The 143466-nt window shown below is 44.3% G+C and overlaps 2 protein-coding genes across 5 annotated transcripts; both read left to right on the forward strand.

Moving 5' to 3' along the window:
- Positions 1 to 2752: 2752 nt before the first annotated feature.
- Positions 2753 to 42641, forward strand: TMF1 (TATA element modulatory factor 1). The gene is made up of 17 exons (XM_002713303.5): positions 2753 to 3182; positions 6514 to 7721; positions 10392 to 10495; positions 11113 to 11239; positions 13738 to 13843; positions 21454 to 21596; positions 21826 to 21992; positions 22280 to 22436; positions 27845 to 27937; positions 30022 to 30178; positions 32191 to 32383; positions 33562 to 33631; positions 33864 to 33956; positions 35172 to 35273; positions 35561 to 35713; positions 36821 to 36946; positions 39112 to 42641. Exons 1-17 carry the CDS (start codon positions 3041 to 3043, stop codon positions 39253 to 39255), a joined length of 3285 nt encoding a protein of 1094 aa, XP_002713349.1. The 5' UTR covers positions 2753 to 3040; the 3' UTR covers positions 39256 to 42641.
- Positions 42642 to 52171: 9530 nt separating this feature from the next.
- Positions 52172 to 95847, forward strand: EOGT (EGF domain specific O-linked N-acetylglucosamine transferase). 4 transcript variants are annotated; one of them, XM_002713300.5, is made up of 18 exons: positions 52172 to 52309; positions 53029 to 53372; positions 54041 to 54096; positions 56922 to 57136; positions 58216 to 58316; positions 59325 to 59433; positions 63709 to 63803; positions 64343 to 64447; positions 69102 to 69208; positions 73634 to 73737; positions 80288 to 80380; positions 81032 to 81103; positions 81232 to 81318; positions 83421 to 83489; positions 89220 to 89281; positions 90176 to 90295; positions 92734 to 92836; positions 93606 to 95847. In XM_002713300.5, exons 4-18 carry the CDS (start codon positions 56936 to 56938, stop codon positions 93750 to 93752), a joined length of 1575 nt encoding a protein of 524 aa, XP_002713346.2. In that variant the 5' UTR covers positions 52172 to 52309; positions 53029 to 53372; positions 54041 to 54096; positions 56922 to 56935; the 3' UTR covers positions 93753 to 95847. The 4 variants fall into 4 exon arrangements, with proteins under 4 accessions (XP_002713346.2, XP_051707441.2, XP_051707442.2 ...); XM_051851481.2 differs by having other exon boundaries at positions 53029 to 53219; XM_051851482.2 differs by lacking the exon at positions 52172 to 52309 and adding an exon at positions 52496 to 52714.
- Positions 95848 to 143466: the final 47619 nt, after the last annotated feature.

Genomic DNA, 143466 nt, shown 5'->3' on the forward strand with positions numbered 1-143466 from the left:
GAAAGATCTGTGGATGTCCTATCCATTGGTTCACTCCCCAGATGTCTATGACAGCTCAGCCTGGTTCTGGCAAAAGCCAGGAATCAAGAACTCAGGCTGGGCCTCCCATATTGTTGGCAGGGAGACATCTATTTGAGTTATCACCCACTGCCTCCCAGGGTGCGCATCAGTAAAGCTGGAATTGGGAGAGGAACTGGTACTTAAACCTAGGTATTCTGATGAGTGATGCTGTTGTCCCAGGCAGCTTTGTAACCACTATGCCAAACTCCTGCCCTGGATTCTAGTATATTTTTTAAATATTTATTTATTAATTTGAAAGGCAGAGAGAGAGGTCTTCCATCCACTGGTTCACTTCCCAGGTGGCCGTGGGGTCCCCAGTCCGAAGCCAAAAGCCAGGAGTGTCCTCTGGGTCTCCCAAGCATGTGCAGGGCCCAAGGACTTGGGCCATCTTCTACTGCTTTCCCAAGCCATAGCAGAGAGCTGGGTCGGAAATGGAGCAGTCGAGAATGAACCAGCACCCATATGGGATACTGGCACTGCAGGTGGTGGCTTTAGCCACTGTGCCCACAGCAGCCCTGAATTGATTATCTTAATGTGGAAATATACAGTATGTGTTCTTATTCTTAGGGGCTGGTGCTGTGGCATAGCAGGTAATGCTATTGCTTCCAGCCCTGGTTCTCCATTTCTCATCCAGCTCCCTGCTAATGTGCCTGGGAGACCAGTGGGAGGTGGTGCAAGTGCTTGGGCCCCCTGCACCCATGTGGAAGACCTTGAAGAAGCTCCTGGCTCCTGGCCTTGGATAGGCTCAGTTCCAGCCATTGTGGCCATTTGATGAGTGAAAGCTTCCTCTCTTTCTCTCTGTTTCTCTAACTCTGCCTTTCAAATAAATAAGTAGATCTTTTTAAAAAGCATGAAAATTTTTGATATATTTAGATAATGATTGGAAGATTGGCATACTTTTTTTTTTTTTTTTTTTTTTTTGACAGGCAGAGTGGACAGTGAGAGAGAGAGACAGAGAGAAAGGTCTTCCTTTTGCCGTTGATTCACCCTACAGTGGCCGCCGCGGCCAGCATGCTGCGGCCGGCACACCGCACTGATCTGATGGCAGGAGCCAGGTACTTCTCCTGGTCTCCCATGGGGTGCAGGGCCCAAGCACTTGGGCCATCCTCCACTGCACTCCCTGGCCACAGCAGAGAGCTGGCCTGGAAGAGGGGCAACCGGGACAGAATCCGGTGCCCCGAGCGGGACTAGAACCCGGTGTGCCGGCGCCACAAGGTGGAGGATTAGACTAGTGAGCCGCGGCGCCAGCCCGGCATACATTCTTAAACAGGCATTCACTCTGATTTTTTTTGGGGGGTGGGGGGAAATAATTCCTTTATGGCACAGTGTTTTGCAGTGAGGTGAGGAAATATGAGGAAGGGTTCAGTAAGATGAGTGGAGAGAGTGTGGCAAACTAGAATAAGTGAAAATCATCAAAAGTGATCATTTCTTCAGCTGACTATTCCCACGTTGGTACTTGTGTTTGAACGGTAGCTAGATATCTGGATTTTTTTGGGTGAAATTTGGCTTTTAAATGTTGATAGAAATTTTTCTTAACATAGTAGGGTATGGTTTTAGGTAATTTAGTTTTGAATATTTCAGGCCCTTTAACTTTATAACCAATGACCATAAATGGAGTGGCTTATTAAATTTATTTATTAAAAGTTCTGGAGGCTGCGAAGTCCAAGATTAAGGCACCAGCAGATTGGGTGTCTGCTGACAACTCTGGTTCATAGGTAAGACCTGTGTCCATAGGAGGTGGGAGGAGCAGCCACCTTTGGGCCCTCTTGAGAATGGCATTAATACCACTCACAATGGCACCATCATCATGATCCTTGCTAACCCCAAAAGGCCCCACTTTTTTTTTTTTTTTTTAAATATAATTATCGGAAAAGCAGAGTTACACAGAGAGAGGAGAGACAGAGAGAGGTCTTCCATCCGCTGGTTCACCCCTCCCCCCCCCCCCCCCCCAGTTGGCTGCAACCACCGGAGCTGTGCCGGTCCAAGCCAGGAGCCAGGAGTTGCTTCCGGGTCTCCCACGCGAGTGCAGGGCCCCAAGCACTTGCAAGGCCATCTTCAGTACTAACCCAGGCCATAGCAGAGAGCTGGACGGAAGTGGAGTAGCTGGGACTCGACTCTGCTCCGACTTCACCCCTTACGCCAGCGCTGGCCCCGTCACTTCTTGATACTGGGGATTAGTGACAGCATGTGAATTTGGGCGAAATACAAACCTTCAGGCCCTAGTGGTGTGTGTTTTGGCGGCGGCAGTGAGTCTCACACACAGTATTGTGAGGGCGAGTTTGTGCCTTCTGTACCGTGTTCCAGGTTGGGGGGTTGCGATGTCCTGTCTTACCGCCAGACCCAAAGCAGGGTTTCTCCTTAAGGCCAAGTTAACACAGAACTGATTAAACACTGGTATTTCAGACGAAGTATTAAGAGAAATGAACTCAGACTTCTCATTGTTTACAATGACTGCTATCGAGGTGCAGGCTCTTGACACGTGAACCTTATTCCCTCGGAAAGAGCATACTTGAAAATTTACTTCTTGTTTCCAGAATAATAGGAGTTTATAGTAGCTTTAGATTCTCTGTCGTTAAAAACTCCTGCCTTCGACCCGTAAATCCATCAGCCGAAACCGTCCCGCGTTGCTCGGTAACTACGGGCAACCCGGAGCTCCCGGATGTGACGTCAACGTTCTTCCTCCTGTTCTTCCGTTTGTCGACGGAACTCTGGGCTCCCGGATTTGGTGGTTGTGTACGTGGAAGCAGCTTGCGCATGCGCACGCTGGGCCCTTCCCTCAGCTGTGCGGGAAGGGCTAAGGCTAACATCCCGGGCTCGGGGGAGCCTGTTGAGGTGATGGGCACCCACTGACAGGGCCCTCCGAGGGGCGAAGCGGGGCGAGGCTGCTCCGCTGCATCCTCCCCAGGGCCTGAGGCAGTGGGCCTGGCCCTCGGCTTTCCCGCTTGGTGCTGCCGCCGCCGCTGCCGGCCGAGGAGGGGCGATGAGCTGGTTCAACGCCTCCCAGCTCTCCAGCTTCGCCAAGCAGGCCCTGTCCCAGGCCCAGAAATCCATCGACAGGGTCCTGGACATTCAAGAAGAGGAACCGGGCGTCTGGGCCGAGACCATTCCCTACGGAGAGCCGGGTAAGGGAGAGGGGGCGGGCTCCCTGGGCTCCGGCCGGCTTCTGTTCCCCAGGGAGCACAGGTCAAGCGGTGTAGACAGGGACCCTTCCTCGACGAGAGTTCCCAGGAAGTGGTCTCTCCCCGACCCCTTCCCAGATGCCGCTGGAGTCTCCGAGGTGGTCTTTGTTGCTTTCCTGACGGGAGATCCAGCTCCGAGTCCCTTCGCTTTTGGTCCTGGGTGCGGGTCCCGCCTGCTTGCGATGACAGGGACTCGATTTGCTGCTCTTGTCCCCACGCCCTCCTTCGACAGCTTCGGGCGCACTTTGTTGCGTCGCGGGCACTGTTCGGACCGGAGACCTGAAGCATGAAACTCAACAGGGACTGCAAGAACCCCCTAACATGTAATGAGCACTCGGTGCTCAGTGGCGCGTCCTGTGCCTGTTAATGGCTGTTTCGTCTTCAGCAGGAATGGAAAATGAGTCTCGGAATAGCTAAACAACTTGCTCTGGATCCCACAGTGGGTGAAGGGCGGAATGCTGTAGTTGTTGGAGCAGTGTCTGTGGAATCCGAAGCCCAAGATTTTTGGGTTGTATCACATTTTATTTCTGAATGGCTGAGTCTCTTTTTGTTAGTCATTGAACTTTGTTTTTCAAGGATCTTCCCTTGCTTCTGTCTGTAAGGTTAACATTTTGATGTGTGGGGTAAAGATTTGTAGGTTTGATGGGTCTGAAGCTTTGTGTGGAAGAGTACGTTATTCTTGACTACTTCTGCATTTAATTTTACGTCGTTGAAAAGTCAGGACCTAAATTTGAGCTATGTCATTTTTCAGGTGTTTTTGCACATGTGTGTATGTTATTATCTTTTTACAAAGGTGTTGTAATGACTTTGGTAGAGTAACTTGCTTTTTTCATGTGAATCCCATATTTTGAATTACTATAAAAGTGATAGAATGTAATTTTTAAATATAAAGATAGTATTTTTTAAAATCTGGGACATGAATTATGCGTGTTAATTGGAATAGAATCAGATTTCAGTGAATTGCCATAAATGTTTACTGACCACCTGCTGTGTTTTATATGACAAAAATGACCATAATCTTGAGAACAAAGTAATTTAAATGCATGTCAAAAGATCCTGGGATTATGCAAAACATTCTTTTTTTAAAAAAAGATTTATTTATTTATTTGAAAGTCAGAGTTACACAGAGAGGAGAGGCAGAGAGAGAGAGAGAGAGAGGGAGAGGGAGAGGGAGAGCCTTCTTCCATCCGCTGGTTCACTCCACTAATTGGCCGAAACGGCCGGAGCTGCGCTGATCTGAAGCCAGGAGCCAGGAGCTTCTTCCTTGGTCTCCCACCCGGATGTAGGGACCCAAGGACTTGGGCCATCTTCTACTGCTTTCCCAGGCCATAACAGAGAGCTGGATTGAAGTGGAGCAGCTGGGTCTTGAACCGGCGCCCATGTGGGATGCTGGCGCTTCAGGCTAGGGTGTTAACCCACTGTGTCACAGTGTCGGCCCCACAAAACATTCTTTAGGGGGCAAATTTGATTCCTGCCAGCTAATAAGATGACAATAATCAACAAACCAGTCTTCTGTGATTTTTTGCATGTTTAATTTTTCATTGTTTTCTTATATTATGCAAATAAATCTAAAACTTTGTCCAAACTGAAGTTTCTTAAATACTTTTAATCAGGATCAGCTTTAAAGTGGTGTTAAAGGACATGGCACTGCTATAGGGCTTAATAGTTTTCAGGAGCTTTTAATTAGTTGTGCAGGATTTGTGATAATTCTGCTTAGCCACTGTTGAATTTAGAAAAGGAAAAAAGAAATTGAAGTGCTGTAAATATTTTAATAAATATGCCTTTTTTATCATGTTTTTAGTAGTAATTTTTTCTGTGACTGATAGGATAATTACCCTTTTTTCCCATAGTTTTTTAAAAAAGATCCTCGCGGCTCACTAGGCTAATCCTCCGCCTGTGGCGCCAGCACACCAGGTTCTAGTCCCGGTCAGGGCGCCGGATTCTGTCCCGGTTGCTCCTCTTCCAGTCCAGCTCTTTGCTGTGGCCCAAGTGCTTAGGCCCTGCACCCGCATGGGAGACCAGGAGAAGCACCTGGCTCCTGGCTTCGGAGCGGTGCGCCGGCTGCAGCGGCCATTGGGGGGTGAACCAACGGAAAAAGGAAGACCTTTCTCTCTGTCTCTCTCTCTCACTGTCCACTCTGCCTGTCAAAAAAAAAAAAAAAAAAAATCCTAGTGTCAACCACTTTGTATATGAATAAGCAGTAGTTCTAAAAAGGTACACATTTCTGAAATTGATAATGATCTTTTAATTGTTGATGAAATTTGGAATTTGAGAATGGAAAAAGCTTTGTTTTAGAGTTAATGTGGAGAGTGAGACTCTCAGAATACATTTGGCATTAAGTGGATGAAAATGGGAACTAACTGTTCCCATCAGTTTAACTTGTTCTTTGGAAAAGAACATTTTTCACTAGTATCTTGTGTTCAGCTGTGGAATTTTGCCCTCTGTGGCGAATAGCTGTTTTATTGTTGATATTATGAGAATAAAATTAACATGAACATGAATAGGTAAGGTTGTTTCGGTGTAGATGCACATGACCCGTAAGTATACTGCCTGTTGTTGTGATATGAATCATATATATTGTGGATGTATTGTGGGTTATGAATTATATGCCATTACACTCTTAATTTGTTATGGGACAGAATAATATACTTGTTTCTGGTGCTCTGGCTTCGTTTACCTGTACTCCTACTTCCTCTCAGGCAGATCCTCACCAGTTTTCTTTCTTTTTTTTTTTTTTTTAAAGATTTATTTATTTGAAAGGCAGAGTTACAGAGAGGCAGAGTCAGAGAAAGAGAGAGGGAGGGAGAGAGGGAGATTGAGAGAGAGGTCTTCTATTTGCTGGTTCACTCCCCAGATGGCCATAATGGCCGGAGCTGAGTTGATCTGAAGCCAGGAGCTAGGAGCTTCTGCCAGGTCTCCCACACAGGTGCAGGGGCCCAAGGACTTGGGTCATCCTCCACTGCTTTCCTAGGCCATAGCAGAGAGCTGAGTTGGAAGTGGAGCAGCCAGGACTCTAACCAGCTCCCATATGGGATGCCAGCACTGCTGATGGTGACTTTACCCGCTATGCCAGAGTGCCGGCCCCACCAGTTTTCTTTTTTAAGGCCCAAGTTAACCCAAGGAGCTAATTAATAATACACTAAGAAGTTCAGCAGGTACAAATCACAGGTTGTATTCCCTAAGTTTCTTTGTTCTGGTTTTGTATTTATGTTTATTTATAGTGATGATTGAAGTGTGAATGTAATATGTATATTTTTAATCTTTTTTGTTGAAGGAATCAGCCCTTCTGTCAGTGGAGGATGGGACACTTCAAACTGGGGCTTGAAATCAAACACCGAACCTCAGAGTCCACCAACAGCCTCTCCCAAAGCAATTACAAAGCCGGTTCGGAGGACTGTGGTTGATGAATCTGAAAATTTCTTCAGTGCCTTTCTTTCTCCTACGGATGTGCAGACCATTCAGAAGAGTCCAGTGGTATCCAAACCTCCAGCTAAATCACAGCGACCAGAAGAAGAAGTGAAAAGCACCTTGCATGAATCCTTGCACGCTGGACAGTCAAGAACTACTGACACAGCAGAAGCAGATGTGAAAGACTCTTCTTCGAGTGTGTTAGGGGAGACTGAGGCAGTAGATATCCCATCACCTAAACCTGCAGGCCAGCATCAAGAAACTGTTAATAAGGAATCTGAGGGGAAGGCCCCAACTGTTCATCTGAAAGTATCTGAAAGTGTAATTAACGTGAAAACAACTACGGAAAGTGTGCCTAATCTGTCTACCCAGTCTGTCACAGCAGAAACAAAGGATGTGGCCTTGGAACCTAAGGAGCAAAAACACGAAGACCGACAGAGCAATACCCCTTCTCCTCCTATTAGTACCTTCTCATCAGGTACTTCTACCACCAGCGATATTGAAGTTTTAGATCATGAAAGTGTAATAAGTGAGAGCTCAGCAAGTTCGAGACAGGAGACGACAGATTCAAAATCAAGTCTTCACTTGATGCAGACGTCTTTCCAGCTTCTCTCTGCATCTGCTTGCCCTGAGTATAATCGTTTAGATGATTTCCAAAAACTCACCGAGAGTTGCTGCTCATCTGATGCTTTTGAAAGAATAGACTCATTTAGTGTACAGTCATTAGACAGCCGGAGTGTAAGCGAGATTAATTCAGATGATGAGTTATCAGGCAAGGGATATGCTTTAGTGCCTATTATAGTTAGTCCGTCAACTCCAAAGACTAAAAAAGTTGAGTTTGTTGAAGGAAAATCTGAAGACGAAGTAAATGAAACGTTAATTATACCCACCGAGGAAGCAGAAATGGAAGAAAGTGGGCGAAGTGCAACTCCTGTTAACTGTGATCAGCCCGATATCTTGGTTTCTTCTACACCTGTAAATGAGGAACATACTGTCTTAGCCAAGGTGCTTGAACAGAGTGCAGCTGCTGAAAGTCAGCCGGAAGCTCTTTCTGAGTCAGAAGACATTAGCAAGGTAATTGCGGAAAGTGATGTACTTCTCAGAGATAAAATCAGTCATTTTAAAAATATTGCCCTTGATGCATAATGATTTGTACTGATTTAAAACAGATTCAGCCTTTGCCATTTCATTGTATTATTAATATTAAATTATTTTAAATTTCTCCAAGGCAACTATGGTAAAGTGAGTTGATATTTTCAGAAAAACATAAAAGTTTCCATCTTACGTCTTTATTGTTAATGTTGTTACTACCTTAAAATTCCTTTATTCTATTCCTTTTAGTTTATCTATTTGTCAAAGACTATTTTCTTAAGTTAAACACTTCAACTTCTCTGTAGATGTGTTAAAATGAACATAAATATTATGGTTTGTATTTTGCAATTTTTTGACTCTTGACATTATTTGTAGCAAGTCTTTTGTCTTTTTTTTTTTTAATAAAGAAAGTGACAAATATTTCTTTTTTTTCATCTACCATCTGCTGGTACATTCCCCAAGTGTCTGCAATGGCCAGGGCTAGGCTAGGTGCCAGGAGGTTCCTCCTGGTCTCCCATGTGGATGGCAGGGGCCCAAGCACTTGGGCCATCTTCTGCTGCTTTATCAGGCACATTAGCAGAGAGCTGGATCCGAAGTGGAGCAGCCAGGACTTGAACTGGCACCCATATGGAATGTTGGCATTGCAGGTGGTGGCTTAACCTGATATGCCACAATGCCAGCCCCAGTTAAGTCTTAAATTTAGTCTTTTATGTAATCTTTAATAGTTGATGCTCGGGCCGGCGCCGTGGCTCAATAGGCTAATCCTCCACCTTGCGGCGCCGGCACACCGGGTTCTAGTCCCGGTCGGGGCGCCGGATTCTGTCCCGGTTGCCCCTCTTCCAGGCCAGCTCTCTGCTATGGCCAGGGAGTGCAGTGGAGGATGGCCCAGGTGCTTGGGCCCTGCACCCCATGGGAGACCAGGAAAAGCACCTGGATCCTGGCTCCTGCCATCGGATCAGCGCGGTGCGCCGGCTGCAGCGGCGGCCATTGGAGGGTGAACCAACGGCAAAGGAAGACCTTTCTCTCTCTGTCTCTCTCTCTCACTGTCCACTCTGCCTGTCAAAAAAAAAAAAAAAAAAAAGAATAGTTGATGCTCTCTGTTACTAATATTTCTATTTCGTTTGATCCTTATGGAGTGTGTCTCCCTGTATCACTTCAGTTTGTTTTCTTTTTCTTTTTGATACCGTCTATTCATTGCTGTCTCACATGAATGAGAAAAGGAAATGTTTGAGCAATGACATTGCTTGGGAATGACAGATTGTCTCTACCTAATACATATAAAAGGAAAGTGACATTAATTCTTTAATATTAAGTTGTAGTTTTGGCTTTTCATATGGCTTTTAGATGAAAAAATTGAGTTGTTGGGGCTGATGTTGTGGTGCAGTGAGTTAAGCTGCCACCTGTGATGCCAGATTCCAAATGAGTGCTGGTTTGAGTTCCAGCTGCTTCTCTTTTGATCCAGCTCCCTGCTAATGTGCCTGGGAAAGAAGTGAAAGATGACCAAAGTGCTTGGGCCCTTGCCACCCACATGGGAGACCTGGATGGATTTCAGGTTCCTGACTTTGGCCTCACCCAGACCAGATCATTGTGGCCATTTGGAGAGTGAACTAGCAGATGGAAGATATGTCTTTCTTTCTCTCTTTCTTACTCCACCTTTTAAATAAATAAATGAATCTTTAAAAAAAATTGAGTTGACATCTTTTATAGACGAAAGGATAGTTTATAGGACTATAAGTCTATAAGGATAGGGATAAAGGATGTATTAAAGAGATTTCCTCTCACTGCCACGTATTGAATGATATACTTTTAAAAAAACACCAGATTTTAGTATCTAGTTTTAATATTCACAAACAAAATGCCATGAAGTATTACTCTAAGAAGGAATAGCTATATGCATAATACATTTAGCAACTAATGATTTTTGATTTATTTGAGAAAGACAGGGAGCCCCCATCTGCTGGTGTACTTCCCAAATGCCTGTAACCACTGGGGCTGTTTCTCCTCTAAGGTATACCTGAAAGTGTAATTTTCTGCATCTAAGCATATGTAATCTTCGACCAGAAATTGCATGATTGTTTTCTGAAGTGGTTAATCTCCCACCAGCTATGTGGTTGTACCAATTTATACTCTCCTGTCAGCTCTATAAAAGTTCTTAGTGTTCTGCATAAACTGTGTTCCAGTATTGTTTTTAAAACTTACTTCTATTTCATTTCAAAGGCAGAGAGACAAAGAGAGATTTTTCATCCGCTGGTTTGCTTCCTAAATACTGACAACCCCACCAGGGCTGGGCTAGGCTGAAACCCGGACCCCAGAACTCAATCTGGAGTTCAGATTGGAGCCCAGAACTCAGATCTCCCACACTGAGTGGCAGTGACCCAAGTACTTCAGCCATCTGCTGCTGCTTCCCAGGGTGTGCATTAACAGGAGACTCAACTGGAAACGGAGCTGGGACTTGAACCCAGGCCCTCCGCTATAGGATGCAGCTGTGCCATTTTAACTGCTGTGCCAAATGCCCATCCTCCCAGCATTATTTTTGTGAGATACTTCTCTTTTATTTGTTATAGTGATTGGTTTACTTTTACAAATCATCACCTGCATGCGTTAAAAATGGCCTTTTTACAAGTGTTTTGACTTTCACATATTTTACTCCAGACAGTTGAATTTCTGAATGAGAAACTGGAAAAAAGGGAGGCCCAGTTATTAACTCTTAGTAAAGAAAAAGCACTTTTGGAAGAAGCTTATGATAACCTGAAAGAGTAAGTATTTTATAAGTGTGAATAATTTCATACATTTTGTGGTGGCCCATAAACTTTTTGGTTATTTGAGTGTTTTTGAAATTAAAATGTTTTGTAATTAACTTGTCCATAATTATTATAATTGCTTAAAAATTACTTTTCTATTGAAATTATCTTTACCATATTGCCTTTGGCATTGAAGAGAGGTTGTTATGCAAAAATGAAAACAAAACTTTATTATTAAAAATATTTTATAATTATCATAATATTTGTTTAAAGAAAGCTGTGATATTATAGTTAAAAATTAGTTAAAAATGTAGTTAAAAATTTTTGAGTATGATTTAAAGAGATATTTAGGAAAAACAAGATTCAGAACTGAAACATTTTATTTACCTTTTTTTTTTGTATATCTAATATTGGTAACATTTTTACCTTCTGTTGTGTTTTCTTAGAGATGTTTTAAAATGAAAATCTAGCAAGTAATTTTTCTCTTAATAGTGTGTAGGCCCCAGACATCTATCAGATAAGATAATAATGAGACACATGTTGGGGAAAATGTCATCCTTTTGAGGACTATTCTTGTCTTGTTACCTTTAGAATATATAGAGTATCCTCATTCTCAAATATTTTAAATTTAGTGAAATGTTCCGAGTGAAAGAAGAAAGTAGTAGTATTGCTTCCTTGAAAGATGAGTTCACTCAAAGAATTGCAGAAGCAGAAAAGAAAGTTCAACTAGCATGCAAAGAAAGAGATGCTGCTAAAAAGGTAATAGAATTTAAAGTAATATTAAACTGTATAAAATCAGATTTTTGAGGATTGCACTGTTGAGTGAATTTTCAGATTAAAAAGAAGATTTGATGAATACATAGAGTGTAAGTATTAGCAATTATAGATTTTTTTGATACATTTAAATTGATGGTTCTTGTGCCACTTAAATCTAAACAATTATTTGTTTAATTTATGTCTATATCCTTGCAAAATATGTAGCAAAGATCATAAGAATAGTTTTTGTAAATGATAATTCCAAGATAAATACACTTAAATCTAAATGGTACTATATAAATTAGTTTATCATTTATCTCATTTGTTACTCCACATCAAATATCTCTTTTTTTTTTTTTTTTAAGATTTATTTATTTGAAAGACAGAGTTACAGAGAGAGGTAGAGACAGAGAGAGAGAGAGGTTTTCCATCCATTGGTTTATTCCCCAAATCGCTGGAGCTGAGCTGATCTGAAGCCAGGAGCCAGGAGCTCCTTCCAGGTCTTTCACATTGGTGCAGGGGCCCAAGGACTTGGGTCATTCTCCGCTGTTTCCCAGGCCATAGGAGAGAGCTGGATCAGAAGTGGAGCAGCTGGGACTTGAACTAGCACCCATATAGACTGTCGGTGCTGTAGGCTGGGATTTTAATCTGCTGCACCACAGTGCCAGATCTGACAACAAACATCTTATGTACTTCTTCAAGTAATTCTAAAATAGATTTTTTTTTTTTTTGACAGGCAGAGTTAGACAGTGAGAGAGAGACAGAGACAGAGAGAAAGGTCTTCCTTTTTCTGTTGGTTCACCCCACAAATGGCCGCCATGGCCGGCTCGTTGTGGCCAGCTTGCTGCAGCCGGCGCATGCCGATCCGAAGCCAGGAGCCAGGTGCTTCTTCCTGGTCTCCCATGGGGTGCAGGGCCCAAGCACTTGGGCCATCCTCCACTGCCTTCCCGGACCACAGCAGAGAGCTGGGCTGCAAGAGGAGCAACCGGGACAGAATCCGGTGCCCCGACTGGGACTAAAACCTGTGGTGCCAGCGCTGCAAGCGGAGGATTAGCCTAGTGAGCCACGGTGCCAGCCTAAAATAGAGATTTCTAATGATTAGTAACTCCATTTTGAGAGTCATAATACTAACTTATTCTAATGAGAGTTTCTCAATTTCAATGTTATGGATATTTTGGACTGTGTTGTGAGGGACAGTCCTGTGCATTGAAGGATGTTTAGCAGCATCCCTAGCCCCTACCGATGACATACCAAGAGGACCACCCACTTTGCCACATTGCCAAATGTCCCCATGGGAGCAAAGTCATCCCTGTTTGGGGACCACTATTCTCCCATCCAAGTACTAACAAGGCCCAACCCTGCTTAGCTTCAGAGATCAGATGAGATCACGCATGTTCAGGGTGGTGTGGCTGAAGATGGGAACCATTATTTTAATGCTTCTAATTTGCAACCATTGCCTATTTTAGAAATTGGTAACAATTAAGTTAGTAGTTATTGATTGTATTATAACTTAATAACATCTCAGCATTTGTCCTTTCTCTGCCTTTGTGCTCGCTGTAATTCTAATTTAAAATTTATAATTTCTGTATATGCATACAGAAAAGAAGTATGTCGTATACTGCCATTTGTTTGGTTGCTTTAATTAGTCGTTCAGACTCCTCAATGATGACCGGAGGGTGCCTAACCAGTGTATCTCTTCCTGTCCTGTGGGGAGCAACTCGGACTAGACTAAGTTACTGGAATTAAGACTTATTCTATGCATCTGCTCTCCCACAATATGGCGCTGGGAGAGAAGAAAACAGCTTCTACACAGCTGCCTCCAGTTCAGTCAATAAACTGTAGGACTTGCTCCTGATTGGAGGAGAGCAGCGTACTCAGCGTGTGGGCAGCCGAGTTGGGATTGGCAGAGGAGGACTATAAAGGAGGAGAGAGACGGCATGCACCAGGAACATCTAAGGGGAACATCTAAGGGAACACCTGTGCAGCCCCCGAGAGAGCCGGCCGGCGGTGTGCCGCTCCCCTGCGGAAGTGGGGAATGTGGCAGGGGGAACCGCCCTTCCACGGAGGTGGAAGGGACAGTAGCCAACCTGGGAAGAACCAGCAGCAAACCCGGGGAGGGCCGAGCAGACGAAAGAACAGCGCAGGGTCCTGTGTCGTTCCTCCATGAAGAGGGGGAGCGACACTGTCCCAGCAGTGTTTTTTCAAATGCAAATACTTAACCTATAAAATATGTGCAGAGACAGTGGAGGTTTTTAAAAATTATCTTATCCTCATTTGTATTTCCATATTAAATCTTACATTAATATCTGAATTTAGGTTCGTATATCATATGCAAAACTGTTTTCTTAGTCTTCCTCAAGCTAATAGGTTAATTGGAGGAAACTTAAATATTCTTTTGGAAATGTGATTATGGGTGCTTCTTTGGACAGGGGAAAGAATTGAAAAGTATGCATAGAACTAAAGTAATTCTTTATGGTATTCACAGATTTTCTTTTTATTAGGAAATCAAAAATATGAAAGAAGAACTTGCCACTAGATTAAACAGTAGTGAAACAGCCGACCTTTTGAAAGAAAAAGATGAGCAGATTCGAGGGTTAATGGAAGAAGGTATGTATTCTATTGCTGTTGAAAAATACGGTAAGAATAGGAGAGGTACTAGCCATATGACTAACTGATGCTTCCTAATGAAAATATTGAAAGGAAGAAATATTTGTACTCAAACCACAGAAATGGTACATGACAGTTTATGGAAGAATGGGGAGTAAGATACTTAGATACTTTTTCTAGAGAGAAAAAAAATAGCTTCAGGAAAAATAGGCAAACATTTGTGCAGACTTACAAAATCTTTTAATAGGTTTTAGGAGCCCATTATATTATTTAAGATAATTAATTTATTTGAAAGAGTGACAGAGAGGTCTTCCATTCTCTGGTTTACTCCCCACGTGGCCACAACAGCCGGACTGTGGCCAGGACAAAGCCAGAAACCAGGAACTTTCAAGTCTCGCACGTGGATCCAGGGTCCCAAGCACTTGGGCCATTTTCCGCTGCTTTCCCAGGCTGTTAGCAGGGAGCAGGATTGGAAGTGGAGGTGCTGGAACTGGAATCTGTCGCTCCCCCTCTTCGTGGAGGAACGACACTAAACCCTGCCTAGGCTTCATATCCGAGTCACGGCACCATTATGTCGCTCCCCCTCTTCGTGGAGGAACGACACAGGACCCTGCGCTGTTCTTTCGTCTGCTCGGCCCTCCCCGGGTTTGCTGCTGGTTCTTCCCGGGTTGGCTACTATCCCTTCCACCTCCGTGGAAGGGCAGTTCCCCCTGGCCACATTCCCCACTTCCGCAGGGGAGTGGCACACCGCCGGCCGGCTCTTCTCGGGGGCTGCACAGGTTCCCTTAGATGTTCCCCATAGATGTTCCTGGTGCATGCCGTCTCTCTCCTCCTTTATAGTCCTCCTCCGCCAATCCCAACTCGGCTGCCCACACGCCGAGTACGCTGCTCTCCTCCAATCAGGAGCAAGTCCTACAGTTTATTAGTTGAACTGGAGGCAGCTGTGCGGAAGCTGTTTACTCCTCTCCCAGCGCCATATTGTGGGAGAGCAGATGCATAGAACAAGTCTTAATTCCAGTAACTCAGTCCAGTCCGGATTGCTCCCCACAGAATCTACACCCATGTGGTGTGTTGGCTACACAGGTGGTGGCTTTATCTACTACACCACAATGCTGGCCTAAGGATCCCATTATTTAAACCAACATGTGATTTCATAAAATTCATGAAAAAAGAAAAATCCATTTATTTTGATGTAAAAATAACCATTGGTAATAGGAACTGGATTAATGTCTTTATATAATACTCTGGGAGAGAGGAGATTTTGGAAAAATTAGTCAAGTGAATATCTTTTTCCTTTTCTTAAAGTTTTTCTAATAATCACATTAGGTGGGATCAGTGTTGTGGTTCAGTGGATTAAGTTGCTACTCGTAATGCCAGCCTCCCTTATTGGAGTGCTGGTTCAAGTCCTGTTTGCACTGCTTCTCATCCAGTTTCCTATTAGTGAGCATGGGAAAGCAGTGGAACGTAGTCCAAGTGCTTGGGCCTCTGCCACTCGCATGGGAGACTTGGACAGAGTTTCAGGCTCCTGGCTTTAGCCTTGTACTGCCCCGGCCATAGCACCCATTTCGACAGTTGACCTGTAGATGGAAGATCTCTTCTTTTCTGTTTCTCCCTCTCTCTGTTGCTTTGTCTTCTAAATAAATATATCTTTAAAGGAAAAAATAATAACACTTACTACTTGTAGAAGTTTTTCAAATTTTAGGAAAACATAAGAATAAAGAGAAAAATAGATTATAATTTGGTATTAAAAATAACTTAATTTCTTTTAGTTTCTTTTTAATCCATTTTCAGCCATTAAGATTATATATTTAATTTACAGTCTTCTTTTACATCTTCCTTTGCTGTTAAATGCTTTGTTGTTGTTAACGGCTATATTAAAGTGCCTTTGTAGGTATGGCATAATTTATTATGTTTTCCTAGTGTACATATGTGTATTTCTAAAAAGTTAATATTACAAATAGTGGTAGGATGGACATTTCTATTTATTTATGTAAGATTTGTTTTATTTATTTGAAAGAGTTACAGAGAGAGATAGAGACAAAGAAAGAGAGAGATCTTCCATCCATTGGTTCACTCCCCAAATGACTGCAGTGACCGGAGTTGAGCTGATTCGACATCAGGAGCCAGGAACTTATTCCAGATCTTCCACGCGGGTGCAGGAGCCTAAGGACTTGGGCCATCCTCTGCTGCTTTCCCAGGCACAATAGCAGAGAGCTGGATCAGAAGTGGAGCAGCCAGGACTCGCACCAGCACCTATATGGGATCCTGGCACTGCAGGCTGGGGCTTTAACCTGCGGTGTCACAGTGCTGGCCCTGATGGACATTTTTGTGCTTCATTGAATTTAAAGCAGTTTTCCAGAGAAAGTGTATAGTTTGAGAATAATTTTGGAGGCAATCAGTCATTTCATTTGAAAATGTTGGTTTTGCATAATTTTTTGTTTTCATTTATTCAGCTAATATTTGTTGAACAGTAAACATATTAGATATTTTGTTTGATATAAAAATGTGATACAGGGCCGGCGCCGTGGCTCACTAGGCTAATCCTCCACCTTGCGGCGCCGGCACACCGGGTTCTAGTCCCGGTTGGGGCGCCGGATTCTGTCCCGGTTACCCCTCTTCCAGGCCAGCTCTCTGCTATGGCCAGGGAGTGCAGTGGAGGATGGCCCAGGTGCTTGGGCCCTGCACCCCATGGGAGACCAGGAAAAGCACCTGGCTCCTGGCTCCTGCCAGGATCAGCGCGGTGCGCCGGCTGCAGCGGCGGCCATTGGAGGGTGAACCAACGGCAAAAGGAAGACCTTTCTCTCTCTGTCTCTCTCTCACTGTCCACTCTGCCTGTCAAAAAAAAAAAAAAAAAAATGTGATACACTCCTATCCCTTTGGAAGCTAGTTTAGGGAGACAGAAATAGAGATACAGAGGTAACTATAAAATGCAGTCCTAAGTACTAAAATAGAGAAATGAGGGAAGAATTGATAAAACACATAATCTTTATTATCTCCAGACATCTGGAAATAATTAGCTTTCTTGTTTACAGTATTAGAGACTGAGAAGGCGGCTAAGTACATGGCTTCATAATTTAAAAAATATTTAAAATGTTAACATTTAGAACTAATAATTTAGTCAGGGGTAAGTGTTTTCTGTTGCTTAATGGGCTTCTTTATAGAGAAAATAGATTAATATACAGGAGTGGTTTTTTTTTTTTTTTTTTTTTTTTAATTATTTGAGAGGCAGAGAGGACAGCAAATGCTCCTATCCATTCGTTCACTCCCTAAATTCCTATAATGGCAGGGACTAGGGATGAAGCTAGGATCTGGGAATTCAATCCAAGTCTCTCCCTGAGGTACAGGGACCAAATCACTTGAGCCATTACAGGGTCTACATTAGCAGGAAGCTGTAATCAAGAGCCAGAGCCTGGAATTGAGCTTAGGTACTCTGATATAGGATGCGTGGGTTCTAACCCGTGTCTTAGCTACTAGGCTGAATACCTGCCCACACATAGGAATATTTATGTAATACTTCCATATCCCCCAGAAATACGTTTATTTATTTGCTTATTTTTTAGATTTATTTTATTAAGCCTTTGAAGGGCAGAGTTACAGAGACAGAGAGATAGATATCTTCTCTCCACTGGTTTATACCCCAAGTGGACACAGTTGCCAGACCGGTCCAGATGAAAGCCAAGAGCCAGGACCTTCATCCAGCTCTCCCACATTGATGGCAGGGGCCCATCTTCTACTCTGCTTTTCCCATGCCATTAGCAGGGAGCTGGATCGGATGTGGAGCAGCTGGGACAACAACCAGTGTCCCTATGGGGGCCAGCATTGCAGTCAGTGGCTTAACCTGCCATGCTGGCCCCCCAAAAATATTTTTAAAACTTAATGGGTGATGTGTTAAAAGACTCAAAGCTGAGGCACATTATAAGGAAAACCTGATTTTACCACCTAAAATAATCATCAAGTGTTGACATCTTGTCCCGCTTCTTCCTTGTCTTTCTGTACACATGTATGCTACCTTTTGCCAAACCATTTGAAAGTAGGTCACAGATACCGTAACATTTCACTCTTAAGTTCTCCAATCTGCATCTCCCAAAGGCAAGTACGTTTTCCTTCACAAGCATCATATTTAAGAAAATCATCATTAATTCAAAAAGTATAATCTGCCACATATTTCATCTCTTATCTGTATTGTTTCTAAAAATATCTTTCGTAGTTGACTGTTTATTACTGCCCTAGGATCTAATCAGTTTGTCAATTACATTTAGCTGTCTGAACTTTTAATCTTTCACCAGTCTGGGATCATTCTCTCTGCACAACATTGGAAACCATGGAGTCTAGGGCAGGTATCCTACAGAATGTTCAATGTTCAGGACTTTGTCATTTTCTTTATAATTAGATTCAAATCAAATTTTTAGTAAGAAATAAAGATGACTTTTTACATTTATGACTATATTATATCAATAGGCACTTAAAGACCAGCTGTATTACAATTGGTGGCGCACACAGGAAATTGTTGGATATGATGGTGACTGCTGGATTTTTCATTTTAAAAGCACATTTCTCCCTTGATAATTAATCAGTAATATGTGGAAATGATTCTGGAAGACTGTGTTAATGTTGTTCCCTGAGATCATTCCTTCTAATAATTCATTGATAGTTACTGTCCTAATCACCTTTATTGTTGGGGTTACAAAATCATGACTTTAAAAAAATTTCTATCATTTGGGGCTGGCGCTATGGTGCAGTGGGTCAACTCACTGGCCTGAAGTGCCGGCATCCTATATGGGCACTGGTTCTACTCCTGGCTTCTCCTCTTCAGATCTAACTCTCTGCTATGGCCTGGGAAAGCAGTAGAAGATGGCCCAAGTCCTTGGGCCTCTGCACCCATGTGAGAGACCTGGAAGAAGCTCCTGGCTCCTAACTTCAGATCGGCTCAGCTGCAGCTGTTGCAGCCATCTAGAGAGTGAACCAGCAGATGAAGACCTCTCTCTCTCTGGCTCTACTTCTCTCTGTAACTCTGTCTTTGAAATAAATAAAATAAATCTTTAAAAAAAATTTTTTTTAAGAATAAAATAAATTTCTATCATTTAAAAATTTATTTACTTATTTGAAAGGCAGAGTGACAGAGTGAGAGAGATCTCCCTCTGAGAGAGAGAGAGAAAAAGATCTCCCATCTCCTGGTTCACTCCCCAAATAGCTGCAACAGCTGGGACTGAACTTCATCTGATCTCCCAGTTGAGAAGCAAGAACTCAGTACTTGAGGCATCATCCTTTGCGTTCCAGGCACATTAATAGGAGGCTGGGTTGGAGGCAGAGTAACTAGAACCTGGTGCTCTGATACGGAATGTGAGTATCCCATGTGGTAGTTTTTTATTTTTTTAAAAAAGATTGATCTATTCATTTGAAAGTCAGAAGTACACAGAGAGAGAGGGAGAGGCAGAGAGAGAGAGTGAGGTCCTCCATCCACTGGTTCACTCCCAGGTTGGCCGCAATGACCGGAGTTGCGCCAATCCGTAGCCAGGAGCCAGGAGCCTGCAGGGGCCCAAGGACCTGGGCCATCCTCCACTTCTTTCCCAGGCTACAGCAGAGAGCTGGATCGGAAGTGGAGCAGCTGGGACTCAAACCAGCGCCCATATGGGATGCTGGCACTGCTGGCAGCGGCCTTGCCTGCTATGCCACAGTGCCATGTGGTAGTTTTTTTTTTTAAATCTCAAGGTTGTTATTTATTTATTTTTTATTTTTGACAGGCAGAGTGGACAGTGAGAGAGAGAGAGAGACAGAGAGAAAGGTCTTCCTTTTTGCCGTTGGTTCACCCTCCAATGGCCGCCTTGGCTGGCGTATCGCGCTGATCCAAAGGCAGGAGCCAGGTGTTTCTCCTGGTCTCCCATGCGGGTGCAGGGCCCAAGGACTTGGGCCATCCTCCACTTCTTTCCCAGGCTACAGCAGAGAGCTGGCCTGGAAGAGGGGCAACCAGGACAGAATCTGGTGCCCCGACCGGGACTAGAACCCGGTGTGCTGGCGCCGCTAGGTGGAGGATTAGCCTATTGAGCCACGGCGCCGGCCCGGTTTTTTTTTTTAAATTTATTTGTTGTGGCCGGCTCTGTGGCTCACTTGGTTAATCCAACGCCTGTGGTGCCGGCATCCCATATGGGCCCCGGGTTCTAGTCCTGGTTCCTCCTCTTTCAGTCCAGCTCTCTGCTGTGGCCCAGCAGGGCAGTGGAGAATGGCCCAAGTGCTTATGCCCCTGCATCCTCATGGGAGACCAGGAAGAAGCGCCTGGCTCCTGGCTTTGGATCAGCGCAGCGCTAGCCGTAGCGGCCATTTGGGGAGTGAACCAACGGAAGGAAGACTTTTCTCTCTGTCTCTCTCACTGTCTATAACTCTACCTGTCAAATAAAAAAAATTATTTGTTTAATTTATATAAAGAGAACAGATTTCATGTATTTCTTAGATACAACTAAGAACATGTTGAGGTGTTGGTGCTGTGGCACAGCTGGTAAAACCACCACCTGCGGCGCTAGCATCCCGTATGGTTGCTGGTTCAAGTCCCAGCTGTCCCACTTCCAGTCCTGCTCCCTGCTAGTGTGCCTGGGAAAGAAGTGGAAAATGGCCCAAGACCTTGGGCCCCTGCAATCACATGGGAGACTCTGAAGAAGCTCCAGGCTCCTGGCTTCGGATCAGCCCAGCTGTGGCCATTGCAGCCGTTTGGGGAGTGAATCAGCTGATAGAAGACCTCTCTGCCTCTGCCTCTGCCTCTCTGTAACTTTGCCTTTCAAGTGAAATAAATCTTAAAAACAAAACAAAACAAAATGTTGATACTTCCCATCCTCCAACCTCCTTTCTTATTTTTCTTTTAATGTTTGCAGGAACATACTTTCAGTTTACTTTATAATTACAAACTTAATCCTGCACTGAATCAACAAGTAGAAAGTAGAAAGACCACTCTTCCTCAGGAATATAGACAAGGGCTATAAACAATAATTTGATCCTGAGCTGTCAGTTTCATTCATATACATTACATTTTTTTGTACTGTATATATTAGCTACCATAAATCAGAGAAAATATCTTTTTGGGCCTGACTTATTTCACTAAGCATGGTAGTCTCCAGTTACATCCATTTTGCTGCAAAAGACAGGATTTTGTTCTCAGTAGTATTTCATTGTGTGTGTGTGTTATCAGTTGATGGACGTCTGGGTTGATTCATATTTTAGCTATTCTGAATTGAGCTGCTATAAACATGGGGATAGAGATAACTCTTTAATATGCTGAGTTCCTATCCTTTGGGTAAATTCCCAAGAGTGGGATGGCAGGGCCATATGGTAGATCAGTTTTCACATTTCTGTGGAATCTCCATAGTGTCTTCTATGATGGTTGTGCCAGTTTACGTTCCCATCAACAGTGTATTAGGGTACCTTTTTCTCCACATTCTATCAGTATTTGTTATTTTTGGATGATGGCCATTCTATCTGGGGTGAGATGAAACCGTCCATGTGGTAGTTTAACCCCCTGCACAGCAATATCTGCCCCAAATTCTGTCACTTTATTAATGGCTAGTTGGATAGCACATTCTATTCAGATTCTTAGGGAATCATTTGAATTTTTTTACCATTGCCAGGAGAAAAACTATCGAAACAGCAGCTGCATAATTCTAACATCATTAAGAAATTAAGAGCTAAAGACAAAGAAAATGAAAATACTATTGCAAAGCTGAACAAAAAGGTTAAAGAGCTAGAAGAGGAGTTGCAACATTTAAAACAGGTAGCAATCGTTGTTCTATATATATGTATTTCAGTCTTGTCAACAGTTCGCTGTGGTTTATGAAGCAGTTAGGATGATTTAATGGGTGTATCATGTTAGAAGTGTTTTCCAAACAATTTAATAGATGGATGTTGGGATTTTTTTGTTACAATACATATGAGCCCTGCAAAGTGGTTATTTACTATGGTGTTATTTGTTGAAAAACACTTTTATAATTTTTATTATACAGGTCCTAGATGGTAAAGAAGATGTTGAGAGACAACATAGAGAAAATATTAAAAAACTAAATACTGTGGTAGAACGCCAGGAGAAGGATGTTGGCCGACTTCAAGTAGACATGGATGAACTTGAAGAAAAGAACCGAAGTATTCAGGCTGCCCTGGACAGTGCATACAAGTAAGAAAATGAACAAATACACATCTCATTTATAATCAGCCATCATGGTAGAATGTTGAAGAAATTCTTTTTGTGTTATTTCTAGCAATATTTATAAGCTTCCCTATATATGTGTTTGTTACTGGTCAAAGCAAGATCAACAGAGTGTCCTTACCATCCATGTCCAGTGTCTGTTATGTCGTGAAAGCCTCCTCATCTGTAAATGTCTGTGGTATATAGAAATTTCATTAACTTGGGTATGTGATTAACTGTATATTATCCTAAATAAAAATTATCTAATTTTTAAGAGAGCTTACTGATCTTCACAAAGCTAATGCTGCAAAGGATAGTGAGGCACAGGAAGCTGCCCTGAGCCGTGAGATGAAAGCCAAAGAAGAACTTTCTTCAGCACTAGAGAAAATCCAAGAAGAAGCCCGTCAGCAGCAAGAAACATTAGCGATTCAAGTAAGCAATGGATGATGGATTAAAGTGGTCTTTACACAGTTGTTCATGCTTCTACAGATTAAACAATGCATTAGCTAATTTGAACCAAACTATATGTAGTGGTATATGTGTTAAACTTCCTTTATAATCTCACCTGATATTTTTCAGCATACTGGATTGTGCCAAACTTAAAGTCAGTTGTACTTTTTTGTATTTTATTTATTTGAAAGACAGTTACAGAGAGGGAGAGGCAGAGGCAAAGAGAGAAAATCTTCCATCTGCTGATTCACTCCCCAGATGGCCACAACAGCCAGGGCTGGGCCAGGCCAAAGCCTGGAGCCAGGAGGTTCATCTGGGTCTCCCATGGGGGTTCAGGGGCCCAAGGACTTGGCCCATCTTGTACAGCTTTCCCAGACACATTAGCAGGGAGCTAGATAGGAAATGAACCGTTTGGGACTGGAACTGGCACCCATGTGGGATGCCAGCACTGCAGATGGTGGCTTAACCCACTGTGTCACACCAATGACCCTGACCTTTCTGTTTTTTAAAATTGTTAAGAGTGATGTTTACGTTACACCAATATTTTTACGTTTTTTTTTTGTGAGTTTCAAACCTCATTAAGAATACTACGCAAGCTAGGAGCTCCCTTTTTTTATTTATAGATTTATTTTTAATTATTTGAAAGGCAGAATTAGAGAGAGAGAGAGAGAGAGAGAGAGATATCTTCCATCTGCTGGTTCACTCTCCAAATGGCTGCAACAGCTTGGGCTGGGCCAGGCCGAAGCCAGGAGCCAGGAGCTTCATCTGGGTTTCCCGCCCAAGGACTTGGGCCATCTTCCACTGCTTTCTCAGTTGCATCAACAGGGAGCTGGATCAAAAGTGGAACAGCCAGAACTCAAACTGATGCTACATGGGATGCCGGCATTGGCATTGTAGGCAGCAGCCTAATCTTCTGTGCCACAATGCTGGCCCCTAGGAGTCCTCTTTGATGAGAAATACACATAGGAGAGAGAAGTCAAAAGCTCATGGAAAAATGGAATTGAAAATTTACTTTGAAAATCCTTGTGTAGTTTCTTCATAAGGTGCATTTTCATGAACTTTTTGAAGATAGCTTGTACACATGGATCTCAAAATTTTTAGCACCAAAATAAACTCATCTTGTAATTTTATTTTCTGTGAGCATTTTGATGTACCCTTGGATGTACATAAATGTTACTTATAATTTCAAAAAAGTTCATTTATCTCTTGAGCTCGTTGAAAACATCTGTGGACCTCAGATGGAGGAAAAATAAAATTTGCCAGATTTTGTCTTACCACGTTGGTGGAAATTTTGGTTGCTTATACTTTTGAATATTAGGAGTAATGTTGCTGTAAATACTCATTAGAAATTTTTATGTGAACATATATTTTTAAATTTATATGTTAACTCTACTTTTTTGAGGACCTGCTGAACTTTTCCGTAGAGCTGCATCATTTTATATTACCACCAGCATTTTAGATGAGGGCATCAGTGTCTCCCATGTCCTTGTTAAAATTTGTCGTTACCTATTTTTCTATTATATCCCATGTAGTTTATGCAAGGTGGTACCTGGTTCTGTTAGTGTCCTTTAATACACAAAAATGCTTAATTTTGAGAAATCCAGCATATCTAGAAGATCTATTTTTTGTTTCGTGTCTTGTGCTTTTGGCATTGTATTTAGGAAACCATTGCTTGATCCAAAGTCATGTAGATTTTCACTAGTTTTCTTTTAAGTTTTATGGTCTGACCCCACAGAATTAGGTCTTTTGTATGTCTGTATGCAGTTCTCCAAGTACCATTTATTGAAAAAACTGCTCTTTTCTCATTGATTCCAATGCACTTTTTATTTAATTTTGTTTTGAGTATGCAAAGTATTTACATGATTCCAAAATGAGAGCTTCATAACAAAATATATTTAGACAACATTTGCTTACAACTTAACACTTTTCCATTCCTTTTGTTTTTCTGTAGGTAATTTTAACAGCTTTTGGTTATCTTTTCAGTGGTTCTATTCATAAATGCAAGAAAATATATTCATCTGTACATTTATGTATATATATTTTACCTATTATGTATTCACTTATACACATACTTTTTTGTATCTTTCCCATCCTTCCTACGTAAAAGATAGTTTACTATTTATATATGCATTTTTTTTAAGGTTTTTATTTGTTTGAAAGGCAGAGTGACAGAGGGAGAAACAGAGCTTTCATCTGCTGGTTCACTTCCCAAATGGCTACAAAAGCTGGGGTTTGAGTCAGGCTGAGGTCAGGAGCCAGAAACTCCAGCTGAGTCTCTCACATGGGTGGCAGGAACTTATGTACTTGAGCCATCATCTGCTGCTTTCCAGGCAAATTAGCAGGGAACTGGATTGGCAGCAGAGTAGCTGGGATTCAAACTGGCACTCTGCTGTGGGATATAGGTGTTCCACTTTGTCACAACACCTGCCCCTATTTATGCTGTTTTATAACTTGATTTGTTTATTTTTAAAGATATCTTGATGACCACATAGAGTTTTTTTTTTTTAAGATTTATTTTATTTATTTGAAAGACAAAGTTACAGAGAGAGGTAGAGACAGAGAGCTCTTCCATCCACTGGTTCACTCCCCAGATGGCTGCAACAGCCGGAGCTGTACCGATCTGGAGCCAGGAGCCAGGAGCTTCTTCTGGGTCTCCCACGTGGGTGCAGGAGCCCAAGGACTTGGGCCATCTTCTACTGCCTTCCCAGGCCATGGTAGAGAGCTGGATCGGAAGAGGAGCAGCTAGGACTTGAACCAGCGCCGATATGGGATGCCAGCGCTTCAGGCCAGGGTGTTAACCTGCTGTATCACAGCGCTGGCCCCCATGTAGAGTTTTTGAAAGATATCTTTTTATACTTTTATAATACTTCACTATGTGAAGTATTTTAACTGTTTCTTATTAAGGGATACTTGAGTTGCTTCCAATAGTTTACTGTAAACCATGCCACAATCCGTATATCCTTTGTGTTTCTTCTACTCTGTCATTGGGAGAAATAAAATATTGATATTCTGAATTAATAATACATTAGAACAATAATAAAGAAGTATCAAGGAAAGGGAGATAGTGTATCCATCAAAACATCACCTTTTACAAGTACTACCAATTTTGTATATTACCTTCTTATGCTTATCACCATGTACACATTTTTTATAATTGATGTCATAGATGTTATTTTTACAGTTTTTCCAGTTAGGTTAAACCATAAATTTTTAAAATGTTCTATACAATAATAATTTTAAAAATTATTTATGTATGTATTTGAGAGAGAGAAAAAGTGTTGGTTCATTTCCTAAATGCCTGTAGTAGCTGGATTAGGCCAGACCTAAATCAGGAGCTAGGAACTCAATCCAGGTCTCCTTTGTGGGTGCAAGGACCCAACTACTTGAGTCCTTGCTGCCTTCCAGTAGCAGGAACCTGTCTAAAGTACTCTGATACTGGTTGTAGGTATCTTAAACAGTGTCTTTTTTTGTTGTTGTTTTGTTTTTGAAAGGCACAGTTAGAGGGAGAGACAGATCTTTTAGCCACTGGTTTACTCCCTAAATAGCCACAATGGCCAGGGCTGGGCCAGACCAAAGCAGAAAACCAGCAGCTGCTTCTAGGTCTCCAACATGGATATCAGGGCCCAAGCACTTAGGCCATTCTCTACTGCTTTCCCAGGCACATTAGCAGGAAGTTAGATTAGAAGTGGAGCAGCTGGATGGCCGGTGCCATGGCTCAATAGGCTAATCCTATGCCTGTGGCACCGGCACCCCGGGTTCTAGTCCCAGTCAGGGCGCCAGTTCTGTCCCAGTCGCTCCTCTTCCAGTCCAGCTCTCTGCTGTGGCCCTGGAGTGCAGTGGAGGATGGCCCAAGTCCTTGGGCCCTGCACCCATGTGGGAGACCAGGATAAGTACCTGGCTCCTGGCTTCGGATCAGCGAGGTGTGCCAGCTGCAGCGGCCATTGGGGGGTGAACCAACGGAAAAGGAAGACTTTTCTCTCTGTCTCTCTCACTGGCCACTCTGCCTGTAAAAAAAAAGGAGTAGCTGGAACTCAAACCAGTCCCCAAATGGAATGCCAGTGTTGCAGGTGACACTTTTACCTGCTGTGCCACAACATGTGCTCCAATTAGTGTTTTAAGAGCTGTATGAATGCCTGTTGCCATCCATCATAATGTTTAATTTATGTTGTGTCAATTTTTGCAAATATAAATTACCACTGATAAATCTTTAGAATATTTTCAGTTTTGTTTGGCTTTTTGCTAGTCGCTGTTTAATTAATATCTGCTTTCTTTTTTTTTTAAAGATTTATTTATTTATTTGAAAGGCAGAGTTATAGAGAGGCAGAGGCAGAGAAGGAGAGATTTTTCTTTCCACTGGTTCACTCCCTGGATGATCGCAATGGCTGGAGCTAAGCCAATCTGAAGCCAGGAGCTGGGAGCTTCTTCCGGGTTTCCCATGCGGATGCAGGGGCCTAAGCACTTGGGCCATCTTCCACTGCTTTCTCAGGCCATAGCAGAGAGCTGGATCAGAAGTAAAGAGCAGCTAGGACTTGAACTGGTTCCCAAATGGGACGCTGGCACTGCAAGTGGCGGCTTTACCCACTACGCCACAGCGCTGGCCCCAGTATCTGCTTTCATAGAATAAATTCTCAGGGCCAGAGTAATCAGATGAAAAGATGTTTTATTTTGTTTCCTAATTCATTTTATTTGTTTGAAGAGAGAGATCTATGGACTGGTTCACTCTTCGTATGCCCATAATAGCCAGGGCTGAACCAGGCCAAAGCCAGGAACTGGGAACTCAACCACATCTCCCACATGGGTGGCAGGAACCCAACCATTTGAATGATCACCTGCTGCCTCCCAAGGTACTTCTCAGCAGGAAGCTGGAATCAGGAATGAAGCTGGGACCTGAACCCAGGCATTCTGATACGAGATGCAGACATCCCAAGCAGCATCGTAACCACTGTGCCAAACGCCTATCCAGGGTTTAAGAAGTTTAATGATTCTTAAAACATGTTTACATATTGTTTTCCAAAGAGGCTATGGTAGTTTATGGTGTGTTTAGCTGTGTGTGAGTGCTGTGTGTAGTTTATTAGTTAATCTTGCTGCTATCATGGTCTGCTTTGTGTGACAGACATTTATGGATACTTGGTCTCTCCTCAGTATCCTAAGACTGTGGCTATGTTTGTACAGGTTTATATGCTTTTCTTTGCTTAGCAGAGTGAATTCTAAGTTCTTAAGTAGTTATTGAATATACATAAAGTTTTGGAATTGCTTGATGAATGTTACTTGTGATAATCATATGTAAAGGCTAATTGCCTGTTATGAACAGTAGGTCAACACAGCACAAAATGATGAAGTTATACATCATGTTTTGACATTGTGACAATATGTTGTGTTTTCTCCTACAGGTGGGGGACCTTAGGCTGGCACTGCAACGTGCAGAACAGGCTGCTGCCAGAAAAGAAGATTATTTACGCCATGAGATCAGTGAACTTCAGCAGGTATTATCACAGTTTTCCTAAACAGAAATCCAAGAAGAATGTTTTCCTAAAAATAAAAAATAAATCATTGGAATTCATGGAACTGTGAGGTTTGATACATGCTAATAATCATTTGCTGTATTTATTTTTTGAGTTTATTTTCATCTACTTGAGAGAGAGTATGCCTTCTTCATGAGAGAGACAGAAAGAGATTGTCCATCTGCTGACCCACTCCCCAAATGCCTGAAAAAGCCAGGGCTGGGCGAGGCAAAAGCCAGGAGGCTGAAATTCCATCTGTTTCTTCCACGTGTGTGGCAGGATCCCAAACACTTGAGCCATCATCTGCTGCCTCCCATTGTGCATTAGCAGGAAGCTGAATCAGAAGTGCCGGTGCCAGAACTTAGGCCAGCACTCCCATATGGGGAGAAGGTACCTCAAGTGGCAACTTAATGGCCTGCACCACAGTGCCCCATTTACTATGTGTTTGTGGCTTATGTGGATATCAGAATGAGCACCTTAAAAATATACAGAGGAGGGGCCAGCATTGTGGTCTAGTGGATAAAGCTACCACCTGTGATGTCGACATTCTATCTGGGTACCAGTTCCAGTCCTGGCTGCTCCCTTCCAATCCTGTCCCCTGCTCATGGCCTGGGAAAAGCAGCAGATGGCCCAAGTAGTTGGGCCTCTGCCTCCTACATGGGAGACCTGGATAAAGCACGTGGCTGCTGGCTTCAGCTTGGTCCAGCCCTGGCCATTGTGACCCTCTGGGGAGTGAACCAGTAGGTGAAAAAATCTCTGTCTCTCCCTTTCTCTCTAACTTCTGACTTTCAAATGAATAAATAAATCTTAAAAACAACAACAACAACAAAACACACACACACACACACACACACAGGAAACTCCTTGATTTTGTTTATGTTTTTAATGCCTGTTTTTAAATTATCATTGGTCCTTGATTACTATGGGATAGATAATCAGTGCCTGCTTTGTATGCTACTACTATTATACTATTAGTAATTTTCAGTCAGTGAATGTGTATAGGAAAAAGAAGAAATACAATTTAGATCTTTTTTTTTTTATTTCTTTATGTGAAAGAGTTACACAGAGATAGAAGGAGAGGCAGATAGAAAGAGAGAGGTTGTTTATCCGCTGGTTCACGCCACAATTGGCCGCAGTGGCTGGAGCTGTGCCGATCTGGAGCCTGGAGCCAGGAGCCAGGAGCTTCTTCTGGGTCTCCCACGCGGGTGCAGTGGCCCAACGACTTGGACCATCTTCTACTGCTTTCCCAGGCTGTAGCAGAGAGCTGGATTGGAAGTGGGGCAGCCTGGTCTCAAACCGGCGCCCATATATAATGCTGGTTCTGCAGGCAGTGGCTTTACCTGCTATGCCACAGCACTGGCCCCAATGCTTTTGTGTTGTTGTTTTTTCTTTTTTGACAGGCAGAGTGGACAGTGAGAGAGAGAGAGAGAAAGGTCTTCCTTTGCCATTGGTTCACCCTCCAATGGCCGCCACGGCCGGCGCGCTGATCCGATGGCAGGAGCCAGGTACTTATCCTGGTCTCCCATGGGGTGCAGGGCCCAAGGACTTGGGCCATCCTCCACTGCACTCCCGGGCCACAGCAGAGAGCTGGCCTGGAAGAGGGGCAACCGGGACAGAATCCGGCTTCCTCACAAATGTGTAGTGTATGTATGTATACTAGATATCGCAACACCTAACAACCCCGACCAGGACTAGAACCCGGTATGCCGGCACCGCAGGCGGAGGATTAGCCTATTGAGCCGCGGCGCCGGCCCAATGCTTTTGCTTTTATAAATAATTAAAAGTAGTTGGATGAGGAGGCAGCCCAGAGAGGTTTGTGTGAACTCTATCTTCAGGTAGTCAAAGACTCTCTTAGCAATGCTTTGTAAGGAAACACTTATTTAGATATTATGTAACAGTTCTAACTGAAGAATTGAATAGTTAGATATAGAAAAATAATTTTAAGTATCAATTCTCTTTTGAAGAAACAGTCTGTTTAAGAAATCTCTCATTAGTCTGGGTTTGTTAGTATTTTTAGTGTTTTTAATTGCTGTCGGTGGTAATAACTTAAGAATGTCATGATTCAGAGACTCCAAGAAGCAGAAAATCGAAACCAAGAGCTGAGTCAAAGTGTTTCATCAACAACGAGACCATTGCTTCGACAAATAGAAAATTTGCAAGCAACTCTAGGGTCCCAGACATCATCGTGGGAGAAGTTAGAGAAGAATCTTTCTGATAGGCTTGGTAACAGCTTTAATTTTTATGCTTGATGCCAAAACACTTCTTGCTTCTAAATCAAAACAGTGGTATGAAATTAAAATTTGATCTGATGGTTACATTTTATGTCTTACCGGATTTTTGCCTCTTTATTTACTTGTAAGACTTTAATTATGCCTTTAAAGCCATTTTTTCCCTATATAATGTGTCAGATACTATCTCAAGTATTCCTGTGTCATGTTTCAACTGGGTCTTTTTTCCTTGTCTCTTGCTAAATCTGATCCCATTTTATAATACCGCCTGTAACAGTGTTTAAGGTAGTTATCAGACATGATTGTAGTCAGGAGCAGAGGTAATCTGAGTGTCAAGATGAAACTCTAGAAGAGCAGTGATACTATGGAATCTCAAGATTCCACATTCTGCTTCCTCACAAATGGGTAGTGTATGTATGTATACTAGATATCGCAACACCTAACAAATTCATTAAAAATTCATTTGTGCCTAAAACTACCTGTAATTTGGAGCTCTCAGGACTTGAACCAGTGTTCCAATACAGGATACCAGCTTTGAAAGTAGTGGCTTAACCTACACTGCACCACAACGCCAGCCCCGAGTTTCTTTTAGTCATTCAGACAGATGTGTAGTTGTATTTCATTATGATTTCAATTTGTACTTCCATAATGGGTATTGATGTTGAACATCATTTCATGTGCTTATTTTCCATTTGTGTAGCCTTTATAGTGAAATGTCTGCTCAAGTCTTTTTCTTTTCTTTTTTTTTTTTTAATAGATTTATTTATTTATTTGAAATGCAGAATTACAGAGAGAGAGGGAGAAGCACAGAGAGATCTTCCATCCTCTGGTATACTCCCCAGTCCACAACCAGGAGCCTGGAGCTTTTTTCTGGGTCTCCCGTGTGGGTACAAGGGCCCAAGCACTAAGACTACCTGTTGCTGCTTTCCCAGGTGCATTAGCAGGGAGCCAAGGTCTCGGACAGGCACCCATATGGGATGTTGGCCATCACAGACAGTGGTTGTACCCTGTATACCACGATAGTGGCTCTTGCTTATTTTCTGTCTGTACTGTTTGTATTTTCAGTGTTGAATTTTGAGAATTCTTTCTATATTCTAGAGACTAGTCCTAGGTCTGTTTGTGTTAATTTTCTCCCAGTATGTTGCTTGTTTGTTCAGTTTCTTTTACATGGAATAAAAATGTTGAAGGAATTCATTTTGTCAGTTTTTGCCCCTATAGTTCACATTTTTTTAAGATTTTTTTACTTATGTTACTTATTTGAAAGAGTTACAGAGAGAGGTAGAGGCAGAGAGAAAGAGAGAGAGAGATCTTCCATCTGCTGGTTCACTCCCCACATGGCTGCCACAGCAGAGCTGAGCCGATCCAGAGCCAGGAGCCAGGAGCTTCTTCTGGATCTCCTATATGGGTGCAGGGACCTAGGGACTTGGACCATCCTTTGCTGCTTTCCCAGGTACATTAGCAGGGAGCTGCATTGGAAATGTAGCAGGCAGGACTCGAATTGGTGCCCATATGGGATGATGGTGCCACAGGCTTGGGCTTTAACCTGCTGTGCCACAGTACTAGCCCCTGCTTCATGCTTTTGATGTCAAATCTAAGTATTCTTTGCCTAGGTCTAGATCGTGAGAATTTTCTTCTATTTTTTTAAAACTTTTATAGATTATGCTTACATTTAATTTTGTGAATCCTTTTGGATTTTTGATTTTCATTTGTGATCTCTTGTTGGTTGAGGTTCATTTTACTTTTTGCCTATGGATGTCCAGTTGCTTAGGACCATTTATTAATGCAAGATTCTACTTTCAAATTAAAATTCTTTGGGAAAAGAATTTTAAAGCAGCTATGAGTTAATATTGGTTTCTTTGTTTAAGTAGGCAGTCCTGTCTTAGGCAATAAGTTAATCAGTTAATCACCATCAGTTAATCACCATTGAAAGTTTGAAGTAAGAATTACCTTGGTATCTTTGTCTCTCAGGTGTATTTATGTGCGGTTTTCTTTCTATCTCACAATCAGGTGAATCCCAGACCTTGTTGGCAGCAGCAGTTGAAAGAGAGCGAGCAGCTGCAGAAGAACTCCTTGCCAACAAAACTCAGATGTCTTCCATGGAGTCCCAGAACTCTCTCTTGAGACAAGAAAACAGTAGATTTCAAGCTCAACTAGAATCAGAGAAAAATAAACTAAGAAAGTTGGAGGATGAAAATAACCGGTGAGCATGTTTTTTTTTTAGTGATGTTTTTGAGAGTTTGATTGCATTTTAAAGCACTTTTTAAACACATGCTGTTGGCTTTTAGCTTTGCAGAACTGAGAACTAAAAGTAAATACTTTCACTGATTAAATATAAAGTTAGTATTGCAATTCATTGGGCCTCATAGAGATTCTTAAAATTTTATAACATGTGTTTTAGGTTCTTGTGTTTTTTCAGGGAAAGTATTCATATGTTCCGTTGTAGTTTTTAAAAGGGGTCTAAAACATTACAAAATAGTTTGGAGACTACGCCTTGGTGTATTTTTATATTACAGGGCTTTAGCAGTGTTCCAGTCTTCCTAAATAAATCTGGCTTCTTTGGAAACCACAGATAAAAAGTTCATCTGTTGAAATTATATTAAGGCTGTGATTAGTATGTTTTTACCCTCTGAATTTTTCCTTGAAAGTTTTACATTTTTTAAAAAGTAGTCAGAATGGTTTATAAAGTAAAATGTCTGTACTTGTATCAGCATTTTCATAGAACCTCCTAATAAAGCTTTTGCAAAATCTGCACTTTAGAATGATGGTGCTCAGCCACCACCGCAGCTCAATAAGCTAATCCTCTGCCTGCGGCGCCAGCACACCAGGTTCTAGTCCTGGTCGGGGCGCCGGATTCTGTCCCGGTTGCACCTCTTCCTGTCCAGCTCTCTGCTGTGGCCCGGGAGTGCAGTGGAGGATGGCCCAAGTGCTTGGGCCCTGCACCCGCATAGGAGACCAGGAGAAGCACCTGGCTCCAGGCTTTGGATCAGTGCAGTGCGCTGGCCGCAGCGGCCACTGAGGGGTGAACCAACGGAAAAAGGAAGACCTTTCTCTCTGTCTCTTTTTCTCTCTCACTGTCCACTCTGCGTGTCAAAAAAAAAAAAAATAAAATAAAAAAAAATAAAAAGAATGATGGTGCTCAAAATTACTTGTATAAAGTTTCATTTTAAATGAAATTTTAACCCAGAGCATCAATAGATAAAATATTCAAAAGTTCTTTCTGAATGGAACTCATGTGATCTGGAAAACACAGTTCAAAATTGACTGATGTCAAGGTGGTAATAAAAATGACTACTAAACATACAACGAATCAGTAATAAAGTTTTTAATAGTTTGTACTATTATCTTTTTTATATTGTTTAATTCCCTGTGGTTTAATAGGTACCAGGTTGAATTAGAAAACCTAAAAGACGAATATGTAAGAACACTTGAAGAGACAAGGAAAGAGAAGGTATTTCACTTGGTGTTCACTTACTTTTTACAGCTCATGGTGGAGAATGGTTGGGGATGGAAGTGAACTAGTAGGATAATGAGATGAAATGGGTGGTGCCATTGCTTTTGGAACTTGATTTTTGTAGTAAAACATATAGAATATCCTTCATGCTTTTAGTCTTTAGATTGACTTATTAGGATGGCATGAGTTAGTAATTCAGTAACTAACTAACTATATCTCTCTCCATTAGACACTACTGAGTAGTCAGTTAGAAATGGAAAAAATGAAAGTTGAACAAGAAAGGAAGAAAGCCATTTTCACTCAAGAAGTAATAAAAGAAAAGGTACTAGATTTTTGTTAACATTTGTTTTTGGTATAACCATTTAGTCACTGTTGTGATTAATCATGGATTGTGTTATAATTTGAGCTGTACTTTGTAAGATCTGTTTTTTAAGACTAACATCAATCTAGTGATGAATTCTAGTTGTATAATCAGTGTCTTGCTTAGGGTGGATCCAAAGTAATTTGAGCATTATCCAAAGACAGTTATTTGAATTGTAGAACTTGCCCTTTTTAAAGTGAATTTTCTGGTTTGTCATTGGAACTAATATACCTCATTTGACCCATTAGGCACCTTAGGAGTAAAACTGGCTTGTTCACTTTATTTCTGGTTAATGAAGGTAATGTTTCTGGAATGAGTTTTTATATGTTTAAAGAATTATAGTGTAGTTGGAGTTAGCATTATACATTCAAAATATGTAAATTCAAATTACCTTTTGAATTTATTTGGGATTTTATTATATTTTAAATTTTTAAAATTTTTAAAAAGATTTTATTTATTTATTTGACAGGTATTACAGACAGTGATGCCGAGGCGCACTAGGTTGATCCTCCGCCTGCGGCGGATCCCATATGGGCGCCGGTTCTAGTCCCAGTTGCTCCTCTTCTAGTCTAGCTCTAGCTCTCTGCTGAGGTCCCAGAGGGCAGTGGAGGATGGCCCAAGTGCTTGGGCCCTGCACCCACATGGGAGACCGGGAAGAAGCACCTGGCTCCTGGCTTTGGATCGGCGTAGCTCTGGCCTTGGAGGCCATTTGGGGAGTGAACCAACAGCGGGAAGACCTTTTTTGCTGTCTCTCTGTCTGTCTGTAACTCTACCTGTCAAATAGAAAAAAAAAAAGGATAGGCCAGAAATTTTATGGTGTATAAAATTATCGGTAATTTTGTTTTAAAGATGTAGGTTTAATTGATGATACATAACATGAATCAGTTAGTTTGTATATCTGTTTGAATAAAAACATTCTCATTCCACTAAAAAACAGCAACCAGTTTTGTTGTTATAATATGAATGAGTCCTGTGGTGATTTGACAGAGTTTGTCTATACTTTTGATCACTACATATCACAACTTTTATAAGGTTTCTGACTGTTCAGGTATCACATTTTTACCAATTTATGGGAAAATAAGAATGATTCTTTGCTTTCATTACTAACAAAGTTTTCTTGCTTTCTCTCTTTTGTACTTGAATCTGAACAATTTTTTTTTTTCTTTACTCCCTAAGGAACGCAAGCCGTTTTCTGTGTCTAGCACTCCCACCATGTCACGGTCAAGTTCTATAAGTGGAGTTGATATGGCAGGGCTACAGACATCTTTTCTTTCTCAGGTGATGTTTTATTTCTTACATGTGCTTAATTATTAAAATTAATAATGATATAGGGGATATGCAGATGGCAGTTTGGCTATCACCATGACCGTGCCGTTATAAAGGCAGCTTATCTGAATGTTTGCAAAGGAGTACTGATTGCATTGATGAAGAATATGTGATTTTTCTGTCTTTGAGAAAGTCGTAGACATTTTAAAGCCAGAATAGACAGAACCGCTGTGTTGGACTGATAATGGAGCATAATCTGCGATAACTGAATAATTCTTTGCGTTTTCTTTCATTAATAGGATGAGTCTCATGATCACTCGTTTGGACCAATGTCTGTATCAGCAAATGGAAGTAATCTTTATGATGCTGTAAGGATGGGAGCAGGATCAAGCATTATTGAAAATCTACAGTCTCAGTTAAAGCTAAGAGAAGGAGAAATTACTCACTTACAGGTATTGGCAAAATATAGCATAATAGAAAATGAAATCTGGGGGTTGAATAAGTAGCACCCTTCATTTCCACTTGAATTCTGAACAAATTGAGAAATAAGGTGAAATGGTAGTTTGTGAAGCCCAAAGTGTGTCACATGTATTAATGATACAGCATAGTTGGAGAAATTAGCTGAGGATGAGAGCTCACTGAGCCTGCTAATTGATTACCAGGATAAGCAGTCTTACCTTCTCTGTCAGAAGAAATCTTGGGCTGGTGCAGGCCAGCTTACATATTGCCATCTGACCCAGTGAGATTTTGGTACATCAGGGAGCAGAAAATGCCTGCTCCTTTTAGGCAGCTGTGTCCCCTTAGAATAAAGGGAAGTTCCTGAGCTCACTGCCCAGTTTAGTCTTCCCAGATTTATTACCTAGAAAAGTTGCTCCAACTCTCAGCAAGGAATATGTAAAGGGATGAGAAGTAGGAATTGTAACACCCTTCACATGGGAAAAAACACCAGTGAAGAGGGAGCATCTTCCCATCTTACCTTTTTTGCATTTTAAAATTGTGTGCATGAGAAATGTTAAAAATGTTTTACCTATTTTTGATGTTAAACAGCACACAAACTCAGAAGTGAGTCACATTTTCTTCTATTCCAATTAATGTGCTTTTGGTTCTGTGGAACTATAACTCTACTGAAGAAAAACTTGAATTGGCAAAAAAAATAGAGATCAAGGTAATTGCGTGTAGCCCAATATGCTGTCGTACTTATTTATTTGGTAGCAATGATAGGAATGATATGACTTAACAGAGCTGAGGCTACATTAAAGTATGTTTTTATTCTGAGTTCTTGAAGCAAGAAATATGTCATTTCCGTAGATTAATATGGCTGTGGTTTTTAAATGAATGACTGGATTTTCTTTGCTTCTTTATCTTTTCCTTACACAATAAACCCTATCAATGAAAACTGGGACTTTTTCTGCCACCTTTTTCTTTTTTTTAGCTTAAGGAACTAGCTCAGGATGTTATGTTGACATATTTGTTTATTCAAAAATAGCACACTAAATACTTTTTATATTAGTGGGATTATTAATATGTTTTGATTTAGACTGTTTTCTGATATTTCTCAGCTGGAAATTGGTAATCTAGAAAAAACTCGATCAATAATGGCTGAAGAGCTAGTTAAATTAACAAATCAAAATGATGAACTTGAAGAGAAAGTGAAGGAGATACCCAAACTTCGAACTCAGCTAAGAGTAAGTATTTTTAACTTAAGGATGAGTTTTAAGATATTTTAATCCAGTACATTAAATCTCATTTTTTATTTATGTAAAATGCATATGCATGCTGTAGTGATGTCTTAGAAATTAGAGTGTTAATATTTGAGAAAAGAAATTTAAAGATAAATCTTCTATCTTGCTTATGTCATTACACATTCAAAATATTTTCACAATCATGTTTGTCCCAGTATAGGAAAAGAACAAAATTTTATTTTATTTTATTTTTTAAAACTGTTATTTGAAAGACAGAATTACAGAGTGAGAGAGATAGTTCATCCACTGATTGACTTCCAAATGACCACAGCAGCTAAGGCTGGACCAAGCCAAAGCCAGGAACCAGGAGTTTTATCTGCATCTCCCATGCAGTTGGCTTGGGCCCAAGCAGTTGGGCTGTTTTGTTCTGCTTTCGAGGTGCATTAACAGGGAGCTGAACTGGACGTGGAGCAGCCAGGACTGAGACTGGTGCCCATATCACAGGCGGCAGCTTAACCCACTGTGCCACAACACCAGCCCCAAGCACTAAATTGTATTTGACTCATTGATAACATTGCCCCTTTCATGATCTTAGTAGTGTTTTGTTCACTGACTCTCTCTCTATATATGTTTGTATATATCTCATCACAGTTACCGCATTGGATATTAGGAGACACAGTTAAGCCATAAGTGAGAGTATATTTTCTTTTGACTTTTCCTGTGGGCTAAATGCCAAGGAATACTGAAACCAAAATGAAACAGACTGAAGTCTTATTGAGTGGGCTTAAATTTAAGTACGGGATGGAAGAGAGACTAAACCACATGGGTCTATGGGAGAAAATTAGAGACTTAATTAAGGAGAGAGATAGTTAAGATTGACAGTCTTTTTTTTTTTTTTCCTAATTCCCTTTATTTGCTGTTTATTCTACCATAGTGGTTTAGTCCATTTTTTGTTACTATAACAACATGTGAAGGTGAGTACTTTATAAAAAGGCCCATCTGGTTGGCTTCTGCTGAGAGTCCCCTTGGCTGTGTCACAACGTAGCCTGTTGCATTATTGAGAAAGTATATGCAAGAGGAGATCACAGAGTGAGACAGGAAGCCAGAAGAATTCAGGCGACGGGCTTACACTTTCTATGAAAACCTATTCTGGTGTTTTTTTTAAAGGATTGATTTGATTTTTTGAAAGGCAGAGTTAGAGAAGTCAAGACAGAGAGAGGTCTTCCATCTGCTGGTTTACTCCCCAAATGGCCCCCAAAATTGGGGCTGGGTCAGGCCAAAGCCAGGAGCTTGCAGCTCCATTTGGGTTTCCTAATTGGGTGGCAGGGTCCCAGGTACTTGGGCCATCCTGTCTGCTTTCCCAGGTGCATTAGCAGGGAGCTGGGTTGGAAGTAGAGCAGCCAGAACTTGAACTGGAACCCATATGGGAAGCCGTCATCTTAGGCTGTGCTGCTTGCCACAGCACTAGCACCACATCAGCTCCTAACAACCTATTCTTGCTGGAACTCATTTAATCTACTCACTGAACATTAATCCCTTTGGAAGGGATGCCCTCCAGTGACCTATTTGTCCTCCCTCCCACTCAGCCCCACCTCTTAAAGGTTCCACCACCTCTTAATGCTATCACACTGGGAACCAGGCCTCCAGCACATGAACCCTTGCAGGACAAACCACATCCAAACTGTTTACAAATAATAGTTGTGGCCCATAATCTGCAGTGTGAGTGTAATTTTTTTTTAAAGATTTATTTATTTATTTGAAAGTCAGTTACACAGAGACAAAAGGAAAGGCAGAGAGAGAGAGGTCTTCCATCCACTGGTTCACTCCTCCAACTGGCCCCAATGGCTGGGACTATGCTGATCCAAAACCAGGAGCCAGGAGCTTCCTCAGGGTCTTCCCACGAAGGGGCAGGGGCCCAAGGACTTGGGCCATTTTCTACTGCTTTCCCAGGGCATAGCAGAGAGCTGTTTTAGAAGTAGAGCAGCCAGGCCATGAACTGGCACTCATATGGGATGCCAGCACTGCAGACAGTGGCTTTACCCACTACACCTCCACAGCACTGGCCCCAGAGTTAAATTTTTAAAAGCCTTTTATATATATACTTTTTATTCAAATTGTAGATTTTTTATATAGTTATTTTAAGCATTGTAAACAAATGTGTTTTTCAGGATTTGGATCAAAGATACAACACTATCCTACAAATGTATGGAGAAAAAGCAGAAGAGGCAGAAGAACTTCGATTAGATCTTGAAGATGTAAAAAATATGTATAAGACTCAAATTGATGAACTTTTAAGACAAAGGCTCAGTTAACTTCTAAAAATTCCATTCTTATCAAACTGAATGTAAACATTTAATATCTAAATGCAGACTTCCAATAAATTCTTTTATAGAATTAGAAAATGGAATTTACTGTAGAATACAGAAGTTTAAAAGAATTTTTGCAGTATGTAGTAATATTTGCAGTTAAATTATTTTGTGCAATATTTGAACTTTATTTTTGAAACTATCCTTTAAAGATTTATTTTTTAAAGCATCTGATTTTTTCTTTTTGCCTTAAATAGCACAGAGATTTATTACTTTATCCTCATATCAGTATGGCTGGGGAAGCAGAGTGGTGTTCATGTATGTATTATAGATAAATAACTAATTGTAACTATAATTTGTGTTTGTATATATTGATAACATTTAAAGAATAGTATTAACATACTGAAACTTTTAAATCTTCCATACAAATCTTCAACATGATTGCTACTTATGAAAACATATGTTAAGTGTTCAAGTAGAGAAGTTATTAAACCTGTGGTTATTAAATTTTATACTAATTATTTTCCTTTAAAGTAGAAGTTACACTGACATTGAAATTTAAAGAATAATTAAAAAGAGTTTGGTGTAAAATTTTATTTCACCTAGCTTCCAAAACTAATTCTGTAGATTTTACTACTTTTAGATACTTGTCTGGAGAAAGCTCTACTAAGTTATCAAGGTGTAAGTAGATGGTAGAAAAAATTTACTTACACTGTGTTTATGATGGCATTAGTAACACTTAAATGATTTTGAAGAGGTGTTGTTTTACTACCCTATACAATGAGTCAAAAATAATAACATTATTAACATGGTTTACTCTTTGAAAATTACTTGTTTGCATTTGTAAATCTTTGAGCACGTTAAAAATGAATGTTTGATATTACAGAATATCTATAACAAAATAGAAAGATTGTAGGAATTTGTTTAAATTTGATATTTTACAATTCTGTGTACTTCATCTTTAATTTTTTTCCTTGAAGCTTTAAACACAAAAATAATGTGGAATAGCTTTAGAAAATAGCTATGCCTTCTTCCAAATGTTATTTTGTTCATAAGTTAACCAGGCTGTGTTTTAGACCTGTGAAGTATTTTGATACATTTTATTACTGAATGACATTTAACTGCCTTTGTTTGCAAATAAAACTGTCATTTAATTTTTAAATAGTAGTGCTTTAGAGGATAACTATAAGTAAGCCATCTTAAAGAATTTGGAGAGATTTTCAGGGCAATTCAAGTGACCTCATTTTTGTTCTTTTTATATTCCAGACAGTCTTTCTGTCATTGGAGCTCTGATTTGTAGCATTAATAAATATTCTTTCAATGTGAGCCAAATTCATAAAATTAATTTTCTGTATTTTAGTGGTGAAAGGCAGTTTAATAGCTTTTTGTCAGCTTGTCTTCTTTTTAATCTTCTAGAGAAGAATGACAAGACTGATAGCAATAAGAAATGTACAGAATATAGAAAATATAGGAAACTAAAGTTGCAAAATTCTGCCAAGCCTTTCAAAGTAGGAGTTTAGGAATTATGAAATGCTCCTTTAAAAATATCCATTAATTAAAAAGTAAAAGGACCTAAAACCTTCAGTTGCAGAAAAAAGACTGAAATAAAACTTTATTGTACCTTTCAATTTCATGATATTAAACATTCTTTAATTCTTATTAATCTTGATTGATCAATTCATGTAAAAGTTTAAAGTGTTTTCAACTTATTTAAAAGTGACAAACAGCTATTAAGTCTCTGGTTGTGTATTACCATATATATATATATACACACACACACACACACACACACACACACACATAAAGATTTATTTATTTGAAAGAGTTACAGAGAGAGAGAATGAGAAGCAGAGATCTTTCATGCACTGGTTTATTCTCCAAATGGCCACAGCAACTGAGGCTAGGCCAGACTAAAGCCAGGAGCTTCTTCCAGGACTCCCATGTGGGTGCAGGGGCCCAAGCACTTAGGCCATCTTCCACTGCTTTCCCAGGCACATTATCAGGGAACTGGATTGGAAGTGGAGCAGCTGGGACTTGAACTGGAGCCTATATGGAATGCCTGCATTGCAGGCATCAGCTTTATCCACCATGCCAAAATGCTGGCCCCTACCACATACTACTCTTGTATCCATAAACTAAGAGCTGATATTCATACTGATCTTGTGTTGATTTATTATACTCTTAAATCTCTCAATTTTTTTTAAAGATTTATTTATTTGAAAGGCAGAGTTACAGAGAGGCAGAGGCAGACAGAGTGGGGGGAAGGGTCTTCCATCTGCTGGTTCACTCCCCAGATGGCCACAACGGCCAGAGCTGCGCCAATCCAAAAACAGGAGCCAGGAGCTTTCTCTGGGTCTCTTACATGGGTGCAGGGGCCCAAGGATTTGGGCCATTTTCTACTGCTTTCCCAGGGCATAGCAGAGAGCAGGATTGGACGTGGAGCAGCCCAGTCTCAAACTGGCGCCCATATGGGATGCTGGCACTGCAGATGGCAGCTTTACCCGCTATGCCACAGTACTGGCTGTCAATTCATTTTTAAGTTGAGAAGGTATACTGAATGAGTTTCTTGAAAACCTCCAGTAAATGGCATGCTATCTATTGAATATTGGTTGCTGTATTTTGCTGTTTGTCATTTAAACTTCTTTATCCATAAAGTATATTCATAGTCTAATGGGTAAGAAAATAGCTTGCAATTAAATATTCCCATTCTTAAAGAAAGTGAAAAGATAATACTAATGATAAAAAGTAGAATGAAAGAGGTGTTTGGTGAAACTTTGTTGTTTGGTGAAACTCATAAAAAGACAGGTATGGAATACAGGATGCCTCTAACTCCTAGGAGGTAAATTGAGACCACCATTTCTTACCTTTCCTTTGCCTTTTTTTGAGAACCTCCAGTTGTATAAGGTTTAGCATGTAGAATGTACCAAATATTTCTACATTGTGATTTAAGATATTCTAAACATGACCTAGGGAAACATGAGTTTTTACAGTCAAGTAAATGGAAAGAATGTTCAGGGAATTTTTTTTTCTCATGACCTCTCAATTGGCATTTTGATTTATTGAAATTTTATTTGAACATATATTAAGGGCATTATAGAATAGCCACAAGAAATAAGAGAAAATGATGGAGATATTGTATTTAGTGTACTGCTGTTTAGTATGTATACATGTATGTTCTAGTGTTTCATAATTTTTCATTTCAGTCAAGGAAAATGTTAATCTGATTTTCCCTATTCTAGGTCAGTTTTAAACTAAAAAGACTTTAATAACATTTTGTAAAGGGCTAAAAGTGATCAAGCTACAGATTGATATTATATTATTTTAATTCTAAGTGAAAAATAATATAAATAAGAAACATGGATCTGATTTGAATAAAGATTTTAAAATAGTAATAATGTATTTCATTTTTAACTGTTTGGAGTGGCCAGTAGCAATGAATGAAGATAGTGTTGTTTATGAAGATAATATGGCTTGTATAACTTTGGAACTCATATTTTAAGAGAATAAAGATAAGCTCAAATTTTGTTATGAATCGTACAAATAAGAGTATTGTTAGTAAATTAAGTATAGTTTTCCTAATGAAGATAATGTGTGGAAAACATAATTTTAAGCATTTACTTATTTTAACTAACTGGTGATTACCCTAGGTATCATTTGTGTCCATTTTTGTTCTTAAACAGTATCAAGACATCCTTCTAGGTCTTCTAACATTTCTGTATTCAAATAGTAAGAAAGTGATCCTCTATTCCTGAGTTCCTGTTGCTTGTATTATTAAGCTGTTAACTTTGTTCTGGTTCTTTAAAATCCTTTAAGCTGTGGCTTTTACATGTAATATATATTTTACTTTTCAGCCAATCAAGGTCCTTTTACAAAAGAAGTTGGAAATTAACTATCTTTCTTAATACTTAAATATTTTTTCTGAAAATAAACAACAAAAGAACCTCAAAATGCTATAGTAATCCACAGTTGTGATATAGGGATTTTACTCTTAGAGCTGTCCAAAATCCCCTATTTTGGAGGCCGGCATTTGGCTCAGTAGGTTCAGCTACCACCTGTGACACTGGCAATCCCGTATGTGAGCATGGGTTCACGTTCCTGCCTCTCCACCTTTGATCCAGCATCCCTGATGATGATGCTAGGAAAGCAGTGGAAGACAGCCTGAGTGTTTGGGTCCCTGACATCCATGCGAGGGACCCAGATGGAGTTCCAGGCTCCTGGCTTTTACCTGGCCCAGCCCTGGTTATTTTGGCTGTTTTGGCCTTTGGGGGAGTGAAACAACATATGGAAGGTCTCTTATCTGTCAGTCTGCCTTTCAAAAAAAAAACTTAAAAAAAAAAAAAGATTGTGTGTGTGTGTAATATTCCTTATACTGCTTTGCTCCAAAGTAAGCTAGATTTAATATTTAGAGCCCCAACAATACTAAGCAAGCATTAGGTTTTCTGTTTGCTTAATATTAAATGTTCTTGCTTTCATGGGTCATAATGGGAGAGCCTGTGGTAGACAGGTGTTCCTCTCACTTTTAGATTCTGTACACATTTGTTCTCTTAGAATTACAGTTATTGTAAAAAATACACATTGAAAAATCTGTGGTCACGTTGATAGTAAGAAACAGTCTTGTAAGCACTACATGTAAGGAATTCATTTACATAGGATAATAATCCCTTATGTACTGTTTAACATCTAGAATGCTGTGAGAACCCTTTTAAAAAAACATTTGCTATCAGATCTACTTTGGTGATAAAGCCTGCCCTGCATTGATATGGGGCTAGTATAGACTTTGTTTCACTTAGTGAAAATTCTCATACATTTTGCTGCAGAAATACTGTGGGAGATTAAGGGGTGCTGACCCAAGGCTCAGTATGGATATTGGATAATAAATGGTCTACATCTGTATTCTGTTTGAAATTAGCAAACAAAAAAATATCTCAGGTGGTGAAGCACTAAGCCTTTTTACTGTAATGTAAATTTAAAATATTAAAAACTAAAAAAGGGGGGAGGAAAGTGAGAAAGGGAATATTCCTAGAATTGTATCTACAAACTATATGAATCTGTAAAAACTAAAGTTTTAAAAAATCTTAGGAACACTTATGGTTACAAGGATTTTGGAAAAGGAATTGTACACCTGCACATTTATCTTTAAATCATCCTTTAAAAATTGTCGCAATCACCACCCTTCCTCTTTTTTTTTTTTTTTTTTAAAGGTTTATTTATTTGAAAGGCAGAGTTACAGACAGATTTTCCATCTGCTGGTTCACTCCCCAAATGGCTGCAAAGGCCAGGGCTAGGCCAGGTTTATTTATTTGAAAGGCAGAGTTACAGACAGATTTTCCATCTGCTGGTTCACTCCCCAAATGGCTGCAAAGGCCAGGGCTAGGCCAGGTCAAAGCTAGGAGCTTCTTCCAGGTCTCCCACTTGGGTGCAGAGGCCCAAGAACTTGGCACCATCTTCTGTTTTCCCAGACCATTAACAGGGAGCTGATTGGAAGTGGATGGTCTCTCCTTTTGTGATACAGTAGTCATTGAGATTCATTTTCAAAATCTTATTCATGTAAGTTGTGGGGTGATATTCTAACTTTGTCATTCCCTTTCATTTAGTAGCTGGTGTATTTCTATAAGAAGAAACTGTCCTTTCAGCTACTTGGTTGCTTGTATTATAATTCACATAAGAGAGACAGAATAAATATTGCTTAATCCCTTTCATTGTTTACCATCTTCAGGATGAGAGTTGGTTTCTCACATCATCAGAGATGAACGCTAAGTTTTTGGCTTGGGTGTTTAGTTGATTTTGTCTTTTCAAATATAATTATTTAAATATATTTGTGCTTGGGGGCCGGTGCTGTGGCGCAGTGGGTTAACACCCTGGCCTGAAGCGCCATCATCCCATATGGGCACCGGTTCGAGACCCGGCTTCACTCCTGATCCAGCTCTCTGCTGTGGCCTGGGAGAGCAGTAGAAGATGGCCAGTGTCCTTGGGCCCCTGCACCCATGTGGGAGACCTGGAAGAAGCTCCTGGCTCCTGACTCGCAGCTCCGGCCATTGTGGCCAATTGGGGAGTGAACCAGCAGATGGAGGACCTCTCTCTCTTTCTGCCTCTTCTCTGTGTAGCTCTGACTTTCAAATAAATAAATAAAATCTTAAAAAAAAAATAAATAATTTGTGCTTTTCAGTGACCTCTACTGATGTCTTACATTATTCTATCTTTGGCCAGAGGAAGCCTTCTCAAACTGGTTCTTCGAATCCTTTTGATACTAGGAATAGTCATTGAGTACTTCCTTGCTTCCTGGTGCCAGATATTTTAGGCTTATTTTATACATTTCCTGTTGCATAAGCAATCCATTTTTCTATGGAGTTAATGGTTCATTTAATGGGGAATGATGTGTGGAGATTACATTCTAGGTGCAAGGGGTGTTTCTTACCACTGGCAATTACGTATGTAGGAGAAAGCTATTTTTGTAGAAAAAAATGTTTATGCATATTTGGAACTCCAGTTGAAATTCTGACATAGCCACCAACAACTTACTGAAAACAGCTGATGATTTTTTTGGTAATTCTTTTAGTCCTGAGGGTACAAATTATGTGTCAATGTTGTTTGGGATAATTTCCCATGATACGCCATAACTGGATAGCATTTGGATTGAGTCGGTTTCATTTTACCTTTTATTTTTTATTATTATTTTTTTAAGTGTGATCATTTTACCTTTTATTTTCAAGGGTTGCTTTTTACAACTTTAATTTTGCTTTAAAATGTAAAACACCTACATGCTTTCAAGGTCATGTCCACGTAAGGTATATTCAGAGAAGTCTTCTGTCTTTGTCCCCTAAATCCATATTCTCTCTTTTTGCTAAGGTAAGTATTTTAAGTGTTATTCCTCTACTTGTTAATAATAAATATAAATATGTGTGTATACTTCCCTTTCTTCACTAAATGACAGCATATTACACATTTATTTTCTATTCAGTATTACAGCTTATAGTGTATAAAGATTTCTTAATTTTTTTTAATAAAGTGACTACATTTATTATGGTTTTTTTAAAAGATTATTTATTTATTTGAAAGGCAGAGTTACAGAAAGGCAAAGAGAGAGAGGTCTTCTCTCCGCTGGTTCACTCCCCAAATGGCTGCAATGGCCAGAGCTGGGCTAATCTGAGGCCAGGAGCCAGGATCTTCTTCCGGGTCACCCACACGGGTACAGGGGCCCATGGACTTGGGGCCATCTTCTACTGCTTTCCCAGGCCACAGCAGAGAGCTGGATCGGAGCCGCTAGGACTTGAACTGGCGCCCATATGGGATGTCAGCACTGTAGATTATAGATTTACTTGCTATGCCACAGCACCGGCCCCATTTATTATATTTTAAGAAAGATAATTATGAATTTAGCTACAAATTATATTTTATAGATAAAAATACAAAGAGTATGGTATTATGAAATTTAAATTCATGTACCATGTGACTAGCAGTCTGTTCATTCTGGTATTTACTGAGAAAAAGAAACACTTATGGAATCACAACTAGTAAAATAAAAGATTTTGAAAAGCTTCGAGTAATGAAGACCAATTAAAATTTAGCTTTGTTTTAAGAATCAAATGTAGTAAGAAGTTCACTATTAAGAAAATTATACTGACAAAGGGAAGTCATTTGGAAGTCAAATTTATAAGTGACTACATTCCTTGTGGCCAAAGGAGAACACTGAGATTGGAATTCCTGGGCACTGAGGTCACAAAAAATGACAAATAGGCAATTCCCTTAAAATGAGTGGAACTGAAATCCAGCCAAATGCCATTACCCCATTCCCAGGGCAGATAAGCTTCGCTGCTTGAGATTTCAGTATTGCTGCAGTCTGGTAATTTCAGTGGGTCTCTTAAGATGTCACAAACACGACTCTTTTTTTTTTTTTTTGACAGGCAGAGTGGATAGTGAGAGAGAGAGACAGAGAGGAAGGTCTTCCTTTGCCGTTGGTTCACCCTCCAATGGCCGCCGCCGCCTCTGCCGGCGCGCTGCGGCCGGCGCACCGCGGTGATCTGATGGCAGGAGCCAGGTACTTATCCTGGTCTCCCATGGGGTGCAGGGCCCAATTACTTGGGCCATCCTCCACTGCACTCCCGGGCCACAGCAGAGAGCTGGACAAACAAGTTACTTGATCTTCCTCAATATAGTACTTCCAGTGGATTTTTCGAGGATATAGTATCTATATCCATATTGTCCAGCTCAAGCGTGGTAATGTCTAGGTAAGATATGGCTTTCACCATGAACTACCCCTTATTTAAAGAATTCTATGGCGTCTGGTGATGTGGCTTAGCGGGTAAACGCATCCCATATGAGTTCCCATTTGAGTTCTGGCTGCTATACTTCCAATCTAGTTCACTGGTAATACACCTGGGAAAGCAGCAGAAGGTAGCTTAAGTGCTTGGGCCCCTGCACCCAGAGGGAGGACTCCGAAGAAGCTCCTGGCTCCTGCCTTTGGATCAGCCCAGTTCTGACCATTGTGGCCATTTGGGGATGGAAGATCTCACTGTTGTCCTTCTCTCTGTAATTCTGCCTTTCAAATAAATATTTTAAAGAAGAATACTATGAGTCACATGGAAATCTTCACCTTGAGATCATATGTTGCCTGATATGGATTCTTTATTTATCTCTCTGGAGGTAAGTGGTTCTGTTTTCCCTTGGGAATAGGAAGAGCCTGTTGGTTTGTTGGTGCTAAACATTGGCTATGATTTCTGCCTTGCTAAATCCTGAGTCCTTGATAATATATGCATTGTGCTTTTTATGATGGGGTGGGGCACCTTATTGACAGCAGACAGTAAATGGTGAGCAGAAATGACATGGGCTTTTCTCAGGCCAAATAATTTATACATAAATTAAGACTCTCCAGGAAAATCTTTCTATCTGATATATTACTCAGAAATATTATCTGTAATGGGTGCATCATTAGTCTTGGAGGCTAAGAGAATGTGGATTCCATCGAGGATGGAATCAAATGAACATTTGATTGTATGGCTTTTTTTTTTTTTTAGCTTCAGCATCTAGATCGTGTTTTGTCAATTTCAACATTCTTCATGTTTGTGGTAGATCACTCATTGACTTTTTTAAATTTATTTTTTGTATTTCTAGTTAGTTTTTAACAGATTCAGTGTGATTTGTAGATACATTTGTAGGAACATAATGATATTCCCTTCCTCCCTCCCTCTCTTCCCCCCACTCTCTTTCCTTCTCCCTTTCTTTTTAAAAAATATTTATTTATTTATTTGAAAGAGTTACACATAAAGAAAGAGGGAGAGGAGAGAGGAAGAGAGAGAGTCTTCCATCTGCTAGTTTACTCCCCAAATGGTCACAATGGCCAGGACTGTGCCAGATGGAATCTAGGAGCCAGGAACTCCATCCAGATCTCTTACGTGGGTGCAGGGGCCCAAGGACTTAAGTCATCTTCCACTGCTTTCCCAGGCACATTAGCAGGGAGCTCAATCAAAGTGGAGCAGCTGGGACAAGAACCAGTGCCCTTATGGGATGCCAGCATCACAGGCGGCAGCTTTACCACTGTGCACAACAATAGCCCCTGAATGTCTGTTCTCAAAATTAGACATAGAGATGGACAGATCTATCCTCTGGTTCACTCCCCAATGGCTACAACAACTGGGACTGGGGCAGGCTGAAGCCAGGAGCAGGGAAATCAATCCAGGTTTCCCACATGGATGGCAGGGACCCAAGTACTTGTCTCCGAGGGTATTCGTTAGCATGAAGCTGGAATCAGGAGCCAAGCTGGGACTGAAACCCAGATACTGTGATGAGGGATGTGGGTGTCTCAAGTGGTATCTTAACCACTGCTCCAAACGCCTATCCCCTTAGTGTCAACTGGAAGAACATTTAAAATTAAAAATTTTTTAAAGATTTTATTTATTTATTTGAAAGGCAAAGAGTTAGAGGCAGAAGCAGAGGCAGAGAGACAGATCGATCCTCCATCTGCTGGTTCATTCTCCAAGTGGCCACAACGGCCAGAGCTGAGCAAATCCAAAGCAGGAGCCAGGAGCTTCCTCCTGGTCTCCCACATGGGTGCAGGGGCCCAAGGACCTGGGTCATCCTCACTGCTTTCCCAGGCCATAGCAGAGAGTGGGACTCAAACTGCAGCCCATATGGGACACCGGCACTGCAGGTGGCAACTTTACTTGCTATGCCACAGTGCTGGCCCAAAACTAAATTTTAGCAGTGATATTTTAAGTAGTCTAGTAAGAAACAGTAGTTCTCATGTTCTGAAAGTCCCTTCATACTTATTCCTATAAATCTGAAAGACCACTCAAAAGTAACTAAAAGAGCAGTTTGTCGATGTCAAGTAATTTGATTAGTTTGTATATACTTGCAATTAGATTAACATAGGATGAGAAACCTTTCTTAGGTGTTACATTTAGTATATATGAGATATATATGAGGGAGCTTCAAAAAGTTCCTGGAAAATTCACTTTAACCCCATTTCCCCATAAGCTTTCTAAGGCTTCCTCAAAAATCATGTACATGAATTTAAAAAAACTTAATTCTCATTTTATTTTTAAAGGTGGGGGGACACCTTCCATCTGTTAGTTCACTATCCAAATGTCCGCAAGGTCTGGGGTCAAAGCTGGGAGCCCTGAGTTCAACCTGGGTCCCCTACAAGAGTGGCAAGAATCCAAGTACTTAAGCCATCCTCTGCTACTTCCCTGGATGTGCATTTGCCGGAAGCCGCATGGGAAGTGGAAGAGCCGGGGCTGCAAGCAGGCTCTCCCACATGGGATCCAGGCATTCCAAGCTGCCACTTTACCTCCGTGTCAAACACCTGCCTTAGAATTTGTTGACTTTTGAACACGTAAAACCAACTTGTTTACAACTTTACTTTTAAATGACAATTCATGTTGAATCAAAAGGAAAACTATATTTCCTGTACATGACATAATAGGATGGTGGCAAGTAAAATGAAAAAGCATTTTTAAAAAGTACTGTCCTTATTAGTATGGGAGTGGGTAAAGAATAAAAGAAGAAAACAGTAAATCCCTTAGAGGCAAAGTCTTTCTTACAAGAACAGATGAATCAATGCTTTAAAATGTTTTAGAATAACACTTGTCATCTGCTAAACACCCTATGATTTTTTTTTTAATTTGACAGAGTTATAGACAGAGAGAGAGAGAGAGAGACAGAGAGAAAGATCTTCCTTCCGTTGGTTCACTCTCCAAATGGCCGCCACGGCCAGCTCTTCGACAATCCGAAGGCAGGAGCCAGGTGCTTCCTCCTGGCTTCCCACGGGGGTGCAGGGGCCCTAGCACTTGGGCCATCCTCCATTGCCCTCCCCGGCCACAGCAGAGAGCTGGACAGGAAGAGGAGCAACCGGGACTAGAACCCCGTGCCCATATGGTATGCCGGCACCACAGGTGGAGGATTAACCAAGTGATCCACGGCCCTAACACCGTATGATTTTTATTTGAAAAGAATTTTCCAGATAATAGCTCTGAATTAGCAGGTCACTAATAGAACTTGTATCCATTCTAATAACAGCATCTAAAAAAATTGGAACTCATGTATGCCTTTGGAAACAAAGCATTGAGCTTCCTTGTGATTATATTACTTACTAGTTGTGACTCTACATCTGAGTGCGTTTATTCTGATGGTATCAGCCTTCACTATGTCCGTTTAAGGTGGATCAGTATTTGACAATTGACCATATTGTGCTATAGATGGCATACTAGAAATGAGGGAAGGCAGTGCTGTGGGGCAGCAGGTAAAGCCTCCCTCTGCAGTGCCAGCATCCCATATGGACGCCAGTGAGAATTCTGGCTGCTCCACTTCCGATCCAGCTATCTGCTATGGCCTGGGAAAGCAGCAGAAGATGGCCCAAGTCCTTGGGCCCCTGCATCCGTGGGGAGACTGGAAAGAAACTCCAGGCTCCTGGCTTCAGATTGGCCCAGCTCGGCTGTTGAAGCCATCTGGCGAGTGAATCAACGGATGGAAGACCTCTCCGTCTCTCTGTTTCTCTTTCTCTCTCCCCCCACCCCCCTGCGCCTCTCTCTAACTCTGCCTTCCAAGTAAATAAATAAATCTTAAAAAATTTGGGGGGGGGGGCAAAGAACAGAAGTCAGTGAGAGAGGTGTGTTCAAGTCATTATGATATACACAATTACATTCAAGTAAGTATAAAACCAGAAACATTAAACTTCTCGGGCGGGCATTGCTGCACAGCAGGTTAAGCTGCCGCTTCAGACTCCAGCATTCCATAACCAAGTGCTGGGTTCGGATCCCCACAACTCCACTTTCAATCCGAATTCCTGAATATGCGCACCGCGGGAGGCTGCAGATGCTGGCTCACAGGCTTGGTCCCTGCCACCATGCTGGAGATCGGGATGGAGTTTCTGGCTCCTCCCGTAGGCCGGGCCCAACCCTGGCTGTGGCAAGCATTTGCAGAGCAAACCAGAGATGGGAAAATCGCTGTCTCCCTCTCTCTCTCTCCCTTTCAAATAAATAAAAATAAACATTAAAACAAAAACACAACCTCAGAGTGCCATTTGAACATGGGGAGCTTTCGGATAAGAAAAAATACACCACTTTATTACCATCTTTGCAACAGGCACAGGAAGACCAAAACCTGTCTTCTGTCAATTACGTCCAGTCCCCAAATCTGCAAGTTTGCTCAAAGAAGGGAGGTAAGCGGAGGCCACGCGGAGGGCAGCAGCACCCACTTCGCTTTCGCCTAACTTTGCTCACAAGGGGGCGCTGGCGTCCCCGGTTTCCCAGCCCGGCTTCGGTGGCGGGGTGAGAGGCCGTCACCCTAATCTCAGCGGCGATAGGACACAAGGGGAAGCAGAGCGTGGTTTCCCGGATCCGCGCCCCTGCCCTGCGGAGCGCTGCCCCTCGCCGCTCCGGCCTCGCCAGGGCTCGGGCCCGCCCCCGGCGCCGGCCGCCCAAGGTGTCCCGCCTGCTCCCTGGCGCCCCCTGGCCCGGCTCTGGCGCCCGAGGTTTCCGGTGAGCGGGAGTCGCCGGTTATGACGACTCCCTGCTCCCGAGCCGCCGCCGTCTCCTCCTGCTCCGCAGCCGCGGCTCCCCGGCTCCAGGTGGGCCTCCCCGCGCGCCGAGGGCCAGCACCTGCGCCCCTGCCCGCCGCCGCACACCGGGCCCGGCTGTGCGTGCTGCCGGCGTGGCTTCCCCGGGAACCGCAGCCTCTCCGCCGACTCCGCCCGCACCCTCCCATGCCCGGTGGGCCGGAGAGGCGGCCGTCGGGAAGCCGACCGTGGCCCTGCCGGGTGCTGGCGGCGAGGCGCCGGATTCGCGGGCACCCCGCTGGGGCTCCGGGGGAGGTGGCGGGGTGCCCCTGCCTTCACGCCTTGGACCCGGTTTCCCCGGCCCGGGGCGGAGCTGCTCCTCCAGGCCCCTCCCTGGCGCAGCGGGGACGTGGGGGGCGGCCCCCAGAGGTCTCTGCGACAGTGGAGGAGCCCCGGGCGGATCGCGGGGTCCCCAAGGTGGGCTCAGGGGCTTGGCTGAGCGCGCCGTGGACTCGCCCCACTGCGCGGGGGCTCACCTAGCCCTCCTGGGCCACTTCCACCTCTGCGGCTCCGCAGGCAGCCAGGCCCTTCTGAGCCCCGTCTGGCGTCCCGCGTGAGACTTTACCAACCGGTTTAGGGGTCCGAGCCTTGCGCGTTTCAAGTTTCATTTGTGCACTGCTTCCTTCAAACCTTCGCGCGCTCCGACGCGGTTCCGCTCCCCTCTCACCCGTGTGGTGCCCGACAACCCCGGGATTCAGACTTTGATTTTTTTCCTCCTCCCTGCTTTTTAGGCCTGTGGATCCCGTCAAGGCATGTAGGAGTGGAGCTGCTGGAAGACGTTGCACAGGCACTGACCGTCGCGCAGCCCGCATCCCTGCGCGCACGTGGGCTTCCTGCCAGGCCCCCGGGGCTGTACTTTCATGCACCAGTAGTTACCCTCGTCGCCCGGTGCAAGTGCCTGCGTGCCCTCCGCCAAAGCCGGGTTGTTGATCGGCGTCTGTAGAGTTTTCCCAGCAGTCGCCTGAGTGTTGCTTTTTCCTCCGTGGGTGGCTGAGTTTAGTGATAGCCGGAGCTCAAGGAAGGGCGAGGGTCTCGGATAACCAAAGCTCAGGACTTGGCCTTACGCCCAGCGACGGTGAGTCGTGGGGAAGTCCAGTGATGCGATGAGTAGGGGTACTGCGGTGAGAGCCGGGGCAGTTGTGTGCTCCTAGGAGTGTGGCACTCACCACTAGCTGTCCCTGGCCTGTGCCAACTGGGGCTGCAGAAGGTGGGTGAGCAGCTGGCCTCAGTTACTGAGCTAAGAGTCATGTCTGATCCTTTGCCTTGAGAGGTATGGTTTTCATGAAGAAGGTGAGTCAGACCTTCCGGTTAGGGGCTAACTCACTTTTTAAAGAAAATTAATTCATTTATTCAAAAGATGGAGTGATACAGGAAAAAAAGAAATCTTCTGGTTCACTCCCTAGAAGGCTACTACTGCCAGGGCTGCTCGGGCTGGAGCAGACTGAAGCCAGGAGCAAGGAGCTCCATCTGGGCCTCCCACGTGGGTAGCAGAGGGCCAAGCACTTGGGCCATCCTCCACTGCTTTCCCAGGTGCGTTAGCAGGGAGCTGGATCAGAAGTGAAGCAGCCGGGACTCTGGTATGGGATGCTGATGTCACAGGCCACAGCCTAACCTGCTGGGCCACAACTGGGTACCTCATTAAATTCTATTCTTTCAGACTAGTTCCTTTAATTCAAAATATCCTCTTGAATGATAAACTCTACTTTAACGTCCTGTTAATGGTATCTGTTTCATTTCTGCCAGGTTTTCCATACCTCAAACATTGCTACAGCTTCTTTGTGATTCTGGAGATTAACAAGGTAATTATTTTAATTACAGGTAGAGCCATTGATACTATTAGTATGTGTTTTATATTTTGTTAAAATCGCTCTCAACTCAGGTAAAAGTCCCAGCAAAAAAAATGTTGATTCAGATCGGCTCTACAACAGGTAGAGATGCTGTCGGAGCTACCTAAATGAAAAGCCATCATATTTACTGCTGCACAGGGGAAAAGGACTTCCTCTTGGTGTCCCCACTGTCCAGGTACCTTCCCATAGCCTTGGAGCTTGAGGTTGGATTGAAAAGTCTGTATCTAAAGGCCTGGAGTCAGTGGAGACTGGTTCTGAAAACTGGATTTTGCAGGAGGCCCCAGAAAACAGGTGACTCAGCTGAGGAACGTCCAGCATGGACCGTGCCCTGTCACCTGGTGCAGAGGGCGCTTAAAAAATTAGAGCAAAGACACCTCAAGTGAACCGCGAATGGCATGATGATGGGGTGGGAGAGATGCAAGGAATTTGGCCTGAGCTAGGAACCTTACTGGAGGAGCTGAACATGCAGAGGCCACTTTGTGCCATGTTAAGGTTTTTTTTTTTTTTTAATGTTATTATTATTATTTATTTAACAGGTAGAGATATAGATAGTGAGAGAGAGAGACAGAGAGAAAGGTCTTCCTTCTGTTGGTTCACCCCCCAAATGGCTGCTATGCCTGGTGCCAATCTGAAGCCAGGAGCCAGGTGCTTCCTCCTGGTCTCCCATGCGGGTGCAGGGCCCAAGCACCTGGGCCATCCTCCACTGCACTCCTGGGCCACAGCTAGACTGGAAGAGAAGCAACTAGGACTAGAACCCGGCGCCCATATAGGATGCTGGTGCCGCAGGCGGAGGATTAACCAAGTGAGGCACGGTGCCGGCCCCCAATGTTAAGGGTTTTTAAGGCCAGTGTTAGGCTGGGAAGAGTTCAACTGCACTCCTGGAATGTCTGAGTCTTGCCTCTTATCACAAATTGTCATAATACTTGCTGGGCCATTAGCATCACCAGGGCTATACCTTAGTTGACAACTGGGTCTTTGCTGCTTCCTTGCTACTTGGAAGATCCCCCTGGAACTCAGTAGGTACCCACATGTTGATGGTGATTACTGCTTTTCATTCCACAGACAGACTTGCTTGGAGCCACTCCACTTCCTTTTCTCTATTGCTGAAACATCTTTTTTAAGATTTTTTTTTTTGAGGGGTGGAGTTACAGACGGAGGGAGAGACAGAGAGAATGATCTTCCATCTGCTAGTTTACTCCCCAAATGGCTGCAACAGCCAGAGCTGAGCTGATCCAAAGTCAGGGCCAGGAGCTTCTTCTTGGTCTCCCACATGGGTGCACTTAGGCTGTCTTCCACTGCTTTCCCAGGTGCATTAGCAAGGGAGCTGGATGGGAAGTGGAGCAGCTGGGACACAAACCGGTGCCTGTATGGGATGCTGGTGCTGCAGGTAGCGGCTTAACCTGCTGTGCCACAGCACCAGCCCCCATTTTATCAATGACTAACTCATTTAACTCATAGCAGCCCTCACAGGAAGGTTCATTTGTAGGTCCATTCTACAGATGGGGAAATTGAGGCACAGAAAGGTCAAATAACTTGCTCAGGATCATAGAGCTAGGCACCTTTAGACAGAGATAGAAACCCAGGAGGCTGAACTTCAAAGTTCATCTTTGAAATGGCCAAGCTGTGTTGTGTATCATGTTCCCTTTCTTTGTTTCAGGTATACTGAGTTGTTTTTGTAAATGAAGTGTTACCGGAATACAGAGACTCCCATGCCTTTGTAATAACTGTGGCTGCTTCCCTGACAAAGGCATGGTTGAGTCGTTGCCGCACAGATCACGTAGGTCCTGCAAAGGCAAAGATGTTTCCTACGTCCTCCTAGACAGAAGTTGGTGGCCCCCAGTTTATTTGATTCATGGTGCTTCTCCCCATTGGAAGTGTATTATTTATTTGACTGTTTATGTCTCTGGTGCTAGGTAATACAATCCTGGAGAACAAGGATCTTTCTGGTTTGTTCCTTTTTGTACGCTTAGTTCCTAGCACAGAGCCTGGCACCTAGCAGGTGCTCAATAAGTATTTATTGCTTAGTGACATAGCAGAGTGTGTTGTAATTATACTAAGCTCTTGACACTTTTCTTTGCCTTTCAGAGGAATTTTTCCTTTTTTAAAACATTATTTATTTGTGTGGCTAACGGTGTGGCATAGTGAGTGGAGCCACTGCCTACAATGCCAGCATCCCACATGGGCGCTGGTTTGTATCCTGGCTGCTCCACTTCCAATCCAGCTCTCTCCTATGGCCTGGGAAAGCAGTAGAAGATGGCCCAAGTCTTTGGGCCCCTGCACCCGCGTGGGAGACCTGAAAGAAGCTCCTGGCTCCTGGTTTCGGATCAGCACAGCTCCAGCCGTTGTGGCCAATTGGAGGAGTGAACCAGCGGATGGAAGACTCTCTCTCTCTACCTCTCTCTGTAACTCTGTCTTTCAAATAAATAAAAATGAATCTTTAAAAAAAATATTTATTTGAAAGGCAGAGAGACAGAGACGGAGATCTTCATTCCACTAGTTTATTTGCAAATATCTGCAGCAGCCAAGGCTGAGCCCGATTGAAACCAGGAGCCAGGAAATCAATCCGAGTCTCACGTGTGGGTAGCAGGGACTCAAGTACTTGAGCCATCACCTGCTGCCTTCTAGGGTACGCATGAGCAGGAAGCTGGAATCGGATGTGGAGCTGGGACTGCAGCCAGGCACCAGAGTCCTAAGGGCTGCACCACACGCTAGCCACTGAAGAAGTTTCTAGCCACTGAAGAAGTTCTTAAGGAAGGTGTTTTCCATCCGGCCCCTAGGTTTGGAAGTTGCTATGTTAATGCTCCTTGTCTTTGGAGCATTGTTACTTCACAAAGTCCCGCTGAGTGGCCAAGATGGGGCTGGCAGCATCCCAGGAGAGCCAGTGTATGACTACAGCAGCATCCGCCTGCCCGAGGAGCACATTCCCTTCTTCTTGCACAATAACAGGCACGTTGCCACCGTCTGTAAGAAAGACCCACACTGTCCGTATAAGGTAGGTGTCCTTTCTCCCCCTCTTAGTTATTTGTCAAAGAGTGCCGTTGATGCTGGCTTCCTAGTTCTGCTCTATAACCTGAGCCTGCAGGTGGAATTCTAACCTTCCCTTGTCATTCTGAGTCCATCCTTGTTTTAATTTCCTCTCTCACTGCCAGAGTGCCTGAACATTAAATGTATGTCCCTTTCATAAGTACCATTTAAAATCCAACTCGTCACTGAAATAAATAGGCAGCCCACGCCATCTGTATGTTGCACCAGTGAAGCAAGGTAGATTTTGTACAGAAAAACAATGTTGCGCAAAGTGATTTCGCTGAAGAATCTCACACCTCCCACACCTCCCCCTCTTAAACTGCACCAAAGACGGTTTCTTCCTTCTTCATTGCTGTAACAACACCTCAGCCTTGGGTTCCACATAATTAGGACAGTTACTGTGGCCTCCCTCTGGTTTTCAAAGACTTGGAAAGGCCTCAAATAGGAGTCCATTAGCATGTCTCACACAGCCCTGGAGATCAAAGCTGGTCCTTGGGAGGCACTTCCTTTCCCATGGAGCTGGCACAGGGAGCACAGGGAAAAGCAGACCTGAGTCTCAGAGCAGCCTTGCTCCTAGGGCCTTGCTGGCTGTGTTGTCAGCTCCCCCATGGGCTGCAGAGTTGTTGACCTTGTTGGTCCCCAGCTGATCCTGATTGAGGAGTAAACTTCCCTATCCCTTCAACTGAGCTGTGATTCTTTCGGTAACAGAAACTCCAATGTGTCTTCTTTAGATTTTAGAATCAGTTTGCTAAATTGAGGATGGCAGCTTCAAGAACTTCTAGTTTAAGCGGTGGTTGGGAGTCCAAGTCAAAGCTAGACTTTTGGTTAGGAGACAGGCATGGTGGGGGTAGTCAGGATAATTGTTAAAACCTTGAGACTGTTGCTCTTACAATTTGCTTTAGTTATTGTTGCACAAATACAGCATGCTGTAAACCATGAGCCTGCGAGTTCCATAAAGATTTGTTTTCTTAATGGAAAAGTCTAAGAGTCTTCCCTAAATGTCAGAACAAGGGAGACCAGTGTAAATGTACCCATTTTGCATTCTAGAAACACTTAGAAAATCTGAAGTCCTGCTGGGGGTATGAGAAATCCTGCACAGCGGAGTTCAGGTTTGGTTACCCAGTGTGCAGCTACGTGGACATGGCATGGTAAGTTTCCTCTGGAAGACTCGCCTCTCCTTGCAGGCTTCTACTTTGTCTGCAGTGTGCGTTGATGCCCTGATTCCCAGATACACTCCTATGGTTTGAAACAGCCATTCCTTTAGAAACCAGTTAGCCAAAACACTCAGGAGTTCAACTTGTCTGTGTTTCACTGAGACAGGAACATCTGTTGTTTCCTGGGGGGGTGGGGGGGGGTAGGGGTGTGTACTATATATTAATGTTAGCCGTTGCAAAACACACTGAACACCGAAGTAAGGGAAAGGGTTTATTGGGGAACACCCAACAAACCGGGGTGAAGGGGCGGCGAAGGAAAAAGAGAGAGAAAGAGAATATAAGAAAGAAACAGAGAGGAGAGGAGCTAGCAAGGAGAGAAGATAGAGCAGAGAAGAGGAGAGGAGAGCAGAGAGCAGGAGAGGAGAACTAAGAAGAACCAAGAGAGCACGTGTGCAGGAACAGGCCTTTTTAAAACTTTGCCTGAGGGTGGGCAGGGAAGCAGGAGCAGTAAATCCCATTAGGATGGGGGTGGAGCCTGGCTCTGGTAGCTGGGCCATGCGCCAGTTTCCTAACAGGGTGGGAATAAGGAGGGTGAAGGGAAGGCAGCAGTCTGGACCATAGAACGTATTTCCCCCCAGGTCTGCTATGATGATGAATGGGTGGTGTCTTTGGGGTTCTGTTGGACAGAGTTAAGTGTATCGAGTGTTCTGAGCCCTGCGAGGGTTTAGGTGAAAGAAGATGCCATAATGAGTAGTTCATTGTTTACAGTTCTTCAGGACCCTAACTTCCCACGGTTCCGTTGTGTATTTTTATTAAGGAGTAAACCTGTGAATAACCCATTTTGGTAACTTTCTATAGTGAAGGAGAGTTTTGGGAAAAATCAGTAGACTTCCAAGAAGTAGCAAGGAATTTCTAGCGATTTAACTTCTCAGAAAGAAAAATTTCAAGTCCGGAAAAAGCAAAAAGCATGCAACAATCCTCCAATCCTTTTCTTGTGACTAGGACGGACACGGTGGAGTCAGCCGAGGACATATTCTGGAAGCAGGCTGACTTTGGCTACGCCAGGGAGCGGCTGGAGGAGATGCACACACTCTGTCGGCCTGAGCACACGGTGGGCGCACAGCTCCTTAGCCATGAGCTTGCTTGTTTTTATCACTTGTTGTTTGCTCTGCTGTCTGGATCGCAATGTGAAAACCAGATGGATGGCACCAGGAGGGGAATCCTTCATGCTCACGTGTTTATTGGGTTCAAATGTGATTTGACTTCCCCAAATAGGTTGTTCTGTTTCTTTCTGAAGCCCTGGCCTCCTTTTCACACGTGTCTTTAGGGTGTCCTATTTTGAGGCAGTTGAAATATTTTTAGTTTTGTATATGCTAAAGAGGAGAAATGGGTAAATTGCATCTTTTTAAAAAAGATTTGTTTATTTTATTTGAGAGACAGCCAGAGAGAGAGATCGATTGATCTGTCTGTCTATCTATCTATCTATCTTCCATCTGCTGGTTCACTCCCCAAATGGCCACAACAGCTAGGGCTGAGCCAGGCTGAAATCAGGAGCCAGGAGCTTCATCTGAGTCTCCCATGTGGGTGTAGGGGCCCCCGTACTTGGAACATGCTCCCCAGGCACACTAGCAGCAAGCTAGATTGGGAGTGGAATAGCTGGAATTCCAACTGGCTTTACGGCTTTACCCACTACACTGCAGCACCAGCCCTGGTACATTGCGTCTTTTTTTTTTTTTTTTTTTTGACAGGCAGAATGGACAGTGAGAGAGACAGAGAGAAAGGTCTTCCTTTGCCGTTGGTTCACCCTCCAATGGCCGCCGCAGCCAGCGTGCTGCGGCAGGTGCACCGCGCTGATCGGAAGGCAGGAACCAGGTGCTTCTCCTGGTCTCCCATGCAGGTGCAGGGCCCAAGCACTTGGGCCATCCTCCACTGCCTTCCTGGGCCATAGCAGAGAGCTGGCCTGGAAGAGGGGCAACCAGGACAGAATCCGGTGCCCCGACCGGGACTAGAACCGCAGGTGGAGGATTAGCTTATTGAGCCACAGTGCCGGCCTACATTGCGTCTTTGTACACTCCTCCTCAGGCACGTTGGGACACTTGCTGAGCCCCCACTGTGCTACTATATGTTTGCTTAGCATATCACAATCTGCAGAAAACCTTCCTGTGTGGTACCTAATTTGATTTTGACAAGTGTGGCAGCAGTCAGGCAGAACAGATACCACTGATGCCAACTTACCATAGTGGAAACAGAGTCCTTGGAGCAGTAAAGCAAGCTCTCCAAGACCACATGGCTACTCCACAGAAATACACCTGTGGAATGAAAACGCAGGGAGCACGTGCTAAGGATGAAATAAAGTTCTATGCATGTAAATGCTCAGTACGGAGCCTGGTTCCCAGGAAAAGACACCTGTTTTTTGTTTTTTCATTTTTCTTTATTTGAAAGGCAGAGAGACAGAGACAGATGTAGGGAGATCGTCCATCTGCTGGTTTGTGTCCCAAATGCCTGCAATACCCCAGGCTGGGTCAGGCCAAAGCCAAGAGAAACTTAGCACTCAGTCCAGGTCTCCCATGTAAATGAGCCATCACTTGCTCCACCTCATGTGCACATTAGCAGGAAGCCGGAATCAGAAACAGAGCCATGCACTCTGTTGTGGGGTACAGGGTCCCAAGTGGCATCCTCACCATGGGGCCAAATGCCTGCCCCAGGTCTCAGTGTTAATTTTGGAGGTATAAGCACTTTTGCTTAAGACATACTGCTCTATAACCCGGTGGTCTTGAACTCTGAGTCTCTGCCATTTCAGAGGACCGCATTGTTGCCAGGCAGTCAGAAATCAAACAAACATTTAAATTCACCTGCAGTCATCAGCTGAATCTATGCTCTGTGATACTATGGGAGGTCCTCATATCACAGAGTGAAGAGCAATTCTAAGAGAAAAGGTGAGTGAAGCCCAAAGATGCGGGGTGTGGTATGAACCTGCATTGTTGTGGGATGCCTGTAAGAGACACTTGTTTTCACCTGGCACATGTTGGCTGGAGCCCAGCTGTTTGAGTCTAAAGATTGGGGAAGCGGCCGGTGCTGCGGCTCACTAGGCTAATCCTCCGCCTTGCGGTGCCAGCACGCCGGATTCTGTCCCGGTTGCCCCTCTTCCAGGCCAGCTCTCTGCTGTGGCCCGGGAGTGCAGTGGAGGATGGCCCAGGTGCTTGGGCCCTGCACCCCATGGGAGACCAGGAGAAGCACCTGGCTCCTGCCTTCGGATCAGCACGGTGCGCCGGCCACAGCACGCCAGCCGTGGCAGCCATTGGAGGGTGAACCAACAGCAAAGGAAGACCTTTCTCTCTGTCTGTCTCTCTCACTGTCCACTCTGCCTGTCAAAAAAAAAAAAAAAAAAAAAAATTAAAAAAAAAAATGATGGGGGAAGTGCCCCAACCCCATCTTGCATACCTTTGTCACAGTGGTTTGTGAAAGGCTGTTGCAGCCCTGGTTTTACCTTGATACACTTTATATTGTGATCTACTTTATGATCCCTGTGTTAGTGGTTTGGCCACTGTGTCAAAATACCAGTGGCTGAGAGGCTTACAGGCAATAGAAAGGTAGTACTCACAGCTCTGGGTGGCAGAAGTGTGAGATCAGGGCGCCAGCACGATTGGGTTCTGATGAGGTCCCTCTTCGGGGTTGCAGACAACTGCTTTCTCTGTGTGTCTTTACATGGTAGAAGGAGGGCAAAAGAGCTCTCTTGGGCTTCTTTTATAAGTGCACTTATCCCGCTCATGAGGGCTCCCACTCATGACTTAATGAGGTCCCCAAACCCCAGCATCCCGTTGGGCATTAGAATTTCAACATAAAAATATTTTTTAAAAAAGATTTATTTATTTGAAAGGTAGAATGACACAGAGAAAGGGAGAGAGAGAGAGGGCCTCCATCCACTGGTTCACTCCTCCAATGATTGCAATGGCTGGGGCTGAAGCCAGGAGCCTAGAACTCCTTCCAGGTCCCCCATGTGGGTGGCAGAGGCCTAATCACTTGGGTCATCTGCTGCTGCTTTCCCAGGTACATTAGCAGGCAGCCAGATAGGAAGCAGAGTATCTGGGACTCCTACCACTGCTCTACTATGAGATGCTGGCATTGTAGGTGGCAACTTAACTGGCTGAGCCACCGCTCCAGGCCTTCAAGGGAGGAATTTTGCAGGGATGCAATCAGATTACTGCAATCTTTTTTTTTTTTTTTTTTCAATGTTTTAAGATTTATTCATCCATTTGAGGAATAGTTAGAGAGAAAGAGAGAGATCCTCTATCTTCTGGCTCACTCCTCAAATGACTGCAACGGCCGGAGCTGGGCCATTCTGAAGCCAGGAGCCAGGAGCTTCCTCTGGGTCTCCCATGTCAGTGTAGGAGTCAAAGCATGTGGGTCATTCTCTGCTGCTCTTCCAGGCAAACTAGCAGGGAACTGGATCAGAAGTGGAGTGGCCGGGACGCAAACCAGAGCCCATGTTGGGTGCTGGCATTGCTGGCCCCCAGATTACTGCAATCTTTTACCAACTACAAACTCTAAAGCATCCGGCAGAGAAAGAGTGAGGCCTTGTGTTCATTAAAAACAACACCTAAATCTATGAACAGAAAAACTATTTGAAACGCTCCTACTTTCAGCACAAGCTGGATTGGCTGAGATAGAATCAGCCTCCGGTAGTTGACTCGAAAACTCCTGTATGCAGCTGTTTAGCAGAGTGCCCTGGTGCTGGGGCTGAGAGCAAGTCTCCCACCAGCTTCCTGGCTTGCAGGAGGGCCTCTTGGGAGGGTTGGCGAGCTGCCTGTCCCACCCTGCATTTTCACGTCTCTTCCGTGTGCGTTCTTCTTTGTTTCCCTTGGCTCATCTTTGCACGATGCTTTTTCACAGAGCTGTGAGGGTGGTCATGGTTCTCAGTGCTTGATTTTTTTTTTTTAAGGAGACTGAACTGAACCACACAGATGAGCGGTCTTTGCAGAGGTCATGGGAAAAGCTGTATTATGAACAAACTAGGCATGGATTTCAATTTTTTTTTTTTTTTGGTACCAAAATAAACATAGTCTTTAATTCCTTGTTGCAATAGTCTCAAGCAGCTGTTGGTTTTTAACATTGGAGGTGGTGCAGTTAAAACCAAGTGGGAGGTCTTCGTAGTAACCCGGAAGTATGGGAGGTGGCCAAAGCATGCTTGGCCGTGCCCTGCATGACCAAGGAAGGAGGAAGATGATCTTAAGTTGATGCAGTGTTTGGAGAGCTTCCTTCTGCGCGTTGTGCAGTGTGCAGTGAGCATAGGCATGCTGTGACTGCCTGCTGAGTCTGGGTGAGTCTTCCCCGGGTGAATGTTTGGAGTTTTTGAGTTACCTTTTCCTCTTTCACAACCCTGTTTCAGGGTGACTCGAGTCTGGTTTGCTCGCGGTATCTTCAGTATTGCAGGGCCACGCATCTCTACCTTGACTTGAGAAACATCAAGAGGAACCACGACAGGTACTGAAGCAGTTCGTGTTAAACCCTGATAGAAATTCGGAAAGACGTGAGAACCCGGGGTGTGTCCTGGGTTTGTTTAGTAATAAGATGGCCGAGGGATTGGGGACAGGGTGGGAGATAGATGTCTCAGACTGGCTATGAATTGATCACGTTGACAAATTGTGTCATGGACATATCACTTATGTGATTCTGATATTCTGTAAACATCTGACATTTTCTGTTGCAAATGCAGTTATGTGGCGCTTAACGACAAGAAACATTCTCAGAAATGCATCCTTAGGTGATTTTGTGGTTGTGTAGGCATCGTAGAGGGTACTCACAGGAATGAACGTGGCCATGATGCCCACCGGGTGGTATGATCTTGAGGGACCATACATGCAGTCCGTCATTGACAGAAGTGTCGTTAGGGGCACGTGACTGTAACCAAGTCCCAGTGAAAAGCTGGCTTTGGAGACTGGTCATCTCCCATAGTTAAAACCCATGTAGTCGAGTGGTGAAAAAATTTCTAAAACCCTATTCAATTTTTTGTTATGCTCCAGATTTAAGGAAGACTTTTTTCAGAGTGGTGAAATTGGCGGACACTGTAAACTTGACATTCGTACACTGATGTCTGAGGGTCAACGCAAAAGCCCTCTGCAGTCTTGGTAAGATTTCTCTTTAAACATCCGTTTCTGAAATATTGGCCTTTATTTCTGGCACTTGTGGATTTGGGTAGGGATTCTCTAGTGGAAAATGTTATTGGTTTGTAGATAATTTGCCATGAGCTTCCTTGGCCTGATGGCTAGAGTGAATCCCATGGTTGTACGTGAATTACTGTTGGGTGCAGTGGTTAAGACTCGGCTTAGGATGCCTGTATCCTGTATCAGAGTGCCTGGGTTTGTGTCCCACATTCGGTCCAGCTTCACCTTCCTGCTAATGCGCACTCTGAGAGGCAGCAAGTAATGGTTCAAGTATTTGGGTCCCTGCCACCCTGCAGGAGACCTGGATGGAGTCCTGGGCTCCTGGCTTCAGCCTGTCCTAGTCCCAGCTGATGCAGCCATTTGGGGCCTGAAGCAGCAGATGGAATATATCTCTCTGCCTTTTAAATAAATAAAAATAAATAAAAATTATGGATATGAGTTTACAAAATATTAGGAAGTCTGACATTGTACTAACTGTTCACTCATGAAAGAAAAAAATCATTTCACTGATGAATTTTTATTCACTCATAATTGGTACATATATTTGGGAGGACATATTATAATTTTTATATTTTTATTTATGTGAAAGACAATAAGATTTTCCATCTGCTGGTTTGCTCCCATTGCAACAGGGCTGGGCTAGGCTGAAGCCAGGAGCCCAGGACTCAACCCAGATCTCCTACATGAGTAGCAGAGACCCCAGTGGCTGGGCCAACACCTGCCGCCTCCCAGGGTGTGCATTAGCCAGAAGCAGGAATTGGAAGTAGAGCCAGGACAGAAACCCAGGCGCTCTGATATAGGATGTAGGTGTCCCAAGGGGCATCTTAACCCCTGCATCAAACATCCACCCCAAGTGAATCACATTAAAAAAAATACACACACATTGAAATGTATAACAAACATACAGAAGGGCTTGCAGTTTGGATTATGAAAAAGTGAACCCACCCATTTATCTCTGATGAAAGTCAAAAATAAAACATTATCGGCACCCCAGGTCCCCTTCCAAGGCTCACTCCCTCCCCTTTTCCCAAGGTAAAAACTGTCCTGACTTTTAACATCACTGCACAGCTTTTTTAACTTGAAAACTTTTTAGTTTAAAATAATTTTAGACTCATGGAAGTTTCAAAGTAATATAGGGAGTTCCAGTTGAGCTGTTCCCCAGCCTCCTCTGGTGATAATCTCCTGTAAGGACAGCACGTTGATCAAAACCAGGGAAGGAGCACTCGGACAATACTGGAAACTAAACTCATGTGGACCTCACTGATGTTTGCTTGCATTCATCTCTTTTAAAAGCATGTAGAATTCAGAGTTCTGTGAAATAAATGTCCCATGTCTAGGTGCATGTCATCAGCAGGCACGGGCAGGATAGAGAATTGTCCCATCATCCCCAAGTTCTCCTGTGCTACTGTGCTACTGCTTTTTGGTTACATAGGTTATGCTTATGTACGAGGGGACTTTGAAAAGTCTATGGAACAGAGCGACAGAGAAAATAACTGGTAAGGCCAATGGGGATAACAGTACTCAGCTTTCAGATCATGGCAAAGTGTGTATGTATATAGCATTCATCAGGCTAATTTTTACTTTTATATATGTTTACAGTTGTCTCCAAATAAAAAGAATTGTAAAAAACCATTGAAACTGGAATTAACAAAAACCACTCTTAAAAATAATGTCAATTGAGGGGACACATTAAGTTTTTTAAAAATAAAAAAAAAGTCTATGGAAAATAGAAGTAAAAGATAAGTTTATTTTGGTGTAAAAAATTCTTGAACTCCATACATGGTTTTCTCATACTACACATTTCCTGTGACCTTTTCCAAGGCCCCTGATAATGTTAATTTTTGAGGTCAAACATTCATGCTGAGCAAACCATTCAGTAAATAACGATCTAGCATCTTCAGATGAATAGATATGTGGGCAAATGGACATTTTGATTGCTGGTACATTTCTTATTTAGCAATTTGTTAAATACTTCAGAGGCTTTTTTCCCCCCCCTTTTTATGTGTTTATTTGAGAAAGAAAAAGAGAGTGAGAGAGAATGCTCCATGGGTAGCTCATTCTCCCAAATGCCTCCAATGGCCTCACAAGTTCAGGCTGAAGCTGGGAGCCGGGAAGTCTATCCAGATCTCCCATGTGAATGGCAGGGACTCAGTTACTTGAGCCATCACCACTGCTTTTCAGGCTCTGCATTAGCAGGAGGTTGGATCAGGGGCCAGAGTTGAGTACTGAACCCAAGGATGTGGGCGTCTTAACAGCAGCTTAACTGCTAGGCTAACCACCACCACCACCACCACCCCCACCACCCCCCCCCCACCCCCTCCACCACCCCGACCGCGACCTTGTGCATTTTACTATCTGATTCCCTGTTGTTGCGCCCTAGGATGTAACTGATTGAGCTGTTTATTGCTATGCAACACATTACTCCAAGGTCGTATTGCAGTATAAGAAGTTACTCCAGCATATAGCAGTTTAGCATGACAAACATCTCACCCCATTGCTGATCTCTTGTGAGGCTGCATCCCAGCTGGTGCCTGAAGCAGTGGCCATCGCAGCTCCGCTGGGCCTGGACAGTCTGCTGTGAGCTCTCCCAGTTTGTGGTTAGCCTCAGTTCCTCTCGGACACAGGCCAGAGACTTCCGTTTCCATCCCTTGGGCCTCTCCCTAGTGCTGACTCGCAGTGTAGCAGCTGCTGTCCCCAGGACGGTGGGCTCTGGGTGTGTCCCCGGAAGCTGCAGGGTTTGTGTAACCTCATCTCGGAGGTAGCCATGGCTTCTGCTGTGGTCTGTTTGTTACAAGCGAGTCCGTGAGTCTGGCTGCTCTCAAGGTGTGGAATAACCTTTGACCTATTGAAGGGAGAAACATTGGAGTATTTGTGGGCATAGTTTTGAAACCGCCCTGATATTTTGGCATTGTGTTTTAGAAGGATCTCTTTTAGCCGGTGCCGCGGCTCACTAGGCTAATCCTCCACCTTGCGGCGCCGGCACACCAGGTTCTAGTCCCGGTCGGGGTGCCGGATTCTGTTCCGGTTGCCCCTCTTCCAGGCCAGCTCTCTGCTGTGGCCAGGGAGTGCAGTGGAGAATGGCCCAGGTACTTGGGCCCTGTACCCCATGGGAGACCAGGATAAGTACCTGGCTCCTGCCATCGGATCAGCACGGTGCGCTGAGAAAGGAAGGCCTTTCTCTCTGTCTGTCTCTCTCACTGTCCACTCTGCCTGTCAAAAAAATTAAAAAAATAAAAATGAAGGATCTCTTTTGATATTTGCTTTACATGGGATAGGATCTCAAGCATGAGGAGTTTAGACCATCCTCGTGTTAAAACTCTAAATGCCTCAGTAATGTGTTTGTGATTATATATATATATATGTATATTTTTTTCCCCCTGGTTTGTAAGAAAACTGTACCTTGTGGCTTCCAAACATGTTTCCCAAGAAGCAGACTTACATTTCTTCTAGGAAGCTTAGCTGTCTACAGTCTTTCTAGAGAATTCCTTCTGGGAAGCTTAGCTGTCTGCTGTCTTTCTAGAGAATTCCTGGAATGCCATGTTTCTCGGAACCCAAGAGGTCTACTGAAAGAGCTTCTCTGGCCTGTTGTTCCTTTTGAGCCTCATCAGGAACCTTTTTTGAATTTTCTTACTTCACCGATAATTTTTTTTAAATTAATTAGTTAATTTGAATGGCAGAGTGACAGACAAAGAGGGAGATCTTCCATCTGCTGGTTCACTCCCCAAATGGCTACAACAGAGAGGACTGGGCCCAGTTGAAGTCATGAGACTGGAGCCAGGAACTTTGTCTGTGTCTCACATGGGTGGCAGGAACCCAAGTTCCTGGGCTGTCGCTGGCTGCCTCCCAGGGTACACGTAAGCAGGAAGCTGAACTGGAAGCACATTGTAGCTGGGACGCAGACCGAGCACTCTGATAGGGGATGTTGGTTTCCCAAGAAAGGACCTACCCTGCTGAGCCCCCGCACTCATCCCTTACTATTAGATTATTTAGCCAACCCAGTGTACATGTATAAATCTCTTCTTTGTGTCATATGTTCCCAGTGTAACTCTTATGTATGTTAGACTCAGCTATTTTTTTTTTTAAGATTAATTTTATTTATTTGAAAGAGTCACAGAGAGAGGTAGAGACAGAGAGAGGTTTTCCATTTGCTGGATCACTCCTCAAATGGCTGCAATGGCCGGAGCTGAGCCAATCCGAAGCCAGGAGTCAGGTGCTTCTTCCAGGTCTCCCATGTGGGTTCAGGGGCCCAAGGGCTTGGGCTGTCCTCTGCTGCTTTCCCAGACGCGTTAACAGGGAGTGGGATTGGAAGTGGAACAGCTGGGACTCAAATGGGAGTTCATATGGGAGGTTGGCGCTATGGGCCAACCTGCTTTAACCTGCTGCACCACAGTGCCGGTCCCAGACTGTGTTTTTAAGTCATGTTTGTTCCTGTCTCCACATTAAAATTGATATCAAATTGTGGAAATGCCAATACGTTTGAGAAGTTGCTCATCTCAGTAGAAGTGCTTTTGCATGTTGGAAATAAAATCTGCCTAGGGAACAGACCCTACATTATAATGTTGCAGGAGGAGGTCTGGGAAAAATCTCCTTGAAGTCATGTCCTCATTCATCATTGCAGGTTTGCTGAGCTCCAAAGCTATACCCAGCTTAACTTCAGACCTATAGAGGATGCGAAGTGTGACGTTGTTATTGAAAAGCCAACATATTTCATGAAATTAGATGCAGGTAAGAAGTTAATTTGTCTGTTGTGTATATATTGGTTAATGAGACTTTACTGTTTTCTCTTTGATTTATATTATATATGTAGTAATTTTCTATAAATTTTTTGAACATAATATGACAAACAGTAAACTCGCTTTTTTGTTTTGTTTTTTAAAGACTTATTTATTTTGGAAATCAGAGTTACAGAGAGAGAGGGAGAGACAAAGAGAGTGAGAGAGAGAGATGTTCTGTCCACTGGTCCACTCCCCAGATAGCTGCTGTGGCCAGCACCGGGCCAGACTGAAGTCAGGAGCTGGGAGCTTTGTCCGGGTCTCCCATGTGGGTGGAGGGACCTAAGCCCTCGGACCATCTTCTGCTGCTTTCCCCAGGCAGGAAAGCAGGATCCACTAGCAGGAAGGTAGATCAGAAGTGGAGGAGCTGGAACATGAACCAGTGCCCATAAGGGATGCCGACGTCGTAGGCTTTATGGGCCACACCACAATGCCAGCCTCTAGACTTTTTGTTTCTTCCTTGAAGAAGTAGATAAACTAGTTTGAACTTTGGTGTTTTGTTTTATTTATCAAAATTTATTATTTATTTATTTAAGAGGCAGAGAGAAGGGGAGAGCAAGAGCATGTCCATTTGCTGGTTCACCCCCTAAATGGCTGAGACGGGACCCAGGCAGATCTGGTAGTTGGGAATTCTGTCCAGGTCTCTGCGTGGGGCACAGGGCCACAATTTCTTGAGCACTATTCTGCTGCCCACCAGGGGCTGCATTAGCAGAAAGCTGGAGTCAGGACAAGAGCCAGCTGTGGAACCCAGGCACTCCTTCATGGGGCACAAATGTCTTAGCTGGCCTCAACCTGCAGGCTAACCCCACTCACCCAGAAACCTTTTATTTAAGGAATACAAATTTCATGCATTTCATAAATACAACTTCAGTAGTGTAGCGATTCTTCCCACCCTACCTGTCCTCCCACCTGCACTCCTACCTTTCTTCCTCCTTCCTCTCTTTTTCCCGTTCTTAGTTTTTACTAATATCTATTTTAAATTAACTTTAAACACATATGATTAACTCTATACTAAGTAAAGAGTTCAACAAATAGTATGAAAAGAAGACCTGTTCCTCAACAGTCGGGATAAGGGCTGTTCAAAGTCATCACATCTCCAAGTGTTCATTTCACTTCTACAGATTACCTGTTAGAGCTCTGTTAGTTATCACAGATCAGGGAGAACAAATGGTATTTGTCCTTTTGGGACTGGCTTATTTCACTAAGTATTATGTTTTCCAGTTTCATCCATTTTGTTGCAAATAACAGGATTTCATTTTTTTTCCTCTGAGTAGTATTCCATGGTGTACATATCCCATAATCCCCCCCAAGAAACCTTTTATTTAAGGAATACAAACTTCATGCATTTCATAAATACAACTTTAGGAGCATAGTGATTCTTCCCACCCTACCCACCTTCCCACCCGTACTCCTTCTTCCTCCTCCATCTCCTAGTCCCATTCTTAGTTTTTACTAAGATCTAGGCAGATATCTTTTGTAGCTAAATTTACCCCATCTAGTTTCTCTAATCATTTGATTTAGATTGTGTTTAATTAGAGTTTTTTTAGAAAAAGCCACGGGCTGATGCTGTGGCGCAGTAGGTTAATCCTTTGCCTGTGGCGCCAGCTTCCCATATGGGTGCCAATTCTAGTCCTGGCTGCTCCTCTTCTGATCCAGCTCTCTGCTATGGCCCAGGAAAGCAATAGAGGATGGCCCAAGCGCTTGGGCCCTGGCACCTGCCTGGGAGACCTGGGAAAAGGTCCTGGCTCCTTGCTTTGGATCGACCCAGCTCTAGCCATTGCAGCCATTTAGGGAATGAACCAGTGGATGGAAGACCTTTCTCTTTGTATCTCCCTCTCGTTGTCTGTAACTCTACCTCTCAAATAAATAAAATCTTAAAAAAAAAATTAAAAGCCACATATACAAGGGTATTTCACAACATACATGGGAAAATGGAATTAAAATATGTTTGTTTTGTTCCCCAAAAGTTTGAAATCCATGCATAGTTTTTCATAATATGTATTTTCCATAAACTTCTGAAAGACCTCTTGTGTTTATGGATTTCAAATTTTTTGCATGAAAATAAGCTTATCTTTTAGTTTCATTTTCCAGACTTTTTGTATTATAATGTGGGTGAGAAAAAAAAATGTCCCCATGACCCACTCCCACCAACTTTCCAATATTTTCTTGATGACAGTGAACTGAATTCTTCCACAAATTACCAGGGTTGTGTATTCTTGAAAAAAAGTAAAATTAGGAGCCGGCGCTGTGATGTAGCTAGCTGGTGAAGCCGCTGCCTGCAGTGCCGGCATCTCATATGGGGACTGGTTCGAGTCCCGGCTGCTCCACTTCTCATCTAGCTCTCTACTGTGGCTTGGGAAAACAGTAGAAGATGACTCAAGTCCTTGGGCCCCTGCACTGACATGGGAGACCCAGAAGAAGCTCCTGGCTCCTGGATTTGGTCTGGCCCAGTGCTGGTCATTGAGGCCATCTGGGTTGTGAACCAGTGGATGAAAGACCTCTCTCTGTCTGTCTCTCTCTGCCTCTCCCTCTCTATAATTCTGCCTTTCAAATAAATAAATAAACTTTTAAAAAGTAAAATTAATATTATTTTCCCATTTCTGCCCCTAGCCTGAAATTATCAACTTGCAAGCAAGCATAGCCTTAACTTTGTGAGCTTGTTGTCCCTCACAGGAGAAACCCAGATCATGCTATAGGATCGCTCTCATTATGAGCGATGGAGATTGCTGTGCTACATCATATCAAAATTCATGAGAGGCTGGGCTGACAGTGAAATACGGCGAGCCTCTGTCGCGAAAGTTTCAGAATCACTGTAATTTATTGATCACAGCTTTAATGTGCTTGGCCTTCCGAAGTCATAATTCTTACTTTGCAAAGCGTTAGATTCAGAAATCACACAAGTTTAGGTGCTTGAAATAAGAGCAAGTAAAAATGCTGTGGTCAACCTTCTGACTCATTCGTAGACTATGCATGTTAAACAGGGGCACAGACAGCAGTGTGACCAGCTGTGAAGGAGGGGCCACGTCTGAGCCCTGACACTGCTGCAGATCCTGGTGCCGTAAAGTACGTGAAGAGGGAACGCCACTGCAGGGGCCATGGGCCCTTTATTTCCTGAATTCCCAACTCTCCTTTTTCCCTACAACTTCGGCTGTCATCCAGTTCGCCTTTTTGTATTAACTGTGAGCTGGGGAGCACGCAGGTTCTGCAGAACAAGACTCACTGGGGGGCATGTTTCTCTAGGACGGAGCCTGTTTATAAATCCTTGTAGCAGCAAGCACTGGTCTGTGCAGGCTGCGTTCCTCAATAAATGTTAGGAACTTTCTAAATGTTACGTGTGAGAGCTAGCGTGTGCTGTATGGCTAGCCTGGGGGTAAGATGGAATCTAATAGAACTTTTCTTTTCTGGTTAAGTTGAAAGTATGTTCTATGCCAAGACTTCTCTGGGTGAAAAAAATTAGCCATTCCAGACATTGTTCAAGCATCCCAAGCTGAGGGGCAGGCACTTAGCCAAGCAGTTAGGACACTGGCTAAGGTGACCTATCACAAATCAGAGTACCTGGTTTCCATACCCAGCTCCGGCTCCTGGCTCCGGCTTCCTGTTAATTCAGACCTTTGGAGGCAGCATGATGGCTCCAGTGATTGGGTGCCTGCCATCCGTGTGGGAGACGTGACTAAGTTCTCGGCTCCTGCCTTTGGCCTCACCCAGCACTCCTACAGGGAGCATATGGGGAGTAAACCAGCAGATAAGAGCTCTCTCTGTCTCATTGCCTCCAAAATAAAATAGTATCGAAAATAAAAAAAGCCATGTTCAGCCTTCAAAACTTTTTTGTACCAAAATAGACTTATCTTTTAATTCCCTTTTTCCATGAGCTTCTTAAAGTACTCTGTATTTTCCCTAGTAGTAACTAAATAGGGAAGAAAAGAGATAATCAAATTTACCAAAATGTTAATCATTGCCAGTACTTTTTGTGATAAGCGGGTGTTGCTTAATAGATTTTTAAAAAGAGATGATCAGAAGAAATAATGATCCATATTCGTAGTCCCATAGTTCTACCCCAGTTTGAGTTAAGTAAATGTATTTTTTTTTCTGGGCACTTAGTGATCATTTGTTAGCATATATGGGAATATGCATTCCTGATTTCTAAATAACTAATTTTAAAGCACACTCTTGAATCGTATCTGTCCATAAATTGTAGACCATCTGAGTATATGTCATTTCATGTTTGGACAAAGAAATCTTTTTTCTCCCTCCCCCATTTATTTCAACTAAAAGTCCATCAACTTGTAAATAGGGGGCATATAATAAAAACTGTGGAATCAGGTGTTCTTGGGGGCTAACTAATGACATGAATTTCCTTTTTTCTTTTTTCCAAAACCAGGAGTTAACATGTATCACCACTTCTGTGACTTCCTCAACCTCTATCTCACCCAGCATGTCAATAACTCCTTCAGCACCGACGTGTACATCGTCATGTGGGACACCGTAAGTCAGAGTGTGCCCCCGCTGCGGCACTGCCTTCGCCTTGCGCCATCCGCACGGGATGCTGATCTTGGGACATACATGACCTTGTGCATGCCCCATGCAAAAGCTCTCACACCTGTGTGGGCAGTGTACAGCTGTGTCTGTGCACACGTGTTGACATGGCTGTGCCCCGACGGGCAGGTGCATTTGTATGTGTGGCCTTTTGTTCTTGGAACTTCAGCATGAATCAGTGAGGAGTCTTTTGGGTGGGTGGAGTTCCAAAGACCCCAGCTTCAGTGTCTTTGGCTCAGTGTTCCTCTGAGGCAGACATAGGATGACGGTCATTGGCTCACCCTCGGTAACGCGTGTTCCAGGAACTCGCCTTCAACATGGCTCAGGGTCCCCCGTGTACTGTGCCACTTGCTTCGTGTCAGATCACTCTGTGTGTTTCAGCTTCGGGAGCACACAGAAACCTGTGTTGAATTACACTACCTGATGGGTCGTTTCCTTCTCTTCTCTCTCTGCCTTTCTCTTTTTTTTTTTTTCCCTGCTGCTTTCCTTATCTGGTCCTTCTCCCTGCTGAAACAACCCATAAACGTGCCCCTGTCCTTAGCCGTGAAACGGGGGCACTTAGAGTGCCTTCCTCAGCGTCCTGAGGATGAGCCAGGGCATGTAGGAGCAGTCCTGGAACCTGGCACACAGTGCACATGCTCAGAACGCTAACTGTGACGGGGACAGTGACAGGGAGGACAAATGGTTTGCTGTGTCCATGAGAGAGGCTGCCTAACGTGGAAAGTAGGAACACCCACCAAGGGGTTATGTCCGGGTCAGGTGAGCATCCTGACTTGGAAGACACTTGGCGGCCTCTCTTTTGGTGTGAGTCTGTTCTGGATGGTATTTTAGGGCTCTCGTAACTTGGTGGCAGGGGCACATCAGGTGCCCCTCTCCCTCTTCTTCTTTTTCTCTCTCTCTCTCCCTCTCCCCCTTCTACCTTCCTCTCCCTCTCCCTCCCCCCCCCCCTTTTCTCCCTCATCCTCTCCCCATCTCCCTCTCTCTCCCTGTCCCCCACGTAGCACAGCTCAGGTGCAAGGAGACAACATCCACCCGGGGCTGCGTTGGCTGAAGAGCCTCGTGCCCCACAGGGGCCTGCACAGCCTGGATCAGCTGGAGGGGCAGAGCCTCCAGGGTCCCCACAAGAGACACTTTAATCACAAGAGGTATGGTGCTCACGGAGGCTTTCCTGGTCCAGATGCAGTTAGCTCAACAAGCATCTGTTTATTTATCTGTTTTGTTTATTTGATAGATAGAGAACTCCCATCTCGTGGATCACTCCCCGATGCCCACAGAACTGGGCTGGGCTGGGCTGAAGCTGGGAGCTGAGAACTGGGAACTCAATCCAGGTCTCCCACATGGCAGGCAAGGCCCCAGCTCCTAGGAGGAAGCTACTAGAGCTGGGTATTGCACCCAGGTACTCCGAGGTGGATGCAGGCTTCTGAACTGGCACTTTTAAAAATCAGAAGTGATGGCTCCTAGAAACATCTTTTTTTTTTTTTTTTTTTTTTAAGTTTTTTTTTTTTTTTTTTTTTTGACAGGCAGAGTGGACAGAGAGACTGAGAGAAAGGTCTTCCTTTTTCCGTTGGTTCACCCTCCAATGGCTGCCGCGGCCGGCGCAGTGCTGATCCGAAGGCAGGAGCCAGGTGCTTCCTCCTGGTCTCCCATGGGGTGCAGGGCCCAAGCACTTGGGCCATCCTCCACTGCCTTCCTGGGCCACAGCAGAGAGCTGGACTAGAAGAGCAGCAACTGGGACAGAATCCGGCGCCCCAACCAAGACTAGAACCCGGGGTGCCAGTGCCGCAGGTGGAGGATTAGCCTAGTGAGCCCCAGCGCTGGCCCCTAAAGTTTTTTTTTTTTTTTTTTTTTTTTTTTTTTTTTAAGATTTTATTTATTATCTGAGAGATAGAGTTACAGAGAGGTAGAGACAGACAGAAAGGTCTTCTCCCCGATGGTTCACTCCCTAAATGGACACAATGGCCAGAGCTAAGCTGATCCAAAGTCAGGAGCCAAGAGCTTTTTTCGGGTCCCCTATGCAGGTGCAGGGGCCCAAGCTCTTGGGCCATCTTCTGCTGTTTTGCCAGACCCTAGCAGAGAGCTGGATTGGAAGAGGGGCAGCTGGGACTCAAACTGGTGTCCGTATGGGATGCCAGCACCTCAGATGGAAGCTTGGCCTACTAGCCACAGCGCAGGCCCATCAGAGTAAGAGCAGTAGGTTCTAAGTGTGTTCTCAGATGGTGCAGTCAGCGACTGGTGGAAGCCGGGACTGCAGTGCAGGCAGCCAGGCCCCAGCCCTGTGCTCAGAGACCACAATGCTTGACTGCCATCCTGGAGTCGTCAGAAGAAGCTGTTAGGTTGACAGAGATCTGCAAAGCTTCCTTATTCCTGTTGGATGCTTTCCAACTTCTTCCCCAGGCAGACGCACTGAGCCAGCCTCCAGGGCCCTGCCCTTCGCTGTGCCTGCTGGGGGCACAGAGGAGGCTTCCAGGCTGCTGAGCCCCCTGGGCATATGATGTGAGGGCAGTCTGACCTTGACAGTGGGTGGGACAGGCAGGCTGGGGGGAGCCGAGCAGGTGGCTGCCCTGCCATTGACCTCGCTCCCTTGCTGCTCTGTCTGCGTCCTTTTTAATCCTGCATTCTTGGTAAAAGAGGCCTTCATTGATTGTCCCGTGCTAGGTTCTCAGGACACAGCTCTGCCAGGCGGCTCTGGAATTCAGGCCCCTGGCAGACTGTCGGTTGGATTGGGATGGGGCTGAGGGTTGTGTGCTTGCTCTTTCTCTTGTTCGTGATTAATTGACCTCCAGTTAAGCAATGCAGTGAACTACAGGCTGACTGTGCCGTGGGTCCCCCGCATAGGACGGTGTCACCGCAGTCAGTCCTGCAGGCCTCAGGGGAGCACTTTGCCCAGGGAAGAACAGGGAGGTGGCTTTGCCTGCACTTCAGGTCTCAGGGACGTTGTACAAACTGTCTCCACCAGGAAGCCTCTGGGGCTTTCCCTCTCTCCTCTTTGCAAAGCTCAGCAGTTTGGCCCCTCCCTTCAGGCATAGGCTGCTGGGCACTTGATCTCCACAGATGCATAGACAAAGACTACCTCCAACATCTTTCTGGGCATAGATGGGGCTTTTATTAAGTGGAAGGAGTAAAGGGGGAGATTAATGCAGGCTTTCCACATTCTCTTGTGCTGAAAAATAGTATGGCATTATTGTTATTTTATTGGCGAGACAGAGAAACAGAGGGAGAAAGAGCTCCCACCTACCAGCTGACTCCCCAGAAGTGTGAAGTGGCCAGGGTTGGGCCAGGTCTGAAGCCGGGACCTGGGAATACAATCCCAGCCTCCTCCATGGATGGTGGGAACCCAGTTATGTGACCCATCTGTGCGCCTCCCGGGGTCTGCGTTAGCGGGAAGCTGGAGTCAGCAGCCAGAGCTGGGTGTGGAGCCCAGGTGCTCCAGTCTGGGATGTGGGCATCTGAACGACTAGCCTGAACACTACACACCTGCCTTATTATTGTTATTTTTTTAATTGTGGAAATAAAACCTGATTGTAATGAGTGCAAACAGCACATTGTTTAAGACTCCTTCTTGTTCTCCAATTTCATTTTCCCTCAAGAATAGCTGTAGTTGGCCTGTGGGAGTCTCTGCAAGTATGGTTTTGTTTTAATAAATGTAAACATATCATTATACAGAATTTATATAAGGACTTGTATCAGGACATGTGTATGTATATGGGTGTATACATACATATATATATGCATATATAAAATTTGTATCAGGGTGTGTTTATAAATTATAGAAAACAGGCTGTTTTGTATTGCTACCCTAATTAGTCTCAGGCCAGTTTTCTAGTGAGTATACTGAGGGTTTTCCTTTTTTCTGAAGATTTAATTTTATTTATCTGAAAGGCAGAGGAAGAGACAGAAGGAGGGATCATCTATATGCTGGTTCACTCCCCAAATGGCTGCAATAGCTGAGGCTGGGCCAGGACAGAGCCTGGGTGGCAGGAGCCCAAGCACTTGGGCCATCTTATGCAGCAAAATTTCTCAGGTACATCTGTTGGGAGCTGGATAGGAAGTGGAGCAGCCCGGGACTTGAACCAGCACTCATATGGGATGCTGGTATTGCAGGCAGTGGCTCAACCTGGCGCACCACAACACCAGCCCCAGCGTTTTCTTTTTTATAGTGGTTATATGGTATAATCCATTTCATCGGTCCCAGTTCTTTGCTGTTTACTGAAATGCTGAAAAAACCATCTTTCCCTTATGTCATTGTCTCTTGGTGTCAGTAGGGAATGAGTTCCAAGACTCCCTCCCCACAACCAGGATACCCAAATCCATGGACGCTGGAGGCACTATGTAACACGGCATGGTATTCACGTATAACCTACGCACACCTTCCTGCATGCTTTAAATCATCTCCAGGTTACATATAATACCTACCAGGATGCAAGTGCTGTGTAGCATGGTTGTTAACTGGCGTGTTTTAGGGAATAATTATGAAAGAAGCATCTAGACTTCTTCAGGAGGGATGCTTTTTCTCCTCTATATTTCCATCCCAGTGTTGGTTGAAGCCGTGGGTGCAGAATCAGGGGGTACGGTGGGCTGACTGTACCTGTATTTCCACACCCTCATCCCGGCATTTCCATCGGACAGATTCCTCTCCGTGGAGTTTCTAAATCATAGGATGTGTGTGTGTTCAACAGTGAGACATACATAGCAGGAAATTTCATGTCATCTTGAAGAAAATCCACATATTCTTCAGTGTAACCTTAGGAAGAAGCCCCTCCTTCTTCACAGCAGATAATTTGAATTTGGAGGATGTGGCTGTGAAACTTCTAGAGGAAGTTATTATTAGATAATGTATGATTTCCCTGAGATCAGTCAGGATTACTATATTTCGTTATTCAAATTTCCTTCCAAAGGGACCTTACTTCATCTGAACTATTTTATCTCAAGAAACTGTCTAAAATTATTTCTTTTTGTTACCATTTTAATTTTTATTGAGCTGGAACAGGTTACTTCCTTCTAGATGGTGTTGAGAAGGGCCTTGGTTAGAGTCGTGTTGGAGGAACATCAAAGGAAGAATTTGTTTTTAATCACTGCATCTAATAGTTCTCAGTGACTTTGAAATGATTATAATATGTGCCACCTTAACATCTCAACATTTGAAAAAGGCGTGCTACAAAGATGAAAACAGGAACATAACGAACATAATGTATAGCCAACTGTAGACCTTGAATGTAATCCTGCAATAATACTCATTTTCATTGGCTGAGTTTTTCAACCTAAATTGTACCATTTTAAAGTTAACCATCTCCTTCCTTTAGATGAGGGAGCTCTTAATTAACTTCTACTTTTCATAAAAGAAATGTATTTAGTTAATACACTAGAGTTGGTTCCCACTGAGCGGTAACTGCCAGGTGGAGTTTATGGGCGTGAAGTCTGGAACCACAGCCTGGGCTTGTTAATTCGAGCCCTGTGATTCGCCAACTCTGCAAAGGAGACAAATTACTTAAATTTGTGTCCTAGTTTCCTGATCTGTAAGACAAGGATAACAATAATAAGCTCTTTAGGCTTGTGGGGTGGCTAATGAGTTAATGTCAAACGCATAGAACAGTGCCTGGGACATAGCAAGTGTGCAAGGTGCTGCTCCTGTTTTTATTGCTCTAATAATTAATATTGATAGAGTTAACACATATGATCCCTCAGTCAGTGAGGGGCACATTTCATAGAGCTATATATATATATATATATATATATATATATATATATATTGACAGGCAGAGTAGACAGTGAGAGAGACAGAGAGAAAGGTCTTCTTTTTGCCGTTGGTTCACCCTCCAATGGCTGGCGCGCTGCGGCCGGCGCACCGCACTGATCCGATGGCAGGAGCCAGGTGCTTTTCCTGGTCTCCCATGGGGTGCAGGTCCCAAGCACTTGGGCCATCCTCCACTGCACTCCCTGGCCACAGCAGAGAGCTGGCCTGGAAGAGGGGCAACCGGGACAGAATCCGGCGCCCCGACTGGGACTAGAACCCGGTGTGCCGGCGCCGCAGGCGGAGGATTAGCCTCTTGAGCCACGGCGCCAGCCGAGCTACATATATTTTTAATGTTAAAACCCTGAAAGCCATTTTTCTTGCTCTGAAATTTCTTCATGAAGCCTGTGATAGTTTTTGCTAACAGCCTATCAGAGTGTGTTCAGATGGTGGCATATGAATGAGTTGTGTCAGTCTGTGATTTTGGATAGAAAATTCACAGGAAAAAACGCACACTCGCTAAAATCTCAAAGAGATGAGAATAAAAAGGATTAGAATGGAAAACGAAAAACTGTGATGCTATTTCAAGAACTCAGGCATTCACCCAGGCCCAAAATGAAGATCCATTTTTTCTGATAGGGTTTCTATGAGCTTGTCTAGTAGGATCATTCTTTGTTAACACCATCAGGTGAATTGAGGTGCTTTATTGCAACTTTGAAGAGCTGCGTTTTATCCTGTGATTGTCCTAACTTATTTTGTTTGCATCCTTAGAGCACTTACGGATACGGTGACTTATTTTCTGAGACATGGAAAGCATTTACTGATTATGAAGTTATACATCTGAAAACTTACGATTCCAAACGGGTACTGGAAATTTTACATTTCAGTCTGTTAACACCTGTCGTGTGCACATGACTCAATCATAACAATTTTTAGTGTAGATATGTTAGCTGTTACTGTTAATTTCTGACAGTTTCTGTAGTGACAGCTAGAATACTCATTGTTATTTTTAATTTTTTTAAAAGATTTATTTTATTTATTTGAAAGGCAGCGTAACAGTGAGAGAGGGAGAGACAAAGAGAATCTTCATCTGCTTGTTCAATTCCCACATGGCTGCAACAGCCAAGGCTGGGCCAGGCCCAGGTCAGACACCTAGACTCTCATGTGGGTACAGGGGCCCAAGCACGTGGGCCATCTTCTGCTGCTTTCCCAGGCACATTAGCAGGGAGCTGGATCGGAAGTGGAGCAGCTGGGACTGGAACTGACACTTCTTTATGGAGTGCTGGCAGTGGCTTAATCCACTATGCCACAATGCCTTCCTCATCCTCATCGTTATTAACCATGCATCATTTAAAGATTTCCAAATTTTCAGAAAATACAAATTATATATTTTTGAAGTAGAATTGCTGTTGTAATAGAGGCTAATTAACTATATGTACCACCATGATGAATGCTGTTTTGGTGTGGAAGACACAAATGTCCTTCTCTGATCTTTTCGCATGTCTTTCCGCACAGGTGTGTTTTAAAGAAGCCGTGTTCTCGTTACTGCCCCGCATGAGGTACGGGCTGTTCTACAATACCCCTCTGGTAAGCGTGTGTCGTATTTGTGGGCTTCATGCTTGGTAGATGTGAAGAGAATGTTTGCACAGACCACGAGAGCGCCTGAGTTGCCATGCAGCGGTCCCCACCGTCCTTGGCGCTGGTTTTTCTTCTAGATCTCGGGCTGTCACGGCACTGGATTGTTCAGGGCGTTCTCCCAGCACGTACTGCACAGACTGAACATCGCACAGGAGGGACCCCAGGTAACGGATGCCTTCAGGGTTCTGAGGAACGCGACTTCTCATCCTGTAAACTAAGTCAGTCCACCTCTGCGAAGAAAACGGTAACCAGGAGACCTTGTTTTCTATGGTGAGGTTTTCTGAACCGCAGTCATTTGAAAAGAGGTGTCAGCAACCTGTCAAAGTAAACGAAGGGATAGTGCAAGATGGGTTTGCTTTCTGCTTTTCCTTTTCCATTTCTCTAGCCATCTCTTGCCGTCATCTCCCACATCCTATCTAACCCACACAACTACTACCAAAAAATCCACCCTCCCAACCACATAGTCAAAGTGTGTCATGAACAGATGTTGTCTTCCGTGGCCAAAGTGGATACACGTGTTCTTCTGTATTTGTTTCTAAAATAATTTACTTTTTACTAGAGAGGGAAGGGGAACGTGGAAAGAGAGAGAGAGAGTGTTTCAATCCACTGGTTCACTCCCCAAATGCCTGTAATTGCCACTGAAAACTCAGTCTGGATCTCCTACTCAGTTCCCTGAGCCATCACCACGGTCTCTGAGCTCGGTCTGCATTAGCAGGAAGCTGGAGTCGGGAGCCAGAACTGGGGGTCAAACCCAGGTACTCCGGTGTGGGACACTGGAATCCTAACTGGTGTCCTAACTGCTTGGCTGAATGTTTCCCGTCATTTATTTTTATTCCAAATCAACACATAATAATTATACACATTTATGGGATGCAGTGTGATATTTTGATTTATGCATGCAATGTGTAATGATCAAATCAGAGTGATTAGCATGACCATTGTCTTAAACATTTTTTGTTACTTTGTGGTGGGAATATTCATAATTCTTCTAGTACTTTGAAATATATAATACATTAATGTTAATGATGGGGACTCTGCTGTGCCATAGAGCATTAGAAGTTAATCTTCATGAAGCTGGTGTTGTAGCAAAACTGATTAAGCTGCCGCTTACAATGCTGGTTTCCCATATTGGATCACCAGTTTGAATCCCAACTGCTCCACTTCTGATCCAGCTCCCTGGGAAAGCAGCAAAAGGTGACCCAAGTGCTTGAGCGCCTGCTACCCACATAGGAGACCCAGATGGAGTTGCTGGCTCTGGGCTGTGGCCTGGCCCGACTCTGGCTGTTGTAGCCATTTGGGGAATGAACCAGTGAATGGAGGATCTCTCTGTCTCTCCCTCTGTCTGTCATTCTGTCTCCAAAAAATAAAAAAATACATCTTAAAAAAAGGAGGTAATCTTCCTATCCAACTGTGTTTCTGCACTCATTAACCAACCCTTGTCTATCCTCCCTTTGTTGCTGTTCTCCCCAGCCCTTGGTAACCACCATTCCCTCCTCTGCTTGGATGAGATCAACGCTTTTAGCTTTCCTATGAGTTAGAATGTATGACACTTGTTTTCCTGTGCCTGGTTTGTCACGCTTAATGTAATGTCCTCTAGGTCCATCTTGCTCCTGCAGATAACAAGATTTCATTCTTTTTAATGACTGAATAATAGTCCACTGTGAATACATACTACATTTTCTTTTCTTTCTTTCTTTTTTCTTTCTTTTTTTTTTTTTTTTTTTTTTTTTTTTTTTTTTTTTTTTTGACAGGCAGAGTGGAGAGTGAGAGAGAGACAGAGAGAAAGGTCTTCCTTTGCCGTTGGTTCACCCTCCAATGGCCGCTGTGGCTGGTGTACTGCGGCCGGCGCACTGCACTGATCCGAAGGCAGGAGCCAGGTGCTTCTCCTGGTCTCCCATACGGGTGCAGGGCCCAAACACTTGGGCCATCCTCCACTGCCTTCCCGGGCCACAGCAGAGAGCTGGCCTGGAAGAGGGGCAACCAGGACAGAATCGAGTGCCCCGACCGGGACTAGAACCCGTTTTGCCAGCACTGCAAGGCGGAGGATTAGCCTATTGAGCTGCAGCGCCGGCCTACATTTTCTTTTCAAGTGGATATATTTTTATTCTTGGAGGGAACAATGCCAGAATCAGGCTAAAAACAATCGGTCCATAAATGTGTCCTCGTTGAGTTCCATCTCTTGGTGAAAGTCAGCTTTTAGGGTCAGATATTCATTCGTCTGTCCAGACAGAGGCAGCCTTATTTTGCATTTTCATTTGGATTACAGGATGGCAAAATCCGAGTCACCATTCTGGCACGGAGCACAGAGTACCGGAAAATACTAAATCAAAATGAGGTAAGTTTTTGGTGTGTATTTTTGACATCATCATGTTGAATTTACCAACCTGTAACTAATGTGCTTTATTTTTTCTCACCACATTAGAAGGTTTGATTTAAGCTATTAGTTTTTAGAGAAGTTTGATGGCCTGTGACTAGTCTGTTTGTTGGATGTGAATTTCTGCTAGAAGTCACTGAACTCCTTCTGGCCTTATTGCAGACAGCTCAGAATGGAGATAGACAGAAATGAGTCTTGCCTTGACTACTGTAGTTTGCTGAACATTCGCCCTCCGGGCACACTTGCTGTGACAGTGCAAGACTGTCTTTTGGGAGAGGATTGATGGCCTGTGGCAGGGCTGTGCTGTCCTGTAGCAGGTTGAGTTGGAGAGGTCTCCATGCTCCCATGTCACTGTGTGTCTTAGAAATTGGCCCCATCTTAGGCATTCCAAGTCATTTCAACAGCACCAACTCACAAGTTATGTTTAACCTCAGGGAGATCACCATACAAAGAAAGCTCCTGCCTGTCACGTCATTGCTCAAAGGGAGCATTGGGCACCTGCTATGTGCCAGGCCATGTTCTTGTCCCCAGAGGTAAAGATTGGGGAGGTCCCTACCCTCATGGAGCCCTAGAAGCGAGAGATGAAGTCAGTCAGCTCGTAGGGTGATTTCACATAGTGATGAGAGCTGTGAAGGAAGCAGCAGATCGATGGAGAGAAAGAGCTGGGGGCATGTGGATCGGGGTGGGAGGCAGTCAGGCCAGTTGTCTGGGTAGATGCTGGTTGAACACAGAGCTAATCAGAGAGGGATCTAGCTGGGGATCAGGCTTCTGGGCAGAGGCGAAAAGCCTCCGGTGGACTGAGCTTTGGGTTTTTAGGAAGTGAGGAGGATGCAAGGATGGCTGTGGCATCTCCAGGGAGGTGAGAGAGATGTCTAAGGAACTCAGGAAGGTGGACATGGTTCAGGATGTGTCATCTCAGCCCCTGGGACCTTGCGGAGGGGTGGATTTTATTCCAGAGTGAGGGGGAAACCACTGTGAGTGTTGGATTTAAAACTTTTTAAAACTTAGTTGAAAAGCAGAGAGACCTACAGCTCTCTCATCTGCTGGTTCACTCCCCAGTTGGCTCACAGCAGCTGGGGTAGGCCAGGCCAAATCTGGGAGTCAGAACCTCCTTCTGGGTCTCCCATTGTGGGTGACAGGGACGTGGGGTGTGTATTAGCTGGGAGCTAGAATTGGAGCTGCGCATTGAATCATAGTACATTGATATGATATATGGGATGTGGGTGTGTTAACTGGTGTCTTAACCAGTGGGCCCAACATTGGCTCCTACTGTGGATGTTTAAGCAGGTTGTGGCAGACAGAATATCTCCTTCTCCTTTCTCCTTCTCCTTTCAAACAATGCTTGCGTTCTAATCCCTGGAACCTGTGAACAGGTTAAGTTACGTAGCAAAGGGACATTGACCTTGCAGATGGAATTGAGCTCTCTCAATAGGGAGTCTATCCTGGATTATCCGTGTGGGCTCAAAGTAATCACATATGGGCCTTAAATTCTATCTACCAGAGGACATTGCCTGGAAAGCTCTTAGTTGGATTCTTCTCATTTCATTTTTCCTTAAAAGTCAGAGAGGGAGATTGGAAAACAAGTCAGAGAGGAGACATCAGGGCCAGAGAGATGCAGCGTTGCTAGCCTTGAGGGGCCTTGAGCCACAGAGTGGGGATAGCTTCTTCTTCTTCTTCTTCTTTTTTTTTTTTTGACAGGCAGGGTGGACAGTGAGAGAGAGACAGAGAGAAAGGTCTTCCTTGGTTCTCCCTCCAGTGGCCACTGCAGCCGGCGCACTGTGGCCAGCGCACCGTACTGATCCGAAGCCAGGAGCCAGGTGCTTCTTCTGGTCTCCTATAGGGTGCAGGGCCCAAGGACTTGGGCCATCCTCCACTGCACTCCCGGGCCACAGCAGAGAGCTGGCCTGGAAGAGGGGCAACCGGGACAGAATCAAGCGCCCCGACTGGGACTAGAACCCTGTGTGCCGGCGCCGCAAGGTGGAGGATTAGCCTAGTGAGCCGCGGCGCCAGCCTGGGGATAGCTTCTTGAAGCTGGAAAAGGCATGGAAGTTAGTTCTCTGGGACCTGTGTTGTGGCTCAGTGGGTTAAACCACTGCTTCCCGTGGCCGCATCTCTACTGGAGCACTGGTTCGAGTCCATGCTGCTCCACTTCTGATCCAGCTCCCTGCTTGAAGCCCTCTGGAGAGCCGCAGAAGATGGCCCAAGTAGTTTGACCCCTGCCACCCACAAGGGAGATCAGGATGGAGTTCCAGGCCCCTGACTTTGGCCTGGTCCAGCCCTGGCCATTGTAGTTATCTGGGGAGTGAACCAGTAGATGGAAGATGGTGTGCATGTGTGTGTGTGTCCCTCTTCCACTACCCCCTCCCTCACTCCTGATCACTTTTCCTTTCAAATAAACACATAAATCTTAAAGAAAAAAGAAGAAAAGGAAATCTGTTCTCCCTGAGAGCTTCCAGAAGGAACATAGCCCCCACCACTTCAACTTTAGCCCAATAAGACCTGGACTGGACTTCAGTCCTACAGAATTGTATGGGGACTAAATTGTGATCATTTAAGCTACCATGTTTGTGACAATTTTTTTTTTTTGCAGCAATTAGTAAATGAATACACAAGGAGAGACATGAATTGACTTACGCATTTCTAAGTCACTTTGGCTGTAAGAGTAAGAAGAAGGGGTTGGGTAGGAGCTGTTCCTGTGGCCCAGGAAAGAGTGTGGATGAAGGTGGTGACAGTAGAGATGACACAGTAGGTAGAATCAGGATATATTTTGGCAATAGGACCTAGGATACTTTTGGAATGTACAGTACAGCAGTCGGTAAGGCCAGGAAAGATCCTGATAACCCAGGGTGATTCCTAGGCTTTTAGCTTGAGCCATTAAGTGGAACTAAAATGGAAAAAAAAAAAAGAGTAAAAGGGAAGGTGGGGGCAAGTTTTGATGGGTAAAGTATTTGCACAGGTTATTTTGGATGCCTGATAGACTGGTCACATTGTGTAATTGGCATCTCTTCCCAAGATCCCTCTGAGCCACAGAGGACATGACCACATGGCAGGAGGTGGCACTGGTTGGAGGCTGTGTGGGTGGAATAGATGAGCAGTGTGTATGTTCTGGAGACCAAAAATAAAACTTGGGTTGTCTCTCAGTGTCCACGGGTGATTGCTTCCAGGACTCCCCATGGAGACTACAACCCTTGGGTGTTCATGGCCCTTGTATCGGCCATGTAGACTACAACCCTTGGGTGCTCATGGCCCTTGTATCAGGTGCTGTAGTATTTGCCTATTACCTGCACATTTCCTCCCCTTTATTTCAAGTCATCTCTGAATTACTTAAAATACCTAATACAGTGTAAATGCTTTATAAACAGTTGTTTATTATATTAATGTTAGGAACACAAATTCTGTACATATTCAATATAGATGCAATTTTTTTTTTCTATTTCCAATCTGCACTTGGATGCATCTGTGAGTGTGGATAAGGAGGACTGACTGTGTATCAGATAGCGCATTGCAGGATTAGATGGATGGAAGTGCCACCAGCCAACAGATCAGTGGTCTATATTGGTATAGGCTATACATGTTGAGTGCTAATTATCTGCCAAGCATATTACTCTGTACTCACCAAGAATTATGTCCCCCAACACTCCCAGAACTCATGATGCTGGTACTTTATTGATATCCTGTGTTGCAGACAAGGTCACCAAGGCGTACTGGTTGAAACACCTGTCCACGGCCACCCAGTAGTGAGCAGAGAGGCCCTGGGGGTGAGAGCCAGGGTGTCTAGGGGTGAGGCTGCTTTCTTCCACAGAGGAGGTTGAATCCACCTGTATCCGCATCCATCAGGAGGGTGCAGGCTAAGGATCAGCACCAAGCTGCTGGACAGGGCCCAGGAGAAGGGTGGAGGACTGATGTGTGCCATACATGCCAGGCAGGACAAGTTCAGATGCAATCACACACAGGCTTCCCGCGTGGCCTTGTCCAGAGGTGAGAGGGGGTGAGTCAGCAGACACCAAGCCAGACACCCCAGAATGGACTGCTTTTCTCCCTGGGATTGACATCACCTTATAACCCAGCTACAGGGCGAGGAGGAGCACACCTTCAACCATAGATTGATTATTGAGTAGATCATAAAACTCAGATGCTCTCATTAAATGATGGTTTACGGAATCCCGCCCAACCTTAGCTTTTGAACTGTTGTGTTTGAGGCCACTTCTTTGGTGTGACTAGAAATTGTGAAAAAGAGCACACTGGCCGTGGGCCTCTCGATTCCTTTTATGTGGGCATTTCTCATTAAAAGAACAAGGCTTATGCCATCTGATTGATTCTCTTCTAGAAAATTGATTTCTTTTTGCCTGTCCTCATTCCTTGAACTCTTTGATATAAACTGTATGTTTGTGGGAGTCCAGGGCTATCTAGAGAGAGAAATTTCACTTTACTGTTACGTGTGTGTATGTGTGGGGGTGCGGGTGGGTGGATGTGGAAGGGGGCTGGGATTACGAACCGTTGCTCTCTATAAGCAGGAGAGTAGAGTGCACTGGTTAAGAACACACAGGTTCATATATATGGCTGGTGCCGCGGCTCAATAGGCTAATCCTCCACCTGTGGCGCCGGCACCCTGGGTTCTAGTTCCGGTCGGGGCGCCGAATTCTGTCCCGGTTGCTCCTCTTCCTGTCCAGCTCCCTGCTGTGGCCTGGGAGTGCAGTGGAGGATGGCCCAGGTCCTTGGGCCCTGCACCGGCATGGGAGACCAGAAGGAAGCACCTGGCTCCTGGCTTCGGATCAGCATGGCGTGCCAGCCGTAGTGGCCACTTTGGGGGTGACCCAATGGAAAAAGGAAGACCTTTCTCTCTCTGTCTCTCTCTCTCACTGTCTAACTCTGCCTGTGGAAAAAAAAAAAGTAAAAAAAAAAAAAAAAAAAGTACACAGGTTCTCAGTGGAAAGACCCAGATTTGATTTTGGCTCTGTATTGCGGGCTAGAAGTTACTTAACGTCTCTAAGTCTCTGTTGACTCATTTATAAGATGGGCATACTAATAATACCTACTTGGCATGATTTTTCATGAGGATCAGGTGATATCGTGCACAACCAGTGACACTTGTAACCATGGCTACTGCTATTGTGGTACAGTATATGCAGAAGCCTCCTGCCCGATACAAGTGCAAACATTTCCGAATGGTGGTAATCCAGTGTGGGGTTCTGATGGCCTAATCATGACGGGCAGAGAGAACCATGAGTGTGTTTTTGGTAATAGAGGAATCATGCTTTGTTTGCTAGAAGAATACCTGTTTTTCTATGTAGACGTACCAACAATGTTTTTCAGATAGTGAGGTCCAAACTGCTCATGGTTTATCCGAAATGAGGTAATGCACAGGAAGAAGGCCCCTGACGTAATCTCTGGAGCATAGTAGGTATTCAGTAAACACAAGTTGAAAGCTGGAGGAATAGCACCCGTGGACACTTAGTGAGTCTCTGACCTGAGCACTTTTCCTCTCCTTTGTAACAAGTCAGGGTGTTGGTGTTTCAGGAAAGTAAAGTCCTATGTTTAAGGGATAGAGGCTGTATTTTAATTCAATTAGGGTTGAAACCAGTAGACCTAAAGAATAATACCTGAAAAATATTATATGCAAAAAAGAAGAAATTTTAGAACCCAGAGAGAAGGAAAAGCAATTCTAAATGTTTCTCTCTCTTTTTTTCCTAGCTTGTAAATGCACTGAAAACAGTATCTACATTTGACGTCCAGATTGTTGATTACAAGTACAAGTGAGTCAGAGACAGCCTTTTGGGCAGATGCTGTTGTCTTTGCTTGGATGAATGAATAAGAGGTGGACAGCATTTTTAAAAAAGATTTTATTTATTTGATTTTTAAAAATTTATTTATTTATTTGAAAGGCAGAGTTTCAGAGAGGCAGAGGTAGAGAGAGAGAGAGAGAGGTCTTCTATCCGCTGGTTCACTCCACAGGTGGCCATAATGGCCGGAGCTGCTCTGATCCAAAGCCAGGAGCCAGGAGCTTCCTGGTCTCCCATGCGGGTGCAGTGGCCCAAGGACTTGGGCCATCTTCTACTGCTTTCCCAGGCCATTAGCAGAGAGCTGGATCAGAAGTGGAGCAGTTGGGACCTGGAACCGGTGCCCATGTGGGATGTCAGCACTGCAGGCGGTGGCTTTACCCACTACACCACAGCGCCAGCCTCTTTTTATTATCTTAAGGAAACAATTTCACTTTGTGCCAGAATGTCATCAACATGTCTTCTACACTTGCTAATTCCTCCTCTCTTGAAGAGAGGGCAGGCCTTGGGCTCAGGGCCATCTCCTGCAATGGTATCTACCTGGTTCTCAAGGATACTTTTTAGGTAGATTGTAAATACTTCTGCAGTTTTATTGATGTTATGTGTTACTGGTTTCCCTTTAAGAAATCTATAAAAGTTTCCTTTTATAAATAAGCATACTGAAATCTAAATAGATAAATGAGTGTACTTAGAAACATGTTAAGTTATGAAGATGTCATTAATTACTACAGTGCCCATGAAATGGGCAGAGTGTAGAGGGGAAGGTGATGTGATGGGAAAATGCGCCTGCGTGTTGAATGTCTTGCAAATGCTGACCCAGCCCCTCCATGCTCCTCTCCTCATCTCTTGTCTTGTTCTGTTCATTCACAGAGAACTTGGGTTTCTGGATCAACTCAGGATCACTCACAACACGGACATATTTATTGGAATGCACGGAGCCGGCCTCACCCATTTGCTCTTCCTTCCAGACTGGGCTGCAGTGTTTGAACTGTGAGTGTTTGCGGCAGTTTGACAGCCAAGCGCCCGGGCAGCTATGCCTTGGGCTTGCTGGGACTTCCACTGTGAGCATCCAAAGGCTGGAATTATTACAGAGAAGCCACATGCTATAGGCACATGGAAAGAAAAACAGACCAAAAGCTCTAGAAGTGTAGTTTGTAGCCAGCCATTGCACTTGTTAGTAAGCAAATTATTGCTGCCGTGCCCCACCTGGCATGGTAGGGAGATGTGAGAATGGGGTCTCCTTCCCTCTTGCCTCGCACACTGCCTGGGGGAAGCTCTAGGTCTTAAGCTCAGCACACCCCCAAAACACAAGCCAGGACTTCCCAGGGAGCCTCAGGCCCTCGGGTAACTGATCTGCTCATGGTTAGTTACAGAGACAGAGTCTTCCCGCCCCAGTAATTCTGCTCATGACCCCGTGCTCCGTCTTCAGTTTTTGACATTACTGGTGTGATTGTCTGTTAGCTCAATGTCCCTTTTTGAGTCTAGTAGCCTGAGGTTGTGGTTTTGTTTGAAAAAGGACTTGACTCAGTATTTAGAGTATTTGGGAAAAGAATTGTCATGGACATCCAGTGCTCTCACAAGCATTTTTTCCCAAGTTTTATTTATATATTTATTTATTTGAAAGGCACCATAATGAGAGAGATCTTCCAACTACTGATTCATTTCCCCAATGCCTGCGACAGCTGGGGCTGGGCCAGGTTGAAGCCAGGGACTTCATCCAGGTTTCCCACATGGGTGGCAGGGACTCAGGTACTTGAGTCACCATCTGTTGCCTCCCAGGGTGTCGATTAGCAGGAAGCTGGATCGGAATTGGAAGCAGAACTCAAATGCAGGTACTCTGATACGGGATCTGGGTATTCCAGGGGGCAGCTTAACTGCTGTGCCACAGTGCCTGCCCCTCTCCATAACACTTTGAAATATATGCATAGACGAGAAATTGCTGGATGAATGTTGACTCTAACTCACTTCAGAGAGGGAGAAGGAAAGGCAGAAGATAGCAGGAGAGAGAGCACGAGAAATGTAACTGGGAAAGCTCAGGCCTTGGCATGCCCTAGACCTGGTTTCAGTTTGTCCTTCACGGACTGGCTTTATGACCTTGGAAGTGACTTCTAGTCCACTTCCATACTTGTAGAGACAGGAGTATTATGTGATAATGTCAAGTTCATAGGCAGTAGACACTATTGAATATGAGTAGTTTCCTCTGATCCTCAACCCTGTTATTTATTTATTTATTTTTCTATTCTGTTCTTTAAAAGTTAAGTTAGGAGGCCTGCACAGTGGCACAGCGGGTTGAGCCACTCTCTGCAGTGCCAGCATCCCATGTGGGTGCCAATTCAAATCTCAGCTGCTCCACTTCTGATCCAGCTCCCTGCTGGTGCACCTGGGAAAGCAGCAGAGGATGGCCCAAGTGCTTGGGCTCCTGCACCCCTTGGGAGACCATGCTTTGGTCTGGCTTAGCCCTGCCCATTGCAGTCATTTGGGGAGTGAACCAGTGGTTGGAAGATCTCTCTCTCTCTCTCTTTCTCTGTAACATTGCTTTTCAAATAAATAAATAAGAATCTTTAATAAAAATTTTAAAATGCTGGTTAAGTTAGGGGTATGCATTGTAGCACAGCAGTTCAGCTGCCACTTGTGAAACCTGCTCTGCTTATTGGAGGACCTGGGTTTGAGTCTCGGTTCTACTTCCACTTCAGCTTTCTGCTTCCTCCTGGGAGGCCACTGTTGATGGTTCAAGTGTTTAAGTCCCTGCTACCATGTGGGAGACTTACGTGGAGTTTCAGGCTCCTGGCTTCCACCTGGCGCAGCCCTGGCTACTGCAGGCATGTGGGGACTGAGCCTGCAGGTGGAAGATTGAGTTCTCTCTGTCCTTCAAAAAAAAGGGAACAAAAAAGTTAGGGTAATTTAGTTCTGAAACTATTTTTGAAATGATTATGCTCCGTCTTATTTATTGTTCATAAAACTTGTTCAAGAACATTTAAGGAGACACATTTATTTACTCCTCAAGAATTTTTTTTAAATTTTTTTTAAAGATTTATTTATTTATTTGAAAGGTAGAATTACAGAGAGAGAGAAGGAGAGGCAGAGAGAGAGAGAGAGAGGGGTCTTCCATCTGCTGGTTCACTCCCCAATTGGCCGCAATGGCCGGAGCTGCGCTGATCCGAAGCCAGGAGCCAGGAGCTTCTTCCAAGTCTCCCATGCAGGTGCAGGAGCCCAAGGACTTGGGCCATCTTCTACTGCTTTCTCAGGCCATAGCAGAGAGCTGGGTCGGAAATGGAGCAGCTAGGACTCGAACTGGCACCCGTATGGGATGCTGGCACTGCAAGCGACGGCTTAACCCGATAGGCCACAGCACCGGCCCCTCCAAGAATTGTTGATCAGACAGGAACCCTGGACAACAGCCTCACGTGGTGCCTCCCTCACGTGCTTAGGTACAACTGCGAGGATGAACGCTGTTACTTAGACTTGGCCAGGCTGCGAGGGGTCCACTACATCACTTGGCGAAGGCAGAACAAAGTCTTCCCTCAAGATAAGGTAAAGTTCAAACCCTGTGCTCTCTGTTTCATTCCCGGCGGGGAGGGGGTGCCTTTTTTCTTTCTAAGGGCCGTTTGCTCTTTATAATATCATTCACGGGCTACAGGAAATCAACTTAAAAATAAGCCTGCTGAAGACTTAGTGAATTTTGAGTCTTGCCTGTGGCTGCCTTGGCAGGGCCAGACCACATGATTTTGAGGGCCTTATATGGCCCTCAGGCCGAATGTTCGCCAGCCGTGGTAGGGGGGCCTACTTATTAATATGAAAAGATGGTCATTGAACTTATATCCCCAGATGCACTGTCCTTCTCCAGAATAGTGTATTTTAGATCTGCAAATTGCAGAAAAAGGAAAGCCAATCTCTTAGTTCTTTGCTATTGGTAAGACAGCTTCATGAAATTTGGGCATGGAAAGATCTATTGGATGATATGTAGCAGGAATCAGCACACTACAGCCCTGTGTGGCCAACCGGGCTTCCCACCACCTGTTTTGGTAAATAAAGTTTTAGCAGGAACCATCATGCTTCCTGGTTTGCGTGTTGTCAGTGACTGCCTATGCCTTTCCAGGCTGAGTTGAGCAACCGTGCCCCTGAGCCTGTGCCGGGAGCAGAGCTGGAAACGAGTTTTGTCTGGGCCTTTAAAGAAAAAGTGTGCTGAGCTCTGGGGTCGAGTACGTGCAAATAGTTGCCTGAGTGAAAGTGAGACCGTGTTCTCCCTGAGGGAGGAGCAAGGCTCAGCGGGCGGGGGCCTGTGTTCCGGTTTGCCTTGCAGGGCCACCATCCCACTCTCGGGGAGCACCCAAAGTTCACCAACTATTCTTTCGACGTGGAGGAGTTTATGTACCTGGTCCTTCAGGCTGCAGACCACATATTGCAGCACCCCAAGTGGCCGTTCAAGAAGAAACGGGACGAGCTGTGAATGCGTTGCGTCTGTTTGCCCAACACGGAGTATTTAAGCACTCAGCACCCAGACTCACGATGAAATAGGTGAAACAACCCGTTATTCCCTAGCCCTCAATGACCTTGTCTATACCAAAACATCCTGCAAGGTGTTATTACGCGTTTTAGAGTCTTTAAGCATTTTATATACCTTTTGTGTCATTGCTGTGTGCCAGTAGCAATCGTACTTTTGCACTGAAAGGTTTTCTTCTGTAATTCAAAAGTTGGGGGTGCACCCCCTGCTGTGATGGCGCTTTCTTCTTAGGGATGCCAAAGTTTTCAGCTTAAAAGTTTTAAAGGTTTTTGCAAAAATCTCATTGATTGTAACTCCAGAGCGTTCCAGCTTGCTTCTGATACAGTTGGGTAAATTCACCACTGCTCTTTGAGTTACTATGATCTGTTCCAAGCACTATTTGTGGTAGAAAAAGAAAACACGGACAACACGCATGCAAGCACGCACAGTACTGGGCTAGAGCACTGTGTTACAGACGAGTGTTCCAGGTTATTGGCTTCAAGAAACTAATCAGGCCGCTGTAGTCATTAGTTATTCTCATATTTCATGTTCAAATCATGGTTCTCCAAACTCTGACAACCACGTCTGATAAAAGCGAATTTAGGACTTCTGTGGGATTGTTGTGTGTCTCTTCCAGCTGGTTTCCATGGACGCCTTCCAGCTATGGAGAGCATCATGCTATGTTTCTGTATGAAATAGTGGTTTCCACTGTGCAAGGATTTGTACCCCATGTACCTGTGTGTGTGTGCGTCTACCTCTGCGGGCATGTAAGCATGTCAGCCTTTGATTTTACGACTTCACAGTAGTTACATGTGGAGAACTTTTCCCTATTAAAAAAAATTAGACCAAAAAATAAAATAAAGGAACACAGGAATTATCTCATCCAGATGAAAAGCCAGAAGAAAATGCCAGTGATGAAAATGGATAGCTGAGTTGTTGGGAATGGGATTTGCCATGGATTTATTTTACTGCAAAATGTGAAGCTGGCATTGTATGAACACTTGAGTAGTCTAATTTAGAGATGAGATGCTTCTGTTTTTTAAGGTAGGGAGGAGGTGAGCGAATTACAGTGGAGCCCAAGGATTCCCCCTCCCCCCAATTTTAGAGTGGTTTTTAAAACAGGAAAATGCAGCACATAAGTGAGTTGCAAAACAAGATGTTTCTGTCTGACCTGGACAGATGTTTGCTGAGCCCTGCTTTAAAAGATTATGAACAATAGTCGTGTAGAGTTTAGGAATATTTATTAAAATATCTGTAAAGAAAATGGTGAATCACTGTAGCAATAACTTTGGTCTGGATCTTAAAATTGTGCACAAAGAATTATGACCTTCGAGGGTACCTCGAGAATCCTCTGAAAAATACAATTAAAAGAGAAGGTTTTTTTTTTTTAATTTGGTGCAATTTTGAAGTTCATGCATAGTTTTTTCACATTTTGCCTTTTTCATGAACTTTTTGAAGACTCCTTGTGTGCGTGGATTTCAGAATTTTTTTTTGCATCAAAATAGACTTACCTTTTAATTCTATTTCCCATGAACTTTTTTAGAAGTACCCTCATATGATGAATTTTTAAATGACAGGTCTTGATACTGTTCTTTGAGCAACTACTGAAAAAATATTTCCCATGAAAGGAATTGTAACAGCTCGATTGCATTTTGATTCCGTGAGGTATAAATATCTGGAAAAGTTATCTGGAACAAAATCAAAGTGTCAACATTTGTCTTCTTACCTCATTTTAAGAAGCAGCACGTGGAAACGTGATTCTATAGACTAGTGTTAATTGTGTTAATTTCAGAAATTGAGAACAATTTCATAAGAAAGCAATTATGTTTAAATATTTTGCATTTAAAGATTACATTTTATAAAAACAAGGAAAACATTTGACATGTGAACTATGAAGTTAAATTTTTACTAGACTTTTTTGTGGAACAAAAGATCTTCAAATTGTAAGAAAATTTAACATGTAAAGACTGTTTTTACATTAAGTTTTTAAGAGAAATGCATTTCATTGTACATTTTGGGTATGGCTTTGGAATAAACCTTACATTTTATTTGAATATCAGAACCAAGGTTTTCTGTGTCTGAATAATACATGTTTGCCTTTTTGTAGCAGTCTGGTAGCTGTTATAAAAATTCAGTAGTTCACTGATGAAGAATTCGGTTTAAGCAAAAATTTTACCTTCTATTTACTTAGCAGTTTCTTACCCAGTGCTTTCACAAAAGTCACTGTGCATCATCCTTACCAAAATGATGTGAGATTATAGTTAGTGTTTTTCATGTGAAAAACTGTCCTGAAGACCGCAGGTCTTCCCTTGTCATTCATTCATTCATTCGCTCATCCAGTGAATGCTGATTGAGCCATGACTGTACCAGTTAACGTTTAACTTCCGGGATCCAGCAATGAGCAGAACAGAAAAAAATCATTGTCCTCACGGAGCTTACGTTCTTGGAGGAGACAGACGGTAAACAGCATCAATCAGTACTGTACATAGTGTGCCAGCTCCTGCACATACACTACAGAGAAAGCCAAAACCAGAGCAGACAGAGGGTCTGGGGTCTGGGGAAGAGGTGTGTTCCTGTACACTCAAGTAGCAGTCAGGGTAGTCCTCATGGAGGAGGTGCCATTTGAGGCAAGACTGGAAGGAGGTGAAGTGGTGTGTTGTGTGTGTGGGGGGGCAGGGGGCACTATGAGTATAACTGGACAAAGAGCATTCCTCAAAGAACAGCATGTGCAAAGGTCCTGAGTGTGTTTGAGAACCAGCAGGGAAGCCAGTGCAGCTGTGTGAGCAAGGGGCCGGAGGTGAGTTCAAAGCGATAATGGGGCTGAGGTCCACATGCTCTTGTCTTTGGATTCTGATGAGCTGGAGCCATAGAAGGGATCGGAACAAAGACTTGCCTTTGAACAGGGTAACTGCTGGGAATAGACTGTGGAGCCACAGCTGACTTGGGCTATCCTCTAGAAAACAGACTCTGGGTTGGAGAATTGCCAGCAGGTGGGCTCCCGGGGAAGGCCCAGGACTGGGTACCCAAGAAATGCAGCCGCAGTGTAGCAGCAGGTGCCTCCTCCCCGGGGCATGGGAGCACTGGGGGTGGACTTTCAGGGAAGCCCCCAGTGAGGCAAGTGTCCGTGAGCCACCCGAAGGAGGCCACCGGAGAGGCACGAGATGGCGGCAGGCCCCCCAGGCTGCAGGGCAGGGCGGACCGGAGTTCAGGGGCCGGCCATCAGCAGCTCTCGTTGGCTGGGCCGTGTGAGGCAGCACCCACAAGGGGGCGCCCTTCCTCCTGTCGACCGGAAGTTAGATCCAAAGTCTTACAGAGTTGCTTTTTTTTGTTTTTCAGGACGTCCTTCCTGGTGTAGAAGGCTGGGAGAGGGGCAGCAGCCTAACATTTTGGGCTCTGAGGCCGTGCCAGGTCTCTACTGCGTAGTATTAGTTGTTTCCTTTCTCCACAGTCCTTGAGAAATGTGAGCGATCATTGTTTTACGTATTTAAACAGCAGAGCGGTTCAAGGAACAGAGCCAGTAAATGGCAGGTGGGTTGCATGTAGGACTTTTTTTTCTTCTTCAAGATGTGTTTGTTTATTTGAGAGGTAGAGTTACAGAGACACAGAGAGAGGTTTTCCATCATTCCCCAGATAGCTGCAATAGCTGGAGCTGCGCTGATCCGAAGCCAGGAGCCAGGAGCTTCCTCCAGGTCTCCCATGCGGGTGCAGGGCCCAAGGACTTGGGCCATCCTCCACTACCTTCCCAGGCCACAGCAGAGAGCTGGATTGGAAGTGGAGCAGCCGGGACTACAACCGGTGCCCATATGGGATGCCCGCGCTGCAGATGGTGACATATAGCCCACTACGCCACGGCGCCGGCCTTGGACTTTTTTCCTTTTTCTTGCAAAGGGATTCATATTAGGGTATTTACAGGACATAAAGGAGAGGCGGGGGAGAGAAAGGCCTGGAACTGGGCCTGTTTGCACAGTGACAAGTGGTTTTCTTGAAACATGGTCAGCCGGGAGAAGCCGTGGAAGACACTTGCTCTTTCTGAACTAGGGACGCAGAAGCACCTCCACTCAGGTACTTTTGCCCCATAGGCACAAGTGTTTAGCCCACCTGTCACCAAGGGTATATAACACATTACGGGAACCTGGCGCGTGTGAGCCCTGGCCCTGGGTGATAGTGCACAGCTGACCACAAGGTGGCAGTCCAGCTCTTCCAAACGGCCTCTGTGGGGCTTGCAAGAATCTCATTGTCAATTCCAGACACCCGAATGCCAGAAGTCAGGCCTTGTGATGGAGTTTTTCACTCCTGATTTGAGGCAATGAGGGAACATTGGCACGGGCAGTTTTCAGGTGAAGGGTGTAATTCCCTAGCAGCAGCCAGTATCCCAGCCCCACCTGACCATCATGTGGTGAAAGCCCTGGGCCCCGAAACGTTTAGGGGGACCAATTCACATTGACTTTGTGGGGGGTTTTGGTTCAGACTTGAACTCTGTTTAGGATCTCAGCACATGAGCTCTTCAGTTCCCCTTAGGGGTTAATTTTTTTTTTTTTTTTAAAGATTCATCTTATTTATTTGAAAGGCAGAGTTACAGACAAAAAGAGGAGAGACAGGGAGAGGTGTCTTCCATCTGCTGGTTCACTCCCCAAATGGCCACAATGGCTGGAGCTGAGTTGATTCAAAGCCGGGAGCTTCTTCCGGGTCTCCCACATGGCTGTAGGGGCCCAAGCACTTGGGCCATCTTCTACTGCTTTCCCAAGTGCTTTAGTGGGGAACTGGATTGGAAATGGAGCAGCCAGGATTCGAACAGGCACCCATATGGGATGCTGGCATTTCAGGTGGTGGCTTAACCTGCTATGCCACAATGCCAGCCCCAGGAGTTGCTTACGTTGGCCTTGTAAAGTTATAACATACACAACTGCTATTACCATTTGGTTTGAGGGGAACCAGACTGAGCAGGGGACTTCCTGGAAGGCTAGAAGCCTAAGAATCGCAAAGCGTTAACTAAGGGGTGCAGATTTGCATTAATACAGGAGGGTTGACATTGAGTTAGTCCAGGTCCCGGAGTGCTGTGTATCACTTACTCTTCACAACCTTGAGTCGGGGACTTTGGGGACTCTTCGCTGAAGGGGACATTGGAGGCACTTCATGGCATGCGTTCACCCTGCTGTAGTGTATTGAGTACCACCCACAGCAGATACTGTCTCAGAGAGAGGAGAGCTCCCGGGAGAAGCGGTGTTGTGTAGCCCAAAGAATGTGGGTTGAGATGTCAGAAGGCCCCCAGTTCTCAGCCTTGCAGCACCCGTGCTGTGTAGCCAGGGCCTTGATGCTAAGCCCCAAGGGGCTTTGCTTTTGTGACTTGTAGATTGGTGGTCATGTATACTGGGTGGAGTTGATTAAGAATAAGATAAAAGGAAACCGCCATGGATTAGTGCTGGGTATATAGTGTGTATTATGTAAATCCTGGTATCCTGTGACAAGCAGAATTACTATTACTCATTTTTAAAGATTTATTTATTTGAAAGAGAGGCAGAGAGAGAGAGAGAGAGAGAGGTGTCTTCCATCTGCTGGTTCAACTCTCCTAATGGCCTCAAAGGCCAGATCTGGGTCAATCCAAAGCCAGGAGCCAGGAACTTCCTTGAGGTCTCCCACATAGGTACAGGGGCCTAAAGACTTGGGCCATCTTCCACTGCTTTCCCAGGCAATCAGCAGAGAGCTGGATCGGAAGTGGAGCAGCTGGAATATGAACCAGTGCCCATATGGGATGCTGGCACAACAGGTGACAGCTTTACCCACTATGCCACAGCGCTGGCCCCAGAATTCTTATTAGTTAAAGGTCTAGTTTCTGGAAAGCATTTTTTTTTTTTTTTTTTTGACAGGCAGAGTGGGCAGTGAGAGAGAGAGAGAGAGAGAGAGAAAGGACTTCCTTTTCTGTTGGTTCACCCCGCAATGGCCGCTGCAGCCAGCACAGCGCTCTGATCTGAAGCCAGGAGCTAGGTGCCTCTCCTGGTCTCCCATGTGGGTGCAGGGCCCAAGCACTTGGGTCCTCCACTGCCCTCCCAGGCCACAGCAGACAGCTGGACTGGAAGAGGAGCAACTGGGACAGAATCTGGCACCCCGACCGGGACTAGAACCCAGTGTGCTGGCGCCGCAGACTGAGGATTAGCCTATTGAGCCGTGGCGCCGGCCTCTGGAAAGCATTTAACTTCTGATGCCTGGACCTCTGTCCACACCAAGTAAATCAGACTCTCTCGGGGTTGTGGCTGTCATGTCCAAGTTCCTGGTTGGTCAGGGGTGCTTGTGGACTTCCTGTGATTGGTCAGCAAAGAAAATGGTTATGATGGCCAAGTGGGCTTCAGTCTGTCTGGAGGTTCCATGCAGGTGGCAGTTACTTTCTGCCCTGGATCTGGAATTCCCTGCAACAAAACTCCTCCAGACAATGGTGGCCATCAAGTATGTCTCCTGGAGAAGCAAGTGAGGGCTTGATTGGAATCTTGTCAGGCCGGCTGAACCACTGAACCCAGTGAGTTGTTTTAGAGCTATGGAAAGGCAGGGCTAGGGCACTTTAAGCCAAGGGTGGGAGGCTAGGAGAGTGGGGCCTGGTGCCATCTAGTGTCTGCCTTCCAGGCACTGTTTAGGGGCCCTGTGGCTTAGGGGCCATATCCAAAATCACATGACCATGGAATCTTTCTCAAGAGGTGTGAAGACTGATGCTGCGAGAACCTCCCTCTAGGCAGGCTGCCCGTAAACAGTTGCCAAGGCCACAAACCCCTTCTGGGGAGACAGACACCAGGCAGGGCCTTCAGTTGTGCTGATGGTTGCACCTCCGTTGGTTGGGTTAAATCAGCTGTGCTACCTGTCGCTCCCCCTCTTCATGGAGGAACGACACAGGACCCTGCGCTGTTCTTTCGTCTGCTCGGCCCTCCCCGGGTTTGCTGCTGGTTCTTCCCGGGTTGGCTACTATCCCTTCCACCTCCGTGGAAGGGCAGTTCCCCCTGGCCGCATTCCCCACTTCCGCAGGGGAGCGGCACACCGCCGGCCGGGTCTCTCGGGGGCTGCACGGGTTCCCTTAGATGTTCCCCATAGATGTTCCCGGTGCATGCCGTCTCTCTCCTCCTTTATAGTCCTTCTCTGCCAATCCCAACTCGGCTGAGTACGCTGCTCTCCAATCAGGAGCAAGTCCTACAGTTAATTGGTTGAACTGGAGGCAGCTGTGCGGAAGCTGTTTACTTCTCTCCCAACGCCACATTGTGGGAGAGCAGATGCATAGAATAAGTCTTAATTCGAGTAACCTAGTCTAGTCCGGATTGCTCCCCACAGATCCCCCTTTCTTTTTATTTTTTGGCGTTGATACGCGCCTGTCTTCGGTGTCCCACGGCACACACTCTGCTCTACTTGCTAGCGTTGCCACAGGCTCTTACAAGTCCTATCAATCAGGAAAACCGAATCCGAGCTTAATATTGTTGCATTGTGGGGAAGCTTTACTGATGTTAATTCGTGCCTGTCTTCGGTGACCTGCGGCTAGCCACCCAGGTACTCATCGCCTCACTAATCGGGCAGACCGAATCCAAGCCTTCTAATTGGCATGTTGAGGGGAGGCCTCATTTTTCTCTATTTCTCTATCTCCGGGCATTTCTATTTCTCCCATTTCACTTCTATCTTCCAGCATTCCCATTTCTCTTTTACTTCACTTCCAAACTTCTGTTTCTCTTATCCCTGCGGCTTTCCGGCACCTCGCCCCGCCGGCGGGTTCCCGGCTCTGCGCCGCTTCAGCCCGCGCGCCTCTCTGCGCGGCTTCCCGGCTTTGCGCGGTCCGCGGTCTCCACGCTTAACCCTTTCGCGTCTGAACCACGGCCTACGCCAGCGTTCCCTATCTATTCACGCCCCGTGCTCTCTCTGCACGCGGCGGCTTCCGCGAGTAACACAGCGTAGCTTGCGTCTCCGCCACTAGGATTCAATCTAAGTTCCCCGGGCTAGCCTGGCGAATTCAACCCAGCGTACGTCTCCGCCCCACGATCTGGCTTCCCGTCCTTTGCTCCCCGGGCTAATCAGACGGATCCCAATCTGGCTTGCGTCTCAGCTTCTGGTTTCAACTTTTCGCCCCCTATTCCCGGGCTAACTTGAGAACCCCAAAGTGGCTTTCGTCTCCGCCTCGGCCTGCCCCCCGCGGCTTCAATTTCCCTAACATTTTTCTCTACCCGGTATGTTTCCCCAAGCTTTCCTCCAACGATATTCCTCCCTCATTTCTCCTGGCCTCTCCCCACAGTCCGCGTCCGAATCTGTTTGTTCTAGCTTTCACTTTCGCTTTCGACCTTAGAGATTTCTCCCAGCTTCCCCCCGTAGTCCGAATCCGAGTCTATGCCTAGGCTTTCAATAGCTTCTTCCGGCTCCTTTTTCGTCCGGCTTTTCCCTAGGCTGTTTGCTAGTCTCTCCCTCCGGTAATTTCCCAGTTCTTCCCGTTTCTTCCCTCCTAAGTTTCCTATCCGAGTCAGGTTTCCTATCCGAACTAGGTTTCCTATCCGAGTCACGGCACCATTATGTCGCTCCCCCTCTTCATGGAGGAACGACACAGGACCCTGCGCTGTTCTTTCGTCTGCTCGGCCCTCCCCGGGTTTGCTGCTGGTTCTTCCCGGGTTGGCTACTATCCCTTCCACCTCCGTGGAAGGGCAGTTCCCCCTGGCCGCATTCCCCACTTCCGCAGGGGAGCGGCACACCGCCGGCCGGGTCTCTCGGGGGCTGCACGGGTTCCCTTAGATGTTCCCCATAGATGTTCCCGGTGCATGCCGTCTCTCTCCTCCTTTATAGTCCTTCTCTGCCAATCCCAACTCGGCTGAGTACGCTGCTCTCCAATCAGGAGCAAGTCCTACAGTTAATTGGTTGAACTGGAGGCAGCTGTGCGGAAGCTGTTTACTTCTCTCCCAACGCCACATTGTGGGAGAGCAGATGCATAGAATAAGTCTTAATTCGAGTAACCTAGTCTAGTCCGGATTGCTCCCCACACTACCTGGTCACAACTGATTGGGCCAGGCATTAAGAGCTGACTCAGGGGCTGGTGCCATGGTGCAGTAAGTTAATCCTCCATCTGCGGCACCGACATCCCACATGGGTGCCGGTTCTAGTCCTGGCTGCTCCTCTTCCAGTCCAGCTCTCTGTTGTGGCCTGGGAAAGCAGTGGAGGATGGCCCAAGTCCTTGGGCCCCTGCACCCGCATGGGAGATCTGGAGGAAGCACCTGGCTTTGGATTGGCGCAGCTGTTGTGGCCACTGGGTAGTGAACCAACGGGTGGAAGACCTGTCTCTCTGTCTCTCCCTCTGTCTGTAACTCTACCTCTCAAATAAATAAATAAAAATCTTAAAAAAAAAAAAAAAGCTGACTTAAAGTCCACCCAATGAACAGGCTGCAAGATAAAAAGGTAGGTAAATGACCCATCCAGACCCCTTCTTTGGCTCGGGACATTTGAACGTGAGATGCAAAGAGAATGCCGAAGTCCCCAGTACACAGGTGCCAGGTCTGAGCTATTAGGCTTCCTCTTGTAGGAGCACTGTCCAGTTATCTAAGAAGCTGCTTGTACACTCAGCTTGTTCATGGGATTGTCTCTTTCTTGCCACCTGAAAGAACCTCACTAATGCACAGTGCCAACGCTGCCAGTGTTACTGTCTCCCCGTAAGGCACAGCCATGGAGGTTCCCTGACCTTGAGGGACTTGGTCCTAGGTCATCTTACTCCAAGTTGAATGCCATCCTGCTACATGAATGCCTTGCTGCCTCTCAAGTTAAAGTCATTCCATCAGCAGGACAGTTGTAGGTAAGAAGTAATTGCAGTTTCCAAATAAATCTGGAAAATACATTGCAAAGACACGATTCAGTTGAAATGCCTACTGTTTTGGGTGGAAATTGAAATTGGACACAAGGTTAAGTCAAGGTGCCAGTTTAATGTGGGATAACATGGAGGAGATGCAGAGGTGGCAGGTCCCAGAGGAAAACTGGAAGTGCAAATGAACAGCCATGTAAATAAAGCAGGTGACAGAGTGAAATGAGACAAGCACAAGGCACTTACTGGACAGCCCCAAGGCTAAGGCCAGGATTAACATTTGAAAGCCAGTTAAAAGGGAGGCAGGGTGAGGACCAAGATGCAGAAACTCAGGAAATGAGCGCCCTGCAAACTCAAGACGGAAAACAAACCCTGTGATTCCATGTCGATAGAAGAATGTGAATCCTCCAGGCGAATATCTTTGTCCTCATCTCATTTTTCAGAAATGCAGGTTGTAGTCATCAGCGCCCAGGGAGACAATGCACATGGGATGCTTTCAGAAGTGTTTACCGTTCACCTTGGGGAACCAGGACGATGGGATTTCCTCCCCGGGTTTACAAGGAGGTCGCTCCCTGGGCTTCTCTGTAGCATTACACATGCGATGTGATGATGGAGCACCTCCGAGGGTCCACACCACATTCTGAGATGGGAGTTGGCTTTGACCGCTCAGGCATATCTATGCAAATCAATTGCTCTGTAATTCCATCACTTTACCTTTTCCCAGATGATAGGTCCTTGGCTAGTCTTGTTTTTGCAATTCAAATAACAGGTATGGCAATGAAGAGTTTTATGGTGGGTGCTACTTGGTACAAAAAATAAATATGAAAGACAGGGAGTAAAAGTCATACCCAGGGACAGGTGTTGTGGCACAGCAGTTAAGATAGCATCCCATATGAGTGCCGATTCGTGTCCCGGCTGCTCCATTTCTGATCTAGCTCCCTGCCAATGCACTTGGATAGCAGCAGAAGATGGCCCAAGTGCTTAGGCCCTTGCCACCCCCATGGAAGACCTGGATGGAGCTCCTAGCTCCTCTCTTCATTTGGGCCTAGCCCTGGCTGTTGTAGCCATTTGGAGAGTGAACCAGCAGAGGGAAGATCTCTTTCTGTAACTCTGACTTTCAAATAAATAAAAGTCTTTTTGTTTTTTAAATGTAATACCCAGAAAAAGAGTTTTGCTTACAAACCAGTGAGAAAGGCCAACAGTTGGGAAATATATTTTCTCCTCTTTTAAATAATTATTTATTTATTTGAAAGACAGAATTTGTCAGAGACAGGAGAGAGAGGGAAGGGTGGGGAGGAAGAGGTCTTTCATCCATTGGTTTACTCTCCAAATGTCCACACAGCCAGGTTTGGGCCAGGCCAAAGCCAGGAACCAAGAACACCATCCTGATTTCCCAAATGGGTGGCACAGGGCTAAGCGCTTTGGGCCATCATTTGCTGCCTTCCCAGGCACATTAGCAGAAATGCTGGATCAGAAGTGGAGCAGCTGGGGCTCAAACCAACGCTCCAGTATGGGACGTGGGTGGTTGTGCCACAGCACCTACCCCTCTTCAGTTCCACTGGGAGCACTTCAAAGCCTAGAGTGTAAAAGCCAGCTTTCCTGGTGGGACTAAAGAGCACCCAGCAGCCAGGAATCCCGCAGAAGGACCTTGACAAGGTGGTTCCTAGGGCACTGTGTCCTGTCCAGTGTGCACCCAAGCAGTGAGACACAGTAGCAGGTTTGGGACTTACTCTGTTGGGGTCTGTGATTGGCTTTCTCCTGAGAATCCAACTTAGCTCAGGGCGAATGCCTGTGTCACCCACTGAGACTTCTTGTCCTCTACTGAAGGTCTTTTGAAATGACTTCAGCCAGTGCCAGCATTTGAAGTCTCCAGAGAAATCCAGTGAACTTCTGGAGTCATGATGGACCGCAGGCCGTGGTCTTACACACCCGCTGCTTCTACTTGTTACCCAAACACCTAGGGCAAACCTCCTACACTGCTGGAGCCTCTGTTTCTCATCTGTAAATGGGAGCTCATCAGATTGTTAGAAAGATTCATTTGATCACTGCATGTTTCAGGAACCTTGCTGGGGACACAATGGGAGGACCATAGAGGACCGTGGTATTAATCAGACTATCACACAGTTGATATAAAAGGATAAGCTGAGATAAATGCCTCCTTTAAGGGAAGGGATGTGTTTAGGAGCACCAGGAAATGTTCTAGTCCAGGGGAGTTTAGTGGTCAAGAAAAGGGATTCCCAGGGAGCAGTAAGACAGCTCACTCAATGGCTAGCACCTGTGAAGACTCAGTAAGCAAGGAGAGAAGGAAGAAGAGGAGGCAGATGAAGGCAAAGCAGTTACAGGTGTGTAGGAAGCGCCGTTTCCCATGCCCACATGCACTAGAGAAGCCTTTGTGTTGGTGACACACTTTAAACTGAAATGCTACGATGACAGTGGCTGCTGGGATCTGCAACCCCAGGACGCTTGGCCCTGGGAGGGCCTGATGGACTGGCAGGTGGAGACCATGAGTGGGCAGGCCAGTGGGAGGCCAGAAGGTCAGAGACACCTGCCGCAGGAAACACCAGCAGGGGCCCTGGGGCTGCGGGCCTTGCACTTCCGTTTTCCGGTGGTTTTATCAACATGACCTGAGAACCTCACTAACTGGAAAGACCCTGGCTGCTGACCTGTCTTTCCCTGGCCTCAGCATTCTCAGCTTCCAGGTGAGGAGTTTGAGGTCCTGAGACCTAAGCTTCGGCTACCTACGCCGTACTTCTGTTTACGGAGTCTGAGACCAGGTGGTGAACTGTGATTGGATATGTGCAAATCTATGTGCCTGTGTAAACCCACAGCTCAGTGATGTAGAAGAGCCACTCAGTGTTCTTTATCAGAGGCTGGTGGAAGAACCATCACCTGCTAAGGCATTGAGTTGGGCTGAGACATATAGAGGTTCTAGCTTAATCCTGTTTTCAACTCTTTGGTACAATGGAACAACCACGGAGACAGGGGAAATGCCAGGTTGTTTGTTTAAGAAACCTATTGCAGTTGGTGGAGGGCGGGGCCCTTGGAAGCAGGTGTAACTACCACAGTGCTTTCTGCCCAGGTGCATGACCTGGGGAAACTAGAGGTTGGTTTCCATGAAGTCCCTGACCACCTTTGAAGGGAAGGGAGAAACAGTTGCTTGTGTCATGGTGAGTGCCTAATGTGTGAATGCCTGTCCGTGTGACCTGTGACTTTGGTTGGTGTTGAGCTTTTGTAGATCTGATCCTTAATGTTACCAACAGCAGCTGACAAGTTTGCTGGCTGGGGCCTAAAGTCTTCAGAAGTCATTTTCTTGCCTGGAAGGGTTTAGATGTGGCCTACTCTGCAGATCCTGGTGTGGGTGAGTTCATCCTAACGTCAGGGTATAACCAGGCCATGTGTATGCAACCCATTTTAAAGACAAAGCCACCATGGCTTTGTTTTGGTTGACATCTCTCGTATTTCCTGTCTCTGACCCAAGGAGTTGGGTTTCTGAGTGAGATGGAGTCCCAGCAAAAAGCTTCCAAGTTGGAAGAAAATGAGAAAAACACCCAAAGCCCAAAACTTTTCCCAGCAAGAAAGCAGAATGCATGGATAATGCTATTTGGTGGCAGTCACGCATAATTTAAATTATGAAGTCTTGCGGCATGCATTAAAGTCGTGTCCAAACTTTGTCATAATTTGGATAACTTTTTTTTTTTTTATTAAGGGGGCAGAAACTTAAACCAATTATGGTGTTTGCAGGTACAGTTTTTAAAATAAGATTTGATTGGATCCATAGGGTACAGCCCCCATAAATAATCCTGGAGGTTTTTTTTTTTTAAGGTTTATTTATTTTATTTATTTGAAATACACAGAGAGAGAGAGAGAGAGAGAGAGCTCTTCCATCTTCTGGTTCACTCCCCAAATGACTTCAAGGACCAGGAGTCTGCCAGGCTGAAGCCAGGAGATTGTTCCAGGTCTCCCACGTAGGTGCAGGGAGCCAAGCACTTGGACCATCTTCCACTGCTTTCCAGGTGCATTAGCAGGGAGCTGGGTTGGAAGTGGAGCAGCTGGGACTGGAACTGGGGCCCATATTGGATGCCGGCATTGCAGATGGTGGCTTCAGCCTGTTAAGCCACGATGCCAGGCCTGCATACTCATTCTTCCCAGCAGCTTTAACCCTCCATTTTCTTTCCCAGTAAGTCCCTGAACTTGACCTTATCCTCACTTTCCACGCCATGGGAAGAACAGTAACATCATTCATCACCCCTGAAAAATGCTGCATGGAGCCCCAGGGTTGTGGGCGACAGTGATGTCAATGGGAACAATTCATTATTCCATCAAGCACTTGGCATGGCAGTCAATGAAAAAATATGTGCTTTGGAACTGACAGCTCAAAATAGTCTTTTCAGCAATTGGCATGCCAAGATCTTGATAGTATAATGAATTATTCTTTAAACCTATCATTTCATCCCATCAATTTGGCCATATAGACCTTTCTTTTGGGGGTGGGAGGCCAGAGGGACTAAATTATAGAAGTTTTTTCAAGTAGCGGGCAACATAACTTTGCAGCCTGGAAAGGAGAGACCAAAACTATGAGAGTTAGAAAGAAATACGCTGAGGTTAACCTATGAGTACAACTTAACGGAAGTATAAGAAAAAGTTCCATGATTTTTTGTTTTTATTGATCAGTTGTAGGATTTCATCCTTCTTTTCCATAACCATGCACTGGAGAAATGAGACAATTTATTACTCTGTTTGCATTGTTCATGCAAGCTTGCTGAGCAAAATAGTGCCTGATTATTTAGGACACACAGGTGTTTAGGGCAGGCTCAAACTGTGTATGAGTTTGGTTGGAAGATCGATTCTTCCCATTTAATCTCCATATGTAGATTAATTCCCTACCCTTGATGTATGATCTTTCTTACTCTCATGTGGCTAATTAATTTGGCTCATTCCCAAATCTGACCTCCTCAAAGATCTGCGCCCATCTCTTTGCCTCTGAGTGTTTAGAAGGCTGGGTGAGAGACTGCACAGCTCGCTGGCTTTATGGGGAATGATTAGCACATTGGCATGCATTTTGGGTGACTTCTGAACATGGCACAGAACCTGTTTAGGTTTCAGCTGGTCAAATTGCTTTTGTCCTAAAATGTCAGCTTTATTTCTTGGAACAGCAGCTGCCACATCCCCTTCCCCTCTCCCCCTATATCTCCACTGAATTGCTTGATGTAAATGGTTATTTTCATTCCTGTTAAATAATGTCTCGTTGCTACAGCAATGGTCATTTTAAATACCATCAAAATAACAGTGACACCAATTTGTTCATAGGATTGGGTCTTAATTGTCCACCCATTGTTTGAAAATAGAGAACTGCCTCATTAATCCACTGCAGAATATTAAGCATTTCATTAAAATATTGCATGGAAAGGAGATACTTCAAATCCCCTTCATATGTCCTTCACAGCTAGTGGTATTATCTAGTTTGCATTTTAAACTATCAACCTGAAGAAAAATCTGGGCATCTGTGACCTTTTAATTTGTGCTTCAAAGAAAACATTTCTTAATGTTATGTAATAAATCAATCATTACTTGCTTAATAATCTTAATGCATGTCTTTGAAGTCGGCAATCCACAAGAGAGCCTGGGATTTTTAAAAATTGACAGCTCTCTGGTCATTTGATGTAAACTGTGTTTTATTGATTAGCTCTGAAACTGTATTTGATATTTGCTGCATGTGAAGGCATGAGATCATAGAGAACAATGAAAGCATGAAGAATATGTGCCCATACACACATGCACACATTTGTATGCAGACTCTGCCGTACATAGGAAACACATAGGAATTAAGGCTTTTTAGTGTTTTAGTATTTTTAAAAGCCTTATTTTTCTGAGAGGCAGAGAGAGAGATGCTAAGAGAGAGCTCCCCTCGTTTGGTTTACTCCCCAAATGTCCACAGTGGCTGGAATTGGGCTGGGTTACCCTGAAGCTGGGAGCTAAGAACTCAACCCAAGTACCTTGAATGGGTTGCAGTAACCCAATTACTTGGGCCATCACTGCTACCTCCCAGGGTCCAGGAATCTGGAGTCAAGAGCCAAAGCTGGGTATTGAACCCGGGTATTCTGACATAGGATGTGGGATAGCATCTTAGTCACCTCAATACTTTAGTATTTGAAATTTATCAGATAATATTAACTCTCCTTTAAGTCCAACTGCTGTTTGTACATAAGCATACTATCATTAAATAAATATATATACATATCTATGTACATATTTGGTTTGTATAATCTTTTTGTCTTTTTCACTAATGCAGGAAAATTGTACATATTTATGGGATATCATTTGATTTTTCAATACTTGTATACATAGTGTAATATTCAAATAAAGTTAAATACGCCTGTCACCTCAAAGATTTGCAAAGTCTTAAAATGACAGAATTTTCAATGATTCTATAGATGTGCTATTTAAAATGCAAATGAATCCAAGTTCTTGCAATCATCGTTTGTGTATTTCTGCTCTGATTTGCTTTATTACCTGAATAATTTTTCAACTTGGACATTTTTCACCTCAGAAATAATATCCCACTTACTCATTATTGATGCTGTTTATTACACAAAAAAGGAGGCCCAGATTTTATTTTATTCTGAAGATGAGCTTCAGATAACACAGTTGCAGACCTTTTGCTACTTTAATGACTAACTACTGAATTATAGGTTTCCTGATTTGAAGTGTATTTAGAAAAAGCAACATAGTGCAATTAATCTGATAGTAATAGGAAGGGAAGTTAATATTGGCCTGAAGCTAACTTGTTCATTGCAAACATCTAGCCTGAATAATTTGCAATCTGATTCCTAAAAAAACCCCTCTCTGTTGCTGCCTCTATAGCTCTGCTTGACCCCGTTATTTTCCAGATCGTTCTACCCAGACATGACCTAGGTCTTATCCTTGTCACTAATCAGAGCCTTTTTTTGAACTTTCAGGGGGATGGGGTTCTCTTCTGTGGAATGGATGATCCCTGGTCCTGGTGGCAAAGAGCATCTCAAGGCATAGGTTGCCAGCTGTGCAACCTTTGGCCAGACATTGAACTCCCTCGGGATACAGGGTAGGGAGCTCTCACTTGAAGCATTGTTATAAGGAGCAATAGCTAATTCCTGCACTTTATAGGAGCTGTGCAAAGCTCTGTCATGACAAAAAAGGGAGAGGAAATTGTTTTATGACATTCCACTGGTTGGGGGGGGGGCCCATGCCACTCATACCTGCAGCCTTGGGTTGGAATATTACGGCCAGTTGCACTGCAACTCCACTCTTTTCTCTGCTTTCCTCCCATTACCTTTCCTAATATTTCCACACAATAATTAATACTGCAAGGCTTTGTTTGCAGAAAGAGTGCTCCCCTAAGGGTTTGTACGTCTTCTCCAGGTTGTTTCACTTTCCTTTTATCTAAGCACTTGAAACACATTTAGACAGAATAGGGTTGGATCTGTTATTTTTTTGTTTCTTTGTATTTCATACATAGCTATTACATGTCATGATATTTCATTGCAGAGATATATGAAAATACAGATGGAAGAGAAATCAAAGTGTTTATCAATCTAGACATAGGCTACACATACCTCCTGCTCATATATGGATATAAATGTTTTCCTGCTGGACAATATAGAAATATATGAAGATGCTTCAAAAACTGTGGACAAATGGAATTAAAATATGTTTACTTTGGTGTAAAAATCTTTGGAATTTATGAAGAGTTTTTCATAATATGTATTTTCTTTTCTCCCCAAAGATTTATTTATTTATTTGAAAGGCAGAACTAGAGAGAGAGAGAGAGAGAGAGACAGAGAGAGAGAGAGAAGAGATGGGGAGAGAGAGCAACAGCCAGGGCTGAGTCCAGCCAATGGCAGCAGCCAGGAACTCCGTCCTGGTATCACGTGTAGGTTGGCAGCAGCCCAAGCACTTGAGCCACCCTCTGCTGTCTTCTCAGGCACATCTGCAGGAAGTTGAATCTGAAGTAGAGCAGCGGGGACTTGAACTGGCACTCCAGAGTGGAATGCCAGTGTCACAAGCAGTGGTTTAACCAGCTGTGTCACAGCACCAGCCCTATGATATGCACTTTCTATGGACTTTTTGAAGACCAATCCAGTACATGAATTGCAACATTTTTTAGCACTAAAATATATTCATCTTTTAATTTTCTACACTCTTTTTGAAGTATTCTTGTACATGTATGTGTGTGTATATATGTATGTAATATATCCATATATTCATAATATGTATATTTCTATTTAACCTGCAGTTTACTAGCTAGATTTAATGAACACTTCCCCATTACCATAAAAATATTTATATCAACATATTTAATGTCTGCAGATAATTTCATTGAGCCAATCTCATATTGTTGGTCATTTAGAGTATAATATTTTTTTAAAAACTAGCTATATATAAAATATAAATTTTTGTAGCTCTGTTTACTTACTTCATTAGGTTAAATTCTTAGATATGGCACTGTGGGTCCCAGGGCCTGAGTGTTTTGTTGTTCTTGTTTTAAAGCTTTATTTATTCGAAAGTTTATTTATTATTGAAAGAACTACATAGAAAAAGGAAGAGACAGAGAAAGAGAGAGAGAGGGACAGGGACAGAAAGAGAGATATTCCATCCGCTGGTTTGCTCCTCAGATGGTCTCAATGGCCAGCGCTGGGCCAGACTGAAGCCAGGAGCCAGGAGGTTCTTCCAGGTCTCCCACGTGGAAGCACTTGGGCCATGTTCTGCTGCTTTCCCAGGCATATTAGTAGGAAGCTGGAATGGAAATGGAGCGGCTGGGACTTGAACTGGCACCCATATGGGATGCCAGTGTTGCTGGTGGCAGCTTTATCTGCTGTGCTACAATGCTGGCCCCAGTCTAAATGTTATAGAGATTTGACTACATACTGACAAATGTCCACCCAGAAATGTGGTACCTTCTAATCCTTCAGCAGAAATGGGAGCCCCATCTAACATATTCATGGTACTAGATGTTGGAAGTTCATGGAAAGTGGGCTGGCGCTGAGGTATAGTGGATAAAGTCACTGCCTGCAGTGCCGGCATCCCATATGGGTGCCAGTTTGAGTCCTGGCTGCCCCACTTCCAATCTAGCTCCCTGCTAATGTGCTTGAGAAAGCAGTAGAAGATGGCCCAAGTACTTGGGCCCCTGCACCCACGTGGGAGACCCAGAAGAACCTCCTGGTTCCTGGCTTTGGATCAGCCCAGCTTTAGCTGTTGTGGCCATTTGGGAAGTGAACCAGTGGATGGAAGACCTCTCTCTCTCTCTCTCTCTCTCTCTCTCTCTCTGCCTCTGTGTAACTCTGCCCTTCAAATAAATAAATAATTTTTTTTTTTAAAGAAGTTCATGGAAAGGTTTGAAAGCACAGGTGCAGAATAGCTTTAACACAAACACCGTGAATAGAGAAGCTAGGGCTCAGGCTGTGTGTCATGGATTGAAACAATACTAAGTGCTCTGGTTAGCGAGAGATGTCATGACAGCACTGCTCATGACGAAGATCCTGAATAGCAAGTGTAACCAGCTCTAGAGAGCTAGACCATGCGGCAGGAACTATTGTTGTTGATTGAATAGACTCAATAAAAGAGTCAGAGCATACATTATTTAGACAGCCCAAGTGGCTGTCACTTCTCAGACTAGGTTACGTAAAAAAGGCTACACAGGTTAATTAAAAGATAACACCATGCAGCTGGACACAGTGCCTGCGTAATTGTTTCTTCCACCAAGATAAGTATGCAAGGCATATTACAGAGGTCTAGAAAAAAAAAAACTGTGTGACAAAAATGAGACCTTTGTTCTTAAAACTGGAGTGCTCTTCCCATATTAGGTATTTATAAGCCTGGACACATAATGAAATATTTTCAAAATCATTTGAAAATATTGAATCACAATATTCATCTGTGGACTTTTATTGTAATGATATGAAAGATGGCATTAAAAATATTTTTAAATGGCAAGTTTTAAATATACACAAAAGTGGAGTGAATAATACAATGGATGTCCACTTACCCAATACCCACTTAAAACAATCCTGTTTCATAGACACTTCATGCCTTCCTGTCCTGCATTGTTCTGAAGCAAATCCTCAGCATCATATTATTTTAATTATAAATAGAGTATTAAAAGGTGATTTTGACTAGTTAGTCCCGGTCAATTTAATTTTTCTGATTCAGCATTATCAGAGTAACTTCGTAAAATACTAATCTTGGGATCTCAGCAAAATCACTTGACTTCGCTAAGTCTCATTTTCCCCTTCTGTAAAAGAGATGCTTAGACGTCCTAGTGATATGGTCAGGATTCTAGGAGAATCTCAAGTTTAAGGAACGTTACGGCTGGCGCCGCAGCTCACTAGGCTAATCCTCCGCCTGCGGCGCCGGAACCCCGGGTTCTAGTCCCGGTTGGGGTGCCAGTTCTATCCCGGTTGCCCCTCTTCCGGTCCAGCTCTCTGCTGTGGCCCGGGAGTGCAGTGGAGGATGGCCCAAGTGCTTGGGCCCTGCACCCACATGGGAGACCAGGAGGAAGCACCTGGCTCCTGGCTTCGGATCAGCTCAATGCACCAGCCGTAGCAGCCACGTGGGGGTGAACCAACAGAAAAAGGAAAACCTTTCTCTCTCTCTCTGTCTAACTCTGCCTGTCAAAAAAATAAAAGTAAAAAAAGAACATTACATTGAAATGATGAAAATGTTAAATGACCATGATTGTCATTACCGCTGCTGGAACTCAAAATGTCTAGATAAATGACATATAGCAGCATTAGAAAGCTGATTGATAAGATGTAGGGGTTTCAGATGCTTCTGGGAGAAAAGGGAAAATGAAGCAGGTGTATTAGGGAAATATGGGTACTGTAAGAGGTAGTTGAAGCAGCATTAGCAGTGGCTGAAATCCCAGATGTGGACAGCAAGGGTGTGAGGGCTCTGGTCATGGGGACACACTTTAGTGCTGCATTTCTAGGTAGTAAGGTAGGAACTTGGGGTTTTGTTTAAATATCAGTGAAAGATTGACAAGGAGGAGACAGAGAACTTGGGTTTTTCAAAAATGTTAAATTCTATTAAAGCTCAACTCCTATCACAGTTATAAATATCATTACAGTGGGGAGGTTGAGCTATAGAGAAACAATTTTTAAGTCCTGGCTGATAAGCTTCTTATTCCCTGAAATAATTGATATTGCCAATTTATAGGTGATCGATACATTTAAGTCATCCATTCAATTTTTTTTCTTGAGGAGTTTGGTTGGTTCTCTAGCTATGCAAATTTCATCAAGTGAAGACAGTTAAATGACTTTGAAATGTTGGATCAAAAGTGGCTATTTATACTGTTCCATTAACTAGAAACCTCTTATTTCTTGACTGATGTCAGTCACTGTATAATGTTTTCATCTAAAAGTTGACATACAAGATAATTTCACAATATAGAATATCTTTCTAGATGCTTGCATATTTTGATTATTGTGCTTCAGAATAGACAACCCTTGCCTTTTTTCAAAGCTAATCTATACTGCGACAAAGTAACCACAGAGATACTTTGGGTTAATAAAGCTGCATTAAGGAGTTAATGGCTGATGGGGTGTTGGGACTACTTCACTTAGACACCATTTACAATTTACAAGGACATCAGATTTTAACTGGAAGGAATGGATGATCTGGGCATTATATTGGTAATGCTGGTGAGAGAAATGCATTGGGGCAGGAGGGCATTTCGTGTCTTCAAATCAAATCATACAAGAACAAAATTTGTAAATCACATTTAGGAGTTTAGATTTTATCCTCAACAGTGGGGCTTCCAACTAAAATGGGAAGTGACATGATCATATTTGGATTTTACAAAGGTCATTTTGGACTGTAGGCAAGTAAGCCAGGAGGCAGGAGGAATATTAAGGATAAGATTATAGAAATCCATGAAGTGGGTGGATATTATTAGTTGGAATCCATAGGCCTTAATTGTCAATTTAATGCAGAGGCTGAAGATGAGGAAGTGTAGGGTGATACTTGGGATGCTGATTTGGAAAACAAGATAGATGACTGGGTTGCTTGCAGAGATGGCAGAGGCAGACTTTAAAGGAAAGATGGAAAATCATTTTGGATGCAGAATTGCAGGTGCCTGTGAGGCATCCAAGTGGAGGAACATGGTAGATGGTTGGTTTTGGAATTTGGGTGAATTGATGCCACTGGCATAGAGACAATAGTTGAAGCCACAGGAATGGACAGGATCAATAGCAGCAAATGAACAGAGAAGTCAGGTGAGAACGTGGGTGCCAGGTGCAGTGTACATCACCCTCTCGGGTGTGTGGTTCCCCTGGTGTAATCACAGTAGCCTCCTTTACCCACAGTTTTGTGTTCTCGAGTTTCACTTACCTATGGTCAATTGTGATCCAAAAATACTAAATGGAAGGTTATAGGAATAGCTAATTCATAAATTTTAAATACACTTTATTACAGTGTATTATTTTCATTGTCCTATTTTATTATTTGTTATTGTTAATTTCTTACTGTGCCAAACTTATAAGTTAAAGTTTATCATAGATGTGATATATAGGAAAAAAACCATAGTGTATAGAGAGTTTGGTACTATCTCCTGTTTCAGGCATCTACTGGGGGTCTTGGAAGATGTCCCCTGTTATAACTTAGTTTATCTGGGGTGAATTGGTCCTCATGTCAGGGAAGAGGGTAGAGTCACTGGGCTGTCATTCAGCATTTAAGTTGGAGGAGATTTTCAAAGATTGTATGGGAGCTTAAAAGTAGTCCCAATTTTTTTGCTGTTCTTCCCCATCTAGAGATGGGTTATGAATTTCTCTCTCCTATCTCTCAAGTGTGAATGGGCTCTGTGACTTCTTTCAGCCAATCCAATATGGCAGAAGTGACCCTGAGCCAGTCTAGACCCAGGCATTGAAAGACTGGCAGCCTACTATTCCAATCTGTTGGAATATTTGCTTTTCGTGTCTGAGCTGTCTTTAAGAAGTCTGACTACCGTGCTGGAGAAGCTGGTGGATTGCCCCTGAGAAGGCCTGGAGAGAGAGGAACCCGCAGATCCTGGCCTTGACTTTGCTCTCAAGGCAGCCAGATGCATGAGGGAAGCTGTCTGGACCCTCCAAACCAGCCATAGGCTGACTGTCACATAGCAGCCAGGATTCTGGTTGACAAATGCCACAAGAGCAGATTTGCTCAGCGGAATTCCGCCTGTTTGCCTGTTCGCTAAATTGTGAGAGACAGTGAAATGTTGTTTGAAGTCACCAAGTGTTGGGACTGTTGACTCAGCCATGGAGAACAGAAACAGTTTTTCCTTCCACACTCCTTCCTAATCCAGCTTTGCCAAACATCCTGTCATCAGTGAAGTCTTCTATGTGTTGTACAAAAACAGACGTTTTCATCTGTAAATACGAGAATAATCATCACATTCCTTCCTCTCAGAATTATTAGTGAATATACTTTGTACATTGTAGCAAATATGGATGAATTTAAATAAAATTGCAAAAACAAATAAAATTGAAAAGCACTCTACACATGCAGTTTAAGTAGAATTTTATTGTGCAGTGAAAATTTTTAAACTGACACATATTTAAGACTGTTAAATATACATTGTCTATTATTATATTTACCATTTTCAGTTAATCAGAATTTCTTTGACTCTGTGCATCAATTTGGAGAGTTTTCTCAGTTCTCTGTTTATTTAGTATTTTGCTTCTTTGCAGAGTGGTTGCAGTTCCTTTGTTCCTCTTTGTTCACCTTGCATTGTTCTCAAGGGCCTTATTTACTTAAGAAAATGGAACAGCTGCTTTTTGGTTGAGAGCAAGGGTTGGATTGTATCTAAATGAGTGCATAGCAGCTACAGGGCTCCTTGGATGACTTGGTTCTGGTTACAGCTTTTAAACATTTGTCACATTAGGTTGTTAGTACATTGAATTACAACATTAGAGTCATTTGTTCAGCAGTCTGGTGATCTGGTACTAGTTTTCTTCAAGGTGATTGAGTTAAGTTGTAGGATTTAAATGAACTCCAATGCTGCCAATTTTCCATCATTATGGTTTTGAAAAAGTAGGTAGATGGAGAGTTCAGACTGAACTGCCATCCTTCCCTGAAGTCTAAGGAGGGCTGCTTTCTAGAGTCAATCTCTGGTTTAACGAATTCAAAGCAAAAACAAAACAAAGTGAATTGTGAGTTGGGTATCAGCTGGGGTGGTCCCTGTAGACCAGGATTCTCAACTGGATTCACAATTGACAATGTGGAGCCAGATAGTTCTCTGTTGTGGGGACTGTGCTATGCATTGTAGGATGTTTGGAGGCATCTCTGGCTACTAGATGCATTGAACCCCTTACTCCTCACCCAGGTGGGACAACCAAAACATGTGTACTGACATTGCCAAATGTGTCTAAGGGGCCAAAATTGTCCCCCCACTGAGAACTATTGTTGTAGACCACACAGTGTGTCTCCTATTAAGGAGCAAATAGATTTTGCCCCAGGTGTCTCCTCCCTTCTCATTCCTTCCTCCCCATACCACTGCTTTACATATTTGCATATGCTTCTTTTTAATCAACCTGTCTCTGGAGGTTTTTTGCAGGGCAAAGATCTCTTATTTATCATCTTGATATTTGACAATGGATAGGTCTTCCTTAGCCCCACTTGCAAACTGACATCCATGGTTGAAGGTGATTTTTTTTTCTAGAGCAGCCTTCCTTCAAAAGGTCATAAAACACTAGGCATTAGGTTCTTAGAGTATGTGATGAATATTTTACTAGTTAAAAATGTAGCCAGGCAGCACAAAGAAATGATTTAATGTTGTAAATAAATCTCTTTGTGGGATTTAATGTGCAAAAATGGACAGCAATGGCTTTAAAAAATCATTCCCCAGATGATGAGATCTATACAATGGTGTACTCCATGTGTTGGATCCATATCTGGATAGAGTGTTCACTATATCTTTGTTAGGTGGAGGAGGGAGACACTGAGATCTTTTTCTCTCTTAGGACTTCTATCTCTTTTTCTCAAAACTAGAAGCTCAGAGGGTCAACTTTCCAGGAAAAGTAATGATTTCACATCCCTTGAGAATGTAGCATTCATTATGTTCCTCTAGATCATGATTATGATAATGTATAAGGAGTGCTTCCAAAGTGCTGGGCACTGGCCTGGGAGAACTCTACCTGTGTTAATACACAAGGCTGTGAACCAAGTTGGGAGCTGGCAAACCAGGACCTAAGGGCTGAATTTGGGGACTGCCTGTTTTTGAACAGCTTGTGAGCTAAGACTGTTGTTTATAGATTTAAGTGGTTTAAAAAAAAAAAACATTTTTGACAAGTGAAAATGACATGAGATTCAAATATCAGAATCCATAATCAGGTGTTTCTGGGACACAGCCACACCCGTTAGCTACCATATTGTGTGTGGCTGCATTCTTATAGCTGTGGTGGAGCTGGGCAGTCACAATAGGCACCCTCTCTGGCCATCAAGCTCAAAGTCCTTATTGTCTGGCCCTTTTCAGAAAAAGTTTCCTGACCCCTGAGCTGGCTACTCTTACTGTTCTCATTTCATAGAGGTACAAATGGAAGCACAGAGAATTCAATCCATAGTTTGTTTGCTTGTTTAATATTTATTTATTTCCATCTTCTTGAAAGGCAGAGCAAGATAGAGAGCTAGAGAGAAAGCTGGTTTACTCCCCAAATGTATACAACAGCCAGGCTGGGCCAGGCCGAAGCCAGGAGCTTGAAATTCCACCCAGATCTCCCCTGTGGATGGCAGGAGCTCAACTGTTGAGCCACCTCCCAGGCACATTGGCAGGAAGCTGGATTGGAAGTGGAGTAGCTAGGACACAGACTGACACTCTGATATGGGATGTGGCTATCCCAAGTGGCAGCACAGTGTCCCCTGTAGTTTGTTCTAAGTCAATGTCAGGTCGCAGGGTTAGATGTGAACGCAAATAACCTGCTTTGGGGATCCTTATCTCCATCATAGTGTTATGGTGTGATGACTGCAAAACTTCCCAGTCTAGAACTCCTAGCTGAAAACATGAAATCAGCAAAAAACCTCCCTGGAATCCAATTCCTTTTAATATGCGGTTACTTTACAGCCATGTTTGTTCTTTGTTTTCATACATAGAGTCCCTGAGCCCCATGACTAAATGAGGAGTGTTTTGCAGCCCCTAGGCTGTTCGTATATTCCCTTCCAAATGTCTGGGTGAATGAGGGTTTCTAATTCTCCTTCTCTCCAGGGGGATTCCTGCCGTACAAGGAAGCAGCCCTGAGCTGCAGGGCCCTGGAGGCTGGAACCACAGGCAGACAGCGGCTTCCAGTGGCAAAGGAGCTGGTGAGTGGGAGGCGATGTCAAGGACAGAAGGACGATTTCTAGGTCTGCGGTAATGGACGTTTGAACGTCTATGTAGAACAGTTAGGAACTTTAAGGAAAAAAAAAAAAAAAAACCTCATCCAACAGCTTGGCCCAGAATTGGCCTTGCTTCATTCAATTTATCCATTTCAGAAGATGAAAGCCTGCGTTGTCTGCCAGGATTTAGCGTCCGGTCCCAGGGAATCACTGTGTTTCTAATCTGATGTTTGGGCCATGACGCCGGCCCCTCCGCCTGCCGCTTAAGATCAGTTCCTCTTTTTCTTATGTTGTTAAAAGGCCCTGGACACGGAACAGTTTTAAACAGCATTTGGCTTCGTAGGGGACCAACTCACAGCCCTTTGGTTTTATTTCATTCTTTTTTGGAATTTAGAAGGGAGTGCATTTCTAGTAGCAGAGAGTTATCACAATTCTCATTTTTGAAAATAGCCAACAAAAAAACACGCAAAATTAAGAATATGGAATGTCTAGATCTCAACTGGGCTGGTGGTTCTGCGAAGGAATCCATTTGTCAAAGCGCATCTCATTGTAAACTGAACATGTGAGCATGTTACCTCAATTAAAAGGGCATTGGAGGGGAAAAAAGATGGAAACCAGATCAAAAAAAAAAAAAAAAAAGAGAGACTGATTAATTACAGCACCTGTGTGCAGCTGGGTAAAGCCAGAATTACTCTCTAATAATCACTTCTAATTCCTGAGCTTTCTTGAATCCTAGATCAAGGTATCCCCTTGTGGGAGGCTTAAATTTGTTCCCCCTCATTTGAAAGCAGTCATTGTAAGGCCACATAAGGATAACCGATATTTATCCCTGTAAGTAGTCACTGTCAGAGAGGTGAGCTCCTTCTGCAGGTCTCTTTATTAGGCCACGCTGCGTTTACAATTAAATAAATTTGGAACACCTTGAGGTAGGGGCAGTGGCCGTATTTAGCGCTTATTTCCTCAAATTCAAGAGGAAAGTGAGTGTGTTCAGATAAGAAAGATGACTTGAAAATGAGAAGACTTTCGTTGCAATCATTCATCATGCCTCTGATACAGATTTCCGGTCTTAGATATAAATATTTCAGGATCAAGACTCTTTCATCTTTCCCTGCCTTGCAAGAAGGCAAGATTGTTTCCAATCTCCCTTAAAGTAAGCAGCTTTAATCATTGTTTCTAAATCAACTGAACTGTGTAGGAAAAAAAAAGAAGATGTAAGAATCCTATAATCCCTGGTTTAGTTGTAATGAAATTGTCCAGACTGAGAAGGGAACAGATGGATTTTGATTAATTTCTACTAAGACCAGTAAGTATCCACTTCAATATTCTTTATAAACTTATCAGGGTAAATGTTATATAGTCATAAGAGGATGAAGGAGAAAAGACATAAAATAAACATGAATTTATAACTGGGTTATGAGTAGTTAAGGGAGATATACTAAAAAACTACTATCTTTAACAACATGTCGGAAATGCAGATTCATTGAATCTGGGCAATTGATTTATTTATTTTTAAAAGGCTGGTTTTGTTTTATTTATTTGGAAGGGTGAGAAGGAGGAAGGGAGATGGAGAGAGAGAGAGAGACAGAGAGAGAGAGAGAGAAAGAGAGAGGGAGATTTGCCATTCACTGTTTCTCTCAATACCTGCAATGGGTGGGATTGGCACAAGCCAAAATGAAGAGCCCAGAATGCAAGCCAGGTCTCTCACATGGGTGGCAGGAACCCAACCACTTGAGTCATCACCACTGCCTTCCAGGGTCTGCACTAAGAAACTAGAAGCTGGAATTGGGAGTAGAGCCAGAACTGGAATCTGACACAGGATGCAGATGTCCCAAGTAGCATCTTAACTGCTGTATCAAATGTCTGCCCCAAATCAAGGCAGTTAAAAAACAATTAGTGTGGGTTGGTGCTGTGGCTCACTTGGCTAATCCTCTGCCTGTGGTGCCAGCATCCCATATGGGCACCAGGTTCTAGTCCCAGTTGCTCCTCTTCCAATCCAGCTCTCTATTGTGGCCTGGGAAAGCAGTGGAGGATGGCCCAAGTGCTTGGGCCCTGCACCCGCATGGGAGACCAGGAGAAAGCACCTGGCTCCTGGCTTTGGATTGGTGCAGTGCGCCAGCCGTGGTGGCCACTTGGGGGGTGAACAAACGGAAGGAAGACCTTTCTCTCTGTCTCTCTCTCACTGTCTATAACTACCTGTTATATTAAAAAAAAATTAGAGAATACATAATTGTACACATTTCTGAAAGATAGTGATAATCAGATACATGTAAATGACGTGTCAGGATCAAGTCACGGTAAATAGCGTTTCCGTCTCCTCCATAAACATTTGTCCTTGTGTTGGGAGCCTCCACACTCTTCTAGTTCCCTATAAAACATATGACAAATTGTTGCAGGTTACATCACCCTCCTGGTCTATAGGACATGAGGACCAGTTCCTCCTATGGAACTGTCATTGGGTGCCTATTCACCAACCTCCCTCTGTCCCCTTCCTAGTCCCAATTAAACACTGTTCCCTTTCCTGTGTTGGTGACATCACCTTGTTCTGCTTGCATGCAGAACTAAGAATGTGCAGTGTTTATATTTCTGTGAGTTCTAGGGCAAGCTTTGTAGAGGTCCTTTTAGATTTATCCCTTTAATGTTTTTAAAAAAATTTTTTTTTGAATTTTTGGTGAGGACATCTCACAATTGTCCCAGGTATCTGATAAAGGGTTACCTTTCCTGCAAGGAGGCCATGGTGAGAAGAATGCAAACAAGACAGAGAGCTGAGAAGCTCTACCCTGCTCCCGACATTTGATTCCAGGATAATAATTGAAAACAAAGATGAACTTTACCAAGACATAATTTGGAATGAACGTAGACAATTCAGTTGCCACAGTTCATTAGTTTTATGGTTGATATTTAGGGTGCCGAGGGGCAAATTCTCAGCTTCCCTGTCCTTTGCAGGACCTCCTCCCTCCTCCAGTCTGTTGGAGAACAACAGACCAGGGAGGGCATAGAGAGATCCAGAGGCCGAGAGACTTCAGTTTGGCATGAACTGGCAATTAGAGCAGAAGGTGAAAAAAGACAAAGGCAGACCCAGAAGTGGCATTTGTCCCACACGTGCATAGGATAGGAGATGTTTGCATCCAATAGAAAATCAATAACTGCTTGTTGGAGATTTAAAAATACCTTTGCTGTCTAGCTTTCCCTTCTTCCCAGCATAATTTCACGTTTTCCGTTTCTTTCTGCCTGACATGAGATGGTCACAGACCGAGAGCTGGCTGGACAAATGGAATCCTGAATATAACATCCAATATCATCAATACTTACCAGATTGCTAATTAAAGACAATATTCATCATCAAACAATTTTCATTTAAAACTCAATAAGACAAACTCCAAATTTGCTTTTCAATACTGGGAGCTAAAATGTGATCTTTGTGAGTATAGAACATATACAAAATGTTCTTTTTGGGGCCAGCACTGTGGCATAGTAGGATAAGCATTGACCTGTGGTGCCGGCGTGCCATATGGGCACCGGTTTGTGTCCCTGCTCTTCTTCCAATCCAGCTGTCTGCTAAATGGCCTGGGAAAGCAATAGAGGATGGCCCAAGTGCTTGGGCTCCTGCACCCACATGAGAGACCTGGAGGAAGCTCCTGGCTCCTGGCTTTGGATCAGCTCAGCTCTGGCCATTGTGGCTATTAGGGGAGTGAACCAGCAGAAGGAAGACCTTTCTGTCACTCCCTCTCTGTCTGTAACTCTACCTCTCAAATAAATAAATAAATCTTAAAAAAAAAAAAAAAAAACTTACATGCAACCCACCTGTTACTTACTTGCTCTCTTCCTTAAGCCCCTCTTCTATTTAAATACATAAAATATGGGGCCGGTACTGTGGCTAAAGCTGCTGCCTGCAGTGCCAGCATCCCATATGGGCACTGGTTCTGGTCCTGGCTGCTCCACTTCTGATCCAGCTCTCTACCATGGCCTTGGAAAGCAGTAGAAGATGGCCCAAGTCTTTGGGCCCCTGCTCCCTCATGGGACATCTGGAGGAAGCTTCTGGCTTCCATTGCAGCCATTTAGGGAGTAGACAAGCAGATGGAAGACCTCCCTCTGCCTTTTTCTCTCTCTGTAACTCTGCCTCTCAAATAAATAAATTCATATTTTAAAAAGTGTTCTTTTCTTCCTAGATAAGACATGATATGAATACGCATGGATTTCATATTAAAATTTTTTCCCCATAGGTCAAGAGAGAGAGGTGAGAGAGGTAGAGTGTTTATCTGATGGTTCAGTCCCCAAATGACTGCAATGGCAAGGACTGGCTGAAGCCAGGAGCCAGGAATTCAGCCAGGTCTCCTATGTGGGTGGCAGGGATCCAAGCAAATACTTGAGCCATCATCTGCTGCCTCACTGGGTGCACATTGGCAGGAAACTGGAATCAAAAGCAGAGCCAGAACTTGAATCCAGCACTCGGATATGGGATGTGAGCATGCCAATAGGCAGCTTAATTTCAAGGCCAAACGCCTACCCTAGATTTCAATATTTTTTTTTGCACCAAAATAAACTTTTCTTTTAATTCCATTTTCCATGAACTTTTTGACATACTCTCATATTTACAGGGAGGGAATGGAGGGTTTTTCATGGCCTGTGTGATTGCTGTGCCTTAAGTCACCAGAACATGGTGAATAGTCAGTGAATTAGGCATTTGTTCCACAGCAGGCACATTGTTTCTGCTACTATCTTGTCATTGTAGCTGTGACTTGGAAATAGGATCTGCTTAGAGATGAGGACACCAGGCTCGCTGTGGTAGAAACAGACTGGGAAATCTGATTCAAGGATTGTGATTAAAAAAAAAAAAACAACTTTTTATTTACTTAGTTATTTGAAAGGCAGAGTGACTGAGAGAGAGGGAGAGAGAGAAAGAGAGAGAGAGAGAGCGAGAGCGAGCGCACTTCTATTCTCTGGTTTACTTCCTAAATGGTCACAATGGTCAGGATTGGGCCAGGCTGAAGCCAGGAGCCAGGGACTCCATCCTGGTCTCTCATGTGGGTGGCAGGGACCCAAGTATTTGGGCCATCTTTTGCAGCTATCCCTGGCACATTAGCAGAGAGCTGGATCGGAAGCAGAGCAGCTGGGACTTGAACCGGTGCTCTGATATGAGTTGCTGGAATTACAAACCATACCTTAAACTTTCTGTGTCTTACCAATAGTCTTCAAAAGTCATGATTTCAAATTGAGAGTAGTCCCCCTTCCTGGGAGCTGCTGTTCACTTCTTGCTGGTTGCTCTTTGTCAGAGTGCCACTGTCAAAGGACAACTGGGGCTGATTTCTTCTGCACTGGGCACAGTAGGCGCAGTGCCTTGGGCCTGCCATACTTTTGGAAGCCTGTGAACAAGTTTCAGTTCTTTCAAAATGGAAGAAACACATGAATATAATCCAGCTTGGATTTTATTTATTTACTTATTTATTATTTTGAGAGGCAGAGTTACAGACAGAGGGGAGAGACAGAGAGAAAGGTCTTCCATCTATTGGTTCACTCTCCCAAAGGCTGCAATAGGTGGAGTTGGGCCCATGCAAAGCCAGGAGCCAGGAGCTTCTTCTGGGTCTCCCATGTGGGTGCAGGGGCCAAAGGACTTGGGCCATCTTCCACTGATTTTCCAGGCCATTAGCAGGGAGCTGGATCAAACTGGAGCAGCCAGGACATGAACCGGCACCCATATGGGATGCTGGTGCTGCAGGTGGAGGCTTAGCCTGCTATGCCACAGTGCTGGCCCCAAAAGTACCTGCTTTATAAGGTGGGGAGAAGGATGGGATGAAATAATAGTGGTAAATATGTGCATAGTGCTTATTATATACTAAGCACTATTCTAAGTGCTTCACATGTGTTAACTCAGTAGAGAAAAGTAAATTTGAAGAGAGACAAATTTGTGCCAGTATTACTTGAGTGTGAGGTGATAGCTGTGTTTGAAACTAAACTGCCACTGGATTTTTCTTTGATATGTAAATTGATATCTCTGCATGTTTTGAGGAGGCTCTAAACCAGAAAAACTAGATTTCTTTCATTTGCAGCCACAACAGCTCTAATAACATAGAGGATACATAGATATAGATATACATACATGTCTGTGGATGTGGTATATGTTTGTATATACATAAATGCATATTCTTCAGCTAAATGAACCAAGGAAGAGAAATGACAGAATTCATAGGAGTGTCTATAAACTTCTGGGGATGGTGCTATAGACAGCCTCTTCTTAAGAGAGGTGATGAAAATGACCTTAAATGGGTTGGCATTGTGGTGCAGCAGGTTAAGACACTGCCTGTGACACCGGCAACCCATATCAGAGCACTGGTTCTAGTCTTGGCTACTCAGCTTCCAGTCTATCTTCCTGTTAATGTGCTTGGGAAAGCAGCAGAGGATCGCCAGAGTACTTGAGTCCCTGCCACCCATGTGGGAGACCTGGATGTTGTGTTTCTGTCTCCTCACTTTGGCCAGGCCCAGCCCTGGCTGTTGTAGCCCTTTGGGGAGTGAACTAGTAGATGGAAGATATCTCTTTCTCTCCCTCTCTCTCTCTTTTCTCACTCTCACTCTCGATCTGTCTCTCCCTCTCTCTGCCATCACTCTGCCTTTCAATTAAGTAAATAAACAAATCTTTTTGAAAAATGACCTCAAAATTTGTTCAGTGCTTATGGTGCCTGGGGGTTGTGGTCTCATTTTAAATAGCACAACCACCTATGAAGGGAGCCTTGATACTATCTCCACTTGGTAGAGGGGATTAGGATGCTCCAGCTAAATGGGAACTTCCCAAAGCCAGTTAGCTGATTGAGCCAGGAGGTCACTTGAGCCAGGATTCAAACCCAGGTGCCCAAGTCGCAGCCAGGGCTCCTTTCTCTTACGAGGTGTCCTCTCCGCACCATACACAGGTGTTTTATATACATACAGAGAGTGCAGGGGTGACTGTGCCATCATGGCTTGTGTCATCTCCTTTCATGCCACCAGAGGAGGCGGGCAAAGCTGCAGGAACAGCACAGGGGGAAGCTATCAGAACTGGGGAGCTGAAGACCACTCACAATAAGGAATGAAGTGGATGAGTGCATGGAGTGGGCACTCACAGTGACGCTCTCTGCACTCACATCTGCGGTGCAGGCCGGTAGCCTCCCTGTAGTCTGTGCTTTGGGGACAATAAAAGATTGGAGGGGCACTCACTGGCCCCAGACCAGGCGCTGATTCCTTCATACCGGCTCCTGTTTGTGAACAGTGTTCCTCCCTCCCTGAAGCAAAAGGCACGCCCTAGCACCTAGAGGGAATCCCGGAGGGAAGCAAGGTGGGCTCTGCCTGGCTTTCCCGACCTTCCTCCCCAGGCCGGATGCCTTTCTCCTTTCTGGGTGCTTCTGTGGCTTTAGTAGAGCTCTTATTTATTTCACTCTAGTAATTTTCCTCCGAAACATTTGGCTCCTCTCTTTGAAAATTACGTATTTGAGAGGCGGACAAATGAGGGGCAGGGAGAGATAGAGAGGTTGTTCTGATATTCTGGTTTACTCCCCAGATGCCCACAACAGCTGGGACTGGGCTGAAGCTGGGAGCCAGATACTCAATTCAGGATTCCCATGTGAGTGGCACAAACCCAATTACTTGAGCCTTTTGGTGCTGTCTCTCAGGGTGCATGCTCATCTGGGTATTGAACCCAGTTACTCCATTATGGGAACACAGTTGCCTCCACTAGTGTCTTAACAGCTAGGCTGAATGCCTTTCCCTCCCCTCATTATAATATAAAAGGTCATTATCTATTTTTTTTAACAGGCAGAGTTAGAGAGAGAGAGAGAAGACAGAGAGAAAGGTCTTCTTTTTTCTGTTGGTTCACCCCCAAAATGGCCGCTACTGCCGGCGTGCTGCACTGATCCAAAGCCAGGAGCCTGGTGCTTCCTCCTGGTCTCCCATGCGGGTGCAGGGCGCAAGCACTTGGGCCATCCTCCACTGCCCTCCCAGGCCACAGCAGAGAGCTGGACTAGAAGAGGAGCAACCGGGACAGAACTGAAGCCCCAACTGGGACTAGAACCTGGGGTGCTGGAACCGCAGGCAGAAGATTAGCCTATTGAGGTGTGGCGCCGGCCCCAGCTGCTCCACTTCTGATCCAGTAATCTGCTGTGGCCTGGGAAAGCAGTAGAAGACGGCCCAAGTCTTTGGGCCCCTGCAATCATGTGGGAGACCTGGAAGAAGCTCCTTAACCCCAGTTTACTCCCTTATTGTCCAGTGGTTTTACTCTATTAACAATTGCGCAGCCATCATCATTACTTACTTTTTAAACTTTTCTTGACCCCAAAAAGAAACCCTGTATCCATTAAACACTCACTCTCTATTTCTACTTCCTTTAACTTCTAATAGTTTTCTTTCTCTCAGTATAAAGGTTTGCATCTTCTGCACATTTCATATAAATGGAATCAATAACATAGTCTTTCATGATTGGCTTACCTCATTTAGCAAAAGATGTTCAGTGTTTGCGTACATTGTGGCACGTAGGAATCGTTTTTCATTTTTGTTGTTGTTCTGCCTGTTTTTTCCTATTTGTCCTTCACATTTTTTTTGTAATATTTATTTATTTATTTGAAAGTCAAAGTTAGAGAAGGAGAGCAGAGAGAGAGAGAGAGAGAGAGAGAGAGGTCTTCCATCTGCTGGTTCACTCCCCAATTAGCCTAACAGCTGGAGCTGTGCCGATCTGAAGCCAGGAACCAAGAGCTTCTTCTGGGTCTCCCACGTGGGTGCAGGGGACAAAGGACTCAGGCCATCTTCTACTGCTTTCCCAGGCCATAGAAGAGAGCTGAATTGGAAGTAGAGCAGTCAGGACTCAAACCAGTGCCCATCTGGGATGCTAGCACTGCAGGTGGCGGCTTTACCTGCTACGCCACAGCGCCAGCTCCATGTCCTTCACATTCTTTATGAGCTCTCTGATGGTTCTTGTGTTGAGATGGCCCATTTGACTTGATATTTGCTACCTTTGCCTAATGAGTGTTACATCCAATGTATACCTTTGCTCAGGACCCCAAGGATTAGGTAACAACCAACTTAGAACTTGCCAGAGTTTCAGAAACTCCACTTATTTCAGTGCCATATAGTGTCCACTTAGACAGCAAGATGCCTGACTGTTAGAATGCAAGTCTCTTTGAAGGTTGTAACAGTCTCACCCAGAGGAAGACATGCACATCCTGAATCATTCTGAAGACTAGAAAGGCAATCAAAAAAGAAGAATAAAATTGGTGAGTGTGGTTCACCTTAACTTATGCTGCCATTATGGGTAGTGAAATGGATCACTGTTGTTAGGGTAACTCTTCGTCATGAGTTGTCTCTAAGTGCAGATGAGTTGTTTTATTAACTATATTTCAGAGTTCTAAGGTATCTCTGTATCTAATCAACTCATCTTGTCTTTCCTCTGCATGCAATTAAGGCATTCATTAGCCTTGAGCAGCACTGCAGAAGTTGACTTTGTTTTAAAATTGTGCCCTTGGTAGAAGGAATATTTCTACAAACCACTTAAAACATTATTAAGCTGTATTATCCCCCTTCTCCCCAGAATTTATTCAATCTCATTAAACCTAAAAAATGTCTAAGCAGTGAGTAGCATTTTTATTATTTTTTTGGGAATCAAAAAGAATACAAGCATTAAAAAATAATGAACACTGGATACACTTTCTATGTTAACTATTTAGACTTAAAGCAATATAAAATACTTGGATGTCATTATCTAAAATATTTATGATGGGCTCGTTTTTGCTTGATAAGAAATTAATTGGTAATAAATCTGTGTTCGAGTATAACTAGAAGTAAAAACAGACTGTACCATCTTAATTTGACTTCAGGGATAAGAAAGAAGCAGATGTTGGAATTAGCATCTGTAAACATTAGCCCTTCGCATCAGCATTTGGAGACTGTACTGATCGTGGAATTCTGCACGGGGAGCCGTAGATTCATGCATCCAAGGTGCATGTCTTTGTGTTTTGGGACTTCTGGAGTTTGTACAAAATTAGAGTTAGGACTCATAACCAAGCATTACCCTAATGTAATGTTCACAAATTTGCATGTTCGTTTTCAGCAGCAGGCATACTAATCTCTAGCTTATTCCAGCGGTGGCAGAGTACACGCTGCTCAAGTGAGCCCTCGCAGCTAAAAGCCAAGGACTCAGGTGAGATGAGTTTTAGTGTTCTTGCTAGATAATTGTGTTGCTGTTGCCAAGTCATCTAACATCTATGAGTGTCAGTTTGTTCATCAGCAAAATGGGTCAGTGCTTGATCAAATGGAGAGTTCTATGCAAGATTAAAGCACTAGAGAAATCGAAGGTGTCTGTTAAATCAGCAAACTATGACTTACACCACTGAGACAGTAAATGTTGTGGGCCCAAACCCCAAAATATCAGTTATTTTTCCCGTTAAGAACATTCCTTAGGAATTTATCCTAATAAAACAATGAAATGAGTATATGAAGATGCCCTTCAAAGCATTACGAATGATGGTGAAATCCTAGGAGTAACCTAAATGTCCAATGACAGAGGATTGACTAATTAGACTATGTTAGGAGTATATTAAGAAATACAATATCTCTATTAAAAACCATGACATGCTAAGCGAAGTATTGTAGATTATATAACAGTATTTAATCATATGACCCTGATTTTTAGTTTTGTGGAAATAAAATACACAAATACAGGAGAAACTAGGAGTAGATACAACAATGAGTATCTCTAAGTGGTTGGAATACAGATCATTTTTCATTTAGGGTGACTTTCTGTGTTTTTGAAGTTTTTTGTATGAAGTATATCTAATATTTTTATTAGAAAGATGTGTGTGTGTGTCTCCCTGTGTGTCTGTGTCTATATCTCATTGGACCTCAACTGGAGGTGATTCTATACCCCTGCTCCCACCTCCAGTGGATGTTTGGTAACATTTGGAATTATTTTCGGTTGTCACAATTGGGAGGTGCTGCTGGCATCCAGTGAGTAGAGGCCAGGGATTCTGCTAAACACCCAGTAATACACAGGGCAGCTGCCCACAGTGGCCAAAGTGTGGACAGCATCAAGGCTGAGAAATCACGAGCCCACCTAGGCCAGACTTCTGTTGTCAGTTTCACAGCCAGGGCCAGAGGCATCAAGAGTAAGCTCTCTCCAGTTACCCCTCGGCTCCATCTTTGTTTTCTACCATCTGTCTTCTCTTCCGCGCAGCCCATGGAAATCTGAATGTTGTCTGCAAGTTAGAAGGGAGGCTATTTTTCCCAGTGTGTTGTGCATGATGTGCTGTGACTTTTTCATATTCAAAAGGCTGGCTTCTGGGGCTCAGAAACCTTTCAGAAGTATTATCTCTGGTCTGGGTTTCAGCAGCCTATTTTGAAACGTGTAAGCCATGGCTTTGTCTCTTTGTTCTCTGTGTTTCGCTTTGGTGTATTTTCCCCTAGGGCTGTAGGCACGCAGCCTGGCTGCTCAAATTGGTTGAGGACAGTGTAGGAAAGAAGGGTCATGGAGTCAAAGAAAGTACAAGGGGGTGTTTTACAGGTCTCCTTAGTATGTTTAGAGTATTTATTATTTAAAATGTGTGTCAGTGTGTGCTAATAACCTTACAAAATACAGTGCTGTCATGATAAATCACTTTCCTTTGTTGTTGTTAAGAGTCTTTATGAAAATGTTAGATTGTTCTGAATTTACCAGGGGCAGAATTAACTCAATTTGGAACCTTCTTTGTCAAGACCAGGAGGAGGGACAGGCATTTGGCCTAGTGTTTCAGATGCCGTGACCCACGTGCGGGTGCCTGGGGTGGTTGCCAGCTTCAGCCCCTGACTCCAGTTTCCTGCTAACACAGACCTTGGGAGGTTGTGGTGATACTTCAAGTAATTTGGTTCCTTCTACCTTGGGTTGATTTCTTGGTTCCTGGCTTAGGCTATGTATTTTTATTTGGGAGAATCAGTGGACAGTAGCTCTCTCTCTTTCTGCCTCTCAGGAAAAAAAGAGCAGGTGGAAGTGTTATTTGAGAGAAGGCATTTTTTTTTTAAAGATTTGTTGTATTTATTTGAAAGAGTGACAGGGGACATACACACACACACACACACACACAGATATCTTTCGTCATTGGTTCACTTTCCAAATGGCCTTAACGGTCTGGTCTGGGCCAGGCCAAAGCCAGGAGCCTGCAACTCCTTCCATATCTCCCATGTGGGTGGCAGAGACCCAAGCACTTGCATATTCTGCTGCTTTCCCAGGCACATTAGCAGGGAGCTGGATCAGAAGCAGAGCAACCAGGAGTTGAACTGGCATGTGCATGGGATGCTGGCATTTGCGGGTGATGGCACAGGTTCACAGTGCCAGAACCTCTAGCTTCAGGAGCCAGCACTGTCAACCTGACCTGTACTCCCTTGATATTCTCCAGGTCCTAGCTCATTTGTTGTAGCTTGGCGTGATATTCCTGTGCTATTTCACAAGGTTCCCATACAAGTTCAAATGTTGGGGCCGGCATTGCAGTGTAGCAGGTTAAGCCACTGCAGGCATCCCTTATGGGCACCAGTTCCCAGCTGTTCTGCTTCTGATCCAGCTCCCTGCTAAAGCAATGAAGAAAGCAGAGGAAGCCTGCCCAAGCTTCTGAGCCCCTGCCACCCATGGGAGATCTGGAAGAAGCTCCTGTTTCCTGATTTCAGCCTGGCCCAGCCCTGGGTGTTGTGGTCATTTGGAGAGTGAACCAGTGGATGGAAGCTCTGTGTCTCTCTATCTCTCTGTAACTGCCTTTCTTTTCTTTCTTTCTTTTTTTTTTTTTTTTTTTTTTTTTTTTTTGACAGGCAGAGTGGACAGTGAGAGAGAGAGAGAGAGAGAGAGAGGTCTTCCTTTTGCCATTGGTTCACCCTCCAATGGCTGCCGTGGCCGGTGTGCTGTGACTGGTGCACCGCGCTGATCCGAAGGCAGGAACCAGGTACTTCTCCTGGTCTCCCATGGGGTGCAGGGCCCAAGCACTTGGGCCATCCTCCACTGCCCTCCCGGGCCACAGCAGAGAGTTGGCCTGGAAGAGGGGCAACTGGGACAGAATCTGGCGCCCCGACTGGAACTAGAACCCGGTGTGCCGGCACCGCTAGGTGGAGGATTAGCCCGTTGAGCCGCGGCACCGCTGTAACTGCCTTTCAAATAAATAAATCTTAAAAAAAGAAATTCAAATGTAGAAGGGAGATTATTTTGAATTATTCCGAGCAGCCACACTGTGAGTGTGACACAGTGTGCACACAGCAGGAAAATGACCGAATCCTAGAAAACAGTGCCTCTGTGTCCTGGCACCTGGAAGCACAGGGTTGTTGTCATCTCTGCAAATTCCGCCTCAGTCTCTCTTTTGCTGATGGAATATGACAGTATCACGGTTCTACAAGAAACAGAACCAATGGTGAGACGTACTGTAAGGGATTGGCTTGTGTGATTTTGTTTGTTTGTTTGTTTGTTTTGACAGGCAGAGTGGACAGTGAGAGAGAGAGACAGAGAGAAAGGTCTTCCTTTGCCGTTGGTTCACCCTCCAATGGCTGCCGTGGCCAGCGCACTGTGGCCGGCGCATCGCTCTGATCCGAAGGCAGGAGCCAGGTACTTATCCTGGTCTCCCATGGGGTGCAGGGCCCAAGCACTTGGGCCATCCTCCACTGCACTCCCTGGCCACAGCAGAGAGCTGGCCTGGAAGAGGGGCAACCGGGACAGAATCCAGCGCCCTGACCGGGACTAGAACCCGGTGTGCCGGCGCCGCAAGGCAGAGGATTAGCCTAGTGAACCATGGCGCCGGCCATGTGTGATTTTTGAAGGCTAAGAAATACTATGATCTGTGCAGTCTGCAAGCCGGAGCCTCAGTAAGGTCAAGGGTGGAGTTCAAAGGCCTGAGAACATGATGGTCCGAGCTGTAGATTCCAGTGTGAATCCCAAGGCCTGGGATCCCGGAGTCCTGGGGGCAGGAGATGATCCGTGTCCCAGTGCAAGCAGCCAGGCAGGAGGTGCAGTCAGCCTTCCTCTGTCTTTCTGTCCTCAGTGGATTGGGTGATGTCCGCCCACACTGGGGCGGGCCAGCCACTTTACGTAGTTCATCAGTTCAGATGCTGTTTGGTTTCAGAAACACCCTCACATGAATGCCCAGAAATAATATTTAACCAGATACCTGGACATCCTGTGGCCCAGTTAGACTGACACACAAAATTAATCATCTCCAGCACATGGTATGTGGTGCCTTGTTCGGAGTGAGTGCCCAACAGATGAGGGCTGTCCCAGTCATTCCCCTGCCACGCTCCTCCACCTGGGAGCCTCATTCCCTTTGGTGGCTTCAGTGACTATCTGTAAGAGTCTAGGTGAGGCCGGCGCCGCGGCTCACTAGGCTAATCCTCCGCCTAGCGGCGCCGGCACACCGGGTTCTAGTCCCGGTCGGGGTGCCGGATTCTGTCCCGGTTGCCCCTCTTCCAGGCCAGCTCTCTGCTGTGGCCAGGGAGTGCAGTGGAGGATGGCCCAGGTGCTTGGGCCCTGCACCCCATGGGAGACCAGGAAAAGCACCTGGCTCCTGGCTCCTGCCATCGGATCAGCGCGGTGCGCCGGCCACAGCGCGCCGGCCGCGGCGGCCATTGGAGGGTGAACCAACGGCAAAGGAAGACCTTTCTCTCTGTCTTTCTCTCTCTCACTGTCCACTCTGCCTGTCAAAAAAAAAAAAAAAAAAAAAAAAAAAAAAGAGTCTAGGTGATTTCCACATCCATGTCTCCAGCCCAGATTTTCTCTATGCCTCATGGTGCTGCAGCATCTGGGAGTAAGGAAAAGCATTCTTTTATTTTCCTCCAGAAACTTTTTATTTAAGGAATACAACCTTCATGCATTTCATACATACAACTTCAGGAACATAGTGATTCTTCCCACCATACCCACCCTCCCACCCCCACTCCCACCCCACTTCCTCCTCCCACTCCTATTCCCATTCCTTTTTTTTTTTTTTTTTACTAAGATCTATTTTCCATTAACTTTACAACACATATGATTAACTCTATACTAAGTAAGGAGTTCAAGAAATAGTATGAAAAAAACTTCATCAACAGTTGAGACAAGGGCTGTTCAAAGTCATTGCATTTCAAAGTGTCAACTTCACTTCCATAGATTATCTTTTAGGTGTTCTATTATCACAGATCAGAGAGAGCATATGGTATTTGTCCTTTTGGGACTGGCTTACAGGAAAAGCATTCTTTATTTAGACATTTTCTACCTTGAAAAAAATTGCATTGAGAATTGTCAGATTTGTTCTCTGGACCTCAGTTTATTCATCTGTAAAATGGAGAAAATGAATACCTTCTAATAGAGTAACTACAAAGAGGAAATCAGACAGTGTGGGTAGAAATACTACATGTGTTACTCCTGCTCACATCACAGGATTTCCAGGCACTGGAACTCCCAGTAAACTGAGTCAGCTACTGCAGACGTGAGGTGGTCTCTCTCCTCTGATCTCCAGTCCCTGTTGATAGGCTTCTTCATATCTTTAATTGCACTTTGCCCATAGTCATCTGTCCTACTTTCTGTGTTATGAGATTTAGTTCAATTGTCTCAACAAAATGGCTCAGCCTCTTGGGTTTCCATCTTCAAATTCCAGTGGGAGAGGTCTGATTGGCCATGTCACACAAGTCAGAGGCTGGATGGATACTACTTGGCATAGGAGCTCAGACATAACCTAATTAGCTGTCACCGAGTGAGCTGGGTAATCTAAAACATGGCTAGTTAGTTGGTCAGTCAAGATGGTGGGTGGGGAAGACCTCTGCAATGGACATTAGTTATCTTCTAACACACTTTCCTCCCTCCCTCCCTCCCTCCCTTCCTTTTTTTCTTTTTTAAAATATCTATCTATTTATTTATTTATAGGAAAAGCAGAGTCACAGAGAGGCAGAGGCAGACAGAGAGAGAGGTCTTCCATCTGCTTGTTCACTCCCCAGATGGCCTCAATGGCTGGAGCTGCACCGATCCGAAGTCAGATGCTTGGAGCTTCCTCTGTATCTCCCATGTGAGTGCAGGGGCCCAAGGACTTGGGCCATCTTCTATTGCTTTCCAAGGCCATAGCAGAGAGCTGGATCAGAAGTGGAGCAGCTGGGTCTGGAACTGGCGGCCATATGGGATGCCAGCGCTGCAGGTGGCAGCTTTACCTGCTACACCACAGCACTGGCCTCCTAACACTTTCTTTTCCAGGAATGTAACCTTTGTAATTATGGCATTTTCTCTCTCTGTCCAACCTGGTAACGTGGGCCAGATTTTTGAAAATTTATATAGGCTCACCTGGCTGGAAGGATGTGGCTTGGGATTATTGAGGGACATTTTCCTTGCCTTTTTATTTTCTTAGAGTACTGTTCTTTACTTATTTACTTATTTGAGAGACAAGCAGGAAGGCACACACACACACACACACAGGTCTCCCATCTGCTGGCTTACTTTCCAAATGCCTCTAATGGCTGGGAACTAAGTAGGCCCAAAGCCAGGAGCCAGGAACTCAATCCAGGTCTCCCATTTGGGTGTCAGGGACCCAGTTTCTTGAGTCATCATTGTTGCCTCCTAAAGGCTACATTATAGGAAGTTGGAGACAAGTACCAGAGCCGGGTATCAAACCCAGGTACTTGGATTTAGGGTGCAGGTGTTTTAACCAGCATTTTAACTGCTAGGTTCAATGTCTGTCTCTTCCCACTTCAGCTCTTCAGGGTTAGAGAAAAATGAGGCCAATCCACATATAAAACACAAAACCAAGAGATGGGGAAGTTGCATGGACACTGTTCTCTCTCTTACACTTCTGCAACATCCCAGTTTCCTCTGAAACTGGCCTATGCTGCTGTGTGTGAGTTTCTGTCACTTGCCATTGAAGGTTTTGGCAAGTGTGCCTTCTTAGAAGGGGATGCTTGGCATTCAGGCAAATGTTTTGTACTGCATCCAGCTTGAAAGCCACGGGATTTGAAATCCATTGATAGATTTAGTTCCCTCGTGGGTAAGTCCCTGATCCAGAGTATTCCAAATGTCAAATGTCCAAATGAAGCCTCCTAAATCCTCCTTTAACATTCATGACCTTTGACTAAATAATGTTGTTCTTAGATAGAGAAAAAAACTCAAGTCCAAAAATAAAACTCAAATGGCATGTGTTTTTATGTCATATATTAAAATAGGCTAGATGGAAAAAAAATGGAATAAAAGCCAGCACTTACTTTTCTGCTTTCTGTAAAACTTTGCACTAAGGTCAGGACTGGAAGCATGGTTTCTCTTTCCACCTTTACTTTGCTACAAGATTAGTTTGCAAGATACAAAGTCAGCATGCTCAGGACCCAAGTTCTAGAGTATTCACATGTTACTCTGTTGTCGGCTCCATCTGCATCTGGAGTGAGACATCTGAGGGGAGGCTGAGTTGGTGAAGTAGTTTTCAACCTGGAGGATTGGTACCAAGACTAATAATGTCATAGTATTTGCATGTAATTCATACACACCCTTCTATGGGCTTTAAATCATGTATAAACTACTGATAACACCAAACACAAGCTAAATGCTATATAAATAGTCTTTATACTATATTATTTAGGGAATGTTGATAAGAAAAAAAACCTATGCATGTTCAATATGGACACGTTTTTAAAAACAAAAAATGTTTTTGCTCTGTGGTGGGATTACAGGTGTGGAACCTGCAGATACTGAGGGCGTCCTCACTCAGGGTGCAGCGGGGTGGCTGCCCATTAGCATTACAGAGCTAGAAGGCAAAGAGGACGTGAAGGAAAGAGTCAGGCTAGGCCCTTGGCAGGTTGGGAAGGCGCTGCAGATCTCATTTCCTTAGAAATCCACCATTTCTGCCAGGAGAGTCACTCCCATTTTCACGAATATCAGCCTCCTTCCCAAAGTTGACTTGCCCCTCATTTACAACTTTGCCATATACTTAAACTACTGTTATCCTAACATTTTTCTTTCAGCAGAATCACCTTTTAATTCAACCACATTCTAAATGACAATACCCATAAAATCACGGGTTTGATATTCTCTTTTAACTTTTTTCCTGATGTACATTAAAATGAATTGCAGCACTTAAAAAAAAAATTCTTCTGTGTTTTTGGGTAAAGTCATTTTGAAACCTATCTGGGGATAAAAACCACATTTGGAAAATACCGGGCTTTTGTATTCTTTTTTGTGTTATTGCACAGATATTGGTATCTTGCAGCATGGGGAGGGATCCCAGTTCAAAGCTGTGTGTCTGGATATCATTAACAGATTTGATAAGATCACATGATAGACTCTAGGAGGTGAAGACACAGAGAACCGGTAAATTCTGGTGAAGCAGAGGATTAGGGAACAATAATCTCTTGCTAATTATCTTTTCCATCCAGGGGCAGTGTTGTGAGGGTTGGATCTGCATCTTCGTTACCAGTGTATCATGATAGGTAACAGAGTCTGGCACATGATAGGACTCAATAACCATTTGTTGGGAAAGAAAGTATGAACTGTATAAGGATTCTATGTGAGTTCTTTGAGGTCATGGATTATAACTCTCTTTCACGACTGTATCTCAAGTGCATGCTATGCTGTCTGGCATATCAACAAATCAATTTTTTTTAACTCAAATATGTTTAGTCTAAGTCTGGTAATTTGTAATACAACCTGAGTCACATCTCACGTCTTCAGCTCTAAAAGTTTGCCATTTTACGGGCAGGCAATTGGCCCTAGCAGTTAAGCTGCCCATGTCCGACATCAGTGTTCCTGGGTTCGATTTTGGGCTCTGATTGCTAATTCCAGCTTTCTGCCATTGCAGAGTCTGGGGGGCAGCAGCGATGGATTAAGTGACTGGATTCCTGTCACCCATGTAGGAGACCTGGATTGCTTTCCTGGCTTCTGACTTCAGCCCTGGCTCAACCTCAGCCCTGGCTGTTGGGGACATTTGGGGAGTGAACCAGCAGATGGGACCCCCTTTCCCTCTTTCTCTGCTTCCCAAACTAGCAACAACAAAAATACAAAAATACTTGCCATTTAAGAATGATTTGGAAGAACTTTCATAAATGTTTTAATTGTAGTAAGACTCATAACATAAAATGTACTGCCTACCTATTTTTTAAGTGTACTCTTAAAGTGGCGTTGAACACATTCAACTTTTGTGCCACCCTCATCACCACCCATCTCCTGAATTCCTTTCCTTCTTGTAAAACTGAAACTCTGTATCCATTAAAATATAAAGTCCCACCCTTGTCTCCCTCTCGCCCTTGGCAACCACCATTCAACTTTCCATTTCTATGAATTGGGCTACGCTAATATTAATGGAATCGTACAGTGCTTGGCTTTTTGCGACAGGCTTGTTTCACTTAGCATAGTCTTTAAGCTTCATCCGTGTTGTGGTGTGCGTCAGAATTCCTTCCTCGCCACTGGCTAGAGTCCTGACTTCTCAGCTTCCAATCCAGCTCCCTGCTAATGCACTTAGGAGACAACTGATGATGGCCCAAGTTCTTGGGCCCATGTCACCCACGTGAGAAACCCTGGGTGGGGTTTCGGGCTCTTGGTCTCAGCTGAGCCTAGCCCTGGCTGTTGCAGGTGTCTGGGGAGTAAACTAGCAGATGGGAGATCTCTGTTTCTTTCTCTGTGTCACTCTGTCTTTCAAAAAAATATTAAAAAATAATTTACTTCCTCTTAAAGACTGGATAATATTCCATGATGTGCACATTCGCTGTGTTTTGTTTATCCATTCATCTGTTGATGGATACTTGGGTTGGTTTTGTTTTGGAGCTGTTGTAAATCATGCAGCCATGGATGTGGGTGTGCAAGTATCTCTTTGACAAGCTAAATTCCTAAACAAATGAATGAAAAAATGAAGGAATGAACTCCTGAATGATAACACCATTGTAGCTGAGGGCCATGTGATTTTGTTGGGTGATACTGGTCTCAAAGGAAGGTTAAGAAGAGAGGGAACCAACAGATACCTGATTTCTTCGATGGTTCTACCTCTGGCTCATCCTGATTGGAGCCTAGCTCCTGTCACTCCATGCAGCAGCTCCTGTCTGAGTTCTAAAAATGCCCTCCAGACTGTGGTTTCACAAATCTTTCTCATGCTAATTTGCACTGAAGAGCTGTTCTTTTCCAGGGCATGCATTATTGAAGCTGTTGTGGTCAGCTCAGAGAAGGCTCCTCAAACCTACCTAAGCCTTCCAAAGCAAATAGCCAGACACCTTGTCTGAGCTCCAGTGGTCTAAAACCAGCCTGGCCAGGCCATCAAGGCAGGAAGTCATTGAATAGCTGAAATGGCCACCCACTTCCTGAGCAAAGTGGGGGAATCCAAGATCCAAGGGGAGAAACCTCACATCTTTCACCGTGGCATGTTCCCCGGGCTTTTTCCCTGACCAGGACCGTGGGGAAGCCACAAGAATAGAAAGTGATTCACAAAAGATCAGCCGAAGCTGTTTTTAGATGCTTACTCTCAGGCAGCAGGAGCTGTTAGTCCCCGGGTAAAGAGGGCCAGGGCTGGCACCGCGCACAATGCACACTTTGGTCAGGCGAGGGAAGGCTCTGTTCCTGTTTAGCTGAGTGTAGGGGAGGGACCCCCTGTGCACTGGGGAGCCGTCAGTGGATGTGAAAGTGGGCTGAGCTGTAAGAAGCTCCACTCACATTTCCTTAGGGGATGCGCAAGAATAGACAGCCTGAAAAGAAAAACTATCTCAGTTGTTTCATTTATCAAAGTGCTTGCAGTCCCCAGTTTGAAGCAAGGGAAAGCAAAGCAAATATCGGAGGAGAAAAGTGAACTTGAAAGCAAGAGGGCTGGGGTAAATAAAAAAAAAAAAGTTAGAAAACAGGGCTTTGAAAATGTTAAAGACAAACGCAAAGGAATAGACAAATGCTTTTTGGCTTTCTCTTTGTTCTCCCTTCATTTGTTTCTGTTCTCCCACGTCGGCAGAGGCTTGGCTGGCAAAGAGACTGGCTCATGGCAGAAGCCGGCCGTTTAGCAATGCCAACGACCCTGGGCATGTGACTTAATCTGTGTTGAGCCCCAGTTTTCTCACCTGAAAAGGAAAGGTATAATCAGAGAATTTACCGAGTAGAGTTTGAGGATGATAATCTACGTAAAGCATTTCGCATAGTGAGACACACACCAGCCTTCAGTTAACATTAGCTGTTACTCGTTGCCCAGGGAAAAATTAGACTCAAAGTAGATGAGTGCTGCAAAGTTCTAAACCTGAAGCTTCCCTTGGTAATAAGAGGATTTTGTAAATAGGCCGAGGAGAGTTAGAGCGTTCCTTCTGCAGTCATAGTCAGTCCGTCATCGGTGTACTGATTAAGCACCAGGACATGCCCAGTGGTGTTCTGATGTTCTACAAACGAGGAAGATGGACACAATGTCCCAGTCACGTGGCATCACTACCTGCAAATACAGAGGCACATCAAGGGTTGGTTTCTGGATGTGTGTGTAGAGCAAAAACCCTGTGGCCTGACCTTCACAGATTCTTACCTAAGAAAATAAATAATTCGATCCCACTGTAATGAAACAGACATTATAGGTTTTACCAGCTTCAAAGGATGCAAAGTGGGTGGCAGAAAGAGAACGGGTGTTATGAAATGATTGGCAGGATTTTTTCTTCCAGGAGAAATGGTTATCTCTGTCTGGAACAATTCTTTTTTTTTTTTTTTTTTTTTTTTTGTCATTTAGGTCTTGGCTCAAATGTCACCATCTCATAGAGGCCTTCTCTGGTCAGCCAATCTAAATTAAACCCATTTCCCATTCTTTTCATGCCTTTTTAAGCACTTGCACTATTTTTTTCCTCTGAAGTTACCTTGTTCATACATTTGTTGAGTTGTTGAATGGCCAGCTCTCCCCATAACAGTACATCCAGGTCACATTTCCCTCCGTGTCCTAGAGACTGGCACCCAACACTCATTCAATAAATAGTTGGATGCAGAAATAATTGAATACTGAGAACTACTTTGGCTTTTCTTCTTCATAACTTGCCCTTTTAAAACTATTTATTTTCATTGTACTTGGAAAGAGAGGGAGGGGGAGAGACAGAGTGAGAGAGCAAGAGAGCGAGAGAGAGAGAGAGAGAGAGAGAGAACCATCATTCTCTGGTTCACTTTCAGAATTTAAGATTAAAGCCAGAATTCAGATTAAAGCCAGGAGCCTGGAATTCCATCTAGATCTCTTATGTGTGTGGCAGAGACCCAAGCACTTCAACCATCATCTACTACTTCACACAGTTTGCATTAGCAGGGAGCTGGATTGGAAGTGGAGAAGCTGGGACTCAAACCAGGCACTCTGATATGGAATGCAAGTATCTCAAGCAGCATCCGAATCATGCCAACTTCCCACCCCTTGTCCCCACCCCCACCCCTTTTTTTTTTTTGACAGGCAGAGTGGACAGTGAGAGAGAGAGACAGAGAAAGGTCTTCCTTTGCCGTTGGTTCACCCTCCAATGGCTGCTGCGGGCGGCATGCTGCAGCCAGCGCATCGCGCTGATCTGAATCCAGGAGCCAGGTGCTTCTCCTGGTCTCCCATGCGGGTGGGTGCAGGGCCCAAGCACTTGGGCCATCCTCCACTGCACTCCCGGGCCATAGCAGAGGGCTGGCCTGGAAGAGGGGCAACCAGGACAGAATCCGGCGCCCCGACCGGGACTAGAACCTGGGGTGCCGGTGCCACAGGTGGAGGATTAGCCTATTGAGCCGTGGCGCCGGCCCTTGTCCCCACCTTTTATGGTTGTCTAGGTACTAAATCTCAATTCATCAAGGAATTCTGGCTTGTTGCTACTGCACAAAAGGTATCAATCATTGGACATTTATAGATGAATCCTTAAGTGTACCATCTTACCTTGGCCACAAATGTGCCTGTTTGAATTGGCAAGGATTGCTGTAACGAAGTATCACCAACAGAGAGGCTCAGTCCCACAGCTCTGGAGGCTGAAGTTCAAGATGAAGGCATTAGCAGGGTTGGTTCCTTGAGAAGGCTGTGAGGGAGAATCAGTTGTGCGCCTGTCTTATCTCACTGGTTTTTCTGCAGTCCTTAGAATCTGTTGGCTGTAGACACATCTCCATCATCTCTGCCTTGTATTTTCCCTGTGTGCATGGCTGTCTCTAAATTTCTCCTTTTTACTGGGGCACAGTCATGCTGGAATGAGGGCTTGCCCTAAAGACCTTATTTAAATAGACTCTTTCTGTGAAGACCTTATCTTCATATATAGTCACTCTGTGGTACTGGAGGTTAGGGCTCCAACACAGGAAGTTTCAGGGAGCCAATTAAACCTCTATCAGTACTGACTGTCCAAAATAAGAGTATTGCATTGGGCTGAGCCACACACTGTGGCTTACATTTTTTTTTTCTTTAAGATTTATTTTATCTATTTGAAAGACAGAGTTATAGGGAGAGGTAGAGAGAGAGAAAGAGAAAGAGAGGAAGAGAAAGAGAGAGAGAGAGAGAGGTCTTCCATCTGCTGATTCACTACCCAGATGGCCACAATGCCAGAGCTGCACTGATCCAAAGCAGAAGCCAGGAGCCTTTTCTGGGTCTCCCATGTGCAGGGGCCCAAGGACTTGGGCCATCCCCCACTGCTTTCCCAGGCAATAGCAGAGAACTGGATTGGAAGTGGAGCAGCTGGAACTTGAACTGGCGC

This window comes from Oryctolagus cuniculus, chromosome 10, assembly GCF_964237555.1.
Source record: "Oryctolagus cuniculus chromosome 10, mOryCun1.1, whole genome shotgun sequence".
NCBI lineage: Eukaryota > Metazoa > Chordata > Mammalia > Lagomorpha > Leporidae > Oryctolagus > Oryctolagus cuniculus.

Excerpts from the sequence above, each read along its gene's own strand:
- TMF1 (XM_002713303.5), top strand. The coding sequence starts at position 3,041 with ATGAGCTGGTTCAACGCCTCCCAGCTCTCCAGCTTCGCCAAGCAGGCC. Across the intron at positions 7,722-10,391 it reads AGTCAGAAGACATTAGCAAG|ACAGTTGAATTTCTGAATGA; the intron begins GTAATTGCGGAA and ends ATTTTACTCCAG. Across the intron at positions 35,274-35,560 it reads AGACATCTTTTCTTTCTCAG|GATGAGTCTCATGATCACTC; the intron begins GTGATGTTTTAT and ends TTTCATTAATAG.
- EOGT (XM_002713300.5), top strand. The coding sequence starts at position 56,936 with ATGTTAATGCTCCTTGTCTTTGGAGCATTGTTACTTCACAAAGTCCCG. Across the intron at positions 73,738-80,287 it reads ACATCGTCATGTGGGACACC|AGCACTTACGGATACGGTGA; the intron begins GTAAGTCAGAGT and ends TTGCATCCTTAG. Across the intron at positions 92,837-93,605 it reads AAGTCTTCCCTCAAGATAAG|GGCCACCATCCCACTCTCGG; the intron begins GTAAAGTTCAAA and ends TTTGCCTTGCAG.